The following is a 144,179-nucleotide window of genomic DNA, read 5'->3' on the forward strand; positions in this document are numbered from 1 at the left end:
CTTAGCACTCAGGAGGTCAGAACTTAAAGGGTGAGCTGATGCTCTAACCAAGGAGACCCATTCTACAAAGTTGATGGGTTTAAGTTCTGCCTGCAGCGACTGGTGCACTTGCACGCTCTGGTGTCAAATGAGCATGCAACATGCAATTCCCGATCCGCGTAACCCACGCAAAGGCATGAGTACTGGGATTGGGGTGGAGAACCTGTGAAGAAGGCTGTGGCACAGCACGAGTAACCCAAATCAGGGACCCATTGATGGGGTATTATCCCCCCAACAGAAGGCATGGGACAAGACTGAACCAATCCAGGATCAGTCTTCTTGTCCTTGTCTCTCGAAGGGTACCAATCACCCCCTCCATCACCCTCTGAGCCCCCTCCACAACCTGGATCACCTGAGGTGCCCAGGGGAGTTGGTCAACAGGCATCCACAGCAATGGGAGCGCCTATGAAAACAAAAAAATCCAAAGGCAACTCCCCCAGCGGGGGATTTGGGATCACCATTGGCCCCGCACGAAAACAAAGTCTCGCACCAAACACTGTCCGGTTCGCAAGCTGCGTCCTAAACTGTATAATGGTAAGGGTCAGCTGGGCTCCGGTTGGCTGGGTAGCCTGTGCTCGTCCCAACAAGGAAGGGGCGAGAGACAAGGCACTCGCTCCCCATCCTTGCTGAAGAAGTGGTAGCTGCACCATGCACAGGAGTACCAACACTGGAGACCCACCTCGCAGAGTAACAAGTAGGGGCACTCTGCATGGCCTGGTAAAGTAAAGGTAACAAAGCCTGCTCTGACCATGCCTGAGGGAGGTGTGGGAAACAAAGTTTCAGTTTCCCACTTGATGCCCCCCCTGATCCTCTCAAGGGGAAAACAAAAAAAAGGGGATAAGACACATCTGACCCAAGTCCTGGCGAAGGGGTCGATCTCGCTACATTGAGCAGGGAGTCTGACCATAAGAGGCAAGTCTTGTCTCGCTACCAAGGGAAAAGGGAGAAATTCTTTTCATTCATTAAGTAACAGACACATCGTTAGCTTCGGCTCGGGATTCCCCTTTGAAAGCGACGCATACCAGCTTTTTGCAATTGTTTGCCCTCAGCTTAAACCCCACCTCAAAGTGCTACCACAACCAAGGATACCACAGATCGCAAATTCTGTCAAGGCAAAATCCTGTGTCCCGCTTGCGACTATAACAAAAATGACAACACATATGGTTGGGTCCCAAACTGGCAGCTCTAAGTGGCAAGACGAACGCATCTTTAGTCAGCACGATCTTAGTTATTTTAATGATTAAAGCATGATGCAATCAAAGAAAAGACATTAAAAGTGATGGTGAAAAAACAAAGCAGCCTGTCAGCTGAGATAGCTCCGCTGTTAGCAATGCACATTGCAATTAAAGAACACAAGATATCATTAGAAAATGAACAATATGTATAGTACATTTATCAAAGCAATCGGACTTGCTGTTTTCAACAAAAATTCAAAAATATCACTTTTTACCAAAAATTACAAAAATATTCACCAAAATTAGAGAATTAAGATATCATCAAGAAATGAACAAATCTAAGAGAGGTGTACCCTAGGTACATATACACCAAGAATCAAAGCATTCAGGCTTGTAGTTTTCAAGAAGAAAAAGACGGGTGTCGAACACTGATGGACAATCACTCATATGATAAGCTACACTCGACAAAGTCAACAGCGAAGCTAAAAATTCACCGCGCCAAAAATAGAAATCAAGGCGAATATAAACTGAGCTGGCGATTCAACAAAAAACAAGTACAAATGGGGCCAATAATAATTGAAAGCCATTACCGTAATTATGTTGATTGTCGAAGTTGATCACAATCACTAGATTTCTAGAGAGGATCAGTCAAAAAACTGCAATCTGTATTCTTTTTGTTCAGTAATACCACAGCTAAAAAATAACTCAACAGTTGGCTTCAGAAACAAAAACAGATTTTTCTATGGGGAATGCTACCCTAGGGTGTTCTTTGTGAACCCGGTTATATTCCCTAATAGTTTCCGTTTGGGGCTGTAATCTGTAATTACCGTATTTGTCTTCAGTTAAGCGCCACCTTCAATTAGGCGCCAGTGCCACAAAAACTTTGTATTTTACACCTCAATTAAGCGCCAGACAAAGTTGAAATTTTGGCACGTAATGATCGTGAATTGGGCGCCGACGGATCGACTACCGGTTACCGGTTCGTAGCGATGGACGCGATCGCGGAAGTCCCTCGCTGTTACTGTATGAATGGCTTTTATGTAAAAAAAATTGGTTTTGCTTCTAACAATTTTTAAGAAATCGGTCTATAATCTCTTGAAACATATCTTTTTAGTCTACTGTAGAAAATATCAGCGTGGTTTTTAATTTCGCAGTAAGTCCATAAAAACGAAATTAAAACAATGCGAAAATGTTCTGTTTCAAATACGCTGTTGTCACAGTAAAGTGTTAAATTATTCTTTAAATGCTCAGTTTACTTTCCAAAAATAACTAATTTCTTGATTTGAAAAAAAAATCATGCCGTTTTTCCCACCAAAATCAAAGCCAAAATATCGCAAACATCGGCAAATCACTTCCGCATTGCGTTCATACATTATTTAAATGAGCTATGGTAATTTGATCACGTTGGCATCATCCAGCATTTTGATTGGTTAATTAACGACTTGACCTATCAGGTCAAAAAACGCGTTCCAGGTCAAGACAGGAAGCATGGCAGACATGGAATCGCGTCGAGCGTTTACATGCGACCAGAATCATTCGCTTACGATGAAATTAAGTTGAATTTTACTTGCATTTTATTTTTTGTACGTTATTATAACTACTACTGAGTAATAATCGTAACCGTGGAATGCAGCATGACCGGATTTTGCTACCGTGATCATTGACTACTAAGCATTGAATTTGTGTTTGTTTTATTTTTCTGTTGATTGTACGGCAAACTGTGAATGTTTTCTAAAGAATGATAATTTTTGTATAACTTTCTAAACTGTCTGAAAATGGGTCATTTACTCAGTATTTCAAATAAAGGCTACAGTGACTAAGCGTCAGACTGTAATGTAAAATATTGTCAATAATCTATCACCAGAATGGAGCAAAAACAATGGCTTGTAACACAGTTACCGGTACTAGAACTTGAAGTGCTTGAAATAAGCGCCATTTGAAACAAAGTTGCTCAAATTTAACCACAAATAAGCGCCATCATGACATAAAAGTGTAACAAAGTGGCGCCTAATTGAAGACAAATACGGTATGCCTAATGAGTAATAAATGAAATTTATTATTTCCATGGATTTTCTGGTAGGTGATGTAGTAAACTACACTCCATTACTCCTATCTATGACATCACAAATGTCAACACAGATGGTACAGTAGTTTCAGAAAAGTCAGCATTAATAATGGCCATCAAGCTCCTTCAATGAGTTCAATTCAGTAGGTTGTTGCATGACTCAAGCCACAGTAGAGAATGTTTCATAAAATGTTGTTGATATCACAAAGTTTTTTTGGATGAATTCCTCTTTTTCAATGCCATCTGACGGTAAGGTTTGAGAACTGAGTAGATAAGATTTATGGTCATTGACTGTGGTAATCTGTTTTGAAGACCCTGAAAATGATGGAATGATAAAAATGTTAAAAGTGACTGACCATGACTAGTCTATTTGGATGAAAAATAAAATGTACGTCCACAAATCTATGCACTGAAAAAACTTACTTGACTACAATGATTCAGCTCAAGTTAAAACATTGCACTGTGACATCTCAAGAATAATTTAATTGTTATTATTACAAAAGCAAAAATTTTGAAAATGGAATGTTACAGTAATAGTTGCAGCAGTATGAAGAGATCAAATGTGTTAATTTTTGATAAAATAATTATAATTTTCACATGTATATGAAATCCATAAAAAAAACGTACCCTTACCTGAATGTGGTGCATAATGTAACCATATGTCTTTGTTTCCCATCCCACAGTCCTCAATGACTGAGTCACGTATGCTCGGCTAGTTGGCCAAAATAACGATGGTTTTCGGTTCATAGTCATATTAGTGGAAACAAAGTATGGCATTACACACTGAAATCAATTTAAAAGTAAGAAAAATGTGAATATTAAGCGTGATAGTATGAAGAATAATCATAGTTTATAATAGTTATGCTTCACTCAATATATGCAGAGCTCACTGATTGGATAGTTACAAATGTTTTCATATCAGGTAGCCAATCAGGAAATTTCATTTACTTTCTCAAAAAGGTCGCAATTAAGCCCCTGGGTTTTGACTGACCACTATTTTGGGTTTTCTTCAAACTGTACCTGAACAATGATGCCTTTGTGCTTGTATTCCTCGTTCAAACCCCGAGAAAAGAAATCCATGTACGCCTGAAAATTTATTCAAATAAAAATCAATAAAATGAAAAATGACAGATAATCAATAAAGCATCAATGATACTGATGATGTCAGGGCATTCGTTATTATCATTTATTTACTGATGTTTGATGAATTGTAGATATATCAATGTTTAATGCAGTATGGTTCTCACTGTATAGTTCTCACTAGTATTGTATTGTACTATTCCAATAACTTTAATATCACAAGAAAAAACTGCTGTCGTAATATTAATGACTTCTATAACAAAAATCCGACAAAAATAATAAAACAAATGCTCACACAACTTCTCCCACTGTTCTATCATTTCTATGAATACAATAGGCTCCATTCAGTGTAATGTCATGTATCACATGACAGGGTATGTATTCATTAAATGCGTTTATTTTTATAGCTATTCCAACTTAAGGTAGCGAGACTATTATTTGTGTTGAAAATTACGATTTTCACATTTATTTATTAATTGATGAAATGCACTATAAACTTTCATATGATAAAGTCATAACATAGAATGTCATGTAAGTTGGTTAAAATGTAGATTTTCTGAAGGGAAGCAAGGCAGCCTCAGTAGTGTTTTTCAAAATCAATAACACAGGTTTAATCTGTGTGCCTATAAGTTTCAAAGATAAACTCAAGACAAAGCAATGTTAAGATGTGTTATCAGTAGCTATCTGACACACAATGAGTGTTTCCAAACATTTGAGTGGTTTGTCTCCGCCCCTGTTTGTTTCACAGATTAGTCATTTGCATATGAATGTGTCAGACACAAGGTCACACAGCCACTGAAAAAAAATCATTGATTTTGGTGTTTTCATATGCCGAATTTATCCAATTATAGCTATCCCATTCCTTTATTTTTTTGGTTTCCAATAGCCTTACACATTTGGATGTCCCTGCACATGGTAAAACAGACCTTGATGGGAAAACAAATTGATTGTGCTGATAAACAAGCTTGAAAATCTTTGCTGTTACTTCATGGACGTTTTCTAGGAGTTTATGTTTTTCAAAATACAAGGTCTTTAACAAAAAATAACGTATACTTATTGTCGTCGGATTAACACCAAATTTTCACAGCTTTAAGGTGACAGTGAGAGGAACTAGAATGTGTCCAGACAAACTATTTCATCGATTATTTACCAACGAGTTGTGGTTTGAGTTGGGGGCAATGCGACTAAAACAGTAATTGAAATTCAGGACACTATTTTTTAAACACACACCTTTGCAAAGCTTGAAGTGTGGCGATTCTAAAAATATATACTTTCCCGGGTTTATTTGTAGTCATTTTATCACAATTAGAAGATGAACACAAGTATGCAAATAATAGTCCCGCTACCTTAATCTCTCATATAGTATGGTTATAGCCAATAGCTCCTCATATCAAAATCATGGTTCCAACCTATCTTGCCCAGTTTTTCAATAGTTCAGAAAGAACTGACATTCAGCTATACAATTCAAAACCTTGACATTTGGCCAAGCTTCAAAAGTTCAGAATTAGGCAGAGGGGTTTCAACCCACCTAGTTCATATATGCACCATAGACTCTGGTCAGTCAAAATGATAGAATCTAGGTCAGGGGGAGCCCCATGACCCCAAGATTCTTTTCTCTTACGCCACAAACCACGTGACGAGGCCATATGGTGGCGCCATTGCGGCTGGATATTCACTCTGGTTCCTTTCTCTCTGCATCAATGACTTAGACCAACACTACAGAAAGAGTGGGGTGGTTGGGGGACCCAGAGTCTATGGTGGAGAACCCTCTGCCTAAATTCACTACATTAAATTACCCACCATAGACTCTGGTCAGTCAAAATGACTATTTTGAACACTTGAAATACCTGTACCAAGCTTAACTCAAACTCCATGCCCAGGAACACCAACTGTTGCGTTGGGTAGGGATGGGACTTGTCTGATTTACTAAAGAGCCCAACTGGTGAAGTAAATCCTGTGCTAGCCTTACTTGCTTGGCTAATCCCTTGTTAGATGTATGTAATAACCAGGTACGGATTGATGTGTACTGACGTTTGGTGAAGCAGCAGCACCACCTGTTCCATGCATTTTGGTGGAATGTAGGGGGTTGTGCATAATCCGAGGAGAGGGGGCACCTGAGATTCAAATACTTGGCCCAGCTGGGCGATTCAAAGGAGATGGCAACTCGTTTAAGTCTAGTGGGACTAGCCAGTCGAAACAGTGGATGGAGAGAAGAACGCTGAATGGCATCTCCATGCGGAACCGATTGAGGAGAACGTACTGATGCAGTCTTCCTAGGTCCAGAACTGGATGCCCGCCACCTGTAGATTTGGTACTACGAACACATTTGAGTATAAGCTTGGACTTAATGCCGGCTGATCTACCTTGTGTATGGCGCTCTTTTCCAGCAAACTGTCTACTTCCAGTCTGATTGCTTCCACCTTGCGGGAATCCCCTGGCAGTGCTCAATAGGGGAGACACTGACAGCGGAGATGGAGATTTCAGCAGTATACGGTAACAGAATGTCACTACCTGGAAAGTCCAGGGATCGGTCACCTGCTGCCTCCAAACCGGACTACACTGGCCATGGGTTCGGCAGATGCAAGGTGTTGGTGCTCTCTTCTCCCTTGGGGTGACTTTCCCCAAGGCCTGCGGTAGTCACTAAGTTGTGACCTGGCCACTCGCCGAACACATGCCTGTCCCCTCGGTCACAAAGGTAAGCGTCAAACATGCTTCCCCCATTGCCAGGGTAGATAACCACTCTAGGAGGCTGAGGAGCCACCACCTGGTCCCTTCCTCCCTGGGGGTGCGCCTCTACTCTTCCCTCCTGTGGACGGGTATGTGGTGTTGTGTTTTCTGTGCTGGGGCGCCCTCCGTTTACCCTTGGCAGTGGCCAACTGGCTAGCAGATTCGATCTGGACCATCTGGTTCATTGCACTCCGAAGCTCCGAAACTGTACCCACCATTCCCTGAACAACAAGTCATTGTCAATGACACGTCCCCGTTCCGTTCATATTTGAGTGACATATACATTCAAAGCAGATCATGACCGAAATGCACCTGCATATGTACAACACATTGTGCTAAATCTGAACAAAATCCATCCATGCATAACTGAGATACGGGTCCGGAATGGTGAAAATGTGCGATTTCAATGCATTTTCGGCCTTAAAGCGGCCTCCATTTGGCTATCGTTAATGAGATCATGAAACAAATGCACATACATATTTGTGACATGATGTACCTTGTGTGTGTGAAGTTTGAACTCGATCAATCCAAGCATGTCTCGGATACGGATCCAGAACTGAATTCTTTAAAACAAAATGGCCGCCAGTCGGCTATTTCGAACTTGATCCGGAAAAAAAAATGACGTGCATCAAGGTCCTATTATGTTTAATGTATGTACCAAATTTGAATGAAATCCATCCATGCATAACTGAGATCCGTGTCCGGAATGGTGAAAATGTGCGATTTCAATGCATTTTCGGCCTTAAAGTGGCCGCCATTTGGCTATCGTTAATGAGATCATGAAACAAATGCACATACATATTTGTGACATGATGTACCTTGTGTGTGTGAAGTTTGAACTTGATCAATCCAGACATGTCTCGGATACAGATCCAGAACTGAATTCTTTAAAACAAAATGGCCGCCAGTCGGCTATTTCGAACTTGATCCGAAAAAAAAAATGACGTGCATCAAGGTCCTATTATGTTTAATGTATGTACCAAATTTGAATGAAATCCGTCCATGCATAACTGAGATCCGGGTCCAGAATGGTGAAAATGTGCGATTTCAATGCATTTTCGACCTTAAAGCGGCCGCCATTTGGCTATCGTTAATGAGATCATGAAACAAATGCACATACATATTTGTGACATGATGTACCTTGTGTGTGTGAAGTTTGAACTCGATCAATCCAAGCATGTCTCAGATACGGATCCAGAACTGAATTCTTTAAAACAAAATGGCCGCCAGTCGGCTATTTCGAACCCGATCCAAAAAAAAAAAAGACGTGCATCAAGGTCCTATTATGTTTAATGTATGTACCAAATTTAAACAAAATCTGTCCATGCATAACTGAGATCCGGGTCCGGAATGGTGAAAATGTGCGATTTTGATGCATTTTCGGCCTTAAAATGGCCGCTATTCGGCTATCGTTAATCGGATCATGAAAAAAATGCATGTGCATATGTCCCATATAATGTGTGATGTATGAGTGAAGTTTGAACTTAATCGGTCCATGCATGTTCGAGATACAGGTGATCACGGACGCACGGACGCACGGATGCACGGACGCACGGACGCACGGACGGACGGACGCACACAGGGCAAACCATAAGTCCCCGTTTTCGGACTACGTCCGAACGGGGACTAAAAAGGGTGGAAGATGTCCAGTCTGCATCACTGAGGTAGAGACGTACCCCCTGACTCAGTTTGACGGCGAAAATACACGTGTCTAAGACCACGTCTCGTTGCACAGTAGTAGCCCCGGCCAAGAGAGCCATGTGACACTAGGGATGTGGCACGTAGATGTGCGGTGGCCCAACAGTAAATGTGTCGCCTGGTCTAGGAGGCTGGTGCGTTCTGCCTCTGAGGGCTCAGAGTCCTGGGCATGCACAATAATGCGCTCAAGCAAATCTGCCCTCAGGACGTGATGGATCGTCTCAGACTGAGCTGGCGAGAAGGCCCATGGAATTCGGCCATCATTCGTGGTACTGAGGTCTGGGGAAAGAGCCTTGGGATCCAGTTGGGGGCGTTTTTGTCTCATCCCACACTTTGGGTCTGATCCGGAAATCGCACCAACCGGGTAGCGTTTGGTCCAGCGGAAAGTGTTGCATAAGATTTACCCCACCCGGGGGCCTTAACCGTTACCTCCTCCGTGGCTGACCAATGTCAGCCCATCAACATTGCTTGCGCATCCTGCGTCCCACTCAGCACTCGGCCGGACAAGGGGGAGACGTGCCAACAGGGTTGCTTTGGATCCTGATGCCTATGATCCCATCAGTGTTGAAACAACAGTAAGTGGTTGCCTTAGGATCAAGGGTGGGGGTATATACATCGTATTGATCGATGATACTCTGCATCACCCTAACGGCGTAGCTCACCAAGTCATTACAGATGGAAGACTCTGAGGGACCGCCCGAGGTACAGGCTGTATCGGACGCAAACAAACTGTCTCCTTTCAACCTAAATATGTGGGAGAGCGTGTTCGACTGTGCATCTCATGACAGGGTCGGTTCTCTCTGGGGACGCCCGTAGGTCGGTAAGAAGGGAGTCAAAGCCCACAGAGGAGACCGGACTCAAAGGTAAAATCCTTGTATCGTTACCGCCTGACGAACCCTGACTGGCTGAAAGCAGGGGGAGGTGCAGGTTTGTCCTGACCTGGAAGCCCTGCCCCGGAATTGGAGGTTTGGCTGCCAGCCTCCCCACTGGCATTCAGTGCCTGAGGTCCTAGAACTAGTGCAACTAGCCTGAGCCTCGGCCTCACCCAAATCAGCAGGAGAGTCACGGCTGGAAACAGGAGGTTCCCCGGAAGAGACATATTTTGAATGCAAGCGATGCTTTTGTGTTCCTTCCTGATCGGCCATCGAGAGGCCGCAGTGGAGACAGCTCGCTCCGACTGCATCTGAACTACCTGGCCTGCCAGGGATGCAATTTTCCCCATCAGTCCTTCGACCAAAGCCCTCATCTCGAAGGCAAACCCGGCACCGTGCAAGGATAGATCCACAAAGGGACTCGCAATGGGCCCATAGGAGGAAAGACTTCCAGGGGCACAGCCTCGCTGTAGCCGGTAAAATCGGGTAAACCACCGCCTGAAAACACAGACTGTGAGGATGCCCTCCAATCAGTGAGGAGAGACCGAAAAATATTGGTACCTCCACCATCGGGCCTCCTACTCGACGTCTCGATACACAAAGTACCGGTAGCCAAGCATGAGGACTTTCCACTCATGCCAAACACGCAACTCACTTTAACCGATTTTTACTGGATGTGCGAACTTGCCGTAAAAATACGAGCGAGGCGGTCAGTCTCTGTGATTTTGCATGGCTCTGAAAAAAACATCTCAGGCCTCAGAACTCTAGTAAAAACACATGCCTTCAAGGCAAAAACCCCGAACCCCATACACAGCCACGGCAAAAATAGTATTTCGGATGCGGGTTCTATGCTTGTAAATTCTGATTATAACCACTGCACAGTCGCCTTGAAAAATGAGGAGACAAAAACGGCTACAAGCATCTGGTGCTGTCATTACATCTATCGATTTCAAAATACATTGATCAAGCATAAAATGAACACAACATGCATGAGGGAAGAGAAATACAGTTGGAAAAGGCGATGCAACAAAACCAACAAGTTATTAAGTTATGTCACCGGGTTTTCTTGTTACTTTGTTGTGCAAAATGCTACACACAAAGGGTAAAATCGACACAAGGGTAAAAATCACAAGGAAAATTTATCCTATCAGCTACAATGTAGGTTACCGCACCGCGGCGACAACCAAAGCCAGAAACCACGACAGGAAAAGGCAGGCTATGCAGGCAGAGCCGCTAATCTTCATCCCTGTCAATGCGGAGTCATTTTGTCTGATCGGAGTCTATGTTGGGTAATTGAACATAGTGAACAGAACAAGGCCCCTAACTCAGAACGACGCCTACCAGAGACGAGAGCTAGTAGGGAGACTGTTTTCCATGTCAAATATTTCAGTGGTGTCAATTCCAGTACTGAAACAGCACTTGTCAAAGTCCATAGTGACATCTTAAATTCTCTCGACATTATGTCATTTTAATACTGTTGGACTTATCTGTGGCCTTTGATACCATCAACCATCGTATATTGCTGACAAGACTAGCCAACCTGGCCATACAAGATCTAGCCTGAAAATGGCTCTCATCATACATAATGGGCAGGCATCAATCTATTGTCATTAACAATCACTCATCACAACAAGCTTCATTATGAGGTTCTCCAAGGCCCTGGTTCCCTGTTATTTTCACTGAACTTCCACCAATATGCCAATGACAATCAACACCTCATCAGCTATTTCCACAACTGAGAATTGCCCCCTTGACATCAAAGATTGAATGACCAACAACAAACTACAGCTGAAGGTTGAAAACAAACAGAAGTAATGCTAAATCCAATCCATATCTTCCAATCCACTTAAATGTCTTCAACTTGAATCTACACCGAGCCACTCGTAACATTGGAGTAATATTTAATGACACCCTTCAGTACAGAAAACATATCACCACTACATGTCAAAGTATTTACATGGACACATCCGACAGTATCTATCCGCTGAAACCTGTTCCAAATTAGTATGTTCCATTCTTGTTGCTAAACTGGACTATTGCAATGCCTTACTATATGGCTTAGTTCATTTAAAGCTAACAACACAACCTACAAATCCAAATTGGGTGGTTCCCTAGATTGGGGTATAGGCCTCTGATTATGAAAAGCAGTAAACAGTCTCCTAATAATAGGACACTATAGTCAACGATTGCTGCATAGGACAATCCTAACTCGTCAAACAAATGAAAAATCAGCTACCTGGCCAACAGTGGGATGACATAATGAATCAATCTCCCTTCCACTACACCAATCGATGTATGCCCGACACTTGAAATTGCAGACAGCATTGGTGGAACCCTTATTTGCCCTGGCCAGGACGCTGGCAGCCCACTCAGATAAACCTTTCATCTGTGTGAGTCTACTGAGAGCCTCCATGTGTGTAAGTGTTACACTGGTGGGCTCATTGGTAGTGTGCCATCCGGTTGGGACAGCAGATCTGGGGTCCAGAATATCTGGAAGCATCAGTTCTCGGAGGCTGTGTATCATCAAATGGAGTGTCCAGGGGTTGGTTACTCGCATTTTCCAAGTCGTAATACACTGGTGCAATCTGTGTACGACAGGGATATGTGGCCACTGGTTCGGCGGTTCTGCATTGGGGGAAATCTCTCCTATGTCGAGGCGAGGAGTGTCCCCTCGTGGCTTGTAAGAGTCGAAACCAGAACGTCAATGACGTAGATGCTCATCCGAAATTTGGATTTGAGAGTAGAAACTTTTATCTGCTTTTGTTTTTTTATTTTCCTGTTAGTCTTGAATTGACATATTGTCATAGGAAAAACCAATGGTGCTGCGTAGATGGAGTCATCATTATGTGTAGTTAGCATCTGTACGAGTAGTGTAGTAAGAAGACCTTCTAAGGTAAAGTGTGAATATAGGTTGTGCCCAGAAAATTTGACCATTTAGGGAGAAAGTAGATGAAATAAAATCAAATGAACCCTTATTAAAACAAGCGACCTGACGTTCACAATAGCTTCACTGTCTCCATAGAGCTTGGTGATGCTATCATGATTATTGAAAAGGTTATTGAATGACTCTGACAGTGGATAAATGTAAATAGAGCTAAATGAACAAATCTAACAAAATCTATGCAAGGTATACAAACAAAGTGATTGTGTTTCAAGAAAAAGTCGAAAATAGCATAAAATGACGCAACATAAAATGAACAAATCAGACGAAAATCTAAATTACGAAGCATTCGGGCTACCGGTTTTGGAGAAATCAAAAATTACATTTTTGACCAAAAATTCGCCAAAAAATAGAGAATTGAAGATATGCTCATGAAATGAACCAATCTAGTAGAGGTCCACCCAAAGTATATACTAAATATTGAAGCATTCGAGCTAGTCTGTGCATAGTCTATTCACTATGTTATTGTAACATTGCATAATAATAGTCTGATTAACTAGCATAGCACTACTTAGAAAAACAAACAAAAAAACAAGCCGGTAGGCTGGTTGGCGATCCGCTCCGCTCAAAAACAAGCTCCATGTTTTTGGCTGTTTCCATGGTGTGATATAAACGTGAAGCTAACGTCGGTTTATAACTAATACGAAGTTCGCAAACACCATTCAGTTTTTGGAAGTCACTTAGTTTATTACTAGGACCACAATCACTCTCCTAGTCGAGTGACTGTGCTAGGACGTATTCTGCTGTTACATTTATTATTTCCAACCGTTTTGCGATAGCATTTTCTAGAATGAAGCGTTTCCTGTAAATGCTGGAAAGCGAAATAATGAAATAACGAGATGATAAATATTTACCTAAATTGCAGTGTGTTGACCTTCATAACAATATACTTCATAATGCAAAACACTAGTCACAGTGAGTAATTTAAATATACGACTCCTAATCGAAAAATATGACCACAGTCCAGAATTTCAGACGGATATTAAGCAACCTAAGAGCATATCAGAAGCATTTACTCTAAAATATAAAAAAAGAACTGCAGTCAAAAGTCAAGAATGCCAGCAAATAAAGGACTCTGTCCCACAATCCTTTGTGCGCGTTATTACGGACATGCGCAAAAAACTGTACCACGCTTGTCAAATCTGGGTCAAATATACAGTACGCTACTTTCTTGCCACAGATTGTTTAGTAGTGGAGTGTTCGGTGACCATTGAATTAGCCCGTGATTCATATTTTATGTGTATTAATTTATTCATCAATTTTCGTGACTGACAGTACTGCCCAAATTTTAGTCAAAAAACGCAACTGGTGAAACAGAAGAGCATCGCCAGGCGATGGACGCAGGGCTCTTTGGCAACGACCGCATAGAGGTCAAAATACGCGTTCTATTTTTACGCGTTAAATTTGGCTCTTCCCTTTCGCCCCCTCCGGAATGTTCTACTTTTACAGCCTAATAGCAGGTTTTTCGAAAAACGTCTAAAAAACACAAGAATTAGTAGAAATGTTCCTGTTTTGGGCGGATTATTGATAGAGAATAATGTCTTTATTACAAAAATGCTGAAAAACCGTGAGTTGTTGCCTTAGTTATTTTTTTATTGGCGAAAAACTGCGAACTCGGCAAATTTGGTTGCACAACTTCCCTTTATCATATACACCCAGCGACACCGATGCCAGCTGACTGTGTACAAAACTGGTAGGAGGTAATACATTTGGGGCGAAAGTATTCAAAAATCAGTTTTTGGATGTTGCAATGGCAGTGGTGGGCCAGGATTTTTTTCCAATTAGTGACGGCACGACCTACCTGTGAAGTATGAACAAAACCAGCCGAGCCGTTGCTGGTGAAAAGTTACCCCAACTTTGGGGTCAAATTTCTCGGTAATGAAAACAGATATCAAAAATTCAAATGGTAACTTTGTGCCCACACTCAAGCTGAGTAGAATGAGCTATGTTTGAAGTATTTTATCCCAAATTTGTAGGAGGAGATACATTTGGCGTGAAGCTATCCAAAAATCAGTTTTTTGGCTGTTGCTATGGCAACGGTGGGCCAAAAAAATTTTCCAGATTTTTCCTTATAACTAGGGTTAAGGTGTGACCTACCTGCCAAGTTTGAACGAAATCGGCCAAGCCAAAAAAATCACAGAAGAAATAATACGTGAACACTGGAACACTGGAAATGTACACACACAGACACACACACACACAAAACGACAAAAGTGATTATAAGGGCAATCCTAGCGGAGCGGATCGCCAACATATTTTTGTACCAACGTCATACAATAGGATTTAATACAAAAATTAAACCAAAAACATTTTGGTGTAAAAACAAACTTTCAATCTAATGTTTTTGTTTTAATCAACTGTAAATTACAACCTACCAGTAACTTTATGAGAAATGAGTTTTTATAATTTTAGTCTGACATTCAACATTCTAACATTTAGGTCGAGTATTTTCAGTCAGTTGAGTTTTAAAATGCATTAAAATTCTGTAATAGTTGACAAACTAAAAAAAAAATACAATGTATTATCATGTTTCAAAATTACAGTTTTCAAAAAGTAGAATCTACTGACTTCTAATAAAATAATTATTTTGTCACACTGCATGATGGATACTGAAGACAAAAGTCACAGGAAGTACACATGCTGCCATGCTGAGTTGTTTTTTCAGGGAGCTTTCTTCTGCAGCTCCGGGTTTTCAAAATTCTGGAATCTTTTTTTGTTTGCATCATGCCTTTTATTGATGGTGATGTTCTGTGTTCGACATTGTAAACATCTCAAACAAATCGTAAACGCTGAATTTAAAATTGCATTTCATATAACCGACAATAATATCGATGGATAACAACAATACCTTTTAATGAGAGAATCAGTTAGTCATTCGATAGATTTATTTCGGACACCAAGAGACAACAAGATGGTGGAGCAACAGCAAAGGTGACAGATTGAATTGAATCGACATGTCTGGATGTAGGGATAATGATGATCACCTTTACATTTCCTACAGGTGAAGCGTGAACGGCACTGTTTTACACTATGCTTGCCTAAACAATTAAAACAGAGTTTATTACGTCTGACAATGTCTAAGCGGGATTCGCGTGTACTTACTGTTTGGCAATCATTCGACGAATGCCGGCTGCAGTAGCTGCAGGGTCGCGGAATAAATTGTGATTTCGCTGATCGAGTTGCAGATTTACTGTAAGTGTTGTTGTGGGAGGCGGTGAATTTGATCTATGGTTGGCGGTCGTCGCTGGTGGGTTAGAAGGACTGTGTTGAGTCGAACCGTGAAACGTGAATATTTCATGGCGGTTGTTTTGAATGGCCTGCGTCCCCATGTTGAATGCTGCGACTGATGAGGGGTATGTGTCCGGGTTGAGAATATTGTTTTCATGTCCGACGTTGAGAACACTTATTTCTTGAAGCATGCATTTACTTAGCGTGGCTAATGTCCAGTCCTTGTTACCGTTTGAGCGTATCAGTTGTTGTTGAAAATTAAGCGGTAGTTTTGACAACAACATCAGGATTTTAAAGCTCGTACAGTTGTTTCTAATGCGTCATGAAATTCCCATAAACTTGTTGCATTGTAATTCAGTGGTGGTTGGGAGGTACGTGAACTTTTGGATATCGAATATAAGAGGGTCGTTGTGGACAGCGGCTTTGAAATTATCAACGAATTCAGCCCAAGTGAGTAGATCGCTGTGAAAAGTGGGTATTTCTAAATGTTGAAGACGGAAGACGAACTGACTTGTAGTGGGTTTGTTGATCCGGTTGTAGGGCGGCCATTTTGTGATCGAGCGGTGCTTGTTGGATGACTGGTTGTTGAAATCGAATAGTCTGGGATTCTTCGACAAACATCGAAAGTCGAGCGAAGCGGGCGAGTATTTCGACTTCATATGACTCAGTCTCGGTAAATTCGGCGTGGTCTTCATCGTAATGATCAATGACTTGTTGGTCCGTGTTGACTAGCGCTGATAGCCAGTTGTTGACAGCTAATTTCCGTGCGAGTATTTCCCGGCACGCAGCGTTTTTGTCATTGGCATCGGGGTACTGCGTGATTAGCGGGCGAGTATTTCGACTTCATATGACTCAGTCTCGGTAAATTCGGCGTGGTCTTCATCGTAATGATCAATGACTTGTTGGTCCGTGTTGACTAGCGATGATAGCCAGTTGTTGACAGCTAATTTCCGTGCGAGTATTTCCCGGCACGCAGCGTTTTTGTCATTGGCATCGGGGTACTGCGTGATTAGCTCTTCAATCGGTGTGAGGACGGGTTGTAGTTGTGCCCTTGCTTTGTTCCTCCATTGAATTAGTTGCGTTGCTCTTGGCATAACGATGATTAACTTGAAAGTTGGGATGAATTGTGGATCTTCCCTGGAAGTTGACTGGTAGATGAATCAATCGACTCACAGAATCCTGGTTTCTCGGCACCAATTTTGTGGGGATAGCCAAGAAGATCCACATGTGCGACCGCAACGTTCCACCATTTTAAATTTCGTTATAACGAGTGCATTGTGGGAGAAATATTAACTGCGCATGTGCACAAGTAGAGCGCTGCTGATTGCGCTAAGCATTCTGGGTAATTCCATTAGAAAACGTGGGGAAGGTTTTAAATCAATGTATCAAGAAAGAAAGAATGCACCCATTGACTGCCTAAATAAACTTTATTCTCTTGAAAACATACAGATATATCACAAATAGCTAACCTAGAATCAGTGAATGGCATCCTTATTCATGGATTTTGTAATTTTTGGACGACAGACACCTCGCCATGGTTACCCATCCCCCTCGTCACAGACGGAAATGGCAAACTCGCTTCCCCCTGCTCCTTCAAGAGCAGGCCGCTACCCTTCCCTGCCCCAGAAGAGTAGGGGCACCTGCCTCCTGGCTGCTTCTGCCCAGTGACTTGATCAGTTTGTCAGCGAAAACAGTATCCCGCTGCACAGAGGTAGCCCCTGCCAAGAGAGCCAGATGACACTGTAGGATATCACAAACTCCAAAAAGTTAATGGGTTGGAACTCTGCTCTCATGGCATGGTGGAATGTTTCTGACTAAGATGCTGAAAAACTCCACGGCATAATGACCATCCCCCTTTACCTGTCCCGTCTAACAAAGGTTCAGGGTACCTGGGTCGGGGGAAGGAACTGAGGGATCAGGTCAAGGGCGTGAGGTCCGGCTCCAGGCTCTGCTGGTTCCAGTACCAGACACCACACCAATTGGATAGTGTTTGGTCTAGCAGAAAGAGTTAGCCATAAGGTTACCAGAACCTGGGGTTTATACCAATGCCCGCTGTCTGTGCACCCTCCACCACATTCAACAGTCTGTCGGACCAGGGGAGCTGCACAGGCGATGTTGCCTTTAATCCCGCAGTCTGGATTCCTGTAACAGATGAGGCTATCGAGAGTGACTGCTTCAGGATCAAGGGTGGGGGTATGAAAATCGGATCACTAGGACCGATGACTTCCCGCATCACCCCCACGGCATCGTACACAGAGTCGTTCCGGAGAACGGATTCCGAGGCACAACTCAAGGTTGCACCTGAGGATTCAGACATCACCGAACCCACCTGGGGTCTCTTCACTATAAGAAAGTGGGCAAGGGCGTGACCGATCAAACCTCTAATAGCCAGGTTGGTCCCCTCTGGGAACGCCTGCGGGTCATCTGACAGTTCCTGGTACTGACAGGATGCAGGGGAGATACAAGACCCACATTCTGCCTGCTTGGTCCACCTCCATATCAGAGGCCTGACCGCCAGCAGCAGCTTCTTCTTTTCTTCTTGTTGGCCATTTTTAGCTGCATTCATATCCCATTATGACACAGTAGTGCCCCAGGAATAGTAGTAGTAGCCCAGGAATCTGCATTCATATCCACTATGAAATGATACAGTAAGGCTAATACCTTGGTGGATGAATAAACCATCATCAGTGGTACCGGAACTCTTCCCGCAGATGAAGATATGTTGATAATAACGCCTTTTTTTCTGTAATATGGAATACCAAATAATTAGGATTAGATATTTGTCATGCTGCTTCATGTGCGCCCTCACTAGCAATGAGTTCACTATAACACATGCCTCGAAAATTCCAAGATTTACACAAATTTTGTGCAGTGCTCAGATTAGCTAACACTTACCTGCCAACCATACATGGCAACACCAGTTGGGTCATTTTAGTAGCTGCCAAAACATTGACATTTACAATATCAGTCACTTTCTGTAGAAAATAGAATAGAAAATACATTTCTCTATCGTGTTGATAAACATTGATTTTCCCACAATCCAAAATGCTCTTCTAATGAAAATCATGAGTATGAGAGTTACAATGAATGCAATGTGCAATAAGTAGATAATAAGTACCTTAGTTAAGTCCTCAATTTCAAGAAATTCAAATACAGACATCCCTATACCAACGTTATTAACTAAAACACCAATGTCTAAGTCTTTCAGCTGAGTTTTTATATCTTGATAGATTTCATAACCGCCAGTAAAATCGACAACGATAATTTTGGTTTTGACATGGTAACTGGACTCTGCAACAAACAAAATTGACTAATGGTGTTAGTGAAAGAATGACATTTTTACTTCATAATGACCGTGTACATGAATGTGCAGAATTCTAAAACACAATGTTTAGATATTTCTAGTTTAAGGTAGAGATGCAGTTTATTTGGCTTGCTTTTTAATTGAGTAATTGGACAATGAAAATGGTATTATATATCCAACATGTTGTATATTTTCTGAAAGCTTATTATACAAACTTGTCTTTATTTTAAATATCCAGAATGCGTTTTTGATTTTGGGTCAAAAATATGCTTTTTTGGACAAAAGTGGTTTAAAAAAAATTAGCTTAAAAACTTCAAGTCCATTTGTGGGTAAAATTACATCACTGGATACCTTGGTATACTACTAATTCAAATGCGTCCACTAATCTCTCTAACGACTTTCAAAGTCGCACAGCATAACCTCAAAGTTCACTCTTTTCTATTTTTGCATAATTTATTTATCCATGTTAATTGCGGACTTGTTATTTTTGTTCCACTCGCCGTAATAAACTGTCCGGACGCATTGTGAAGGGGGAACACCTTGTCAATAATGTGTGACAATTTCGAGGCAAATGGCCAAAGCGTCTATCAGCTATTTTAATTTAAAACCCAAGAATTCACCAAAAATAGAAGACGAGAAAAAGGCTAATTTGCATATTTGCGCGTTAAACCGGGCATTACTGCTTTGTCATACTATCTAGACTATTGAAATTGAAAGTTGACGTATAGACATAGACATTTTATGTAAAATCGTTAGACCAGAACAACTGCTCTTGAATATATAAATCAGAAACACGTCATTCATACCAGTGTTTTGATGGGGTCGGTAAAAACACGTGGCAATGCCCAGTAAATATGACGTCATCTCATGAATTATTAAACAGGGGGCGGTCCTAGGAAGGTGACCTTTTATCACGATCAAAACGTCATGGCTTCTCTTCGATGTATTTTCAATAAAAAATCTACGAGTATTTCAGAGCCTATGGTTTACCGTGAAGAGTACAAAGTGGGATATTAAATTATTTATCCTTGATGATTTTTATGTAGTATTGAGAACCAACTCCAGGAAGCGAACGCACAATAATGAATAATCGCGTAATCCTAGAATCGAAACGCGAGGCACAGAAGTTGTGTTCATCGTTTCCAATCCCATTTTTCCCACTGCAACATATTTGTTAAAAGAAATATTTGAATTATGTTCGTTTTTTAAGGAGGCATTTTTTTTTTATTTTTCCGATTTTGGCAACGCCTTATTCAGGGATTTTCTAAGACAGACGCAGACAATCAGCTCACGGATGTACGTACAAAACATGCTGTTGTACTACCGGCGACGGTCGCCTGCAAGAAGAGAGCTCCAGCTCCTGACGTAAAAGTTTTAAAATTTCGACCGTTTTTAATTAATTAGTGTTGGAAATCTGACATGTTTTAAGAGTGCAAAATTAAGGTGCATTTTCGAGCGGTCGAATTTTTCAGAATAGAAATCGGCAAATGAAAAAAATAGGAGTGCTAAACAGTGTGCTTCGTTAGTTTAAAAAAAATGAAATGTCCGTCAAATTTACGTAAACTTCCCCATTTTTCACGGAAAAAGCAAAGGTCGTGGCCGTGTTGCAGGCTAAAAAACTCAAAAATCAAAACAAAATCATCAATCAGTAAGTATTATGACAAGGAAAGCAAAACATCAGACGCGGAGAAGCGGTGAGCGCGTCAAAAGAGTTGTTACCGTAATGTATCAAGTTACCTCTCTCTGTGATTTATTTTTCATTGAAATTATTTGGTTGTTTTCAATTAATTTTAGCGTACCTCTGCAATTTATTTTAGCATTGTCAGTTGTTTGCTTCATTGAATTAAACTGAGTTCGTCCGGTTGCAAACAAAGCTATCTCGCACCACCTAGCAAAACTTGCGAATGATCGTAGTAGAGGTATCCATTGGACAAAAGATACACAAAAGTTTGTATCTCCCCGACCCAGTGCAATATATCCGGTTAGAATCAAAGCTCACGTGTCCCTTATTTGAGGGACCAGATTCTGCCGTAAATTCGGGATGGGATTTAGAAAAAAAATAAAATGGGACTTTTAAGGTGTATTTTGGCGTCATTTTCGGATATTTCAATAATTCCTGATGCCTAAAATAGAGTCTAAGTTTTACCGTAGTCCAGTCATTGACGCCTATTCAAGAGTATGATGTTTATTGTGACTAGCGTGAATGGGTAAAGCTTCGTTTCGACAATGAGCAGTTATCACTGTAAACAATGTTAAATTATTCTTCACATGCTCAGTTTATTTTTTGAGAACAATTATTTAAAAATATCATCTCTCAGTCAATGAGAAACTCGGATTCATGCCTTCAAGGAAAGTCATGTTTGGACGCTCACATCAATTTTGTTTTTCGTTCGGTGAGCTGCCTTCAGTGTAGCTTTTGCCTCTTCCGACATAGAAATCATCTGAATCTTCTTTCTACCTCTCTTTCTTTTCACACCACGCATAATGTAATAATAAAAATTAGGAAAAAACACTGAGGAAATATAATGTTTGGTTTGCTACATCTTGAATTTTCAAGGTGAATGTTCCGGCGAAGCACTCCACTATGGAAGGAGAAATGTTCGAACGGAGCAACACCGTGCAGGCGGACGATGGTTTGCTAGCGAGCGAGAACTGATTTGAGAATAATTGCACATGCGCGTGAATTGACCCGTACAATCTCGATTTGCATATTGTCAATCAAAGGTCCTGTTATTTGGTTACTCATGCAAATTAGGCAATTGGACATAAACATTGTCACGTGTGTGTGTTTTTTATTTTTAACCAGAAAATAAGCAGCAATTTTAACGGTGTTCCAATAAGAATTCATTGGTCAAATTTTCACAGAATGTTCTTTAGATAAAAATCTATATAAAAAACGAAAAAAACTATTTTTGATTGAAATTCACAAATAAACTGCATCTCTACCTTAAAACAATAAGCTAACAAATGTTCAAGAACATATATATTAAATTGTCTGAAAATTACCTAGGACAACATATATTTTGAGAGAAATAATGTCTGAAAAATTGTTTCCATAAATTTTCCATGTTGAATTACTATTTCATCAACAAATAATATTCATCAGAATTCCCAAATAAAATCACAACTATATATCCATATATAGCTATTTTTAGTCCCTATAAAGCCTGAAAAGAAAGGAAAGGAGTACTAGAATTACATGTACTTTCTTTCTCATTTTCAAGTTGCTGTAAGTTATCTCTCACATTTTCTCAGGGACTTTGCAGCAGATGTCAATGTAACTTGGCAGGTTGATGAACAAGTCTGTGTTACATATGCAGGTAACTTTTTTTCCAGATCTGAAAATCCTAAGTGGGTCTTTTTCAAGATTTTCATCCAAAATTACCTCTCTCTATTACACTGACAGAGCAACTGAGCATGCTCAGAATAATTGATTCTGTTAAATTCAGATTTATGAATTGCTGATTTCTGATTCACAAGTTTTACCTAATGTATTTGAACCTACCTAAATGAAACAGAAACTCATTTTGCACTATATATCAAAAATACAGAGCTGTCACTAAGAAACCAAATATTCACAAATTGTATGTATGAATTGCCTTATAATCATAAATTTTAAAATTGTACTGTTTAAAATAATGAAAACTTTTTATTTCAAAAAACATGAGTAATGTAGCCTTTATATGTGCAGTTTTTAAGTAATGAAATCCTGGATTTTTTGAACATTTTCTAACAACAAAAATGTCGAAGTTGTAAAGCAGAGAAACCTGTGAATGTGTGTTATAGAAGTACTTGCAAAGTATAATGAAGACAAGCTTTCTAACCTTGGATTTTCTACCAACAAGAAATTGTAAGAAAAATATTTGTATTATTCTCTATGAGATTGTTATTTATGATTGAATAATTTGTGCATTATAGGTAATAAAATGTAGTTTACGATTCCCAGAGTTAAATCATGATATTTGGGTACTGTATGAATTGAACCTCGTTTTCAAATGTTGCCTGAATAGTCAATTGAATCCAAGCTAAATACGAATCTGGAAGTCATGCTGTATTACCATGCTAGTTTAATCTGCATTTAGCAGAGTGTTGTTTCATTGCATCTACTAGGTTTTTTTCAGCACTCAGTGGTTGGATTGCAGGAGCTTCAAAGTCGTCGTAAGTGTACAAAGGTAGGTTCTTTATTTTGATTAACATTGAATGTGTTGGGCATGTACATTGATGGATGTGCTTAGTGATGTGAATTGTAATGTTGATCACCATTTTTATATTCAGGTGAATAGCCAGAAAATAAAAATATAAACGCTAGTTTGTAAAGAGACTCGCATGTTATTAAATTATTTTACACGATTAATTGTAGAGGTCGAAATTTGACGTTTTATTATCTTCGCAATAAAAAGACTAGAATCGATCGACATAAACTTCTATCTTACCGTTTAAATGACTATTCTGTGTTGTATCGATGTTGTATTTTTCACACTACTTTCAAAATGGAGGGCGTATGTCCCGGTGTTGTGAATGAAGTTATTCTTTTTTTTCATGTAACACCACCCAATATAGTGATCAAATGATACCGTTGGATCAATAAATACCTATTGTCATAATTGAACAAGGTATTTTAGAGTGATTGTCTTGAATGTCTCCAAAACAGTGGTGTTCCAATGCAAGGTCGCTATTATTACTAGTTGTCCCGATCGAATACAAAGCTACTGTGATTGCATAGCGATGCCTATAGGGCTATTGTCTATTACCGGATTCTGCCGTAAATTCTCCCTGGGCTGGTTGAGTTTTTAAAAAAAATTAAATGGGACCAAGAAAAATCACTCAGGGCGATTTTTAAAGTTGTTCTTTAAATATTTTGACGTCATTTTTCAGACATTTCAATCTTTCCTGATGCCTAAAATAGTCTATTTTTTATTTCAAGCTTTGTTTCGACAATGAGCTGTTATCACTGTAAAATGTTAAATTATTCTTCTAATGCTCAGTTTAGCATTTGAAAACAACCCATCAAAATCCAAGCCAAAATATCATACTGTTTTTTGTATGTTATTATAATCACTACTGGGTAATAATCAACAATTGGGAAATGCAGCTTGACCGGTTTGCGCAACCGTGACTATTTGCTGCTACGCAATGCAATTGTGTTTACAATATACTTTCGTTACCAGTGAGAAAAAAATTATTTGACGTACCATGTCTGTTAATTTGATTTTTTTGGAGAAAACTGACACTGGGTGTAATGAAATTTTAGGCGGTCTACTTTTTAATTCAGCAAAACAAAACTTGTATCAAATTTTAGGTTAGCTTCTGCAATAGTTTGTGTCGTCTCAGGTGGCCCAACTGTCGATGCTGTAGTCGGCGTAGTTGAATTTTGTCAATGAAAATAGAAGTCCCCAAAAATACTTGCTGATCATTTTATGAAATTTTGAACCCAAAATAAGCGCCCACTAGCCAATTTTTTGGATGGGCGAATTTACGACAAAATCCGGTAGTTTGCCTGATCAACACAGCTTTATAAGTAGGACTGATATTGAATCACGAAGAGTAAAATCTTGTAATACTAATCTCTAGAACCACTCAGATTCGTTTATATGTCTTATGAACCCACATGTGCTATAGCTATATTCTACTCATTTTAAACTATCTTTTTTATTACAGTGGTGCTGTGAACCTTTTATAGTGGTGCCTTAATTTCGCAGGGCAATTTTTTCTGGGTTCCTACAACATGAAGTATCAGAGACTTTATTGAAATGTTGTACACAAATTCCATAAAATCCTGAACATTTCTAGCAGTGAAAATTAAATGATTTACAGTATTTTATACCCATTAATAATGATTGAAATGCAATAATATCACTGCACTAAAAAGACTTCAAACAATTATTGTTACTTCTCCATTGAAGGTTATGAGCAGACCAACCTTTATCACTACTGGCTTTCTTAATTATTACATGTACTTGCTCTGAAAACATAGCCTTTACAATTGTTTAAATTAACAGATGTTCTATGTACAGTGAATACAGTTTAACTAATAAACCTTACTCCGTTAATAACAAATTGTATTTGACAACATGAGAATGATTCTGATGTCCAGTAGTGAAGTTGAAACAAACCCAGGTTCTGGTAATATACTAAGACCTGAATTAACAAAGAAGTCATGTACATCAAGGTTTACTCATTTATGAATGCAGTTTCTTGAACAAGTATACATGTATGACAAATAATTTTGTTGCACTTGTGTACTCTGAGATTCTGAACATGAGTCAGTGAAAGTTTTTAGTTGTCAGTGCAAAACTTGATTATAGGAAATCACTTTATGATGAGTTGTATCCACAAAGAGTACATATTCATTCACCTGTTTGCAGATGTTCCTTGTACTACTTTATAATCAAATAACGGGGACTGTCTCTCCAAATGTTACTAGGCAACAAGTTTGGGTTATGAGGAGCCATAGCAACCAAATGGCTCAAAAATCATCATTTTCATGATTAACTGATCTTTTTGTTCCTAAAAATATTTTTTTTTATAAAAGCACATTGTAAAGATGATGGAAATTTGATTATCTGCATTGTTGGTCACTATAGCAACTACCTTATGGTTTGTGTATGCAACACAGAATATGATGTCCCATAATTGTATGGTGCATCTCTGAGATTGACACTTTTCCATTTAACTCACCTATTTCTTTAGCTACTTTCAGTAACTTTTCTTTAGAGCGACTCAATAAAGCAATATTCACACCATGCTCTGCTAGTTGTCTTGCATACTCCTTACCAATACCATTTGTACAACCAGTCACAACTAAAAAAATTAAAAATAATTAATATAAATATTAAAAATTAAAAACATTATTTGGTCATTGCATGTGTCATTTCAAAAGGGGCCACTCAAAAGGGGTGAGTTACAGTCACAATTTAGAAAAAAAAGAAAAGATGCTTAACTTACCATTCTTTCAACATCTAAGCAACAATTTGTTTAAGCCAAACCCTTCTATTAGTTGAACAACCTGATTTTCGATAAAACAACATTTCTACAATTCAATCACCATTATTGACATGTATAATCATGTTAACACTGACAGAAGCATACTGCAATAATTCATCTATCCCAATTTTTTTTTGCTTCTAATAATTTAGCCATTTCAAAGACATGATCTGATCATGAATTAATATACTCAATATGTGTGACCATTATAACACTACAGTGACTTTCTCACAGAAAGATTTTAGTTTGTATGACGATAATAAAACTGTTTATTCTATGAAATTCAGTGTAGCTATATAGTGATTGATGGAGTCAGTGTAGCTGTATAGTAGTGGATGGAGTCAGTGTAGCTGTATAGCAGTGGATGGAGTTAGTGTACTAGTAGCTGTATAGTGGTGGTTTTAGTGAGTGTAGGTGTATAGCAGTGGCTGGAGTCAGTGTACTAGTAGCTGTATAGCAGTGGCAGGAGTCAGTGTAGCTGTATAGCAGTGGCTGGAGTTAGTGTAGCTGTATTGTGGTGGCTAGAGTCAGTGTAGCTGTATAGCAGTGGCTGGAGTTAGTGTAGCTGTATTGTGGTGGCTAGAGTCAGTGTAGCTGTATAGCAGTGGCTGGAGTCAGTGCAGCTGTATAGCAGTGGCTGGAGTTAGTGTAGCTGTATTGTGGTGGCTAGAGTCAGTGTAGCTGTATAGCAGTGGCTGGAGTTAGTGTAGCTGTATAGCAGTGGCAGGAGTCAGTATACTAGTAGCTGTATAGTGGTGGTTTTAGTGAGTGTAGGTGTATAGCAGTGGCTGGAGTTAGTGTAGCTGTATTGTGGTGGCTAGAGTCAGTGTAACTGTATAGCAGTGGCTGGAGTTAGTGTAGCTGTATTGTGGTGGCTAGTGTCAGTGTAGCTGTATAGCAGTGGCTGGAGTTAGTGTAGCTGTATTGTGGTGGCTAGAGTCGGTGTAGCTGTATAGCAGTGGCAGGAGTCAGTGTACTAGTAGCTGTATTGTGGTGGTTTTAGTGAGTGTAGGTGTATAGCAGTGGCTGGAGTTAGTGTAGCTGTATTGTGGTGGCTAGAGTCAGTGTAGCTGTATTGTGGTGGCTGGAGTTAGTGTAGCTGTATTGTGGAGGCTAGAGTCAGTGTAACTGTATAGCAGTGGCTGGAGTTAGTGTAGCTGTATTGTGGTGGCTAGAGTCGGTGTAGCTGTATAGTGATGGCCGGAGCCAGTGTAGCTGTATAGCAGTGGCTGGAGTTAGTGTAGCTGTATTGTGGTGGCTAGAGTCAGTGTAACTGTATAGCAGTGGCTGGAGTCAGTGTAGCTGTATAGCAGTGGCTGGAGTTAGTGTAGCTGTATTGTGGAGGCTAGAGTCAGTGTAACTGTATAGCAGTGGCTGGAGTCAGTGTAGCTGTATAGCAGTGGCTGGAGTTAGTGTAGCTGTATTGTGGTGGCTAGAGTCAGTGTAACTGTATAGTGATGGCCGGAGCCAGTGTAGCTGTATAGCAGTGGCTGGAGTTAGTGTAGCTGTATTGTGGTGGCTAGAGTCAGTGTAACTGTATAGTGATGGCCGGAGCCAGTGTAGCTGTATAGCAGTGGCTGGAGTTAGTGTAGCTGTATTGTGGAGGCTAGAGTCAGTGTAACTGTATAGCAGTGGCTGGAGTCAGTGTAGCTGTATAGCAGTGGCTGGAGTTAGTGTAGCTGTATTGTGGTGGCTAGAGTCAGTGTAACTGTATAGTGATGGCCGGAGCCAGTGTAGCTGTATAGCAGTGGCTGGAGTTAGTGTAGCTGTATTGTGGTGGCTAGAGTCAGTGTAACTGTATAGTGATGGCCGGAATCAGTGTAGCAGTAGTTGTAGTGTCGTGACATTTAACTTTATACTTATGAGCAATCTTGTAAGATCTGTACATGCACAGATAACAAATGTACGCAAGACGAACGTCAGCACAACATTTGTGAACGATAAGCTTTAGGATAAAACGCCATGGAGTGGCTGAAGTCAGTGTAGCAGTATAGCAGTGGATGTAGTCAGTGAAGCTGTATGGCAGTGGATGGAGTCAGTGTAGCTGTATGGCAGTGGTTGGAGTCAGTGTAGCTGTATAGCAGTGGATGGAGTCAGTGTAGCTGTATAGCAGTGGATGAAGTCAGTGTAGCTGTATAACAGTGGATGGAGTCAGTGTAGCTGTATAGCAGTGGATGGAGTCAGTGTAGCTGTATAGCAGTGGATGGAGTCAGTGTAGCTGTATAGTAGTGGATGGAGACAGTGTAGCTGTATAGCAGTGGATGGAGTCAGTGTAGCTGTATAGCAGTGGATGTAGTCAGTGTAGCTGTATAGCAGTGGATGGAGTAAGTGTAGCTGTATAGCAGTGGTTGGGGGTTAGTGTAGCTGTATAGTAGTGGATGGAGTAAGTGTAGCTGTATAGTAGTGGATGGAGTCAGTGTAGCTGTATAGCAGTGGATGGAGTCAGTGTAGCTGTATAGCAGTGGATGGAGTCAGTGTAGCTGTATAGCAGTGAATGGAGTCAGTGTAGCTGTATAGCAGTGGATGGAGTCAGTGTAGCTGTATAGCAGTGGATGGAGTCAGTGTAGCTGTATAGCAGTGGTTTGGGGTTAGTGTAGCTGTATAGCAGTGGATGGAGTCAGTGTAGCTGTATAACAGTGGATGGAGTCAGTGTAGCTGTATAGCAGTGGTTGGGGTTAGTGTAGCTGTATAGCAGTGGATGGAGTCAGTGTAGCTGTATAGCAGTGGATGGAGTCAGTGTAGCTGTATAGCAGTGGATGGAGTCAGTGTAGCTGTATAGCAGTGGATGGAGTCAGTGTAGTTGTATAGCAGTGGTTTGGGGTTAGTGTAGCTGTATAGCAGTGGCTGGAGTTAGTGTAGCTGTATAGCAGTGGATGGAGTCAGTGTAGCTGTATAGCAGTGGATGGAGTCAGTGTAGCTGTATAGCAGTGGTTTGGGGTTAGTGTAGCTGTATAGCAGTGGATGGAGTCAGTGTACCTGTATAGCAGTGGATGGAGTCAGTGTAGCTGTATAGCAGTGGTTGGGGTTAGTGTAGCTGTATAGCAGTGGATGGAGTCAGTGTAGCTGTATAGCAGTGGATGGAGTCAGTGTAGCTGTATAGCAGTGGTTTGGGGTTAGTGTAGCTGTATAGCAGTGGATGGAGTCAGTGTAGCTGTATAGCAGTGGATGGAGTCAGTGTAGCTGTATAGCAGTGGATAGAGTTAGTGTAGCTGTATAGCAGTGGATGGAGTCAGTGTAGCTGTATAGCAGTGGATGGAGTCAGTGTAGCTGTATAGCAGTGGTTTGGGGTTAGTGTAGCTGTATAGCAGTGGCTGGAGTTAGTGTAGCTGTATAGCAGTGGATGGAGTCAGTGTAGCTGTATAGCAGTGGATGGAGTCAGTGTAGCTGTATAGCAGTGGTTTGGGGTTAGTGTAGCTGTATAGCAGTGGCTGGAGTCAGTGTAGCTGTATAGCAGTGGATGGAGTCAGTGTAGCTGTATAGCAGTGGATGGAGTCAGTGTAGCTGTATAGCAGTGGATGGAGTCAGTGTAGCTGTATAGCAGTGGATGGAGTCAGTGTAGCTGTATAGCAGTGGATGGAGTCAGTGTAGCTGTATAGCAGTGGTTTGGGGTTAGTGTAGCTGTATAACAGTGGATGGAGTCAGTGTAGCTGTATAACAGTGGATGGAGTCAGTGTAGCTGTATAACAGTGGATGGAGTCAGTGTAGCTGTATAGCAGTCGTTGGTGTTAGTGTAGCTGTATAGCAGTGGATGGAGTCAGTGTAGCTGTATAGCAGTGGATGGAGTCAGTGTAGCTGTATAGCAGTGGTTTGGGGTTAGTGTAGCTGTATAGCAGTGGTTGGGGTTAGTGTAGCTGTATAGCAGTCGTTGGTGTTAGTGTAGCTGTATAGCAGTGGATGGAGTCAGTGTAGCTGTATAGCAGTGGATGGAGTCAGTGTAGCTGTATAGCAGTCGTTGGTGTTAGTGTAGCTGTATAGCAGTGGATGGAGTCAGTGTAGCTGTATAGCAGTGGATGGAGTCAGTGTAGCTGTATAGTAGTGGATGGAGTTAGTGTAGCTGTATAGCAGTGGTTGGGGTTAGTGTAGCTGTATAGCAGAGGTTGGGGGTTAGTGTAGCTGTATAGCAGTGGATGGAGTTAGTGTAGCTGTATAGCAGTGGTTTGGGGTTAGTGTAGCTGTATAGTGGTGGTCAGGGCCAGTGTTGCTGAAGTAGGTCCAATTAATGGAGGGATTATGGTAAGTGGGATATGACATAGGAAAGTAATGATCTACCCTAGATGAAATGTCATTACATGTGCAAATATTCAGTATTTTGTTCATTTTTTTTTAATCACAATACTTGCTTTAAGGTAGCGAGACTATTATTTGTGTTGAAAATTACGATTTCCACATTTATTTATTAATTGATGAAATTCACTATAAACTTTCATCTGACAAAGTCAACGTAACCTAGAATGCCATGTAAGTTGGTTAAAATGTAGATTTTCTGAAGGGAAGCAAGGCAGCTTCAGTAGTGTTTTCTAAAATCAACAACACAGGTTTAATTTGTGTGCCTATAAGTTTCAAAGATTAACTCTAGACAAAGCAATGTTAGGATGTGTTATTAGTAGCTATCTGACACACAATGAGTGTTTCCAAACATTTGAGTGGTTTGTCTTCGCCCCTGTTTATTTCACAGATTAGTCATTTGCATATGAATGTGTCAGACAAAGGTCACACAGCCACTGAAAAAAATCATTGATTTTAGTGTTTTCATTTGCCGATTTTATCGAACTATAGCTATCCCATTCCTTTATTTTTTTGGTTTCCAATAGCCTTACACATTTGGATGCCCCTACATATGTTAAAACAGACCTTGATCGGAAAACAAATCGTTTGTGTAGATAAACAAGCTTGAAAATCTTTGCTGTGACTTCATCGACGTTTTCTAGGAGTTTATGTTTTTCAAAATACAAGGTCTTTAACAAAAAATAACGTATATTTATTGTCGTCGGATTAACACCAAATTTTCACAGCTTTAAGGTAACAATGAGAGGAACTTGAATGTGTCCAGACAAACTATTTCATGGATTATTTACCAATGTGTTGTGGTTTGAGTTGGGGTCAATGCGACTAAAACAGAAATTAAAATTCAGGACACTACTTTTCAAAACGCGTTGCTTGAATAAAACTGCCCGGACACATTCAATTTACCAGACTATTGAACAACTAAGAAAAGTGAAAATAAAGCTTCTTATCACCAGCATAAATGCGTAATTATTTTTTTTACAAAAAAAGTAATTTTTCACTTTTCATTAAGTAACGCACCGTAGAATGCAGATACGGGCATGGCAAACACACCTTTGAAAAGCTTGAAGTCTGGCGATTCCAAAAATATATACTTTCCTGGGTCTATTTGTAGTTGTTTGGTCCCAATTAGAAGATGAAAACAAGTATGCAAATAATAGTCTCGCTACCTTAATTGTTTTTAGGTGTAATGTACTATGCAAGACCCTCCTCCCACCAACACACACACAAACAGATACCATTAACAGGTGACCATTAGAAACTCTGGGATTTGCAAAAAGATTCTACAACAAAGTACTACTTGTATATTTTTAGAAAAGAGAAAAAAAACATAGCTATTAAAACCTTGCCGCAAGGGAATAGATGATACAACTGGTTAAGTTGAGACCAGTGAATAGTGAAATTTTATAACATAATTTTCATTTCTTATTACCAATAATCACGCTAATGTATACATTTGGGGGGGGGGTGATTTTGTGATGTTCTGCTTCCATCGATTTTGTTGATTTTATTTTACTCCAGAATAGCTAAAATAATCATTAAGGTAATGTGAAATAGGAAATGGTTCACTATTACTAGAATATGTGATAGGAAGTTGTAAAACAATAAACAGTCTGACATTCTGATATGCACAGTGTTTTGATTTATATGTGTTATTATAGATACTTTTATACCCATAAATATACTTTGTTAAGTATTTACTGGCATATTATTACTGTTTACGTCACATTGTTCTAATATATCAAATATAATCACAAGAAACTCATGGGCATCATTTTTCCTAACAGGATTAAATAGTTCAGCACTTTTAATGTATTTCTGTAACCATGTTGCACTATTAAAACTGTTGATACCCAAATACATCTGGATTATAAATGATTCTCGTTCACATGACAAACAAGATGGTGTTTTATTTTTTCGCCATTGATGGGTTTTTGATTTGGTATGAATGTAGCTTGCAAATGCTAATACTTGTAACATTTTGATAACAAGGCCAAGGTTTTGTAATCCAGCACCGGGGAGTTCATTTATAACATCTAACCAATCAGTACTCACAATATTCTTTTGATACAGGTGAAACTGATTTGGTAATTGCCTTACATTTGAAGATATTTTTTTTTATTTGTTAGTCTGTCAGGTTTGTGTATTATTTAGTCCATAAAATTATCAACTTTATGGGTAACAACCTTCTACATGATTAGCTGACTGGGGAAAAAATTCAGTATTTACTTTTTGTTTACTGTACTGTTGAGGCTGTGACTCGCATGCTCTTATTTCAGCATGTATTATGATTTTGTTCACGTTTTATTCTAAATTCTTAATTCGAGGCATTCTAGGTAATAATATTATTGGAATGACACTTATATAATTGTGCAAAGTTACAGGTAACTTAATAGTCTGAAAATTAGCAAATACTGCTCAATGAACAATAACAACTACTATATATGCAAACTTATATAATTATCTTATGTGACTTAATAGGATATAACCCATTGTACAGTAATAACTTTGGAAAACCTATTGCACTGAAGAATACTGAATATGCTTTATAGCAACTTATAGTATAATTATTATATGTGAACTCTAGGATATAACTTATTGTAAATGTACAGTAGCAACTTTAGAAAACTTATTGCACTTAGTTCATAACTCACTGAACAATGAGGACTACCGGATTCTGCCGTAAATTCGCCCAGGGCCGTTAAACGGCAGTTCGGGTTTTTAAAAAAAATAAAATGGGACCAAGAAACCACCCAGGGTGATTTTTCGGCAGTTTTTTAAGGTGTTATTTTAATCTTTTCTGATGCCTAAAAATTTCGCCGTAGTCATTGACACCTATTCAAGAGTATTGATGTTTATTACGACTAGCGTGAATGGGTTAGCTTCGTTTCGACAATGAGCTGTTATTGCTGTAAATAATGTTAAATTATACTTTAAATGCTCAATTTATCTTTTGAAAACAACTAATTTTTTTTATTTAAAAACAAATCATGCCGTTTTCCAATCGAAATCCAAGCCAAAAGATCGTACAACAACATTGGCAAATCTCTTCCGCACTGAGTTCAATAACATTAACATAATTAAATGTTCAATGGTAATTTGAACACATCATCCATCCTTTTCATTGGTTAATTATCGATTTGACCTGTCAGGTCAAAGAACACCATCTCAGGTCAAACATGGTGGATATTCATTTCTACAGCATCGAGCGTTGAAAATGCGATCAAAATCATTCGCTTACAATGAAATAAGTTGAAATTTATTTGCATTTTATAACAATTCAACGAATTTTTTTTTTGCACGTTATTATAATCATTACTAGGTAGGTAATAATCAACAATTGTAAAACGCAGCATGACCGGATTGAGCTACCACCATGTGACGATCATTTGCTACTAAGAAATGCAGTTGCGTTTGTTGTTATTTGAAACTTTTAATTGGAATATACTTTCGATACTAATAAAATGAAAAAAAAAACAATTGTATTTGGTGCACGAGGTTCGTTAATATGATTTTTTTGGAGAAAGATGTGCGGTCTACTTTTTAATCCAGCTAGAAAAAAATGTATACAATTTTAGACTAGCTTTTGAAATAGTTTGTCGTTTTGGGTGGTCCAACTGCCGTGTTGAAAATCGGCGTAGGTGGATTTTTCAATGAAAATATAAGCCCCCCTAAAAAATATTTGATTTTTCGGATGGGCGAATTTACGGCAGAATCCGGTAGTACAACTGCTTACAGTAGAATATCATCTTATAATGTTTAACAAACTAAGTAAACTAAAAACTGACAAGGAGTTGTTGACAACTTTGACCAGATCTAATTACCATACAATGACTCCTCACAAAGATCAAACAGTAACTAAAGTATAAATATGTACCACAGGATAGAGGGACTCAATCTGATTAAAATCTGATGTAGTGTACGGGCTTTAATTATTTTGGCTATAAACTTGTTTTAATTTTATTTTTTTTACTTTTGTTATTAATGCCCTTTTATTTTATTATTTTACTTTGATTTTGATTTTTTTAATTCCGCCCTACCTACATCTGATCCGACGCCTATGTAAGTCCCGTTCAAATCTCGCGTAAGTAACAGCCAATCACAGTCCCCCTTTTATACAGGCTGTCGGTTGCTTACTTTTCAGTGTATACGGGCAATTCTTCTGTACATTTATATTTTGCCCACTTGAATAAACCATTAATAGAAAATTGCTAGTATATTTTTATTTGCAAAAGAAATTCCACAGCATTTTACAATTTTTGTCATTTCATTGAATATTTTTTTCACTTCCAACAAATGTGTACACTTCCAGATACATCTTCGCCAGCCAAGGTTCGTTCATTCAGTCATCGCTTCAATTTTACATCACTGAGCATAATTATCTAGAATGGAAGCAAAAAAAAAGTAAATCGTAATGATTAGAACACTGTAAACAGCTATAGTAAACAATGCAAACTGATTTTAAATTGTATAGCGGTCACCGGCCCACGGCATCGACGCAGAAAATTGGAGCAAAACAATATTTCCTGATCAATTGCGATGTGTTCCAAATAAAAAATATATTATTCCAGTCCAAATCAGCTCATTTACTTTAATAAAGTGTTATTGTATAATGTACAAAATGTTGATACAATTTGATGAATATTTACGGCTTCAATATCGTAGACGATTTTGGCCCGATCGTCAACAAAACATCACCCGTCTCCAGGGCAGGCGACTGGAAAAAGACACTGGTGTTCGGTCGAACCGGTGGAAACAAAATCGTCACTCCCAGAATAACTATGCAAAATAACGATCTAAAATCGAACCATTCGAGCCACAATATTAACATAAAAATGACTTTCGTTGCATTTGACAATGATAAACTTACCGAAAAGCCGTGTTTTTCTCGGTCGGTATAATCCGCCATTTTATTTGAGTGTGTTTGCCATCAGACTCTGCCCGGTGACGCCATCATGTGCGCTATAGAAGGAGGTCTGTGATTCGTTGACTAAAATCGTCGATAGTGGGTCTCGTTGAAATCTCGTTACATAGGCATCGGTTCAGATGTAGGTAGGGCGGAATTAAAAAAAATCACAAAATCAAAATCAAAGTAAAATAATAAAATAAAAGGGCATTAATAACAAAAGTAATAAAAAATAAAATTAAAATAAGTTTATAGCCAAAATAATTAAAGCCCGTACACTACATCAGATTTTAATCAGATTGAGAGGGACTGTGGTTGTACTAAGTTAACCTAATGCAGCTATTTGAGAAGATTACAGTGACTTCACACAAGGTCAAATATTAACTTATTTTATTTATTTTATTTATTTATTAACACACAACATCCCCCGGAGGGGATGAAAAGGGTTACAAATCAAATATTAGTAAAAGAAAAATAACTACATAAAAAGTAAGGGAACAAAAAACCATTAAAAAAAAGAAAGATAAATTTGTATACGAGGAATGTGTTACTGGCTTAGTTTATGTAGGTGCTGCTGTCTTGTATTAAAACAGTTTTTTAAATATTGCGCTAAAGGAATTAACATTTTCTCGTTACTTAGTAATGATATGAATTTTTTTCATTACTAAATTTGTCAAAATTTGGTATACATTTATTAGCTACAATGTAAAGTTTTAATCTTATTTCATTGTAATGAGGACAATTTATGACAAAATGTTGTTCATCTTCAACATGATCATTGTCGCACATATTGCAGACTCTGTCTTTAAAATCCAAACCTATATGCCGGCCTGTTTCAATTTTCAGACAGTGGTTGCCAAGTCTAAATTTTGTTAAGGATTTGCGAAGTTCATTGTTTTTCATAATTGTTAAGTAGTTTTCTTGTTCAATTTTGGTTTTAAAAAGTTTGTAGGTTCTTAGTTTATTTTTAGAATTTGATTTTTTCCTATTGTCATTATTTCATTTTTCCACTCAGTTGTAAACTCTTCTTTTAATTTCTCATCAATTGTTTTTAGTTTTGATAATGAGATAATATTTGTTTCATTTAAAAGATAAGAATGGTTTATATTTTTTAATATCAAATCAAGTCTTTTAAACCATTTACTTTTAATAATTTTATTGACATATTATGCTTCTTGAAGTAGAGTATTTGTGGAATTAGAGTAAAAACAAAGTCATTTTTTCTATAATGAACTTAAGATGGCACTGGTTCCAATAGGATGAAATGTATACGTAATCACAACAATGGAAAATTCCAAAGGATTTCAAAACATTAAAATTACTTTTCTTTAACTAAAAAAGCTTTCACAACAATTACGTTTTAACTGCAAAAATAATTACTCCATATATCATTATTATGCTTGTAAAGTGAACCAATATTGAACTTTGTTATCCTTATATTTTTGTTTATAACATATATAAATTTGAAACCAATCAAGTAAAAATTACTCGAGTTATCACGCCCACAAGAGATAACTAATCAGTAGCAGTCTCTCATTAATTATGCAAGCAAAATGCACCAACATCGAACTTGGCCATCTTTGTAGGCTTGTTTATAACATATATGGGCCTCCACATGGGTACAAAACGAAGTGCGAAGTACCCGTTTTAAAAGGTGTAAAAATCGAAGTGATGCTTTTTAAAAACTGTAAAAAAAACGAAGTGAAAATCTTATAAAAATTGTAAAAGTGACTTGTTTGAGTTATAGAAAGTGAATATCGATGTGATTATTTTATAAAATTAGGAAACTGAAGTGAATTTCTTATAAATATGGAAGCGATACAAACATCGCCGGCTTTGCTGATTCTTGCACAACAAAATCTTGCTTGGTAATAAAAGGGACTAAAAGCGTAATATGTTACCCGCATCTTTATTCGCTTGTCAAATGACGGTCAAGTACCCTACACCAATCAGAATGCATGTAATGAAGAAGCTCTGACGTCTAATGCGATTGCGCATGTCTGTTAAGTCTAAAACGGGACAATTTTGCAGACGAGCTGGTGCTCGGAACGACTGACGAGCACTGACAGTACTGCATAACTACGCATAAAAAGGTTAGTTTACTGATTTTGTTTACCCTTTTTGCTGTTTATTTCCTCAGCCATGTGTTTGAATTGGTCTGTAAAACTGGACAGGGCCTGTGATTTGGCAAATCGGGCGAGAGAAAAATCGATCGCCTGACCACAGTCCCTCAACGAACGGTTGGGAAACGCAGCTGTGACAGACCGTGTTTCGTTTGCGCTGATTTGTTCTACGCGTCTTGTTTGGGGTCATTTAAATTAGCATACGCGATGACGTTATTTTTTTCTCGTGCGCACGCGCGTATTGTTGTTTTGATTCACAGCTGTTTTGGTGTCTTATTATATTACCGGTACTATGTGGAAAGCGTACGACGATTTTGTCGCATTTGATGACGACGACGTTGATTGGTCGTACGTTTTAGAAGAAAAAGGCGATGACAACTACGACGTTACCGTGGAGAATACGGACAATCAACCCCCAGTGTTATCTGGTTCGCCAGAAACATCCTCACTCGCTGTTGACCGTGACATCGGTGATCCCTCGGTGACCAGTACACACGGGTATGATTGTCCGTTCTGCAGTAAGCATTATAAAAGTGCCAGTGGATTCAGATGGCATGTAAAAAAACACCACCACCAAGATGTGAAGGGTGAGTTTTGATATGAAATGTTTTTTTATTTTTTTATTTTCATGTATGGAAACGTCCCGCGACTATAATCTTTGGTCAATTTACAATATTTGAATTATGAATTTTAAGATGTAATAATTCTAAACCATTTTTTTACAGCTTCTCAGCACAAACATATTATAGCTGATGACAATTTAGAAGATAATTTGCAAAGAGGTATTGAGTTTTTAATAAGTTTTTTTTTGACAAGAAAATTAATTTTAGATAATGAATACAGTATACAATTGTAAATACAACTCCATTTATAGTAATAAAAAAAAATGTCTGCTTATTATTTTGCAAAACAATTTGTCAAGTCTAGCATTTTCTAGACTCAATGAGACTCAATGGTTATAGCAGATACCTTTGAAAAGACGTTTATAGTTATGGACATTTTGTGCACACTGCAAATTGATCATCAATACTTTTATACATGTTTCTCCTGCTTTTCCCATAGATGGTTCTAAAAATGACATAAAGACTCCATCAGTTAGTTCAAAGAAAACAGGTATGCAGAAATTTTGTTTTTATCATCAATTAAAGTGGATAAAATTATTGATATAATTGTTGATGGTTCTGGTAAAGGGCTTAGTTTGATTTTTGATTTTAGTTGTGTTTAAGATTCGATGATTTACCTTTACATGTAATGACCTATACATGGATTCTCTTAATTTGTTATAAGCAGCTTCTCTATGTTCTTCATATAACATTGTAACAACTAATATCATAGCCAGATGATCACCTACATATCTATTCACATGTATAAAACACGTATAAGCTAGACACTATTTTCTGTTTTTCAGGTTTTGTCAATCCTCATAGAGCTTTGGATTTGGATGAACTTAGTCATAACATGCCCAATTATATTCAACAGGCATTTGAAAAAATTAGAAGTGACCCCAATTTAAACTTTGAAACAAGTGTTCATGGAAAGGATATTTCTGAATTAGCACATATGCTCGAAATGAAAATAAAACTGGGTTATGACATCACCACAATAACAGAAGTTATGGTTAAAGTAATATGGAAAGTTTTATCAGCTGGGGACAAGATGACCTTGTACAGCACACAAAATGAAGAGATATGGCATACCTTTTACAATGAATGGATTGATACCACCACTACCAAGATATTATCAACTCAATTTTATGCAATTCTGGAGGACACACAAATTAATGATTTTCACATTTTCCTTTTGACAAGAATTTTTTTGTTTGAACTTATTAAAATTGTCAGGACAATTGAAAATAATGCTGAAGGTGAACTAAATGCACATGAACATGATGTCTCATTGAGTAATGAAGAGAAACAGGCTCTTCGTTATTTTGCTGGGTATATCCCATTTAAAATAATGAAAAAATTAAATAGAGCCAAAGGTGGTATGACCCAGTTGTCAGATATAATTGATGATATGAGGGAAACCGACAATGATCATAGTGGTGGCTGTATGGCAGCTACAAAAACATGGCTACACAAGCAAGACCGAGGCGGTTTGTTTAATATTACTGACAGAGTATTTTTGTTCTTCGAAGAAGTAGAGAAAGTATGCAAAAAGCATCTCACCAACAAAATATTGAATATCTCCACCAGGGATGTTCATAGCAAAATTCAGGATGATCTATTTGCAAATAGAAAAGTTAATATTCTTTGGTCTTGTGTGGCAAGAAAAGCAGCAAGTGAAGAGGCTTCATCAGTTCTTGCTACTATGGTTATTAAACTGTATGTTCAAATCCGGTGTTTTACATTTGCTAAAAGCGTAATGGATCTTGTCAAGAAGAGAAATAATATATACACTAAGGGCTCAAAGGGGCTCAGAAAGTCATTAAAATGTTAAATTTCAATATACTGGTACAATATTGTATCAAATGGAACGGATTTCATTTCCGATTTTTTTCTTGTACGTTTATATTATAAATTTTTGAAACTATCAGGCAAAACTCTTTGCTGAGACATTTTTGTTGTTGTTTAATTCTATCAAACATTTTTGCTGAGACAAGTGAATAATTTTTATTAAATTATTTAAAAGCATTATATTTTTAATTCAAAAAATGTTACACATTATACATATTCATCTGGATTTTGTTCACCCTAAATAATATATATCTCAACTAATTAGTTAATGATAATATGGTTGTAATTGAAATAAGATGTAAGGGATGAGGTCACACTTGGTTGGAATGATCACATTCCCATATAAAATCATACTGTACAAGTGTCTCTTTTGAATTTCATATTTTATTAACAAACAAATGTATGTTCTGTTTCAACGTTAATGTCTTCTTACCACTTATTATATAAAAATAAAAAATAAACTTCAATGCAAACAATCATGTTTTAATTTTTTTAAATGCTTCTACCATATTTGCTATATTACAAGCGCATCTCCAATAAAAGCGCATATACCGGGGTAAACTAAAAATCACATTGGCTGTATACTAAACCATTAAAATATTAAATATTTGACAATAGAAAAGTATCTGTGTGTAATATATGCAAATGTATGCGCTACTAATAGAGCAAATATACCATTTAATTTTCCTGTAGTACATGTATAACCCACGGATGTTGTTTATGGAATGTTTGGTCTCTAATTACAACAGATTTAGGAGTGCCTTTCAAACTTTTATCTAGTGATCAAGGTACCCTTGACTAGTGTCAGCCACTGTGACTGGGAGGATGGTTTTCAACGTGAATTTTAAATTATATACGGTATATTCAGCATCATTAAACCACACATTTGAATGATCCATTGAGGGCACATAGTTAAATTTTCCATTGTATGTATAAATATAGATAAAGCATACAGATTCCAATGTACCTGAAGTAAGTTACACATATTTAATTTAAATACGAAAATGTATAGATATTGATAATTTGATAAATGTGGCATCAGAAAAAAACATACAGTGACAGATGTATAATATTATCTTTTAATATTTTCTTCTTTTACAATATACAATATATAACTGATAATTAACAGTCTCTAATGTGCTTGAGTAGTTGTCAGAAGTCTACAGCCCAGTACGGGCAACAGTATTAAAATCTGACTTATTTTGACCATAGACACAACACAACATACAACATCATATACATATAAAGGCTACTAATTCAACATGGTGTTGGTTTTTTTCATCTAAACTCCTTTCCTACTCCTTTTCTGTAAGGGAGTGTTATCAATGACATGATCTGCAGGCTCTTTTCGTTTATAGTGCCCTGTGTTGCCTGTGACACACTGCAAATGGTGCGATTTCTGCAACCGAATAGCATTTTCTTGGTAACCAAATGCATAAACAGTTGGATCATTGTTTGCTCCACCTCGATGCCTATGTTTGCTAAAATGTTGCTCTAAAGGATCCTGGCACAGCTTCTCACTTAAGAAATATTCAACTCCATGCTGTAATAAATATGACATAGCTTCCACAAATGAATTAACTGCAAACAAAAAAGAAAGATATTGTACATTTTTAACAACAAAACAACATTATTTTTACCTTTCAAATTAATTCAAGACATTTAAGGTAGAAGCCTACTCATAAATTAAAAAACCCAGAATTTATTCATTTTGCAATAAATTGTATTTCAAGGCAATATAAGGATATTGACCTCAAAAAAGTTGGAGGTCACTAGCCTTTTTTTCAAGAAATTGATGGTTGTATTTTAGTGGAACGTCGCCATTTTAACACTATTAGAGTCGGTCGGTCGAATTATTTTTTTTTTAAACTCATAAAAACTAAGGTTATCGTAAATAGCCGAGGTATATAGACTTCATATTATTATTTTTTTTTATTGTTAATGATGGAGTAGTTTTTGTTGTTCTGAATTATTTAAAAAATCTGGGTTTTAAAAAGTGTCAAAAAATGCATTTTTTTAACATTTTGTTTTATGGAATTGTTCTAAAAATAGCAATTTTCAAGAAATATTAGGACACGTTTCCTAAAAAGCGTAACTGTAACCTACAAAATAATGGTATTTCATTGAACCATGAGACATTAACTTCATGATTGTACATAATAAACTAATGAACATTGTCATGTAATTTATGACCAATTTTGTCAAAAATTATGACTAGGCTTCATTACCTTCGCCAAATACTGAGATATGGGGAAACTTTTACCATTAGAACCAATGGACGACTACAATATTTTTTTTTGGCAAATAATTTATTCCATTACATTATTTCTTTTTCCAGTCCCCTTACAGTTTTCAGGTAGGTAACTATATCTAGGTAACAATGCTGTTCAATTTTCCAATCCTATACTGCCTGTGGTACAAACGGAAATTACTAAAACACAAATGGTTTACATACCTGTCATTCTTAATCCCTCCAATGTTTGTTTACTTATGCACATAGCATTTCTTTGAGATTTTGTGAAATTTCCTGGTCGTGTCAAGACAGCCTCTTCCCAATCATCAAGATATTTAAGAAAATCATTTTTAAGCCACTGGAATGTAAGAAATGTGCATTTAAATTTGAAATAAAGCCAATATGTATTATATTATACTGGTATATCAGATCTATGGCATATAATTAAAATTGGCTTAATGTCACCAAATTGTGGATCAAGTAAATTTATTATAGTCACTGAAACTGATAGCCTATAAATGTACAAGACTTGTTATGCTATTCCATGATGTCATACACATGCCCCTTGCAAAGTAATATATTTTACCTTCAATCGTGGATCATTTGCATCAGTATAAGGGGCTAGGTTTGGTTTTCTTTTCCGCACATGTTCTTCCTTGCTCCTCACATTCAAGCAATCAAAGAATTTGTCCATAAAACGTACATACTTGGCAGTTGCTGTAGCTTCTGGTGGTCCAAAAGTTTCTATAGCATTGGCTACAGTTTCACTTAAGACCTAGGATAAAAAAATAATCATAAAGTTACACAAAAACAATAAATAAAAAATAGGTTTGTTAATTGGTTTAAATGTTTGTTTCGGCTAATGTGTTACATGTATAACTTCAATATACATTGATTTTCCGCTCACTGCAAGATCTTGCATATTTGTAAAAGGCATTATGATTTGATTTTGAATTTCCTTATATATAGCTAATGTCACAGTGCCAACCTTTGGGAGGGGAATATTTAATTGGAATACTCTTACTTCATCAAAATCGACAATCATAAAATTTATATATTATTTGGCAGGAAAATACCTCAAAATTATTTTAGCATTTGTTGAATCCCATGTGATATTTTGATGTCACCACAAAGCTATGACCCTTGTTTGTTTCGTTTTTAGGTTTGATTTCATGCATAACATAGGATCTTGCATTGAACAGAAAACGGTATATTGCATTAGCATAGTTTGATGAATAAATGTCATTTGCACATTTGGGGTAAAGCAGTGAAGGGTCATCAACAAGAATACTATCCACTCATTGTGTATAATTATTTTTACTCACCTGAGCTGCAAGGTTCACTTTCATAATTGAGAAGGATGTTATATTAATGTGTTCGTATCCAATTTTATGCAATAAATGAATATCCCTTGACTGGTCATCAATTACTAAGTTAGTCAAATGTCTCCATAAAATTGGATTTCCATTCTGTAAATACAAGGATGCATAATTATTAAACCATATGTACTACATTACATTGCATAAGTTTCCTACACCTTTGAATATATTTTTTCACATACTGTATTTGTTATGTTAGTAGTGCTTGCCCTCTATGTTAATGACAGAGGTGTCAAAGAAATCATAATGATCAAGTATACAAAAATGCAATCTATGATATATATGTCCAATACATACCCATAAACTTCTTGATTTTCGATGAGCCTCAGAATTAGCCCAACAATTCCTGGCAGTTTTAACCAAGTGGGGGACATCAGATATGAAATATATAAACCTTTCATTGGAAGCCCAGATATTTTTGCACTTGAATACTAGTGTATCTCTGGGTGCACCTGGAACCCTGTGCATTCTGTAAAATTTCCTGTTCCATGAAGCACCATCACTTGTTGATACCAAAACTTTCAAACCACAGGATACTTCAAGGTATTTAATTGTATTCCAGATGATAGGGAACAGGTGATCGGCCCTACAACCATCAGTTGGATGGTAGGCCACACTCATATGCAAATTAGATGCTAGACCACGAATCATGAGAACCAAAATGTGACTAGCAATTCCCAGTTCTCCAGTAATGCTCTCATCGTTGCTGCATTTCTCAAGTTTCAACAGCTCATTATTGATGTTGCCAAGATTAATGAACCCAATAAGCTCCCCTGTATATTTATCATATACTAGTTCTTGTTTAACCTTAAGCTCATCATGAAGAAGCGCTACATATTTCCCACCTTCACATTTCCCATGTGAATTCAATTCAGATATCACTTCTTTCAAAACTGAATGATTGATTCCTGGCTGAGGCTTAATACAGTTGGAGTAGTCACTCAAAGTTCTCTGACTTGGCAACTTAACAAACCCTGAAGAACGTAATGCTTCATATGCAGATGATGATTTGAATTTGAGAAAGAGACACCAACGTATAATTGTTGGATGCCAGCGCATCTGTCGGCTGTCATTACATCTAGCATGTTTTAGCTGTTCTTCCCAAAATAATCGTTGAAAGCTGTCTTCTGGATAAGATTTAATTACCTCACTACTTTTATCTTCCATTATTGCCTTAAGGTCACAATGCAATGATTTATCAACGCATATACTGTCAACACTAATGAGTCTCTTCGCTGCTCTATTCAATGACTTCCGGAAAGTTGTCTTTTCTTTCTGTAGGTTTTCAGCTCTTTCTTGCAGTTGTTTTTTGTCAAGATAACGTAAGTTGACTCGACTGTCAGGATGTGTTTTGCGTTCATGATCTTGACTTTCTCTTCTTGACAACAATGATCGAAGATTATTTCGATAGTTAGAACATTTAGTGCATCTTTTTTTTCCTGTGACAATTAAAGAACAATCAACAGACCGAATGGTAGAAGTGTAGACTGTACCATCTATTGATCTTGCATTAAAAGCATCTTCAATGTATGCAGAAATTTGTTTTTCCCCAGAAAAAGAAATTGATTTTACAATCTCTCCTCCTCTATTCTGTAGGAGCTCCATAAATGACTGATCTGTATTTCCCATGCATACATTACATTGACTTATCAGAGTTATCAAGTTGTTCAGAATACTCATATCTGTTACTATTGGTGGAATGCCTGCAAACATACTGTTACTGTTGATAACATTCTTTCCATGAATTTTCACACGCCAGCATAAATTATCATCGATCATAAGACATTTTGCTACTTTTGACTCATCACCAACAAACTCAATCTTACAAAATCGGAATTCTGTTGATGAACTCAAAATTGACCAACTGGAAGGCAGCACGACCTCACCAACATGTTGTTTAAGATACATAAAAGAAAACAAAACTGGCTCTGGTTCTGGTTCATGACATACCTGAAATATAAAATATTAATATATTTAGGTTGTTACAATATGAGTTTGACTCATGCCACTGTTGCCATAAAGAGATTCATTGTCTCATTGTGATACTGTGAAACTATAATGTGTAAGCTATGTATCTGTCTACCTGAAGCAGTTTTTCCACTTTTTTTCTTTCAACTAAATTTTTGTAATAACGCTTAGGCTGGTCCCATTTATTTTTCTTGTATGGCATTTTAAGATCCTGTAAGATAATTTAAAATTAATGCAAGAACATCACCAGAAATACAAATTGTTTTATGAGCCACAATACAGAGCCTTACTAAAACTGGTGAAAGAACAGAGAGCTCTGTATGGCTTCTTAAGGGCTCTACAATAAAAAAATAGGGTGGGCTGGAAGATTTTGGATATAACAACATAAAATTTTCTGCCCAATGAATTGAAGAAAAAATAAATTGTTTATTTTAAAAAATGCTACATAGGATATAAATAATTCAATTGAAAGCAATGAACGGAAAATATTACCCCCCCCCCCAAATTTGACATTGAGTAGATCTTTTTTATATCAGACATGACGCATATTCACAACATTTGCATTTTTGTTGCCATTAAATCAAATTGAATATAACACACTTTCTTCAAAAGGAGACTATTCCCCGATAAAAGGAACTATAAATAAAAGATAAATACTGAGGAGGACAACATTCAACATCATACACCATGTATAAAAAGGTTACAAACTTAAGTGGTCAAACCGAAACACAGTCATGAAATCAAATGTTATGTGTTCAGTCCCTGACGACAACATTCGTAAAAATAGCCGAATTTAAAGATATTGAAAGTAAAACACCAACATATAAACTAATTCTTACAAGAATTTTATAGTGGTTAAAGATACTATTTTTGAAAAGTCCTTTTATTTTTTAAACTATTTTTTGCAGGCAATAAGTAAATGGGGCAGACGATATTATTTTTAGTCAAAGGCGCCATTTGTATTTTCTTCACGAGAAACAAGTCGTCTGCAAATTTTAACAAATAGATGATTTATGATAACAGTACGGATTAAAGAAATACAAAGCCTGAATCATCGATAATTAAACTTCAATATTTGTTTTATAAATGAACAGATTATCAACATTAGGCCCTCGGTAGATGGTTACAAAAAATTGTCTTTGCACTGACACCCTGAGGTACGAAGTCAAAACACGTACAAACACAATCTCATGATTTTCTAATGAAAAAAATGAAAAAAAAACATTAACAGTGTCAGATACACTCACCTTGCTTTGGTTCCTGTTAGTTGTAATCTCTTGGTGTAGATGCTTTTATCGAAGTATATAACATAAATAATGTCCGTTTTGTCATGTAATGAAACCGCTGTTACGACTACCAGAAAGTGGGCGAGATGCCGGCGACGTCAATGACACTTGGGAAAAGCGAAACGCGCATCGTCAGCTGACACTTGTAAACAGTCGACATGACGTCACCAATTCGTCAGCAGCCAATGAGACGAGCCATCAAACCAGATTACCATGACAATTACAGTGGTCGTGCAGCGTTTCCCAACCGTTCGTTGAGGGACTGTGGCCTGACCAAAAAAATAAACACTGCTTTAACGGTCTTTAAAAACAAATATGCCGAACGTTTATGGTACAAACACCGTCCGTGTGTTGAGGGACGGTGGTACAAATGATTACAGTTGTTCCCCCACTGTTTAGTAGAGCTCACTGGTGACGACATTCATAATCATAGGCAACATGACTGCCCCACATGGCCGATGCATGAATGATGGAGAGGTGAAAAGCAAAACTGCCTGCTATCCGAGTTGTACAAATCGCCCAATGTGATTGGTCGTTATTTTCATCCTTGGCATCACAGAACGAATCAGGTTGCATGTTACACGGTTACATTACATTTTTTACAGGTTTATCCTAGGAGTGAGTAAAATGACGCCAATTAGTGGTTTGAAAGCAGAACTTGGTAGGTTACCAGTAAAATTAAAAATTAATTTGGCTCAAATTAAATACTGCCATAGACTATATAGTCTGCCAGATAATCACATTTTAAAATTAGCCCTGGATGAAATGATAAAAATTAATTCAAACTGGGTAAGGACTATTAATGCTACACTGGGACATGATCTAATTAAAATAAAAAATGATCACAATATGGAAAATTGGAATCAAATACTAAAAAAAGTAAAACTCAGACTATCTGAGTTTTATATTCAAAGATGGAGAGAAGAACTAAATTTCAGTGAAACCAATGAAAATAGGGGAACAAAACTGAGAACATACAAACTATTCAAAGTAAGCTATAATATGGAAAATTATTTGCAAAACATTTCAAATTTCAGCCTCAGGAAAATGCTTTCAAAATTCCGTCTGAGTGACCACAACTTAGAAATAGAATTAGGTAGAAGAACAAAGCCCAAAATAGAATTAGAAAATAGACACTGTAATAAATGCAACACTAAAGCATTAGGAGATGAAAAACATTTCCTGCTATTTTGTACTGGCTATATAGAACAAAGAAAAAAACTGATGAGTGTTCAATAAATATTTACACAATGGATGTGAATTCCATATTTAAAAAGATTATGGAGAATAATATAGCTTTAGCAAAATACTTAAAGAGCACAATTTTTAAAACCACAGAAAGTAATTAATTTATTTTTTTCTTTTATTTTACTAACATTTTATTTTTATCTCTTATGTATTGTATGTATTTATGTTCCTTACCATACAAAAACCCCCTGAAGGTTTTTTAGTAGTGTAATAAAGTTATTATTATTATTACAGTTTGCAGACATCCCAAATGACCGGTTGTGTTTCTATTTACCGTGAAATTAATGTTTGGCCATATGAAATAAACGCTTGTCACTGAATAATGCCATCTGGCCATGGGTTTAATACAGTATACAATGCCATGACAACTGGGTAGGGTTTTCATTTTATTTTTATTTTAATTTGTTTTTCATTGCACTCTTTGGTGATTAATACAATAATCGTAATAATGTATAATCATGGTCGAACTTAAAATCCAAGTTGGTTTTAATGATAGATTTTTACAAAATGACAAAGTCAATAGACAGTAGGCAGTAAAATTAATTAAAATTAATCACAGCTCTGTCGGAATGAGCATAGCTAATTTGCATAAAATAAAAAAAACCTGCTAATTTGCCTAAAATAAGTGTTTGGATTTCCTCGAAAATATGGTTAGGTAGGTTTACCGAAAACAAGCAATTTTTGTTCTTTTTGCCTTGTGCATTACATATGATTGGGGGGAAAGTTAGGGGTCTTTTGAGGCAAACATTGAGGTGAAAATGATGTTTTGTCTCGTATTTGGATATGCATGTACTAACTAAGACAACTTATTTACACATTCAGGTGATGTTTTGGTGATGATCTGTGCACTTTTAGGTGGTATTTTTCAGCCACCAAATATTTATTTCAGTCAACAAGAGCGTGCATAAGGAGTGTATTAAAAGTTTCCCAATATTGGACAGGGGACTGTAACATTATATTAATACATAAAATGTGTAATTTCAGGCTAAGTATGGATGAAGAAATAATCAAAGAAGTAGGAGGAAGGAAAAAGAAAAACACCACCACCATAGGAGTCACAAGCACAGCCAGCACAGTTCAAGGTCCCCCTCTTGCAAGCCATAAAATACAGCTGTAGAAACAGAAACATTGTGTCCCTATTGTGCTATATATTGTCCATCTAATAACCAGTTATTTACATTTTGTGACCATTTGTAGATTATATTTTGAATAGGTGGTTCCAAAGTTTTAAGGTAGCAGGAAGAGAAATACAAGTTATAGTTTGAGATTAGGACTTTCCTCGCCAGTTACTAAGCATGTAGTTATGGCAATGTATATGTTTTCAGAAAGCTGAGATATAGCAGAATACAATAATGTATGTTTCGTGATCATGTATGTTTTGTATTGATATTTGCTCAGGGGATTAAGTTACAATTGTTCTCGTGAACCTCCTAAATATAGAGTTTTTTTGCGGGATTGGCCGTTTCTCTGTGTTCCTTTTTTCTATGTTTCTCACTGTTGCTTTATAAGATAATGATCTTTGAAAATTCGTCTCGAATTTTTTATGTGCCTCATAGTTCTGGAGATAAAATCTGTTGAACTTTATAGACTAAATTTTCATGTTCTCAAGGCCGTAACTCAACGTCAAGGGCTCACATAAACATCCATGAGACATCATATTTGAGCCCATTTTGTGGCGAATAGATTGTGGAATTTGTAAATCGTTCGCTCAGAGAAAAGTGTTAAAAGATGACATCTTCAATAGTTATGATAGTCAAAAATTAGTTTCCATAAAAACTCAATAAAATGTTTCTTCGAATTTGGCCACTTATAAACAGCTAATTAATTACCAAATGCTTACCATTCCCATCATACTTTATAAATATACAAGTATCAGATCTGCGAGGACAGTTATATCGTGAAAACATGGTTGGTTGTTTCTTAAAGGGGCACCTTCCAGTTAAGATTAATTTTACAACAAATTTACTTTCTGGATTAAAATAACAAAAGATAGATTAACATTGTAAACAACATAAACAATAGTGTCCCATGATTCTTTGGTGCAATCCATGGGATTGAGCGGTTCCCCTTTAAAAAGTGTGTGCTAACTTGAACAAAATGGCATACTGCGCAATTATTTTCTCAAGCCCCTTTGTTATGTTAATTAGTGTCAACGTCGACAGTACAATCGGTTCTCTAAACACAGGGCGGGCCATCATGACAGCATATATTTACTTACGGGATATACATGCCTTTAAGTACAGATATGTTTGCATATCTTTCTGCCTATGGAGAGTGTACCCTTATCGGATTCGTTATAATCAATTATTTCCAAGTCAGCACTGTTTTTTTCCTCCCGATGAAAAACGAAATGTAGCGTTGGCCATGCTCACAGAGAACCACAAGCGGGATGGTATTGAAGAGTGGTTCCAGATAGAGGAGGCGGTAATTCCATGTAACTACTAAATTCACGCATTGCGCAACGACCCTTTCCAATGCCATGAGCTGCGATCACCAACTTACGGTTTACATCAAAAGAATAGTCCACTCCTTTTTGACGCCGGAAAAATGTCAGTCGTGGAGTTGCATTTTGGATTCATGCACTTATAGTAAAAATGGCTCCCCCAGCCATGGCGGATGTTCGTGTTTGCAGCCAAAACGACATTCCCCTTTTTACAATAATGAGACATCAATATTTCACTGCCAATTTTATTTACAGACTGTAATTCTACCATTAACCAGTGTCTGTATCTAGGATTTCCATCTCGATGCCGTCGTTGTCTGAACTGTCGGTGTCACCGTGACAATCACTCAGAACTTTTGTTGTAACTGTCGATAGACTCTTCTTCAAACCACTCTGCGGGCTGACTATAATATGAGCCCAGGTCACTTTCATTTATGTTTACTACCAACTACATTTTTTGGGAATAAACTTAAATTACACACCAAATGCATTGCGTACAGTAAATTTGGACCAAAGATAAAGAAAGTACACAATATAATGTTTTGAAAATCCAAATTTTTTTGAAAAATGTTTTTTTTTTCTAGTTTTTCCCCTCTCGATACCTTAAGTACTCCTTGGTGAGCCCAATTACACAACAAGTTTTTATGATGTTTTTTTTTTTTAATTTGGACTTTGAAACATATATTTTTGGTGTTTTTTTGTCATTTTTGGTCAAAATTAATATTTTGGACCTTTGTGAGCTTGATTACATGAAAGGTTTTGATGCAGTGTATTTGAGAGTAATATATCTTATAAAGTCACGCGAGATTCAGTGCTGATTAAAATTTGGGCTTTGAAATATGTGTTTTTGGTGCGTTTTTTGTCAAAATTGATATTTAGGACTTTTGTGAGCTTAATTACAGTAAAAGATTTGATGCAATGTATTTGAGAGTGATAGCTCTTATTGAGCATCTGATAATAAATTGGGCTTTCAAATATGTATATTTGGGGAATATATTGTCAAAAACAATTTTGGTCAACCTCAGATACATGTAGACTACAAATGTAATTCCCTGGGGACACAAAATTATAAAACAATATCAAGTGTTGAAACTTGCAATTGAGTAAGTCAGTTTCAAGTTTCTTCTTCTGTAACATGACTCCAGGAGATTTCTACTGATTTAAGGTAGCGAGACTATTATTTGTGTTGAAAATTACGATTTTCACATTTATTTATTAATTGATGAAATGCACCATAAACTTTCATATGATAAAGTCAATATAACATAGAATGTCATGTAAGTTGGTTAAAATATAGATTTTCTGAAGGGAAGCAAGGCAGCCTCAGTAGTGTTTTCCAAAAACCAACAAACAGGTTTAATCTGTGTGCCTATAAGTTTCAAAGATAAACTCAAGACAAAGCAATGTTAGGATGTGTTATCAGTAGCTATCTGACACACAATGAGTGTTTCCAAACATTTAAGTGGTTTGTCTCCGCCCCAGTTTGTTTCACAGATTAGTCATTTGCATATGAATGTGTCAGACACAAGGTCACACAACCACTGAAAAAAAATCAATGATTTTGGTGTTTTCATATGCCGAATTTATCCAATTATAGCTATCCCATTCCTTTATTTTTTTGGTTTCCAATAGCCTTACACATTTGGATGTCCCTACACATGGTAAAACAGACTTTGATGGGAAAACAAATTGATTGTGCCGATAAACAAGCTTGAAAATCTTTGCTGTGACTTCATGGACATTTTCTAGGAGTTTATGTTTTTCAAAATACAAGGTCTTTAACAAAAAATAACGTATACTTATTGTCATAGGATTAACACCAAATTTTCACAGCTTTAAGGTGACAATGAGAGGAACTTGAATGTGTCCAGACAAACTATTTCATCAATTATTTACCAACGAGTTGTGGTTTGAGTTGGGGTCAATGCGACTAAAACAGTAATTGAAATTCAGGACACTATTTTTTAAAAAGCGTTGCTTGAATAAAACTAACCAGACACATTCAATTTACCAGACTATTGAACAACTAGGAAAAGTGAAAAAAATACTTCATATCGCCAGCATAAATGCGTAATTATTTTTTTTACAGAAAAAGTAATTTTTCACCTTTGATTGAGTAACGCGTCGTAGATTACAGATACGGGCATGCAAAATACACTTGTGAAAAGCTTGAAGTCTGGCGATTCTAAAAATATATACTTTCCCGGGTCTATTTGTAGTCATTTAGTCACAATTAGAAGATGAAAACAAGTATGCAAATAATAGTCCCGCTACCTTAAGCTTGTCATGTCACTGAATTAGTTTATTGCACTATCATATTCTTGTTTTGAAATTTATTATAAGTATTAATGATTGATAATATTACTTGCCAACTGCACATGCATCATGTCCTCAATATGAGATGTATGTGTTTAAGATGACAAAAAACAATATATAGCTGAGTTATGACTGGATGCACAGAAGGTATATTGTATATGCCGTTTTTTTGACTACTGATAATTCAAATCAGGGACTAACAGAAACAGCAGTACTATCTATAGTGCTTTATTAGTATGAAAATTGTTCACCCTGATAACATATGTAATGAAATAAATCATTGTATCTGAAATGCAAAGTTTCTAGTTACTGAGTAATATTAATTAGTACAATAATTGAATGCTTATATAAAGTGAAGTGAAGAATATTTATGTTATAAAAAAAATGAAGTGAATTGATTTTTTTTTATATAATGTGAAGAGTGAAACTGCAGAAACCCATAAAAAGTGAAGTGGGAAGAAGCCATATTATTTTTTACCCATGTGAAGGCCCATATATAAATTTGAAACTGATTGTGTAAAAATAATTTGAGTTATCGCACCCACAGGTCACGCCAACAACAACAACAACGTCCCTTACACTACACTATACGGGCAAGGCAAAATAAAAAAGCAGACAACAAAATCACCATGAAAAAAAAAACGTCGCTAAAACTATATAAATAAAAGAAATAGTGTGCACTGCTATTCTACTATGTCCCCTGCAGAGTTATTAATTCCTAGATATTTCAATGGTCAATCCCTAATAGATTGCAATAGTTCACACACCAACAAATCACCACAGGGTCGGGAAACCAACCAATGGACATAGTCCAATCAACAAATCTGGGGCTTAGTCTTTTCCACGACACGAAACGAAATAAATTTATATCAAATTTGTTAACGATATCGAAAATCGTCACGTCATAGAAATAAATTTCTCGAAAATATTGAGTTTGCAGCTCAATAAATACCAGTAACTAACATGACAGCTCAATAAATAAATACGAGTAACTATAACATGGCATGACCGCCATTTCGATTCACAAAACATGGAACGACCCAAAACGAGACAAACAAACCAAAACGAGCCATACTACCCCAAGACGAGTCAAAAACGAGCCAAACGGACCAAAAACTAGCCAAATGTGTCACAAACGAACCAAAATTAGGAACAAAATAAAAAGGGTGAGCGATCAGCCATTTTTGAAAGGATACTTGGAACTGACAGTTGGGGGCGCTATCCCCAAACGACACAATAGATTAATAAAAATCTCTTGATAATATGAGCAAGTAAATACTAAATAATTATAACACAATAAACAAACTAATGCATAATGATTTTAAGTAATAAATAATTATTAACAAAATAAAACTATACTAGATAATTATTAAAAAGTAACCAGTAAATTAACTAATTAAATAAGGCATCGCAATAATTAATTAATTAATTAAATACATAAATAAAGTCTGAACCTACTATTTCCAAGCTGTACTGGAAATGGAAAAACAAACAAAGGGCATAAAAAAACTGTCTAATAAGAATAAAAATATTGTAAAATTATATTAAAATTAAAAGGCGTTATTTACTATGTTGCTCGGTATCGCCCGGCCTGTATCTTAAAGATGAGGGGGGGGGGGGATATTACAACGCGTTTTTCACAAAAGACAGTCTCACGCGTTGTTAAATTGCGTTGTGGCTTGTGATAAGGGTGACCAGTAAATTTGGCTGGGGTGATTTTATAAGCAACGAAATTTGTGGGGATTTATGTACTTAGATCGAAAAATGGACTCGCCCATTTAATTGTCTGAATCACTGTGGATGACGCTATAAAAATATAGAGTTGAAAATTAGAAATGTTGGAAGACAATTACTTTGTTCTTAAGTTTTGAGCTGGATTTTTCATGATGGAGCAGCTGTAATATTGTCGCCGCTCTATTATAGAATTAAGTTATTTTTTTTAAACGTTTGTTTTATGAAATTTTCTCTGTATAGTTTTGGACAAAATCTACTCACGAGTTTTTTATGAAAATCCCCGATAGAATAAATATCACTGCGCGCATCGCCCATGATTGTTAAACATCTAAACGCTCAAAGGGGTAAAGGGTGTCACGTGAAACGTTATGTCGATTGTTTCTGCCTCATGCCTGGTGGCCACCACTTGTCGCGCTTTTACTGGTTAGTTAAATGCGTCCATGCAACAAAATTATTTTAACACTATTTTTATATGTCACATGAACAAATAGAGCGTACTCGGGTTTACATTAATATAATCCAGAACACTGAAAGGATAAAATGTGTTTAAATATTATCGATCCGTCATCCGTCTAAGTAAAGAAAATAAAGATAAAACAACGATTGTAGCCTTTAGTATCAACACAATCAATTCGGATCACAAGGTATTCTGGTATTTAACATAACAATATTACTTGAGGGTGCGACTGACTGACGTGTGGCATGACGTGAATTTCGTATCTGATGTGTACTCCGTTTTGATTCCTAAGATCTGGGTGGAAAGCAAATGGGTAACCGTACCTTGAAAATTATTTTTATACCCTATATCGCGTTTCCCTGAAAGTAAATTGTATGACGTATTCAGTGCGTGCTTGAATTAAATGACTTTACAAATATTGTGATTTTTTCTATGCAATGCAGCAATTACAAATTTTAACCTAACATGTTTCCAATAGGGTAGTGGCATAGTTACCGTGGTAGGTGTGACGTCACAAATAATACAATAACACCCATTATTGTTAATGTAGGGCACCTTAAATGTGTCTGTTGGTAACATATATACGTATCTTTATCCACATTGCATTACACATACTGAACAGATAAAGTCAACGTCAACCAACATATGTGTCCAGTTATATAATATATTTGAGACAATGTAATGTAGGAAAGGTTACACCATACATATACTGTGTGTCTCAGTAAAATGCTGTAATTATGTGGCATTGGATATGCCCAGAAGAGGGCCCACTATGCTCATTCACATAATGTTTACAGCTAGTGTTTATCAAAATTAAAGGGAATGGCATAAAACATCTTTTACACGTGGCGGGGTATCCTAGATTTCATGATATAAATTACAGTTTTGGGAAGAATGGGCGATATTATGAGCGTTGCTTGTTGAATTGTGACGTATCATTCATGCGAGAACGGTTTTTGGCTGCGTTGGCTCCCGTACGCAGTGAGTTCTTTCTAAACATAAAAGTAGTTTTTTTTAGCCTCCCATTTCAAAATCCTTTTTTAAAAAAACAATTGTCACTACTACAGGCAAAGCTTTGAAAATTACAGCTAAACTCTAAATCTAAATTGCTTACTGCTAATTAATTCATTGAAATTACGCCACAAACCAAATATTAATAGTTTTTGGAAAACTTAGGTTAGCCATGGACCAATTTATTATTTGCTGATGTATTATAATTGTGTATTAGTGTCTTTATCATTTTATTATTTGCATACGTGCATATATTCATTACGATTTTTGATTTATTTACTTGTGTTGACTTCTTCTGGAACATCGACTAATTAGCGAGATGGGAACAGCGCCTCCAACTGCCAATTCAAAGTACCCTTTCAAAAATGGCTGACCGCTCACCTTTTTGATTTTGTGCCCAATTTTGGTTCGTTTGTGACTCATTTGGCTCGTTTTGGGTCGTTCCATCTTTTGTCAATCGATATGGCGGTCATGTCTTGTTATAGTTACTCGTATCATGGAAGGTATTTATTTATTGAGCTGTCATGTTTAATAGTTACTCGTATTTATTGAGCTGCAAACTAAATCTTCTCGAGAAATTTATTTCTATGACGTGGCGATCTTCAATGTCGTTAAAAAATTTGATATAGTTTTATTTCGTTTCGTGGAAAAGGCTAAGCCCAAATCTGGGTGCAAAGTCGATATTTACTATGGGGGCGAATCGTATCGGTGTAAGTCAAATAACGCGACAGATGATTTAATTTTATTTCAAAATTAAACATTAAGAGTCTTTGACAGCGGATTAGTAAATGCATTCATGGAGCAATTAACTAGCCCAGGAGGTTTAGCACAGGCGTTTAAACCATCCGGGAAATACCAACCTGCCCATTTTCCAAAATGTCTCGGGTCAAAACGACCGACGAACCGAGAGATGACGTAGATTCTCAGTGTATTGAATAGCCACACAGCCACTGTCAACGACACATAAGTAACGGTGATTGTTCCAACTGCTACACATGCGGTGTTGAAACGCCCAAATAACTGCGACGTGTCCATGATGGGATAGGTCTACTAAGCGATCGGTCAAGACTCCAAACCTCACACCTGTCTCACAATTTGCTTCTGATCTAACTCAGAGTGAATGCGCGGCTACCGTAGCGGGCGACATTCCGTTCCGAATACAGTAGTACAGTGCTTTTATAGCACTACTCGTGCAATATTCTACCATCTAAATCCAAGTCCACTCAACCATGTTCTTTTCGCAATGCAACTTTAACGAACACAAAATCGCCCTGTATTTAACCACACTTTTTCGTTCATACAATTTATTACGGTGAAAATAATCACTGTTAATTTAGTGCTCTTCACATCTTGAGAATCAACTGCTTCTACTATTTGTTATCACAGATGATGGCAATTCTGCACTTTTCAGTGGCAGGTTTTTATAATGCGCAAAATATCCTGTAAAATTATGTAGTTATTTAATTTCTTTACAAATTAAAAAACAGGAAACTTTGAAAACCGGGTCTTCGGTGAAAGCTTGACAGAATATACAGCATATTGAAGTAGTACAGCTACAATCAGTGAGTATTCATCTAAGTATGCAACACTGTCACAAAGTACAATCGTAGTAATAAAAAAGAAGGAAAGCAAAAATAAAATAATTTATTGATTTATCATGAAATGAAAGATGTTTTGAACAAAAAACATGCATGCGTAACTGAAAATGTAATATATCGAGAAGTATTTATCAAATCATGTTTGTCCATTCCATAAACATGCAGACATTTTCATAATTAAAATCCAATATAAAACCTAATTAGTGATTAAGTTCTTCACAATAATTAACTAGAAAATGAATTTAATTTTGAGTATATTTTGTCAGGCATGCGAAAACAAACCAACTATAATAATACTTTGAAGCTTCTAGATCACAATCATCGCACACATGCTGTTCAGTATACGTAAATACAATTGTATACCGGTATTTAATTTTATTTATTTATTTATTTATTTAGGCAAATATGGGCAAGAACTCAGGAACGCACTTTAGGGTGTCCCTCATTCTCTACCATCAGTCCCGGGCAACAGGGACTGCTGGATGGCGCTTGTCTGTTGTCTGCGCGTCTTCTTAACCCCATTCATGTTTAAAAATACATTCAAGTATAAACGTTTAAACTTTTGGTCAAAAAAGACGATGAACAAATAGATGAAAAGTAGACATAGTGTAGATGAAAAGTGGATGTAGCATAGATAAAAAGTAGACATAGCGTAGATGAAGCTTTAAGTAGATGAAATGTTGAGGGGCTTTGTCTACATTTTTGACCAGTAGATCTACAGTAGATAGTGCACATAACTTCGTCTAATGTAGATCTACATGTTTGGTAAGGGCCTCTATCGCCAAATCTGCACTTGGATGGCAAACAAAAGCAGAAAGACATATGCACCAATTAAAAAAAAGTCAAAAAATGCAAGCGGTCTCTTTCAAAATTAGTGTACAAATTCTGCCAAATAAAATCTTCTTAAATCGTAATGTTGTTTTTTACTATTGAGTAATGTTTTAATTTAATTTTTAGTGCACGAAAACCCATTTATTGACGCGATGTTGTTAATAAAAAAATTACAATTACTAATTAGATATTCCTCTTCAATGAATTTAGTGCCACTAAATTCTAAAATTGAAATAACCTATCGTAAATGTTCTCAAAATAATATTGTCTATAAATTCAATTCAGATCGTCGCTAAATGAAAATCCATGTTATTCAAAGCATGGGGTTTGTAGTTTCATGGTCAAAGCAAGTTACGATAATAAGCAAATAATACCAAATTATCCCAGGCGCTGGAGGTTGTAATGTTGTGTAGCATTATCCTACCGGCCGGGCGGAACATTACAACCTCCAGCGCCGAATAAACGGCAAGGTAGATACCTTGACGTAGTATCCAAGTTGCCATTAATTCGGTGTTATTTGATGGTTTGTTATCCACATAATTTATCAACGTGGACATCACAATTAAAATATTCCTCAACTTTACAAGCCTCTTAGTTATAGTACTACTGACCAAACAATTGAACTACTCGTATGTTTTGGAAGAATTTTCCTGGAAAGCAAAGAAATGTTACCAGTACTTCTTGGTGATCTTAGTTTTCTCGTTCCTCGGGGTAGCCATTATTTATTTCAAAAGTATACACTTCTTGAATTTTAAACAGTAGATAACTAAGTAGGCCTCTGGTTTCTTACTTAGCCAAATTTATTACAAGGCCTCTAGATTGTTAAAAATATTCATTGTGTTTATGTTCCCTGCATTGGCCTACCCACAGTCCCTCTATTCTCAATCGGACTTCAAAAATATCACTTTTTACCAGATTGAAGATATCATCACGAAATGAACAGATCTGAGAGAGGTCAACATGTAGTACCTATATATACAATATCAAAGCAATCAGACTTGCAGTTTTCAACAAGAAGTTGAAAATATCACTTTTTACCAAAAATGACAAACATATTCATCAAAATTAGAAAATTGAACGACAGCAAGCACTCTTGTATTTCTTTTTGGATTTTAGGCAGGAGTGGGAGGCAGCCGGGTGAAAACTGAACCAGAAATTGGTATTTTTCACCAACAAATTCCCTAATTTGTGCTAAAATTACTGAAAATCAATTAGGGGTCCAAAAAATTGCTCCAGTTTGGGGGCCAAAACAGCTACACATACTCATATGGGAGTCCGGCTGTAAAGACCGAATGGAAATAATAGACATATATTTGTAGAACTCTGGATTGTTATAGTGTTTACAGTCCTCTTTCTGCATTCTGCAATTTTTTTGCTGTGATTGTCTTTCTGTTACAAAGTAATTTTCAACGTCAAGGCTTTTGACATTGCCTCAGCATACTTGCCTTGGTGGAGAGCAGGGCCACCGTGTTGCAGCATTGATGCTTCTTGACCAAGTGCCTGAATCCACAGACATGTTGAATGTTGTATGATGTGGTCAGAACAAAGTGGCCTGTGGGGTAGGGGATTTACGATATCAATTTGAGCTTTATGGCAACATTAGCACATGTTTATATGTGCTTATGTCTGAGCTGACATGATGCCATTATTTTGATGATCTCCATTATTACTTAAGAATATCAATACAACAAAGTTGAGACAGGGAAAAAATAAGAGCCAAATCAGATCTTCCATTCATCTTGAATATTATGTTTGAAAGATTTCGGACAAAAATAAATGGAAATATAAGAAATGATTTTAATTCATGCACGTACATATCTATAACAGTACCAAATACAAAGAATGACATTTCACGAAACATGGAAAGAAATGTTTAAAACTGAAGACAAGTACTAACATTTATGATTTTAAAATCAAACGCACACATAATGAAAGTTTCACTTTATCCATAGACAATAAAACAAAAAAAACAAGTTCCGTTAAAATCCTATTAGTAACTGAATCTCCATTTTTAACTGCACCCCCTGCTGAGAGTTTTGAATCTAAAGTGTTCATGACAAAAAATAAAAACTACAAATTTCAACATTACAAACCACAGCTACACTTCACACGAATTTTACCAGAAATTTCATTCAAAAGAAGGTGTTAATTGGCATAATCTGTCTTTTTCTTAACTCATCTTGTCAAAATAAAATGTAAAAGAGATCGTAACATTTAGCCTCAGCCTCAATTTTGGCTTTTAAAGAGTAACCTTGAAATGTCGTGACTTTTTGGTTTTGAAATTGAAGTTGTAACATTGTAACACAAACCATTATTAGTAATAGCATTTTAACGGTAACACTTTTAAACAGAAATCAGATGAATGACACAATTGGACAATGTTTGATAAAAAATAAAAACACTATAGCACCAGTTTGTCAACCCCAGACACGTTCAAAAATATATCCTGTACTTTGTAACATCCAGTGAAAGAAGATAAAAAGGGAACTCAATATATATATAGCTCTACTATGGTTGAGTTTGAAGACAGGTGTGAACCTAGCCTCAAATTTTAGCCATAGATTCAGCCTCAGATTCAGATTAGTAGAAAAATGCACACAACTCTAAGCTTAAAGATTTTCAGACAATACAACATTTCTGCAATGCCTGATCATTGGTTTATTTGTTCACGTCATCATATGAAGGTAACAACATTTTAGGCTGCAATCTGGACCTGAATCTAGAATTTTAAACTATAATCTGAAACTGAGACTAGAATCATCATGTTTATTTTTCTGCAACTGACATATTATTTAACTATTGCTGAAAAACAACCAGACATTCCACACTGAAACTGAGTCGTAAGTGGAAAATAATAAATTGATTTTTCTTTAACATTTCAATGATCACCTGTCACCATCACCATGACTGTATGCAGTTTGGTTGGTATGGTTACTTCAAGTTTGGTATCCAGACTACTGATAGATTCGTCGTAAGTACCTAAATGTAAAATATAACAAATGTAGAAATTCATTTGTCATCAAATTGTAAATTTGTGATCTTGATATCAGCTATATTGGATTTGGTAATTGTTGCCTTGACAACATTAATTACTAATCCTGTTATTATAACTGATCTAGTATTAACTCATATGCATATCTGATCAAAGTTCAATATAAATTACAAAACTTAAATAAGCTGTACCATATTTGCCAATAGTCAGAAGCGCATACATGTATATACCAAAAATTGCATTTATTGTATTCTGGTTCATTAAAATATAACTAATTTTGACCATAAACACAGCCATTAAGTAAAGAATGCACTACTAATACCGATAGATTTATTATGTTATTAATTGAAAACTTATACTTTTATTGGTTTTAATTTATTGTTGGACTATCATGCAACATAGCAGATGGCGTGAACATGCATAAATTGTGGATTAAATGCTTCTTTGTTGACATTATCAAATTCTGCCTTGTATATGCTTCAACTGCACTGAATTTCGAGATCGTTCTGTAACAATTTTCCACATGTTGGCACCTTGTCACCCATATTCATTTGACACTTGTATCACATAATAGTCCTAAAACATACACTAAACCTACTATTACCATTTCAGATTACAACAAATGCAAACATAAGTGCATGGTATTGGCATTTTAATTCACATGATGTGAATGAATATTTGCTTTAAATTGAGATTAACATTATTATATAGTGTCCATATTTTGGTTGTCTAAGCAATTCCAATTGAATTACATAGATGTATAGCAATAAAACTTGGACACAAATGGCAGCAGGTATCATGTTGAGAAAGTCACTCAAATCCTGGTTGATTCTCTACGGTAAATCATGTCCACTGTTATTTTGATCTATGTAACAACAGTATTTGGAGCAAAAGACATGTCGAGAGAGAACAAAACACTATTTGAATCGTACAGCACTCAAGTACATGGGATCTCAGCTGCCATTTGAGTGCACAGTTTAGATGAGGTAAAATCAAAGCATGATATGTAAAAACACAGCAATGACAAGTCATTGATGGCGATATTGATTCTACAAACTTTAATGAATAACCCACAAAATCCTCTTTCCTGAAAATGTATTTTTAAAATGGCATTTAATATATAAAATCTTGTTCCAAACCCATTTGTAACATGATTAAAAAGATGGCAGTCATTATGTTACACTTGTACAAAATAAGACTTGTAAGTGACCAGTGTCACTGATAATGACATACCCAGGGTCTGAATGCAAAGCTTAATTGTGGGTAGCGATTATAATGGGTAAGGGGTGTACCACAATTTAGTTTTTTTTTAATGAATAGTTTTATTAAATAAAGTACATGCGCTACACACAATGACTGCCACCATTCAAATGCTCCTGACAAATAAGTCGAGATCTACGGGACATTTTTTTTAAGCTATTTTTTTAATTGATTAAACAACCCACACTTCAGCTTACAGTTCATCATGTTGAAGATTTTCCAGTATCTCTCTGGCTTCAATGTGGGCCTTCTCATCATATTTGGTGTCCAGTGTGTACCACATTGCGAGTGCACATCGGCGTCCCTTTGTCACGGCTTTAACGCCGTGTAAGTTTTCTTCTCCTGCTGAAAAGCTCACAAGACGGCCGCACTTGGGTTGGACAGATGCCTAGAAATCAAACATTTTACAGTTTGTGATCATTGATTATCTAATTTCAAATGAATGTCATATCAATGTCATTAAAAATCTATTGTAGTCAGAGTAAGATCTGGTCACTTTATACTTCAAATTACCAAATGACTATGATCAGGTCATTCTTCTTTGATGACTGAACTAGACATGGGTACTACTGACCAGACTATGGGTACTACTGACCAGACTATGGGTACCACTGAACTAGACATGGGTACCACTGAACTAGACATGGGTACTACTGACCAGACTATGGGTACCACTGAACTAGACATGGGTACCACTGAACTAGACATGGGTACTACTGACCAGACTATGGGTACTACTGATGGGTACTAATGACCAGACTATGGGTACCACTGTCAGAAGAATCTGGTTCAAGAGGTGGGTTTTTCTTCAAAATACAAGTCACAGGGGTGTGTTTTTGAAAATTAATGAGGCTGGATCGTGGCAGTAAGTAAGTAAGTAAATATCATAACAAGGAACACTGTCACTGATACCTTGTGATCAAACAATGACATAACCTTTTCTCAATCTATTGGCATTCATAGTCTCAAATCAATCCTTGCCAGTAACACAAAGCATTATTTACCTCAACTGTTTTGTTAAACCTTGCAAATATGAATTCTCCTCCTTCAAAGTCTTCGTTTAAGTACATGAGGGCGCTATAATCTCTCCACATTGTAGTCAGAGTAAGATCTGGTCACTTTATACTTCAAATTACCAAATGACTATGATCAGGTCATTCTTCTTTGATGACTGAACTAGACATGGGTACTACTGACCAGACTATGGGTACTACTGACCAGACTATGGGTACCACTGAACTAGACATGGGTACCACTGAACTAGACATGGGTACTACTGACCAGACTATGGGTACCACTGAACTAGACATGGGTACCACTGAACTAGACATGGGTACTACTGACCAGACTATGGGTACTACTGATGGGTACTAATGACCAGACTATGGGTACCACTGTCAGAAGAATCTGGTTCAAGAGGTGGGTTTTTCTTCAAAATACAAGTCACAGGGGTGTGTTTTTGAAAATTAATGAGGCTGGATCGTGGCAGTAAGTAAGTAAGTAAATATCATAACAAGGAACACTGTCACTGATACCTTGTGATCAAACAATGACATAACCTTTTCTCAATCTATTGGCATTCATAGTCTCAAATCAATCCTTGCCAGTAACACAAAGCATTATTTACCTCAACTGTTTTGTTAAACCTTGCAAATATGAATTCTCCTCCTTCAAAGTCTTCGTTTAAGTACATGAGGGCGCTATAATCTCTCCACACGTAGGCGGGTGATTTCTTAATACAGTTACCCTTATCATCTAGCCAGCAGTTGTCAGCATGAATCGGATGACTCAAATCGTCACGGTCTTGAGGAGCATCTAAAGAAAAAAATCCATCTCATTAAGTAATTTTATTTTCACTGCGTATTGCATGATATATGGCAGTCAAAACGTCTGCTGCAAAAATCAAACATTTAAATTTTGAGGTTGATTTTTGAAGAGAAATTTTGTTGAGTAACTCTTACTCCATCCAAACAGACCATTATCAAATATTATAGCACATTAAGAAGCGTAGAAATACCCCAAATTAGTATCATATTTGTTGAATCCCATGCGATGTTTTGAAATACTTACAACACTATGACTTTAGTTTGTCCTGTCGCCATGAACGGGAAATGGCCCATTAACATTAGTCTATTTTCAAGAGGGTTTTCAACCCGCATATTCACTACGTTCAATTCCGGCAGGAGTGTCACGTATGTCGGGAGCATGGCGTTCCGGACAATGGTGAATAGGTATAGCTTTGGACCGTTCTACCACTGAAATAGTCTGGAAGCTACCCCTTTGGGTATCTGCCACTCAGTGTTCTGGAGATGGAGTCGCCACGAGAGGGCGTTTACTTGACTGTTCCTCACCCCTGGAAGGTGGTGTGCGGTTAGCTCCACATTTTATTCCAGGCACCAAAGGAGAATTTGCTCTGCTAGGACTGACAGCAATGGGAATCTACTACCCCCCCCCCCCTATTGATATAGGAGACCACCACTGTGTTGTTCGTGCGAAGCAAGACTATGTGGCCTCGAACTACAGGTGGAAAGTGTATCGGTGCTAAGTGTACTGCTTTCAGTTCGAGCCAGTTGAAAAGGCAGTCCTGAACCCAATGAAGGGCTTGTTCGTCCAATAGGTGCGCTCTCCAACCTGTAGGAAAAGGCATCTAGGTACGGTTGATGTGTACCGACGCCCAGTCCAGCAGCAGCACCATCTGTTTCCACACTCTGGTGAACACGTATGGAGCCATGCATACCCTGAAGGGGAGCACCCTGGACTCGACTACTTGACCCAAATAGGCGAATAGAAGGAGTCACTGACTCACTGGGTCCATCGTGCAGGTAAGCATTGCTCAAGTCTAGCGAGGCTAACCAGTAGAAACAGAGCACAGAGAGAAAACAGTGCTTGGTACTTCCAGGAAGCACATACTGATTTAGTTTGCTTAAGTCCAGAACTGGATGCAGCCACTTGTAGTCTTTGGAACCACCAACACTTGTGAGTAGAAGCCCGGACTTAACCCTGGGTCCTCTATCCTGTGTATAGCACCCTTTGTAAGCAAACTGTCTACCTCCTGTCGGATTGCTTCTGCTTTGCGGGACTGTTGACAGGGGAGTGGAGATCGCAGCAAGATCTTATAACAGTCTATCACCACCAGGTGTCGGTTACGCGCTGTCTCCAAGCTGAATACAGCGATTCAATCTGTGTGTGACAGAGATATGTGGGTTCGGCGGTTCTACGTTGGGGGTGATCTCTCCTCCGTTGAGGTGAGACCCTGCAAGGCCTGTAAAAGTCAATAGGTTCAGACTGTCTCCCGCCGAACATTTGTCCACCCCCAAACTTGCTTCCCCTGCAAGCTGGGGTGCGAGACCATTCGTCATTTTGACTGGCTGTTGTATTGTCAAAATAGAAACACATGAATACTGAGAATGGAATACCTTTTTTTAAATTTCAACATAACCATCGTGACAAATAGGTGACAAATATTTCTGATGTACAACTTTGATAACTCAAAATCACTCTATAAAATCAATTTTGAAACAAACAAGAATGTGCAAACCCAGGAGGGATTACTAAGTACCTAGTTAAAACTAAGGAATATGAATAAATAGATGGATTCTACACATTTGTTGATAATAAGCTTAGAGTGACTTCTCACCTGGTTCTGCTTCTCTGCACACAAGGTGAGTGTAGGAAAAGAACAACCTGGTTGGTAGTTTGAAATAGCTCTCAACATATCTCCTGGCTTTCTCACTCAGATCTAAATACAGCAGAGCATCTTCGGCTTTTACTAAACCCTCTCTTGCTTTCTAAAAACAAACATGAAGAAATTATGTCAAATTCACAGCCATCTAACTGCTCAACAAAAAATTATGTCTTTTCTTTCCAGAAAGTGAAAACTCCTTAGAACATTATTTTGACAAAAGACCCATGAATTAGGACAATGTTGGTCATGTGACAGCTCAAAGGTCACATTAAATTACAAGTACATGTAGTAACTTTTAAACTGTATATCAGTGATTTGAATAAATTCATTAGTAACAAACCATGCATACTTGTCCATATTGAGAGATATTGCTCTGGAGCAGCATTAATTAAAATCAAAGAAAGCTTAGAAAGAACTCCCGTGTGCTGAGAGTAATGGAGACACATTAAAAATGAATTCAAAATTACTTGAACTTGAGATATTGATGGAAAAAGCTTATGCAAATAAGGTAACTAATAGGAACAGATTTAAGTGTAAAACTAATAAGGTCTGCACAATGTAAAAGTAATAAGATCTGCGTAATATAATATATATGTACCAAGTTTCATTGAAATGTAATTAGAACCAAAAAAATATTAATTATTATGCTAATTGGAGAATTAATATGAACAGATTTTAACACAAAATTAACCAGGCTGTCTATTGTCCTAGAGCATTTATGTACCAAATTTTATTCAAATGTGATGATCAATACTTGAGATATCAGTATTAATTAATTATGTTAATTACCGGTAGGTGATTAAGAAGCAGAAATATTTACCAAAAACTAATATGGTGTATAGTCCTAGGTTCATTGAAATGTGACAATGAGTACTCTTTAAAAGTGTCATTAAAATCCAATGAGTGGTTCTTTAGACATCAGTGCAACAGCCATGCAACAGCAAATAATTAACTAATTATGCAAATTAGGTAATTAATATGCACAATTATTTACCCCGAAATTATGCATAGTCCTAGAAGATCTATGTCGCAAGTCTCATCGAAATGTGATGATTAGTACAGGTGAAAAGCTAAAAATTAACTAATTATGCTAATAAGGTGATTAATATGCACAAATATTTACCCCAAAAACTAATTAGGTCTCTGCACAGTCCTCAAGTAACTATGTACTAGTACCAGGTTTCATTGAAATATGATCATTACTACTTGAAATATCAAAGCTGAAAATTAATTAATTATGCAAATTAGGTAATTAATATGTACTGATATTACCCTAAAAACTATCAGGTCTGTGAAGTATCATATGACATCTATGTATCAAGTTTTATTGAAATGTTATGATTAGTACTTGAGATATCAGTGGAAAAGCCAAAAATTGATTAATCATTATGCAAATTAGGTAATTAATATAACAAATTTTTACCCAATTTAATCAAATCTGTGCATTAGTTCAGAGAATCCATGTGCCAAGTTTCATCAAAATCCAATGAGTGGTCCTTCAAATATCAGTGGAACAGTCATGGAACAGCTTAAAATCAGCTAATTATTATGCAAATTAGGTAATTAATATTTTTACCTAATCAACTTTGCGCATAATCCCAGAGCATCTATGTGCCAAGTTTCATCAAAATTTGATTAGTGGTTCTTGAGATAACGGTGGAACAAAAAAAGTGACATACATACATACATACCGTAAAAACCCTCAAATAAGAGCCACTTTGTAACACTTTCATTTCTGGGTGGTGCTTATATTTGAGGTAACATGTTGACAACCCTGTAGCCAGTGGCTCTTAAACCAGGGTCATCAAACTTTTTCATTGTGAAATAGGGAAGGGGATAGGCAAACACACACACAACCAAAACAGACAAGTAATTATTAATGATGTATCATTGCAATTAATTTATTCTGTAAAAATACTGTTATGGGAATAACAAATGTCAAATAAATACGACGATTCGACGTTTCATCGACAATGTGTAGCAATGCCTGAAGTCACATTTCACTGACAATGCGTAGCGATGCCTGAAGTCGGATTTTGTAGCACTCTCAGTGTCTGACCCAACACTCGAATCACTTGTACAATTGTTTACCAAGTTTGGTACGGCAAACGTTTTTCTTGAAAACTGGGAATAACTTGCGTGGCTGTGGCTGGCGTGGTTGTTGATTTGGGGACAATATAAAATAGTTTCGGATAGAATTGATCTGACCAGCAGCGACAGGAAAGGACATACTTGCAAAGGAAGCATGGAAAGAATGATAAAAATGATGCTCAATCACTTGTATTTATGGCAAAAACAATAAATAATCAAAGAAAGCTTAGAAAGAACTCCCGTGTGCTGAGAGTATTGAAGACACATTAAAAATTAATTCAAAATTACTTATACATGAGATATTGATAGAAAAGCTGAAAACTAATTATGTACATCAGGTAACTAATATGAACAGAACAGAACAAAATTATGAATTATTATGCTAATTAGAGAATTAATATGAACAAATTTTAACCCAAAATTAATCAGGCCTGTCTATTGTCCTAGAGCATTTATGTACCAAATTTTATTCAAATGTGATGATCAGTAATTGAGATATCAGTGTTAATTAATTATGTTAATTAGGAGATTAATAAGCATGAATATTTACCAAAAACTAATTGGGTTTCTGCATAGTTCTCTTTAAAAGTGTCATTAAAATCCAATTTGTGGTTCTTTATATATCAGTGGAACATTATGCAAATTAGGTAATTAATATCCAATTAAAACTAATTAGGTCTCTGCATAATCCTAGAAGATCTATGTAGCAAGTCTCATTGAAATATGATGATTACTACTTGATATATCAAAAGCTGAAAATTAATTAATTATGCAAATTAGATAATTAATATGTACTCATATTACCCTAAAAACTATCAGGTTTGTGCAGTGTCCTATGACATCTATGTACCAAGTGTCATTGAAATGTGATGATTACTACTTGAAATATCAAAAGCTGAAAATTAATTAATTATGCAAATTAGCTAATTAATATATACTGATATTAGCCTAAAACTATCAGGTCTGTGCAGTGTCCTATGACATCTATGTACCAAGTGTCATTGAAATGTGATGATTACTACTTGAAATATCAAAAGCTGAAAATTAATTAATTATGCAAATTAGGTAATTAATATGTACTCATATTACCTTAAAAACTATCAGGTCTGTGCAGTGTCCTATGACATCTATGTACCAAGTTTCATTGAAATGTGATGATTAGTACTTGAAATATCAAAAGCTGAAAATTAATTAATTATGCAAATTAGGTAATTAATATGTACTCATATTACCCTAAAAACTATCAGGTCTGTGCAGTGTCCTATGACATCTATGTACCAAGTTTCATTGAAATGTGACAATTACTACTTGAAATATCAAAAGCTGAAAATTAATTAATTATGCTAATTAGGTAATTAATATCTACTGATATTACCCTAAAAACTTTCAGGTTTGTGCAGTGTCCTATGACATCTATGTACCAAGTTTTATTGAAATGTGATGATTAGTACTTGAGATATCAGTGGAAAAGCCGAAAATTGATTAATCATTATGCAAATTAGGTAATTAATATTGCACAGATTTTTACCCAAAACTAATCAAATCTGCGCATTAGTTTGGAGCATCTGTGTGCCAAGTTTCATCAAAATCCAATGAGTGGTTCTTTAGATATCAGTGGAACAGTCATGAAACAGCCAAAAATCAGCTAATTATCATGCAAATTAGGTAATTAATATGCATGGATTTTTACCAAAACCTAACCAAATCTGCGCATTGGCCCAGAGCATCTATGCACCAAGTTTCATCAAAAACTGATGTATGGTTCTTGAGATATCAGTGGAACAGACAGACACATACAGACACACTAACTGCAAAGACTCCCTTTTTGTGCTTCACACACGGGAGTCAAAAACACGTTTTTCTATAGATTTGTACAGCTTGGGTACTTGGGCATTGTTTTAATTGCGCTAGACGTCTGACAGTACAGCTTTGGTTTATATTTCCTGTTTCATAATCAAGCCAGCTTATAATGATATTCACGTACTTCACAGTCCACGCAAACAGGGTCAAACTATAGCCCCACTCCTATATAACCAAATACGAAACGATACCGAGAAAGTAACAATTACATGTATTAAAAATAATTTCCTGTGACCAATCGGAGAGACGAAATCATTCACGAAAGCCCAGGCCTGTTACAAGGCATTTTCTGATTGGTACAAGTTCAGATTATTTTCAATTCTCACAAATAGCTAATTTAAATATTTGGGTCAGGCGGGTCACGTAGACTTCACTTTGCTGTAAGACAAGTTGATCGCACAAGTTTGTGGAATTAATCCATTCGACTTCAATTTTGATTATTTTCGGCAAGAGAGTCCTCTCCAAACTAATGCCAATTATTTTGTTACTTCCCTGAACATTTTGTCTCGAATCATCCAAAAACGAACGTCTCAAATAAAATGCAAAAAATAACCCATAATCACGATCAGCGAGAGTGGGCTGCGTAATCATTACATTCTCACAGTCGGAGCTACGTCACGATCCCTCAAACGTTGCCATGACCGGATTAACACCTCTGTTCCCCCCCCCCCCCAACGCTAAGGAAAAAATCTTTTGTTTTCTGCTGACTTCCTGTTCCGGTCCGTCTGTGAGAATGTATTTTCGATACCTCCGATTTTCCAATAAAGGCGTTCTAAAATCATGACGTTCTTTTTTTTTTTTTTTCTCAAATAAAATTTTATTTTCTAATAATGTTCACATAACAGTAAAAACGTCACAGACACGACATACAAAACATTACAAAAAAGTTTAGTACAGGGGATGATCATTTCAACAACGATGCCAACGCACCCCATTTTAAAACGTACTTTGTTCAAGACATTTTTTTCAATAGATTTCGTGACGTTCTTTACTTGGTTATAAAGACAACATTGACAATGAATATCTCAACGTGTCCTTCGGTGTTTCGGCAAAAAACATACTAGTAGTTACTACTGAATAGTTTGTGAATTGGTCGATTGTGTGTCAGAAATATAAAATGGACAAGTTGACAGTCACATTCACGCTCTCAGTGCATTTCTTTTGTCTATCATTCTTCCGTTCTCAATTACACAGGACATCAGGCAAGTTATGGGGATAATCTTTATTTGTCTCACACCTTCTGTGGGGCAATAAACAATGCAGGTGGAAGTGAGGCACGACAATCTCGGTGTCTGCCTGATTGTAAACAACCGGGCGGCTGGCGCTTATTTCAGGGTTCTTATTGACAAAACCACTCAACTCTTGGTGGCTCTTAATGGAGGGTCAAATGTAACAAATTTTCACTGAGTGGCTCTTAATTAAGGGTGGCGCTTATTTGCGGGTTTTTACGGTACATACAGACATACAGACAGGGTAGCAGCAAAGACTCCCTTTTGTGCTTCGCACACGGGAGTCAACAAGCAGCCTCTCGGCTGAGATAGCTCCGCAATGCACATTTCGATTAAAGAACAGAAGATATCATTAGAAAATGAACAATATGCATAGTATCAATGCAATGGGACTTGCTGTTTTCAACAAGAATTCAAAAATATCATTTTTGACCATAAATGATTGTGGTTTTTAACAAGAAGAAAATATCACTTTTTACCAAAAATGACAAAAATATTCACCAAAATTAGAAAATTAAAGATATCATTATGAAATGAACAAATTTGAGAGTGGACCACATGTAGTACCTATATATGTAATATCAAAGCAATTGGACTTGCATTTTCTAACAAGAAGTTGAAAATATCACTTTTTACCAAAAATGACAAAATATTCACCAAAATTAGAAAATTAAAGATATCATTATGAAATGAACAAATTTGAGAGTGGTCCACATGTAGTACCTATATATGTAATATCAAAGCAATTGCACTTGCGGTTTCTAACAAGAAGTCGAAAATATCACTTTTTACCAAAAATGACAAAAATATTCACCAAAATTAGAAAATTAAAGATATCATTATGAAATGAACAAATTTGAGAGTGGACCACATGTAGTACCTATATATGTAATATCAAAGCAATTGGACTTGCATTTTCTAACAAGAAGTTGAAAATATCACTTTTTACCAAAAATGACAAAATATTCACCAAAATTAGAAAATTAAAGATATCATTATGAAATGAACAAATTTGAGAGTGGTCCACATGTAGTACCTATATATGTAATATCAAAGCAATTGGACTTGTGGTTTTTAACAAGAAGTCGAAAGTATCACTTTTTACCAAAATGACAAAAATATTCACCAAAATTAGAGAATTGAAGATATCATGACAAAATGAACAAATCTGAGAGAGATCCACATGTAGTACCTATATATGTAATATCAAAGCAATTGGACTTGCAGTTTTTAACAAGAAGTCGAAAATATCACTTTTTACCATAAATGACAAAAATATTCACCAAAATTAAAGAATTGAAGATATGATCATGAAATGAACAAATCTGAGAGAGGTCTACCCAAGGTACATATACACCAAGTATCAAAGCATTCAGACTTGTAGTTTTCAAGAAGAAGTCACGGACGATGGACACCGACGGACAATCACTCATATGATAAGCTCTGCTCGACAAAGTCGACAGCGGAGCTAACAAAATCAGCAATTTTGAATACATGTACACCGTATTTATCCAGCTAAGAGCCCATGCCTGGACAACCCCCCCTCACTTTTGATAAAATAAAGGAATTGAGGTCATATCCTAGCATACATGTAAGTCCAGGGTTTTTTTCTACACCTGTAATAAAATAAAGAAAACAAAAACCCTTTTTTTTTTGTATTAACAGTTGACTTCCTTGCAGTCTGTTGTAAAAAAATTTGAAAAATAAATGTTAATTGCGAATCCATAACTGGGGCCAGCAATTTTGCAATGTCACTCCGAAGACTTCCAATTTTTTCACCATCTTTCATCACAGCTATCCATATAGCGAGACATTACAATAGCCAGAACTTGCTGAATAACAACTTTCACCACGATTGATGAGTACAGTCTGATAAAAAAGCAATGTTGACCTCTATGATGAAACACTCATGTCATTCTTAACCAATCAGAAGCAGATCCTTAAAAGTCAAAGATGATTGACAGACTGTAAACAAAAGCATCGTGTGCCATTGCAGCAGAGTCGTTTGATTCGAGCCCATTTTTCTTGTCTCTTTATTGTTATTAGACATGAATTAAAAGTGCAACGACAACTAAATTCGTGGATTAAAAGCGCTAAGTCAAAATTGTGTGCGACGAAATTGACAAACTTTAGAACGAAGCTGTAGGGATCTTGTTCGATGGCGACAGTGATGCCGACTTGCTCTCCGAGGGGTTTGACTTTGACGGAAATATCTATAAACGTACTATAAAATAATTTTTGTCAAACAACTATGAAATTTCGTAATTTTCACTATGTAAACTCGTAAATTATCATTGTTCGTGTATGACTGTTGATCCGGTATTTGTCAAAACCGGAAATAATTTTATGCAGTTTAACCCGTGACATTTTAGTTCATGCGTATTGAGCATGTTTGTCGGCGGGGAAATCCTAAATTGGAATGATTCTTCACTGTCGATTTTTATTATTTTTATTATCACATTATAAGCAATACATTATTTTTGTTTTACTTCTAATGTTGCATATTGTTCATTTATTTCTCTTGCATGTTTTTATTTACCGTTCTATTCCCTGTTGCATTTTGAAATGCGTGTTGTCGACTTTTGTGAATTTTTGTGAAGGACCCTGGGCTCTTACCCGGATAAATACGGTATATCTATAACATGATGTATATAATGAATATATAAAATTTTAACATAATCAGTCAAAGCATGTCTGAGATTTAGGCGAGGGTTCTCCGAACCCGCCTATTCACATAGTTCATACCCATACATACTCCGGTCAGTCAAAATGACTATTTTGAACTGTAGGCATTAATTAGCGATTCTGCCGGTGACGGAGAGATAGAATCTAGGTCAGGGGAAGCCCAATGACCTCAAGATTCTTTTACCCCTTACGTCACGAACCCACGTGACTGAGGCCACATGGCAGCACCATAGGTAGCCATCAATCACTCTGGTTCCTTTCTCTCCGCCTCGAGGACTTAGACCAACGCGACGGAAAGAGTGGGGAGGTTGGGGGGGACCCGGAGTCTATGGTGGGTATGAACTATGTGAATAGGCGGGTTCGGAGAACCCTCGCCTAAATTCACTATGTTCAATTATCCACCATAGACTCTGGTCAGTCAGAATGACTATTTTGAACTGTAGGCAGAGTCAGACACCGATAGGTGGCGAGTTTTTCCGAGCAAACAGAGAAAAAAGGATGAAAGCCATTTCCCAGTCCGGGATGAAAACAAACTCTCAACACCCTAGTTAAGACCCAAAAAAGGGTGGTGTCTTACCTTGTCTGTGCTGTTCCCGGAGCAATGCTGCTACAGTGACAGGGTTCGGTGTGCCCAAGAAAGCTAGACCCTAACCAATTTCTGGGGGGTAGTAAGCTTTCGAAGTAGAGACCTAAACAGTTCTGCATGAGGGCATAGGCCGTAAAGCGGGACCTGGGAGCTCCCAGGGGAGTGCTGATGGTAGAGAAATCTGTCTGTATAAAATGCCGGACTGACTTATTGCCTATGCGCAGGGACCCTAGCGGCCGTTCGGGCTGGATCAGCAAACCAAGACTGACCCGCTACGACGGGACCCAACCTAGAGAGACCCTTACCAATGGATTCGGTGTCTCCTAGATGGCAGTTAATAAAGACGTTCTGCGTTCTCCAGAAGCCTGCCCTCCATGTGTGCTTGAGGGGGGGGGCCTGACGCTAGCACTAGCGAGTTAGCCATCATCGCACAGACCTCATGCGCTCGTACTTGGTGTCTCTGCGAGCTCCGTGTCGAGGAATATAAAGTATTAGACCTCTAATACAGTCGCAGTAAACCACCTGGTTATGGTAGTTGGTAGGCCAACTTATCCTGCCTGCCTGGGCCATAACACAAAGATGTGCCTGGCACCCCATTCCAAATCCTAGTACGGTTTGGTGGCAAGTCCATGCTCGAACCTGGTAGAGGTGCAATTCCTCATGACCCTCCGGGCAGACAAAATTTGACAGCCGGGGGATGACGATCGGATGAGGATCGTGTCCTGAGATTTGGTTCTAGGCGAGAAACCCGATTCGTGTCTTTAGCACAACTTGATTGTCCATAACGGCGGTACATCATCCAAGAAGGACAATGCCCCCAGCTTTGGCAGACGCCTACCTGAGCCGAGGGCCAGTAGGAAGACTATTTTCCACGTCAAAGATTTGAGTGGTGCTGATCGGAGAGGCTCAAAGGGCGGTCTGCTTAGAGCAGACAACACAGCCGACAAGTTCCAGTTGGGCAGTTCCTTTGTATGGGGTCTCAGCGTCTGGAAATCAGTAAATAGTCTTCTAATAATAGGACAATCGGTTAGTCTTGTTCCCGTACGTTTGAATGGTGGGGGACAAGGCCGACCTGTAGCCAACGATCGCTGCGTAGGACAAACCCACTTCGTCAAACAGGTGGACGAAGGAGCCTGCTACCTGGCCAATAGAGGGATGGTATCGATCAATCTCCCTTCCGCTACACTCACCAGTGTATGCCCGCAGCCTAGAAATGTAGGCTGCATTGGTGGAATCCCTGTTCGCCTAGGCCAGGACGTTGGCAGCCCGCTCAGATAAAGCTTTCGTATGTACGGGTCTAATGAGAGCCTCTATGCGTGTAAGTGATACCCGCTGGGCTTGTTGGCAGTGCGTCGTCTGGTTGGGACGGCAGGTCCGGTAAGTCCGGAAGCACTGCTGGTGTTTCGACTATCATTTCTGACAGAAGTGCAAACTAGGCCCTGCTCGGCCAATTGGGTGCGACCAATGATAATATGCAGGTGTGCACCTGTCAAAGTTTTCTCCGGTGCTCGGTGAACAGGCAGGAAGGGAGGAAAGGCGTACACAAGTAAGTGGGTCCGCAGGGTAGTAAAACTACCCTGGCCCAGGCTCCTGGAGTCGGCAGGAGTGTTACGCATGTCGGGAGCTTGGTGTTCCGGGGTGCGGCAAACCGGTCTAACCTTGGACCATCCACAGCCGAAACAGCTTGGAGGCTACCCTCTGGGTAATCAGCCACTCCGTGTTCTGGAGACGGAGTCGGCCTGGAAGGGCGTCGCCAGACTGTTCCTCACCCCTGGAAGGTGGTGTGCGGTTAGCTCCACATATTCCAGGCACCAAAAGAAGATTTTGCTCCGCTAGGACTGACAACGATGGGGAATGAGTCCCCTCTCCTTCTTGAAGGAGACCACCGCTGTGTTGCCTGTGCGGAGCAGGACTCTGTGGTCTCGAACTACGGGTAGAAAGCGTGGTAGTGCTAAGTACACTGCCCTCAGTTTGAGCCGGTTGATATGGTAGTCCCAAAACTAATGAGGAGTCATATCCTTGGGCTTGTTCGTTCAATAGATGCACTCCCCAACCCTGGGGGGAGGCATCTGTTACCAGAGTCTTACCTGCAGCGAGCGGGTCCAAGGGGGCCCCTCTGCCCAAGGTTGGCCAGTGACAACCACCAGGGCAGGGCTTCCTTCACTTGATCTAGTTCCCATAGGAGAGCTTGGCATTATAACAAGCGTTATACCAGGCAGCTACGTAGTGCGGCCTGGGGAACGATCCTTCGAACCGAGGTCATCATTCTGATGATCCGCATTAGTTCACGGAGGGACACTGAGGGAATGCTGACTAGGCATTCGGCTAGGCTGTTTAGCGCTAAACAACACGCTTGAAATAGCTAAGCCAAGCTTACCTATGTGTCAAAACTCCATGGCCAGGGCCACCAACTGCGTGTTGGGTCGAGGTGGGACTTGTCGATTTACTAACGAGCCCAACTGGTAAAGTAAATCCTGTGTTAGCCTTGCCCACAGAGGGGACACAGTGGAGACAGCTCGCTCAGACTGCGTCTGATCTACCCGGACTGCCAGGGACGCAATTGCCTCGACAGTCCTTCGACCAAAGCCCTCAATGTGGAGGCAAACCCGGCACCGTGCGAGGAAGGGTCCACAAAGAGACCCGCAATGGGCCCCATAGGAGGAAAGCCTCCAGGGGCACAGCCTCGCTGCAGCCGGTAAAATCGGGTAAAACACTGCCTGAAAAAACAGACTGTGAGGATGCCCTCCGATCAGCGGGGGAGACCGAGAAAAATATCGGTACCTCCACCGTCGGGCCTCTTTCTCAACGTACACGAAGTACCGGTAGTCAAGCGTGAGGACTTTCCACTCATGCAAAACATGCAACTCACTTTAACCGATTTGTTTACTGGACGCGTGACCTTGCTGTGACGCGGTCAGTCTCAGCGATTTTGATGGCTCTGAAAGAAAATCTCAGGCCTCAGAACTCCAGTGAAAAAAAACACACACCTTCACGCAAAAACCCCGAACCCCGCACGTAGCTACAACAAAGTATCTCGAATGCGGGTTCTATGCTGGTAAATTCTGAATATAACCACTGCACGGTCGACTCGAAACGAGAGGAGACCGGAAAGAAAACTTATCCTACCAGCTACAATGTCGGATGCCGTGCAGCGGCAACAACCCAAGGTAGAAACCCAGACAGAAAAAAAAAATCAGGCGATCCAGCAGAGCTCGCTAGATTTCACAGACTGGCAACCATCTTGTTTTTTGAAAATGGTGTATTTTGGACATGCTTTGTCAGTTGTCATTCAAACTTGGTACATAGATTATAATGTTAGGATACATGTGCATGACGATTTATTTCGCAATTGGATCAAAGATGGTTGACTGGCAGGCATCTTGTTTTTGTTTTTTTATGCAGTATCTTGGACGTGCTGTCAGTTTTCATTCAAATTTGGCACATACATCTGACTTTTTGGCCTTACTACTATATTTCCACAATTTATATACCATATTCATTTGTATTTGGGACTCAAGTTTCAAGGACACGCTCGCGACAACCCCTCCTCTTTAATATGATGAGCACAAAGAGAACTTTCAAAAATTTAACTGGGACTGTATCATTTTCAATGACTTGTTTAAAATGTATTCATTGTACATAGAACAACATCTGTTAATTGTTAAACAATTGCAGAAGCTATGTTTTCAGAGCAAGTACATGTAATTTGAGGAGCATGGTCATTATTGCACATCTACTCATTTCAAGGTGTGATCCTACCACATATGAACTAAATTGGCCCAATGGTTGCTGGGATTAGAGCAAATAACTGCATTGATCTATTTTGCATTTTTTTGGGAGGGTGTGGTCATTATTGCCAAAAGCACGTCTACTCATGCCAAGGTGTTATCATACCAAATATGAACTAAATTGGCCCAATGGTTGCTGGGATAAGAGCAAACAACTGCATTGATCTAATTTGCATATTTTTGTTCTATGTCTATTTCTTACGCTACGTACCAGCCAATAACCCCCCCCCCAACGCTTATATGGACTTTGTACAGTTGATTATAGTTCCTGGGCTCCCTGGGATAAGAGCAAATAACTGCATTGATCTAATTTGCATATTTTTAGGAGGGTGTGGTCATTATTGCCAAAAGCATATCTACTTATGCCAAGATGTTATCATACCAAATATGAATAAAATCGACACGGTGGTGGTGGTGGTAGAGATAAGAGCAAATAACTGAATTGATCTAATTTGCAATTTTTTGGGAGGGCGTGGTCATTACTGTCAGAAGCACATCTACTCGTGTCAAGGGGTAATCCTACCAAATATGAATAAAATCGACACGGTGGTGGTAGAAATAGCAGCAAATAACTGCATTGATCATATTTTTGGGAGGGTGTGGTCATTATTGCCAAAAGCACATCTACTCGTGCCAAGGTGTTATCATGCCAAATATGAACTAAATTCGCCGAATGGTTGCTCTGATAAGAGCAAATAACTGTATTGATCTAATTTGCATATTTTGGGAGAGCGTGGTCATTACTGTCAGAAGCACATCTACTCGTGTCAAGGTGTAATCCTACCAAATATGAACGAAATCAGCTCAATGGTTGCTGAGATCAAAGGAAATAACTGGATTTAGCTAATTTGCATATTTTTGGGTAGGGTAATAATAACCTAAAAGATGACTTCCAATGATAAGGAACCTATTTTAAAATTAGATTCTGAGAAATTGGTTCTGAGTTCTGAAAAGTATACACTACCGATCGAATACATTTGGTATAACTTGTGAATCTGAAATCAGGAATTCATCAATTATTCTGAGCATGCTCAGTTGCTCTGTCAGTGTAGTAGAGAGAGGTAATTTTGGATGAAAATCTTGAAAAAGACCCACTTAGGATATTCGGATTTGGAAAAAAAAATTACTTTCCTATGTAACACATACTTGTTCATCAACCTGCCAAGTTTCATTGGCATTTGCTGCAGAGTCCCTGAGAAAATGTGAGAGATAACTTGCAGCTACTTCAAAATGAGACAGAAAGTAAATCTAGTACTCCCCTTTCAGGCTTTGACATGTATGTCTAATGTGTTATAAGTTTGAACGAAATCCCTTCCCTTTTAGCACAAAATGGCCACCATTCGGCCATTTGAATAGGATCGTCAAACCAATATATCTGTATATCTATGACATGATGTATAATGAATATTTAAAACTTGAACATAATCAGTCAAAGCAAGTCAGAGATATGGCACTAGAACCACATTCATTAAAACAACATAGTTGAACTCTTGTGACCTTGCCCTTTGTTATATAATATTATTCCCTTTATCATAGTTTGTTTCAATGTGAATATGCATTGTCATAATCAATTTCGAATACAAACAAGTTTTGGGGTTGAAACAGTGGGAAAGCAGTCTATCGAATGTCCTTGATAGATGTAAATATATCTTACAAAAACATTGGTGTCTAATTTGTTTAATTATTTTAAGGGACATAATTTTCAGCTTTATTCAAAGTAATTTGAATATTTTAGTATAAAAACAAATGCCTCATCCCAGAAAAAAGAGCTGCATTTAGATGTGAATAATTTCATAAAACATGCAAGATAACAGAAAATCTTAGCTGGCTTTTGTCCAAGTATTTTGTACAGGTGTCTGTCAAAAATTAATGATTCACTGAGACAAATATGAACTGCCTTATTCAGTGTTCTCCACAAATAAAATTTAAAGAGGGAGGTTAATTTGCATATAATTAGCATATCTAATTTGCATATAATTAGCATACCAATCAAACATTTCAAAGAAAATTCTTAGCACTTTTATATTTACATCAACCTTAAATACTGTGTACAAGTACTATATTAATGTTCTTGAATTATTTTGATGAATAAATTAAACCGCTTGATGTAAAAAAATATCAACTTTGACAAATGAAAAATTTTATTCTCTGTAATGGAACAAGTTGTGAAATTCCAGCCTTTCATTCATTTCTTTTAAATTTCTTTCAAGTATTTTCATTTTTAAAAGTTTTATAAATGCTCTGACATATTGTAATAGTTGAAAAACCCAAGTAATAAAAATATTTTTACATAACAAAATTACCATTTAAAAGAAAAAGAAAAAATCGAATCCAATGACTGTAAATAAATTAATTATTATGTTGATTGCATCATGGGTACTGAAGACAAAGGTCAAATCAGATACCGTGTCATCCATGTTGTTTCAGAGTTTACCGTACGTTTTGTTTTGGTGATTTATTTGATGATTCTTTTTACTTTTCGCCAATAAAAGGCAAGTAACAAGCAATTGGACCAATGAATTGTTGCTGGTTCTTCTGTTCTCAAGTATCTAAGCCAATTCAGGAATGATGAGGGAACTTGTTTTGACTCTCCCATTGCGTGATTAAGCAATATGATAAGCTTCGCTTGACAAAGTCGACAGCGGAGCTAATAAATTAAAGAGGGGTGCTGCGCCCATCTTAAACCCCTCGTGGAGAACACTGCTTATTATATTCATTGTGTGACTTCTGTATTATTTGAAAAGTAAAAAAAACGCCCTCAATGAATATCTATCATGTTGCAGCTCTGCTTTGTATACAAATCAACTTAAATAGTTGGTGTCCATTGGAGAGAGAAGTCAACAGTACTGTTGCCTCCTGAGAATCCTCATCTTCAAACACTGCTATCTTTGTTTTTGAAGTGCGTTTTTAAATAAGTATTATAAAAGCTCTATCATTCTGTTCTAATAGCTGTTCTAATTCCTGTGAATTTTCATTTGTCGAATGAACTGTTTGCCAAATACAGAATACACATTTTTGAGTACAATTTTCTTTTCAAAATGTGGATGCAACGTTTTGCTTTTTATGTATTTTTTATGTAATGTTTTTAATTTGATAACTCTGGTCGAAACAGATTTTCTATTAGCTTCAGATCTTGATCAAAGTTTGGCTTCCAATTCATAGGAGTGCTTTTTTTTGGTAAAAATTTATTGGTAGGTTTGCAAATGTGTATCAGACTGTTCAAAAACTCTCTCCACCAGTTGCTTTTGAAAACCCATTCTAGTATTCCAATGGGATTTGGGAGATACATTACCAACATATTATTACAAGATAAATGATTTGCTTCATTGAACACAGACAACAATGCATATTTCCACTGAGATCAGTGACCTTTGATGTGTATCACCAGTGATCAGTCAAGTATAAACAGTCCCATAATGCCTAATGTATATACCAAGTTTGAACAAAATCCATCTGTAAACAGCCGAGAAATGCTTGATTTGGATGATTTTTCTGTACAAAAATGGCTGCTATTCGGCCATCTTGAAACGGATCGTGAAACAAATTGATGTGCATATGTACAATATATATATATTATGTATGATGTATGTGTGAAGTTTCAATGTAATTGGTCCAGGCATGTCTAAGATACAGGTTCGAACACACACACCACGCACGCATGGATGCAATCCATAAGTCCTTATTTCCAGACTGCGTCTGAAAGGGGACTAACAAGAATTAAAACACACAAATAAAGCTATTTTTATGATAATCTTACCTCTGCTGCATTCAATACCGTTAAGCCAGAAAATGTTTCAAATGTTGTATGGGGTTTAGCTTTACCACTATAACCATCACCCTCTACTGCACCAGCCTGCAAGATTATAATAATAATAGTCATGTACAATATAACCATTATTAGTGTCTATCATGACACCTGATTAACCACAAACTGATGGGCAAGCTGTGTGTTCTAATCTCAATCTTTGCCGTTGTGTTCAAATACCATGATTACATAGGGAAGGGGAACAGTAGACGCAAATAATATTAAATAATAAAACAAGCAGCCTCTCGGCTGAGATAGCTCCGCTGTTAGCAATGCACATTACAATTAAAGAACAGAAGATATCATTAGAAAATGAACAATAGTTGCGTTCACGCACAGCTCCTTAGCACGGGCTAAGAGGTCAAATTCCTTAGCCCGTGCTAAGAAAACGTGCGTGAACGCTTAGCACGGGCTAAGGAATGCTAAGTACGGATTAAATCTGATCCGAATTTAAGACGCGGTCTAGACCTTAGCACGGGCTAACGAAGTATGCGCGAACGCTTAGCCCAGGGCTAAGCGCCCTCTGCGGCGACCTTTGGGTGTGAAAATTGTCCCATGTTCATATAACGACACTATTCCACCAGTCATTACTCCGCGCTCACTTCCACACTAATCGGGTCACTGTAGTAGAGCGTACAGCAGCTCCAATCGTAGACAAAATAAATTTGGTTCGCTGTCTACGACATGCATTAATAAAACGCTGTATTCTGTTACGCCTGTTGTATACTGTTTATGTGCATCCAAATAAGTGGTCTGTCTTCTCTCGCGTTCCTGTGCACGTCGCTTCAAAATTAGAACGAAACATGCCAGCAGCAGAAATAGAACGTCGCGCGTGTCATCCATTTTTCGTTCGTAAATAGCGGCTTACCAAAGGTCACCAACTAATGGCAGCCCTTAGCCCGTGCTAACGACTGGCCCTCCCTGTGCGTGGACGCAATTGGGTCTAGCCGAAATGCAAATATGCTAGATAAGCCTAAATCAGCTTAAATCTTAGCCCGTACTTCGTGTAACGTGAACACAACTAATATGTATAGTATCAAAGCAATCAGACTTTCGACAATATTGGAAAATATGACTTTTTACCAAAAATGACAAAAATATTCACCAAAATTAGAGAATTGAAGATATCATTACAAAATGAACAAATCTGAGAGAGGTCTACATGTAGTACCTATATATGTAATATCAAAACAATTGGACTTGCGGTTTTTAACAAGAAGTCAAAAATATCACTATTTACCAAAAATTACAAAAATATTCACCAAAATTAGAGAATTGAAGATATCATTACAAAATGAACAAATCTGAGAGAGGTCCACATGTAGTACTTATATATGTAATATCAAAGTAATCGGACTTGAGGTTTTTTTTACAAGAAGTCGAAAATATCACTTTTTACCAAAAATGACAAAAATAGAGAATTTGAGATTTTGACATGAAATGAACAAATCTGAGAAAGAACCATCCAAGGTACTTGCATATCAAATTTGAAAACATTCTGACTTGCGCAAACCCTGATAGTGACCCAGTGGAAGGTCTATCAATCAAATGTATCAGATCAATCCCATTGGTGGTTTTAAAAGAGTAAGTAAGCTCCAATGCCAGTGATAAGATGAGAGGTATTATTTAACTTAAAAACCATACATACCAAGGCCAGTTCTATTAACTGATCACACTGCATCTGTGACGCAAACAAATCGGCTACCATCCTTAGTGTACCGTTCAATTCTTTTTCTGTCATTACTATGGTAACGTTATCCATATTTGATCGCACATCATCATCATCATCATTTTGAATCTCTCCGAAATATTTGGCTTTGCTGGTTTCAATAATCACATCTTCGCCCTCCACATCGTCTTCTATATTATTCGCATCAATATCATCTATATCACCTTTTTTTTTCTCACTGAACTCTTCCACAGGTGTATCAGCAACAACATTCTAGAAACAATTTTTGAGCCACAATTATAATTTTTCCTCTCGTCAAAGATGTCCGGTATAGTTTGGGAAGAAGAAATTAGTACAGGGGGATGTTGATAAGTATTAAAGATTTATCAGGATGACAATTATCAGTATTGTCAATGATGCTGCGCATGACAACGAGAGTGGTGAGGTATATGTACATGTAGATACAGTACCTGGTAATGAGAAAATGAATGAATTACTTTATAAAATATTTTTCCAAAAATGGTAGTCACTGGAAAATTATGTCTATTTGATTAAAAAAATTCGTAAAAAGAAATGAAATATTGTGCTAAAATTTTAGCGAAAAGATACTGGTGTTCAACATGATAAAAAGCTGTAAATATTTGAAATACTAGGCGGCCCATAGTACAAAATAGCTGGTACCTTCATAATTGATAACTCAATTCTAACTTTGCAAAAAAAGCAAATATTTAACAATAAAACCTAATTATTCAGCAATCTATAAGCCTTAAGGTATCAACTACCAGTAATTCTAAACCAAATTGACAGCACATACTTCATAACAATTGTAGTACCATATTTGCTCTATTAGAAGTGCATCTCCATTAGAAGCACACATAAACCAAAAATTACATTTGCTGTATCATTAAAATAATACCATGGAAACACCTCTGTAATACATATAAGCGCTATTAGGTAATAGAGCAATTATGGTTATTCCATCAAATATGAATCCTAGCATTGAAAATGTTGCCTAGATACCAATAAAAATGTTAATCAGGTCTCTAATCTCTCACTTTAATAATCACGAATTTCGTACAGAGGATCTCCTACTTTCTCTTTTACTTTCTCTTTTAAAGTTATCATCTGTGGTGATCATTTATCAGTAATTTTGGATTGGCTAATCACATATTTAATTATATACATGGATATGCTATTCACAAAGCCAATTTGAGGAAAGTTTGAACATGTTCAAGAGCATCAACTTAAAAACATTTGAATACTTCTCAAGGTTTTGAAATGAATTTAAACTAAACAACCACTGTGACATTATCAGATGCCTGCTAAAACCTATCAGTAACAAACAATCTGGGTGTGTGCAAAATATATAATACAAAGAATTCATAAAATAAGGATATGCAAATTGTATGGTACTGTAAACATTGTACACTTGAATAGGCATCAGTGACAACGAAAAACCATATTTAAGTGCTAGGAGTGATTGAAAAATAGAAAAATGACGCCCAAATTAGAAATGTGATGAGGACCTAAATATGAAATGCAAGATTCTCACAATTCATAAAACAAATGTATATTCTATGAAAATGGTACTGCTAATATGTAATATATGGCTGAGTATGGTGGTTATGATTTAATATGTACAATATTATTATGGGTAAATCCTGGACCTGTTTTTATTTTTGACAACCAACATTTATTCTACATATTTCAATTTTCACAACACTTACACTGGGCAATGTCATAAAGCTATCAGCAAACTTTTTCAATGAGTCTTCCACTGTGACTCTACTGTGGTAGAGTTTGGCGTCATCTCTTGGTTGATAACTGTCTACATTAATACCAGTCTGTGTCTCATAAAACTCCATGTTCTTAGTCATGACTTCGTCCTCAGGTAGAAATAATAAATAGCTAACGGCACACTGCACAGCTTTATCTGGTTCACCAACTAGACACAAACAAAAACATTATAAGCACACAAGCTTATCATACTAGATACATTGAAGCTTACAGTGAAGGCTCCCAGTTGTAAGCAATCAATGGCATGACACAAACTCTTTCAATGTAAGGATAGTACCGGTAACTTTCTTTATTCTATACTTCATATTTTCATCCAAACATTTTTAATATATATCCATACTACGTGATATACATATAAATCCTTAAAATCTATATCACTCTGATGTCATTGCCTAATAAAGATGATTAGTCAATATCCCATAATGAGAAACAAATCTGTATTTTTGGCCATTCCAAACACTACCACCCACCCCTGTGAAGGAGAAATTTCACCTTTTTTATCAAATGATGAAATATCATAGATCATGGCATATATATTTATGATAATAACATGTGAATAGCTTGAAATTGAGCAGAGGGTTTTCAACCAGTCTATTCACATAGTTCATACCCATCATAGACTCTGGTCAGTCAAAATGACTATTTTGAACTGCAGGCATTAATCTGCAATACAGCCAATGAGAGAGAAACGTAGGTCAGGAGAAGCCCCATGACCTTATAGATCTTCTTGCACATCACATAACACGTGACCAAGGTCAAGAGGGCAACACTATCTTGTCTTATGTTCACTCCCCTGGTTTTCTCCATATACAAGGACTAAGCCAATGGCTACAGAAAATGGGGTGATCGAGAGGGACCGGTCAGTCAAAATGATTATTTTGAACTGTAGGAGTCAAACGACGAGAGATGGTGGGTTTCCGAACAAAACCAGAAACATAGGAGTACTTGAAAACATAGTTGAACTCTGGTGACCTTGCCCTTTGTTATATAATAAAATTCCCTTTATCATAGTTTGTTTCAATATAAATATGCATTGTCATAATTAATTTTGAATACAAACAAGTTTTGGGGTTGAACCAACAGTGGGGAATCAGTCTACCGAATGTCCTTAAAAGATGTAAATATCTTACAAAAACATGCCTTATTTGTTTAATTATTTTAAGGAACATAATTTCTAGCTTTATTCAAAGTAATTCAGATATTTTAGAATAAAAACAAATGTCTCATTGCAAAAAAAAAAAGTGCTGCATTTAGATGTGAATAGATTCATAAAACATGCAAGATAACAGAAAAATTTAGCTGGCTTTAGTCCAAGTATTTTGTACAGGTGTACAGGTAGGCACCCAGTTCATAGGAGTGCTTATATTGATTTTCTGACATCTTGTTTTCTGTAAAGATTTTATTGGTAGGTTTGCAAATGTGTATCAGACTGTGCAAGCTCTCCATGAGTTGGTTTTGAAACCCAGTATGGGATTCTGAGATACATTACCAAGGATATTATTACAAGATAAATCATTTGCTTCATTGAACACATACAACAATGCATATTTCCACTGAGATCAGTGACCTTTGATGTGTATCACCAGTGATCAGTCAAGTAGAAACAGTCAAAATATTTTATCATATTTTATCAATATTTGCATGATATTTTCATACAGGACATCTGTTGTTCAAACTCAGGGAAGACTTTATACTGATGAATAAGGTGACCAAGTTTGATAAAGTTTGGAATAGAATTAGTAAAGTTATTATGCACACAATAACAATTATTAACGACGACGACGACGACAACAACAACGACGACGACGACAACGCCGGACAAAATTTTTCCCTTAATATACCTTTCCCTTCGATCTTTGATGGTACGGGCAAGGTAATAAAGAATGTCCCAGCTCAGGACAAAATTCTTTACTTTTGACTACCACCTAGCTAAGACCAGTGAAAAACAGTGTCTTACATTGCCATTGTCATCTCGATAACAAAAGCATACTGCTGATATGGTGACAGGGTAGACATTGTCCAAGGACGCTAGACCTAAACCCAAATTATGGGGGTAACTACCATTCATATTTGAGTGACATATACATTCAAAGCAGATCATGACCGAAATGCACCTGCATATGTACAACACATTGTACTAAATCTGAACAAAATCCATCCATGCATAACTGAGATCTGGTTTCGGAATTGTGAAAATACGTGATTTTAATGCATTTTCGGTCTTAAAATGGCCATCATTCAGCTATTGTTAAGCGGATCATGAAACAAATGCACATATCTATTTGTGACATGATGCACCATGTGTGTGTGAAGTTTGAACTTGATCAATCCAGACATGTCTTGGATACGGATCCAGAACTGAATTCTTTAAGAAAATGGCCGCCAGTCGGCCATTTCGAACTTGATCCGGGAAAAAAAAATGACGTGCATCAAGGTCCTATTATGTTTAATGTAAGTACCAAATTTGAACGAAATCCGTCCATGCATAACTGAGATCCGGGTTCGGAATGGTGAAAATGTGCGATTTCAATGCATTTTCGGCCTTAAAGCGGCCGCCATTTGGCGTTCGTTAATGGGATCATGAAACAAATGCACATACATATTTGTGACATGATGTACCTTGTGTGTGTGAAGTTTGAACTTGATCAATCCAGACATGTCTCGGATACGGATCCAGAACTGAATTCTTTAAAACAAAATGGGCTGCCAGTCGGCCATTTCGAACTTGATCCAGAAAAAAAAATGACGTGCATCAAGGTCCTATTATGTTTAATGTATGTACCAAATTTGAACAAAATCCGTCCATGCATAACTGAGATCCGGGTCCGGAATGGTGAAAATGTGCGATTTTGATGCATTTTCGGCATTAAAATGGCCGCTATTCGGCTATCGTTAATCGGATCATGAAAAAAATGCATGTGCATATGTCCCATATAATGTGTGATGTATGAGTGAAGTTTGAACTTAATCGGCCCATGCATGTTCGAGATACAGGTGATCACGGACGCACGGATGCACACAGGGCAAAACATAAGTCCCCGTTTTCGGACTCCGTCCGAACGGGGACTAAAAAAGGCCGAAACAGTTCTGCATGAGGGCATAGGCCAAAGCGAGACCTGAGAACGTCCAAGGAGAGCTGAAGGGAGATACCTGTCCGCGCAAATCTGTCGAGACTGCTCTATCGCCTATGCACAGGGATCCCTGCAGCCGTCTGGGCTGGGTCAGTAATCAAAGTCTGACCCGCTATGACGAGACCCACCCTAAAGAGACCTTCCTCAATGGATTACGTGTCTCTTAGGTAATAATTGATAAGGATGTTTTGCGTTCTCCAGAAGCCTGCCCTCAGTATATGCTCGAGAGGGCACCTGACGCAAGAGCTAATAAGTTAGCGATCACACAGACCTCATGCGCTTGCACTTAGTGTCTCTGTAGACCCTGTGTCAAGGATGCCAGATAGTTGTAAACCTCAAACACTGTTGCAGTGATCCACCTAGAAATGGAAGTCGGGGAGGCTGGTCTGTCCTGCTTACCCTGGTCATAACACATAATCAAGTGCTTGCTGCCTTGCTTTGACCCAAAGCTCGAACCGGGCAAAGAAGCAACTCCACCACACCAATCAACGTATGCCCACTATTCGGCCTGGCCAGGACTTTGGCAGCCTGCTCAGATAAACCTTCCATCTGTGCGAGTCTATACTTAGAGCCTCCATGCGTGTAAGTAAGCACTACTGGTGTTTCGACTAAGATTTCAAACAGTAGTGGAAAACAAGCCTTGGTTGGCCAGTTGGGCACCACCAGCGTCAAAATGCAAGTGTGCTCCTGTTGAAGTTTCTGTAGCGGGAAGGGAGGAAAGGCATACACATTCATGTTGACCAATGGGATCGACAATGCGTCCATGGCCCACACTCCTGGGGTCAGCATTCTGGGGTGCAGCGAACAGGTCTATTTTGGGCCATCCCACAACCTTAACAGTATGGAGGCTACCCATTGGGATATCTGCCACCATGTGTTCTGGAAACTGAGACGCAGCGAGAGGGCGTCCACTTGACTGTTCCCCACCCCTGGAAGGTGGTGTGCAGTTAGCTCCCCATTGTATTCCAGGCATCAATGCGGAATTTCCTCTGCCAGAACTGGGGAATTGCCCCCCCTCCCCTCCTTGTTTATATAGGAGACCACCACTGTGGTCTGTGCAAAGCAAGATTCTGTGGCCTCGAACTATGGGTAGAAAGTACTAAGAGCTTTAAGTTCGAGCCAATTGATATGGCGGGTCTAAATTTAACACAGGGCCATAATCCTTGGGCTTGTTCGTCCAATATGTGCACTTCCCAACCTGTGAAGGAGGCATCTGTTATCAGAGGCATAGCCTGAGGTTGGTAATTGCCAGCCACCAGGGCAGCGCATCGCTCTGTTAGTCCAAGAGAGTTACTCGCTTCTGCAAAGTGCGTTGCATTGGGGGGTGATCTCTTCTCTGCTCCTGAGTTCCCTTGAGGCTTGTAGGAGTCGAGAAGTTAAGGCCGGAAGTATGCCCTTCCACCCTGTCACACACAGAAGCGTCAAACTTGCTTCCCCCATGACCTGGGTGGGTGACCGCCCAAGGAAGAGGAGGAACCACCACCTGCCTCCTGGCTGCTTCTGGCCAGTGGGTGCCGCCTTTGTTAGTTGTGTTTTCTGCGCTTGGGGCACGTTCCGCTTGTTAACAGGTTCGCGAATTCCATCTGTACCATCTGGTTGGTGGCCTCCCGAAGCTCTGCCATCTCCCCATGGAGAGTGGAGAAGGTCCAGTCGCACCCTATGACTCAGTTCGCCGGCGAAAACACAAGCTGCCAAAACAACATCCCGCTATACAGAGGTAGCCCCTGCCAAGAGAGCCAGATGACACTGCAGAAGATCACACACAGCCGTGCGATGTCCTACCAACAGCTGTGTCTGCTGGTCTGGGAGGCTGGTGCGTTCAACCTCAGAGTCCCGGAGAAGCAAAGTTATGCGTTCCAGTGTGCCGGCCACAAACTCCAAAAAGTTGATGGGTCGCAACTCTGCTCTCAGGGAGTGGTGGATTGTTTCGGACTGAGCTGCCAAAAAATTACATGGAACATGGCCCTTTGCCCGGCATTGCCCTCTCGACCTTGTGCTATGTGACATGGAAGAAGATCTATGAGGTCATGGGGCTTCCCCTGACCTAAATTTCTCTCTCAGTCATTGGCTGAATCGCAGATTAATGCCTACAGTTCAAAATAGTCATTTTGACTGACCTGAGTCTATGGTGGGTAATTGAACGTAGTGAATATCAACATTTAGTTGACCAAAAAACCTGTGAAGTTTGACAATTGAATAATGACACTGTATTTTAAATAAAATTAGCCAAAATAATGTAGTGTCTAGTCATAACACACACAGACTCAAAGAAAGTCAGATACAATGTAGCTGATGATTATTATAAACATGGTTGACATTGATTACTCTAAATATAAGAAGCCACACTACATGTACCGGTAGTTGTTGCCGGGGTTGAAAAACATGCTCCATATTTTATACTATTGTTTTAGTACATCACCAACATACTGCCCATGTTGAACTATTGAGCTATTTCTACTGTATCCGTAGCATGAACATTTTACCTCATGTTTGTTCATTTAGTATCTTATGAAAAAAAACTTGACAAGCAGCCTATCGGCTGAGATAGCTCCGCTGTTAGCAATGCACATTTCAATTAAAGAACTGAAGACATCATTAGAAAATGAACAATATGAATAGTATCAAAGCAATCGGACTTACAGTTTTTAACAAGAAGTCGAAAATATCACTTTTTACCAAAAATTACAAGAATATTCACCAAAATAAATAGAGAATTGAAGATATCATCACAAAACAAACAAATCTGAGAGAGGTCCACATGTAGTACCCATATATGTAATATCAAAGCAATCAGACTTACAGTTTTCAACAAGAAGTCGAAAATATCACTTTTTACCAAAAATGACAAAAATATTCACCAAAATTAGAGAACTGAAGATATCATCACAAAATGAACAAATCTGAGAAAGGTCTACATGTAGTATCTATATATGTGATATCAAAGCAATTGAACTATTGGTTTTTAACAAGAAGTCGAAAATATCACTTTTTACCAAAAATTACAAAAATATTTACCAAAATTAGAGAATTGAAAATATCATCACAAAATGAACAAATCTGAGAGAGGTCAACATGTAGTACCTATATATGTAATATCAAAGCAATCGGACTTGCGGTTTTTAACAAGAAGTCGAAAATATCACTTTTTACCAAAAATGACAAAAATATTCACCAAAATTAGAAAATTGAAGATATCAACATGAAATGAACAAATCTGAGAGAGGTTCACGTGTAGTACCTATATATGTAGTATCAACTCAATTGGACTTGTCATTTTTAACAAGAAGTCGAAAATATCACTTTTTACCAAAAATGACAAAAATATTCACCAAAATTAGAGAATTGAAGATATTAACATGAAATGAACAAACCTAAGAGAGGTCTACCCAAGGTACATATACACCAAGTATCAAAGCATTCAGGCTTGTAGTTTTCAAGAAGAAGTCGAAAAAATAAAACATTGACACGGACGACGACGGACAATCACTCATATGATAAGCTCCGCTCGACAAAGTCGACAGCGGAGCTAAAAAAGTAGCTGGGACTTTAGACTTTAATGGCAAAACTCACCTTGGAAATAGGCATACTGAAGGTAGTGATAGATTGAAGGTAGAAAATCACCCGCAAACTTTCCTTCAAGAACTGAAGTTTTCTGAAAGCAATTCAACCTGCAATTGACAACGCTGTGATAATGTGCTATAAAATACAAACAAAATATTAATACAATTTTATGTTAAAATATTATATGAAATACTAAGCTAGAACATTAACAGTTTCAAAAGAAATTAATAAAAAATTTATAAGGGATAGACCATTTGTAAATGTTGAAAAGAGGAGAAATTTTGTTTTCATCATTGAAATTATTTCTGTTCTGTAACAACATGTTATTTGCAAGCAACCTTCTCCCACCAAAAATGGTCAGATAATCTATACATATTATGACGATAAATCATAGACTAATACATGTAGAGTATAGAGTATATGTGTAAATACAATGTTGTTAACCCCAGAACAAGCATCCTTCGCATTCACTGCATTAATATTTTTAGAATCACACTAGATTATGTGCCACTACTAACCTGTTTGACATCTGTGATTACATCCTTTCAAAACTTATTATTTTTAGTACCAGTATAGTAATGGACAAATGACTAGAGTGTACATAAACTTGAATGTATATATATTGCAAATCCCTTCAAAATGGTCTATTATCATAAAAAGGATGCTGAGTAACAACAATCAAAAATTGCTTACTGCCAATTGAGATGTACAGATCTTGAAATTCTTCGTATTCATGTGGACCTTCACACAGTGATCTACATTCCCCATCTACTTTATAAAACTCTTCTAAACTTTGCTCAAAGTAGTCTATGGCTTCACTCCAGTCTTCTTGTCCATACGCATCTTGTCCTTGCATATAATTAATCTGAAGCCAATCAATGTAATGATTACAAAACAAACCAGTACAGCTTTCATTAGCTCCATTTCAAACATAACTTGGCCAATCAACGGAAGTGTTACAAAACAAACCAGTACAGCTTTCATTAGCTCCATTTCAAACATAACTTGGCCAATCAATGGAAGTGTTACAAAACAAACCAGTACAGCTTTCATTAGCTCCATTTCAAACATAACTTGGCCAATCAATGGAAGTGTTACAAAACAAACCAGTACAGCTTTCATTAGCTCCATTTCAAACATAACTTGGCCAATCAATGGAAGTGTTACAAAACAAACCAGTACAGCTTTCATAAGCTCCATTTCAAACATAACTTGGCCAATCAATGGAAGTGTTACAAAACAAACCAGTACAGCTTTCATTAGCTCCATTTCAAACATAACTTGGGTTTATTGTTAGACAAGGTCATGATAATTGAAGTTTGTGAAGTCAAAACCCAGTGAATTTGCATAATTCATCAAAATAGTGAAATTAACATAGTTGAACTCTGGTGACCTTGCCCTTTGTTATATAATATAATTCCCTTTATCATAGTTTGTTTCAATATAAATATGCATTGTCATAATTAATTTTGAATACAAACAAGTTTTGGGGTTGAACCAACAGTGGGGAATCAGTCTACCGAATGTCCTTAAAAGATGTAAATATCTTACAAAAACATTGGTGCCTTATTTGTTTAATTATTTTAAGGAACATAATTTCCAGCTTTATTCAAAGTAATTCAGATATTTTAGTATAAAAACAAATGTCTCATTGCAAAAAAAAAAGTGCTGCATTTAGATGTGAATAGATTCATAAAACATGCAAGATAACAGAAAATTTTAGCTGGCTTTAGTCCAAGTATTTTGTACAGGTGTCTGTCAAACATTAATGATTCACTGAGACAAATATGAACTGCCTCATTGTGTGACTAACTGTATTATATGAAAAGTAAAAAAAAAACACCCTTTATGAATAGCTATCATGTTGCAAGCTCTGCTTTGTATGCAAATCAACTTAAATAGTTAGTTGGTGTCCAGTGGAGGGAGAAGTCAACAGTACTGTTGCCTCCTGAGAATCTACATCTTCAAACACTGCAATCTTTGAAGTGCGTTTTTAAACTATTATTATATAAACTCTATCATTCTGTTCTAATAGCTGAAACATATTCCTGTGAGTTTTCATTTGTCGAATGAACTGTTTGTCAAATACAGAATACATATATTTTAGAATAATTTTCTTTTTAAAATGTGGATGAAATGTTTTGCTTTTAATGTATTTTTTATGTATTGTTTTTGATTTGATAACTTTGAACTAATAGCTTCAGATCTTGATCAAAGTTAGGCACCCAGTTCATAGGAGTGCTTATATTGATTTTCTGACATCTTGTTTTCTGTAAAGATTTTATTGGTAGGTTTGCAAATGTGTATCAGACTGTGCAATCTCTCCATGAGTTGCAGTGTTCTCCCCACATAGAACAAAGCATGGCGGTACCGGCATGCTTGGCGACCCGGCCGCCACGCTTGGGCTCGGACCGCCATGCTTACAACTTCACCGCCATGCTAATAGGATGCATTGTTTACATCCATTTGACCCCGCTCACACGTAGCACTGCATAAATTATCACCGTCTACGCCACGGCTGTTTGAATTTGCCGGGACAAATTAAACAGTCCCATTGTTAAAAACGTGTGAAGTACAGACGCTGTCAATGGGGAACAAATTGTCACTCAAGTTGCAAACACCGAGATCTATACGACTAAACATGCAAAGGAAAAATAGGTGATGCCGCCCGGCTAAAACGTACAATCACCGCTAGCACAGCACAGAAACGGAAGCGTGTAGAAACACGGAAACAACGTGAGGCTGGTTTTGATGAATCGTGGAAAGACATTTCCCTGGTTAAGGTCAATTGTTCAGGTAAGATTTCGTAATTTTAGAAATAAAATGCCAGTGTGTGTATGTTTTGCCGATCGTAAGAACACCGAACATGGTAGGCCTACACCGATTTCAATCAACATCTTAGACACGAGGCTGGTATAGACACGACATGAAAAAACAAGCAGCCTATCGGCTGAGATAGCTCCGCTGTTAGCAATGCACATTTCAATTAAAGAACTGAAGACATCATTAGAAAATGAACAATATGAATAGTATCAAAGCAATCGGACTTACAGTTTTCAACAAGAAGTCGAAAATATCACTTTTTACCAAAAATGACAAAAATATTCACCAAAATTAGAGAATTGAAGATATCATCACGAAATAAACAAATCTGAGAGAGGTCCACATGTAGTACCTATATATGTAGTATCAAAGCAATTGGACTTGCGGTTTTTAACAAGAAGTCGAAAATATCACTTTTCACCAAAAATTGACAAAAAATATTCACCAAAAATAGAGAATTAAAGATATCATTACAAAATGAACAAATCTGAGAGAGGTCCACATGTAGTACCTATATATGTAATATCAAAGCATTTGCACTTGCGGTTTTTTACAAGAAGTCGAAAATATCAGTTTTTACCAAAAATGACAAAAATATTCACCAAAATTAGAGAATTAAAGATATCATTACAAAATGAACAAATCTGAGAGAGGTCCACATGTAGTACCTATATATGTAATATCAAAGCAATTGCACTTGTGGTTTTTAACAAGAAGTCGAAAATATCAGTTTTTACCAAAAATGACAAAAATATTCACCAAAATTAGAGAATTAAAGATATCATTACAAAATGAACAAATCTGAGAGAGGTCCACATGTAGTACCTATATATGTAATGTCAAAGCAATTGCACTTGCGGTTTTTAACAAGAAGTCGAAAATATCAGTTTTTACCAAAAATGACAAAAATATTCACCAAAATTAGAGAATTGAAGATATCATCACGAAATGAACAAATCTGAGAGAGGTCCACATGTAGTACCTATATATGTAATATCAAAGCAATTGCACTTGCGGTTTTTAACAAGAAGTCGAAAATATCAGTTTTTACCAAAAATGACAAAAATATTCACCAAAATTAGAGAATTAAAGATATCAACATGAAATGAACAAACCTAAGAGAGGTCTACCCAAGGTACATATACACCAAGTATCAAAGCATTTAGGCTTGTAGTTTTCAAGAAGAAGTCGAAAAAGTAAAACATTGACACGGACGACGGAGACGACGGACGACGACGACGGACAATCACTCATATGATAAGCTCCGCTCGACAAAGTCGACAGCGGAGCTAAAAAACATCACTCGTTACTGTCAACTTTTTTTAGATTATTTATGGATATCTTCATAGATTAATGGGTACGCGTATGTTATAATTTGTCCAAGCAAAAAAAAAAATCGAATTTTGTAATTTTCCGGTCACATGTTGACCTGTGTAGGTATTTCCAAGATGGTGGCCTGTCAACGTCTTGCGAACGACAGCTGCTATCATCACGCGCTATGATCGATGGAATCCCGATTTCTATACATAATTCTATCGTCACGTTTTAATTTTAATTGAATAGTGACCTCATGTTTTTTTTTTCTCGAAATTCCCGAGTCTCCTTGTCGTTGACCTGACAAAACCAACATGTAAACAACATGTTTTGCAGACGAAATGCTATCCATACGGCACTGGGTTCCCGATCGTGGCACAATTCAATCGTTATGTTTACATTTATTTGAACCTCAATCCTCATTGTTGTTTTTTTATTATTTTTCATTTTTTCCCACTAGGAATGTTGTGCAGTTAATGCTCAAAGCACGTCTATGACGAGTTTAACTACAGTAAGGCAGCCAATGTTTGGAGCACAACAAAGTCAGAAGGATTAGTTTAGACTAAGTTTTATGGAACAGTTCACATTAAATGACGATCTTGTCAAATTATGGTATATTATGTAAAGTATTATGTAATTTAAATAAATTCTCTCATACATTTTAATACTGTCTTGTATGTTTGTTTTTGTGAGAGTGAATCCTGAAAAATATGCAAATTAGTATGCAAATTAGCATGCAAATTAGACCGCCATGCTTGCCTCTGAGCCTGGGGAGAACACCGAGTTGGTTTTGAAACCCAGTATGGGATTCTGAGATACATTACCAAGGATATTACAAGAGAACTGGTGATGGTTGTAGAACCATAACTGCCTCAGCTCAAAGATTGTTATGTAATACAGGGGAAGGTGAAGGGAAATGTATTGTAATGTTACCTCTGTGTAATTTACAATATATCTGCATAAACCTTCACTATTAAGGACAATATGGAAGTAGAAGCAAGGCTACGCAAATTTTGCGAAATAGTAGTTAGTTAGAATTACCAGACATTGTGGGATATAAAGAAGTGGCCTATTAACTCATGAAACATACTCGCACATATCCATACATGTCTGGTTTCACAATAGAAATAAAGTGTTATTGCTGTAAATAATTATGAACAATAAAAACTGAAATTTAGAAAAACTATGAACAAAAAATAATGAAAGTCTTTGATTTTCTGTACAGTTTCCAGGATATTATTAACCGATATTTTACCACCACCCATATACTAGTACTTTTTGACAATAAGCCCCTCTTTCACATTGTGCAAATACAAACAACTTGAAGACATTAAAGCTAATACATTACTGTATATTAAGACTAAATTATTATACAACAAGTCATTGTCAATGACACGTCCCCGTTCCGTTCATATTTGAGTGACATATACATTCAAAGCAGATCATGACCGAAATGCACCTGTATATGTACAACACATTGTACTAAATCTGAACAAAATCCATCCATGCATGACTGAGATCCGGTTCCGGAATTGTGAAAATACGTGATTTTGATGCATTTTCGGCCTTAAAATGGCCATCATTCAGCTATTGTTAAGCGGATCATGAAACAAATGTACATATCTATTTGTGACATGATGTACAATGTACCATGTGTGTGTGAAGTTTGAACTTGATCAATCCAGACATGTCTCGGATACGGATCCAGAACTGAATTCTTTAAAACAAAATGGGCTGCCAGTCGGCCATTTCGAACTTGATCCAAAAAAAAAATGACGTGCATCAAGGTCCTATTATGTTTAATGTATGTACCAAATTTGAACAAAATCCATCCATGCATAACTGAGATCCGGGTTCGAAATGGTTAAAATGTGCGATTTCAATGCATTTTCGGCCTTAAAGCGGCCGCCATTTGGCTATCGTTAATGAGATCATGAAACAAATGCACATACATATTTGTGACATGATGTACCTTGTGTGTGTGAAGTTTGAACTCGATCAATCCAGGCATGTCTCAGATACGGATCCAGAACTGAATTCTTTAAAACAAAATGGCCGACAGTCGGCCATTTCAAACCCGATCCAAAAAAAAAAATGCCGTGCATCAAGGTCCTATTATGTTTAATGTATGTACCAAATTTGAACAAAATCCGTCCATGCATAACTGAGATCCGGGTTCGGAATGGTGAAAATGTGCGATTTCAATGCATTTTCGGCCTTAAAGCGGCCGCCATTTGGCTATCGATAATGAGATCATGAAACAAATGCACATACATATTTATGACATGATGTACCTTGTGTGTGTGAAGTTTGAACTTGATCAATCCAGACATGTCTCGGATACGGATCCAGAACTGAATTCTTTAAAACAAAATGGCCGCCAGTCGGCCATTTCGAACTTGATCCGAAAAAAAAAAATGACGTGCATCAAGGTCCTATTATGTTTAATGTATGTACCAAATTTGAACAAAATCCGTCCATGCATAACTGAGATCCGGGTCCGGAATGGTGAAAAAGTGCGATTTTGATGCATTTTCGGCCTTAAAATGGCCGCTATTCGGCTATCGTTAATCGGATCATGAAAAAAATGCATGTGCATATGTCCCATATAATGTGTGATGTATGAGTGAAGTTTGAACTTAATCGGTCCATGCATGTTCGAGATACAGGTGATAACGGACGCACGGACGGACGCACACAGGGCAAAACATAAGTCCCCGTTTTCGGACTATGTCCGAACGAGGACTAATAAAAAGATAGAAAAAATGCAAAACTTAACTGGGAAAGAAAATTGTCACTGGGGTTGCTGTCATATTTCAGAACACTTCTTTAGGTACCTTGCTACAGGGAGTGTTAGACCACTGTTGTTTAGCAAGACTATGAATTGTGTCTTTGATGACAAATTTTGGTTTTTGCCATTTCAAATAAGACATTTCTATCGGGGGTATAACTTTTGCATGACATCATTAGGTGATACTCATCTTCTACTTGATTCCGATCACAAAGGTTACATAATCTAGCAAGGGGTATTCTGTTATGTCTGTCAGTCTCAGTTTTCATGTTATGGTCACTGAGGCGGAATTATTTAAATTTTCGCGCATCTCAATATTTTGCAGGGCAATAAGGTAGGTTTCAAAAGCAAATTTGTTTTTTACTTCTCTGTATGTTCTTAATTTATTTATATTTAATTTTGTTTTGATTGATTGTCGTTTTGTAATTCACTTTTCCAAGTTGATATAAATGATGTTTGTATATTTTTTTAATTTGTCCTAATTGCCTTGCTGTTAGAATTTCATTGTTGTCAACCAGGTTAGACAGGTTGATGTTATTCAAAAGAGAGTCTACCATTTACTATTAATTTCTTAATATTAATAATTTACTATTAAACTTGAAAACATCGTAATGTTATTACTTCTACACCAGATGACACCAATTAAAACCAACATCGATTTATAACTACTGTGGCCAATGTCATTGAAATTTGCTCTTCCATAAAGCAGCAGTTTCCCTCTTCTAATAATCAAAACTACCCATGATACCCTGAAGAAGTATGTCCATTGCTTCACAACAACGACTGTCAATTTCTCAAGAAAAACGTCCATGGGTTGTTTTGTTTACTAGAAGGAAATGACCATTTCTTGAATTAATTTCCATTGCACAAAAAAGCAGCAAATACTGTTACTGAAGCACAGAATTGGCATGATTTTTTCCCCCGGCCATTCACGCAAACTGCAAACCAAGACTTTTACCGCATCCATAGTTGTTGACAGCCGATGGATGATGATGGATGTATTGTGACGTATTTTGACACCCCCCCCCCCCCCCCCCGGATTCTGACCTTGCATTCTTGCCACATTTACTGCCTTTTCATACCCGTTCAATTTCCTTTCATTATTTCATCCAGATTCCATGATATTTTATATTTAAAACCAACCTTTATTTCACAGTCACTCTTGTTTTCACTTTTCTAAAATTATCTTACTGATGAAAAGACTGTTCACTCCCATCATGCAATCTCCCATAGTACTTCCGCAGACACAGTGGCGATTGCCTACATATCTACAAATAACCTCGCTCTCAGGAGCTGAGGAATTACAAGATAAATCATTTGCTTCATTGAACACATACAACAATGCATATTTCCACTGAGATCAGTGACCTTTGATGTGTACCGTAAAAACTCCAAAATTTCGACCGGTTTTAAATAGTTTGTGTTAGAGATGTGACATGTTTTTAGAGTCAAAATTAAGGTGCATTTTCGGACGGTCAAATTTTTCAGAATAGAAATCAGCAAATAAAAAAATGGGGATGATGGACAGTGTGCTTCGTTAGTTTTTAAAATAATGCAATGTCCGTCAATTGACGTAAACTTCCCCATGTTTCACGGTAAAAGCAAAGGTCGTACGCTAAACAACTCAAAATCAAAACAAAGTCATCAATCAGTGAGTATTATGACAAGGAAAACAAGTCATTGTCAATGACACGTCCCCGTTCCGTTCATATTTGAGTGACATATACATTCAATGCAGATCATGACCGAAATGCACCTGCATATGTACAACACATTGTGCTAAATCTGAACAAAATCCATCCATGCATGACTGAGATCCGGTTCTGGAATTGTGAAAATACGTGATTTTAATGCATTTTCGGCCTTAAAATGGCCATCATTCCGCTATTGTTAAGCAGATCATGAAACAAATGCACATATCTATTTGTGACATGATGTACCATGTGTGTGTGAAGTTTGAACTTGATCAATCCAGACATGTCTTGGATACCAGTGTTCTCCCCAGGCTCAGAGGCAAGCATGGCGGTCTAATTTGCATGCTAATTTGCATACTAATTTGCATATTTTTCAGGATTCACTCTCACAAAAACAAACATACAAGACAGTATTAAAATGTATGAGAGAATTTATTTAAATTACATAATACTTTCCATAATATACCATAATTTGACAAGATCGTCATTTAATGTGAACTGTTCCATAAAACTTAGTCTAAACTAATCCTTCTGACTTTGTTGTGCTCCAAACATTGGCTGCCTTACTGTAGTTAAACTCGTCATAGACGTGCTTTGAGCATTAACTGCACAACATTCCTAGTGGGAAAAAATGAAAAATAATAAAAAAAACAACAATGAGGATTGAGGTTCAAATAAATGTAAACATAACGATTGAATTGTGCCACGATCGGGAACCCAGTGCCGTATGGATAGCATTTCGTCTGCAAAACATGTTGTTTACATGTTGGTTTTGTCAGGTCAACGACAAGGAGACTCGGGAATTTCGAGGAAAAAAAACATGAGGTCACTATTCAATTAAAATTAAAACGTAACGATAGAATTATGTATAGAAATCGGGATTCCATCGATCATAGCGCGTGATGATAGCAGCTGTCGTTCGCAAGACGTTGACAGGCCGCCATCTTGGAAAAACCTGCACAGGTCAACATGTGACCGGAAGATTACAAAATTCGATTTTTTTTTTGCTTGGACAAATTATAACATACGCGTACCCATTAATCTATGAAGATATCCATAAATAATCTAAAAAAAGGTTGACAGTAACGAGTGATGTTTTTTTTTTCATGTCGTGTCTATACCAGCCTCGTGTCTAAGATGTTGATTGAAATCGGTGTAGGCCTACCATGTTTGGTGTTCTTACGATCGGCAAAACATACACACACTGGCATTTTATTTCTAAAATTACGAAATCTTACCTGAACAATTGACCTTAACCAGGGAAATGTCTTTTTCCACGATTCATCAAAACCAGCCTCACGCCGTTTCCGTGTTTCTACACGCTTCCGTTTCTGTGCTGTGCTAGCGGTGATTGTACGTTTTAGCCGGGCGGCATCACCTATTTTTCCTTTACATGTTTAGTCGTATAGATCTCGGTGTTTGCAACTTGAGTGACGATTTGTTCCCCATTGACAGCGTCTGTACTTCACAGGTGTTTAACAATGGGACTGTTTAATTCGTCTCGGCAAGTTCAAACCCCCGTGGCGTAGACGGTGATAATTTATGCAGTGGTACGTGTGAGCAGGTCAAAAGGATGTAAACAATGCATCCTATTAGCATGGCGGTGAAGTTGTAAGCATGGCGGTCCGAGCCCAAGCGTGGCGGCCGGGTCGCCAAGCATGGCGGTACCGCCATGCTTTGTTCTATGTGGGGAGAACACTGGATACGGATCCAGAACTGAATTCTTTAACAAAATGGCCGCCAGTCGGCCATTTCGAACTTGATCCGAAAAAAAAAAGACGTGCATCAAGGTCCTATTATGTTTAATGTATGTACCAAATTTGAACAAAATCCATCCATGCATAACTGAGATACGGGTCCGGAATGGTGAAAATGTGCGATTTTGATGCATTTTCAGCCTTAAAATGGCCGCTATTCGGCTATCGTTAATCGGATCATGAAAAAAATGCATGTGCATATGTCCCATATAATGTGTGATGTATGAGTGAAGTTTGAACTTAATCGGTCCATGCATGTTCGAGATACAGGTGATCACGGACAGACGGACGCACGGACGGACGGACGCACACAGGGCAAAACATAAGTCTAACAAAACAAAACATCAAGACGCGGAGAAGAGGTCAGCACAAAATTAGGTCAAAAGACAAAGCTGTCTTGCACTACCTAGGAAAACTTGCGAATGTTCGAAGTACAGGTACCCATTGGACAAAAGATACATGGAAGTTTAGCAAACTATCTCCCCGACCCAGTGCAATGTATCCGGTTAGAATCAAAGCTCACGTGTCCCTTATTTGAGGGACCAGATTCTGCCGTAAATTCGCCCTTGGATTAAAAAACTAAAATGGGATTTAAGAAAATATCAAAGAAAGCTTAGAAAGAACTCCCATGTGCTGAGAGTATTGGAGACACATTAAATATAATTCGAAATTCCTCAGCTGAAAACTAATTATGCAAATCAGAAAATTAATATGACCAGATTTGAGTGTAAAACTAATGAGGTCTGCGCAATGTAACAGAAAATCTATGTCTCCAAGTTTAATTGAAATGTGATTAGAACCAAAAAATTATGAATTATTATGCTTATTAGGGAATTAATATGAACAGATTTTTACCCCAAACTAATTAGGTTTGTACATTGTCCTAGAGCATCTTTGTACTAAGTTTCATTGAAATGGAATAATTAGCACCGTGAAAACTCCAAAATTTCAACCCCTCTAAAAATTCGGACACTTATTTATTTGCCGGGTTTCGGTGTTTTATTTACCTCCAAATTTTCGACTCCACTAAAAATTGCCGACTCATTCTTATTCGAAAAATGCGACCAGTTTTAGTTTTCCCCCAAACGAAAAAAAAACCGATGTGAGCGTTCAAACGGGACCTTCCTCGAAGGCATGAATCCGGGTTTCTGATTGACTGAGAGATTTTTATTTTATTGGTAACGAAAATATATTCTAAATAAATGAAGTTTCAAATAAAAACGAACACAAAAATCTCGGCATGCTGCGTTTCTGAATTGTTGATTATTACTGTACTCAGTAGTGATTATAATAATGTACACAAAATAAATTTGTTGAATGGTTATGAAATACAAATAAAAGTCAACTTAGTTTCATCGTAAGCGAATGATTCCGATCTCGTATAAACGATTGATGCTGTAGGATATCCGCCATGTTCTCTTAGGTCAAATAGGTCAAATCGCTAATTAACCAATCAAAAAGCTGGATGATGCCAACGTGTTTAAATTATCATAGCTTATTTAAATATGTTAATGTTATTGAACGCAATGCGGAAGAGATTGATGTTGTAGTACGATATTTTGGCTTGGATTTTGATGCGAAAACGGCATGATTTTTTTTAAATAAAAAAATTAGTTGCTTTTAAAAAATAAACTGGTCATCTGAAGAATAATTTAACATTGTTCACAGTGATAACAGCTCATTCTCGAAAGGAAGCTTACCCGCTCACGCTAGTCACGATAAAAATCATACACGTGTACTCTTGAATAGACAGACGTCAATGACTACGGTAAAACTTACTCTATTTTAGCCGGCAGGATTGATTGAAATGTCCGAAAAATGACGCCAAAATACACCTGAAAAGTCCCATTTTATTTTCTTAAATCCCATTTTATTTTTTATTCCAAGGGCGAATTTACGGCAGAATTTGGTCCCTCAAATAAGGGACACGTGAGCTTTGATTCTAACCGGATACATTGCACTGGGTCGGGGAGATAGTTTGCTAAACTTCCATGTATCTTTTGTCCAATGGGTACCTGTACTTCGAACATTCGCAAGTTTTCCTAGGTAGTGCGAGACAGCTTTGTCTTTTGACCTATTAGTTTTGTGCTGACCTCTTCTCCGCGTCTTGATGTTTTGTTTTGCTTGTCATAATACTCACTGATTGATGACTTTGTTTAGATTTTGAGTTACAACTCGGCCACGACCTTTGCTTTTACCGTGAAACATGAGGAAGTTTACGTCAATTGACGGACATTGCATTTTTTAACAAGCAGCCTGTCGGCTGAGATAGCTCCGCTGTTAGCAATGCACATGGCAATTAAAGAACAGAAGATATCATTAGAAAATGAACAAATCTGAGAGAGGTCCACATGTAGTACCTATATGTATAAAATTGGTTTGAAATAAAATTAGATTTATTTGCTTTTTTGATAATGGTTTGCACAACAATCCTATAGTTATCTAACAATGACAAGGGTCTACTTGTCAGGAATATAACTGAGTAAAAATTTCACATGAATACATATGTAATATCAAAGCAATTGGACTTGCAGTTTTTAACAAGAAGTCGAAAATATTACTTTTTACCAAAAATGACAAAAATATTCACCAAAATTAGAAAATTAAAGATATCACTACAAAATGAACAAATCTGAGAGAAGTCCACATGTAGTACCTATATATGTAATATCAAAGCAATTGGACTTGCAGTTTTCAACAAGAAGTCGAAAATATCACTTTATACCAAAAATTACAAAAATATTCACCAAAATTAGAGAATTAAAGATATCATTACAAAATGAACAAATCTGAGAGAGGTCCACACATACCGGTAGTACCTATATATGTAATATCAAAGCAATTGGACTTGCGGTTTTTAACAAGAAGTTGAAAATATCACTTTTTATCAAAAATTACAAAAATATTTACCAAAATTAGAGAATTGAAGATATCATTATGAAATGAACAAATCTGAGAGAGGTCCACATGTAGTACCTATATATGTAATATCAAAGCAATTGGACTTGCGGTTTTCAACAAGAAGTCGAAAATATCACTTTTTACCAAAAATGACAAAAATATTCACCAAAATTAGAGAATTAAAGATATCATTATGAAATGAACAAATCTGAGAGAGGTCCACATGTAGTACCTATATATGTAATATCAAAGGAATTGGACTTGCGGTTTTCAACAAGAAGTCGAAAATATCACTTTTTACCAAAAATGACAAAAATATTCACCAAAATTAGAGAATTAAAGATATCATTACAAAATGAACAAATCTGAGAGAGGTCCACATGTAGTACCTATATATGTAATATCAAAGCAATTGGACTTGAAGTTTTTAACAAGAAGTCGAAAATATTACTTTTTACCAAAAATTAAAAAAATATTCACCAAAATTAGAGAATTAAAGATATCATTACAAAATGAACAAATCTGAGAGAGGTCCACACATACCGGTAGTACCTATATATGTAATATCAAAGCAATTGGACTTGCGGTTTTTAACAAGAAGTTGAAAATATCACTTTGTATCAAAAATTACAAAAATATTTACCAAAATTAGAGAATTGAAGATATCATTATGAAATGAACAAATCTGAGAGAGGTCCACATGTAGTACCTATATATGTAATATCAAAGCAATTGGACTTGCGGTTTTCAACAAGAAGTCGAAAATATCAATTTTTACCAAAAATGACAAAAATATTCACCAAAATTAGAGAATTAAAGATATCATTATGAAATGAACAAATCTGAGAGAGGTCCACATGTAGTACCTATATACTGTAAAGGGGGTAATTATTCACTGTGTTTTAATTTAGCTTATTTCGCTGACTGGAAAAATGCGCTAAATTAAAACACAGTGAATATGTAAAATTTAGCATAGAACACATTAACTAAATGACGAAACCGTGAATTTAAAACCCACTGAATATGCCTGAAATGGTAAATCAGTGAAATTTAAACCCAGTGAAAATTAGTCATTTTACAGTATGTAATATCAAAGCAATTGGACTTGCGGTTTTCAACAAGAAGTCGAAAATATCACTTTTTACCAAAAATGACAAAAATATTTACCAAAATTAGAGAATTAAAGATATCATTATGAAATGAACAAATCTGAGAGAGGTCCACATGTAGTACCTATATATGTGATATCAAAGCAATTGGACTTGCGGTTTTCAACAAGAGGTCGAAAATATCACTTTTTACCAAAAATGACAAAAATATTCACCAAAATTAAAGAATTAAAGATATCATTACAAAATTAACAAATCTGAGAGAGGTCCACATGTAGTACCTATATATGTAATATCAAAGCATTTGCACTTGCGGTTTTTAACAAGAAGTCGAAAATATCACTTTTTACAAAAAATGACAAAAATATTCACCAAAATTAGAGAATTGAAGATATCAACATGAAATGAACAAACCTAAGAGAGGTCTACCCAAGGTACATATACACCAAGTATCAAAGCATTCAGGCTTGTAGTTTTCAAGAAGAAGTCGAAAAAGTAAAACATTGACACGGACGACAGACGACGACGACGGACAATCACTCATATGATAAGCTCCGCTCGACAAAGTCGACAGCGGAGCTAAAAACTAATGAAGCACTGTCTATCATCCCCATTTTTTCATTTGCTGATTTCTATTCTGAAAAATTCGACCGTCCGAAAATGCACCTTAATTTTGACTCTAAAAACACATCACATTTCTAACACCAATTATTTAAAACCGGTCGAAATTTTGGAGTTTTTACGGTACTTTAGATATCAGTGTGAAAGCTTAAAATTGGTTAATTATGCAAATTAGGTGATTAATATGCACAAATATTTACCGGAAACTAATTGGGTCTGCATAATTCTAGATTCATTGAAATGTGATGATTAGTACTTTAGATATCAGTAGAAAAGCTGAAAATTAATTATGCAAATTAGGTAATTAATATGCACAATTATTTACCCTAAGACTAATCAGGTCTCTGCATAGTCCTAAAGGATCTATGTACCAAGTTTCATTGAAATGCGATGATTAGTACTTGAGATATCAGTGGAAAAGCTGAAAATTAACTAATTATGCAAATTAGGTGATTAATATGCACAAATATTTATCGAAAACAATCAATCTCTGCATAGTCCTTGAGTATGTAAGTACCAAGTTTCATTGAAATGTAATGCTAACTACTTATATCAAATGCTGAAAATTAATTAATTATGCAAATTAGGTAATTAATATGTACTGATATTACCATAAAAACTATCAGGTCTGTGCAGTGTCGTATGACATCTATGTACCAAGTTTCATTGAAATGTGATGATTAGTACTTGAGATATCAGTGGAAAAACTGAAAATTGACTAATCATTATGCAAATTAGGTAATTAGTATCCACGGATTATTACCAAAAACTAATCAAAACCTAGCATTAGTTCAGAGCATCTATGTACCAAGTTTCATCAAAATCCAATGAGTGGTTGTTTAGATATCAGTGGAACAGTCATGAAACCACTAAAAAATAGCTAATTATCATGCAAATTAGGTAATTAATATGCACAGATTTTTACCAAAAATTAATCAAATCTGCGCATATGTTCAGAGCATCTATGTACCAAGTTTCATCAAAATCCAATGAGTGGTTCTTTAGATATCAGTGGAACAGTCATAGAACAGCTAAAAATTAGCTAATTATCATGCAAATTAGGTAATTAACGAGCATGGATTTTTACCAAAACCTAATCAAATCTGCGCATTGGCCCAGAGCATCTATGCACCAAGTTTCATCAAAAACCGATGTATGGTTCTTGAGATAGCAGTGGAACAGTCGGACACACATACACACATACACACATACAGACACACTAACTGCAAAGACTCCCATTTTGTGCTTCGCACATGGGAGTCAAAAATGGGACTTTTAAGGTGTATTTTGGCGTCATTTTTCGGACATTTCAATCATTCCTGCCGGCTAAAATAGAGTCTAAGTTTTACCGTAGTCATTGACGTCTATTCAAGAGTACACGTGTATGATTTTTATCGTGACTAGCGTGAGCGGGTAAGCTTCCTTTCGAGAATGAGCTGTTATCACTGTGAACAATGTTAAATTATTCTTCAGATGCCCAGTTTATTTTTTAAAAACAACTAATTTTTTTATTTAAAAAAAATCATGCCGTTTTCGCATCAAAATCTAAGCCAAAAGATCGTACTACAACATCAATCTCTTCCGCATTGCGTTCAATAACATTAACATATTTAAATAAGCTATGATAATTTAAACACGTTGGCATCATCCAGCTTTCTGATTGGTTAATTAGCGATTTTACCTATTTGACCTAAAAGAACATGGTGGATATCCTACAGCATCAAACATTTATACGAGACCGGAATCATTCGCTTACGACGAAACTAAGTTGACTTTTATTTGTATTTCATAACAATTCAACGAATTTATTTTGTGTACATTATTATAATCACTACTGAGTAATAATCAACAATTCAGAAATGCAGCATGCCAAGATTTTTGTGTTCGTTTTTATTTGAAACTTCGTTTCTTTAGAATATATTTTCGTTACCAATAAAAAAAAATCTCTCAGTCAATCAGAAACCCAGATTCATACCTTCGGGGAAAGTCCCGTTTGAACGCTCACATCGTTTGTTTTTTTTCGTTTTGGGGAAAACCAAAACTGGTCGCAATTTTCGAATAAGAATGAGTCGTCAATTTTTAATGGAGTCAAAAATTTGGAGGTAAATAAAATACCGAAACCCGGCAAATAATTAAGTGTCCGAATTTTTAGAGGGGGGCGAATTTTGGGAGTTTTTACGGTATCTCCAGTGATCAGTCAAGTAGAAACAGTCAAAATATTTTATCAGATTTTCTCAATTTTTGCATGATATTTTCATAAAGGACATCTGTTGTTCAAACTCAGGGAAGACTTTATACTGATGAATAAGGTGACCAAGTTTGATAAAGTTTGGAATAGAATTAGTAAAGTTTAGAATTAGTAACGACAACGCCAGACAAAATTTTTCCCTTAATATACCTTTCCCTTCCATCTTTGATGGTACGGGCAAGGCAAAAAATAATAAAACAAATATGGAAACTTCACCATATGTACATAAGAACAAAATTTTAAATACCTTAAAGGCCTTCGCGAAGCACCATGGACATTTTGGAGGCATGGCTAATCAAATTCAGGGTGTTAACTGTCTTTTCCAATGTTCAAGTAATCATAAATTTGGCATGCAATCAGTACTATGATGTGGATGGGTTTTAGATATGTATGTTTATTCATAAACCATAGAAAGTCCTTTTCCTAAGGTTTACCGTTCATTTATTTATTTATTAGTAAATGTATTGTCAGAAGGTGTTCTGTTTAGGGGTGTTTTGTTCTACACTCTGTAACTAAAGAAATGACAATAACATTTAGAATGCACTGCACACTTTTAATCAAGAAACTTGTACGAATTGTATATTAAAAAAAAATCAAACGAAAATGACATTGAGAATTTTTACAAAGGAAGAAGGAAGTGATTTATTTTCAATCAATATGTCTGTTTCATTTCCATCACATCCTGCCGAACTGTATTACTATCAGACGATGACTTCAGTCAAAGCGCCAAGCTCCGTATACCAAGGAGCAACAGCGATATATACAATGCATGGTCTTTGTTTTATTAGAAGGGCAAAGGCTAACAGTTAGTGACCTGGAAATGCCATTACCACAGTGCATGTCTTCAGGAAACCATAAACCCTACTATAGATTGTATGGTCTATATATTTAACATATTTTAAGCTAAAGCTATAACACTAACAGAGTGGTTCGTTATCTCTATATAGCTAGACTTTAGAAAACAGCTCCATAGAAGTATAATGCATGTGTGAAAGTTCACAAAAAGTCACTGTGACTTCCTGTCTCAAGGACATATTCACTGCTACAATATTTAGCAGTTTTCTCTGTATACACAAAAAATAGACCATTTTCAATTTACTGCAAAATCCAAAGTTATGCATGAAATCGAACGTAACATAATGACAAAGATTCAACAAATGCAAAAGTAATTTTTTGGTATTTCCTAACATAATAATAAACTATAAACATTTCATGATTGTCAATTTTGATGAAGTAAGAGTATCTTAACATGGCGTTCCCCTCTGAATTATCTACATTTCAACAATGAGATATAAAAAAAGAAATTCATGTTCAAAATCAAATTTTTGTGGCGGATGTCTGGCCCTATGCCTTTTTCACAATATGCAAGATGCCGCAGTGAACTGAAATTACCAATGGTAAATTACGTTACCTGATGCGGCTTAGCCTCCATGTCTTCCATAACTAGGTTCTCTATTCCGGAATTAGCCTGGTACCAATCCATGTTACTGTTCATCATTACATCATCAGGATTGGCTAGCAGGAATGTATAAGCAGCAGATGCAGCCTTTTCCATTTGGTCAGTCTAGGTAAATAGATACAACATACATTTACTTACAATTGATATTTGCAACAAAAAATAATAGTCACAGCAGAAGTACTCAACACATTGCTTGCTGAAAGCTCCACAAGCATACCAAAATAAACTGGTAAAAAGTTAGCAGACAGTGTGTTAAAATTGGGTTTCTAACAGGGAAAAATTAAAAGATAAACAATAATAATAATTTATAGAAGTTGATTCAGTCAGTCATAGCCTTCTTATTGATTTACTGACACAACGTCATATCATTCCTGAGTTCTCACCTGCTACACACCAAAATACACCAACAAAACTATGATTTGAATATTCATGATTGAGTAATTTTCATAACTAATCAGCAATTAATTTAGAACGAAAAAATGGAATGTCTGCTTGTCTACTCTATTCTACAATGTTTTACCAAGGTTTTCTTGTAGTAACCATCAGGTTCCATAAAAAAGGCATTCCTTAATCTTCATAAATATTTATAAATTTCAATAGCAGTTGAATCAAAAAGCATAGTGCACAACCATGTCAATTGAAAACGTTTCAATGTATTGAATCAGCCAACAGAAACCCCCTATTTCAATTAGAATTGTGAAATTTATAAATATAAATTATAAAAATGAAGGGAATGCCTTTGGTGAGCCAAAAGTATTATAGTAACTTTTTCTGAAACTATAACAGATAAAGTTTGAAAAATAATTACTGTTTTATTAATTCTTTTTTAATGGTTTGGAATTACTAGATTTCAATTCGCCATCATGTTAAAGTTGTTTAGGCTTATCTTATCTTATAATTAATTGAATTGTGAAATGTATATTTTATCCCAGGTGAAAGTGATTAACCATATGTTCTATATTAATATTTTTTTTAAACCTTGTTATTGATTAATTGCAATTTATTGCAGCCTTCCTTTTTCATTCCCTTAAATTACGTTATGAAATTTATAAACACAGTGTGTGACATTACTGTTTTTGTTACTTTATATTTTATTCATAGTTTATGTATTTTGGGCCACAGGCCTTTGATTGCAATAAAGACCATCACATATTAATAAGTCACATTTTAATGATCAAGCATACAATAAAGCAACTGTTTACATGGGCTACTAAAGTAGCAAACACTTTTCTAAACAAGACACTCAAGGTTGGCTGCGCCGTAATTAAATGACTTCTGTCACACACAGGGGTCTGTTACATCCAGAAGGTTACTACCAGAAGGACAGAACGTCCAGTACTCAAGAATGTCATGCTTTCTCAATACATAAATAGCTAGATATTGGATGCACATGTAACATTCTCTAGAAAATTGATCACTACACCTTTCTGGCTGATTGGCTGTGAATAAGTCATTTACAGTTTAATGAATTATTTGTTTGATGTCATGGTATGTATATATTCCAAAGGAATGTCTACCTTGGAAATTGACTCTCTCTGAAGAATTATTTGCCACGTCTTGCTTCCGGTTCGGATCAGGTTTCAAAGAGTCCACGCGATCAAAAAAGCGAACCTTGTAGCCATTTTGCTTGAATCAGACATCAGTAGACATTTAGGAACACATTTGCACATTTACACAAGTTATAGCTTACCTTATAATATGCCATTTGCAGATAACTGTAAGGAACGTTGAGCACGAAGTCATTGGTGATTTCTTGACTGATTCGCTCAGGTCTATGACCCAAATACTTGTCCTTGCATCTCGTCAAACATTCTGCTTTTCTCAGAACGCGATCGAAGAAAAAAAGATCATCGAATTGTTCTAAATAGCCGTCTTCAAACTGACTGGTAACATTGTTGCACCTCAGACGGCAAGTTGCCAGACTAGAGCGATAGAATTTAAATTCGGCGATAGCTTTTTCTAAACTGTCGATGGTCCCATACCAGTCTTCTGATGTATACGCCTCGATGCCGCTGTTGTATAACTCGTCGTACGTTTTTGGAATCTCGCCACTGCTTACAATTATTAAAGAAATGTAAGATATCGCAAATACCGACAAAATAGTAGCTAACTGAGCCATGGTTGTAAACAGTATGCACAACCAAGATTCAAGATGAAGACTGGGACCCCGCATGTATGTAAATGAGTTATTTTTGGCTGTTCTTTTTATAAAACTCCCTCCTCCCGTTTCCGACGTATTTCTTCAAGTGGTGGCGCTATATAGCATATCCGTTTTCTTAGAAAACAATACTAGTACTGATCAAGGTGTCTGAGTTACTTCCGTTCACGACATTGTCGTACAAGTCTTCGTTCTAGGTAATCTCACCGCGTTTTGTTCGAACAAATAGTTATCATCCAACCAAATAAATTGATTAGTACCATTATTATAATTTGTTTCCGATTTGTCATCGTTACTTCACTAGAAGTTGTGAAGCTCAGCCGCTGTCAAATCGACAAATCTTTCAATTGAACACAGACCCTCTATCTGCCCCTCTATAGTAGAGGGACTGTGAATTGAACGATTTATTTTTTACCACCGGAGTGAAGGCATAATCTTTGAGGTGTCAGGACGACCCAGCCCTGGTTTGGACGTTCCGGCCCGGGTATAAATTATATTCAATATGTGTTCATATCTAATGTTAATATGTTAAATGCACAACGAATCTATGACTACCTTGTTCACAACTTATTTTTCGTCTTTTGCAGGACATTTGTCGCGATTAAACACCCTGTTTTACACAATGCAACAGATGTTTGTAAATTTACTCGCCGCCGTCTTTGTACTAAACACCGTATGGCCAGAGTGATTGACACTGTGCACATGAACCTGTGCGCCCCGCAGACACAGAATATACATCTGATTCAATCTGTTTCAGTCAGGATTCAAATGCACATTTGTGGCGTATTACGTAATGAATTAAGAACGTTAATCAACAGAGGAAAAGAAAGTTGCAGTTTATGTAGGCAGACAAAATACTATAGTTTTATTGGTCTATCAGTAAATAAACAAATAAACTGTTTCTTTGTACGTTGTGTTTTTGGTTGGACATTTCAATATTTCCTGGCGCTCAAAATAGAGTCTAATTGTTATCGTTTTATCGTACTAATTGACTAGCGTGAATGGGTACGGAAGTACGGAGGCCCATTAAGGCCATGACAAAAATATTAAATCTCTAAATTTCGACTTTTAATCTCAAAATTTCGACTTTAAACCCCAAAAATTCGACTTTCAAACTCGAAATTTTGACTTTCGCTATGCACCTAGTTTTGGAAGCATGTAACATCACGCGTTTGTTTGTTTGTTTGTTTTCAGGGGTGGGTGATACCAAGGTGGAAAATGGATGCACATATGGGGTTAATTCCTGGAATTGCAATAGAGAGGGTTCAGGCTGAAATACAATATATAGTGTTTTCATATTTCGTCTGATATTTCTGTGGTATTCTGCTGTTGTAAATAATACACGATTTGTTTCTAAATTCAGTGTGTTGTGTGCAGTCCAGGGTTATTCGTTTTTTACTGAAAACACCCCTATTTATTAATGGCAGAACCTCCTGGTACTTTGATGTTGATGGTCTATGATAAAACTCAGTCAACATACATCAAGTTCTCTCAATCGTAGTATTTCATGTGATGTACACCTAATATGCCAAAAATGTCGCAGAACGATTTGAACTGGAGAAAATTAGAAAGACGAAAATTTGTTTACAAAATAAAAATAGTTGGGTTGCCAATGAAATCAAGCCGGTAGGCTGGTTGGCGATCCGCTCAGCTCTAAAAACAAGCAATATATTATCGGCTGTTGCCAATGTAGGACAGCATTTACATTTCATTCCAAATTCAAAGTTGCGCTGGGATTACTTTGATACAGAGTAACAATGTCGGCGCCGGTGATCTCTTACCGGTGCGCAACGTAGCCAAAATAAAAGGCATGATCATTTAAACACTGCTATCACAAGACTTGTAGGAGGTAATACATTTGGGGCGAAAGTATTCAAAAAACAGTTTCTGGCTGTTGCCATGGTAGCTGTGGACCAGGGTTGTTTTTCCAATTAGTGACGGTACGACCTGCCTGTCAAGTATAAACAAAATTAGCCAGAAAAAATCTCAGAGGAGTTAAAAGCCGTTGCTGTTCAAAAGTTACCCCAATGTTGGGGTCAATTTTCTCGGTAATGAAAATAGGCATACAAAACAGTAAATTGTTGCCCACATTCAAGCTGAGTAGAATGAGCTACGTCCGTGCTTTTTAATCATGAAAATGTAGGGTGTGATACATTTGGCGTGAAGTTATTCAAAAAATCAGTTTTTGGCTGTTGCCATGGAAACAGTGGTCAGAATTTGTTTTCAGATTTTACAAATATTAACTTTGTGCCCACACTCAAGCTGAGTAGAATGAGCTATGTCTGAGGTGTTGTATCCTATATTTGTAGCAGGAAATAATTCAGTGCGAAGCTATCCAAAAATCATTGTTTTGGCTGTTGCTATGGCAACGGTGGGCACAATTTTTGACATACCTGCTAAGTTTGAGCGAAATCGGCCAAGCCCAAAAAAACAGAAGAATTTATACGTGAAAACAATGGAAATCACACACAGACACGCAACAGAGATTTTAAGGGCAATCGTAGTGGAGTGGATCGCCAATACCATGCTCATTTGCATATTGACCGTGAAAATACCAAAAGCATTATTGCATTGGTGATATGCAAATAAGTTTTAGTCAAACTAAGTGACTGCCTAGAAGTTCCATTATTGTTCTTCACATTTCATTTCACTCAGCAAGTATATTCATGTACCCAAGGGTAAAATATCGTACTTCTAAATATTGTTTATTTCTGCTATGTTTCGAAAAACGCTACTCTTGAAAGGACTACTTTGTTTGCTCCCAGACCTCCTTTGCGTATGTGTGGTGTGGTAATACCGACTTCGATTTCAGGGACGAATCAAAATAAACTGCAGTACATATGTAATAATGCGGAATACATTTTCAATGTAAACATTTTTCTGCTAAAATAAATTCCAGTGAAAATTTCCCTCATACTCTATTGAGACTTGACTATGCACAGTGAAAATTGGATTCACACGTAATGCTTGAAAAGTTTTCATCGAAAATAAATTAAGTGAAATTCTACATGACTTCATGAGAGTTGGAAATGAACAAATTATATAAAACCCAACCCTACCACTCCATACACAATGTAAACTACACCCCAAAAACATCCTTTCACCAGTGTATTCTATTTGACTTCAGGAGAAATTGAAATAAACAAATTATATGGCAACGAACTTAATAACAATTTCAGCTGAGCCTCTAGTTCAGCGTTGATTAAATAAAATACCTCGTTATGCCAACTTGACGTTATTCAATGCCTACATCAGTGACTTCAAAGTCTAAGTTTCAATCCCAGGAATTTCCTTTTCTATTAATTGCATGGCAGTGCCAGTCTTTTATTTTCTATTGTAATGTCAATTTCTTGCGATTACTCGGAACATGAAGCTGTAACCACAGACTGTGGAAGCCAGCTGAGAGATATATCCAATCTTATAGATTTCTCATGTTTGGTAACTATTTGCTGCAAATGCAACAAAAATCAATATAAAAATATTACCCACACAGTATTCTACAGGTTACTTGTTAGTAGAGACGTTGGTTTATTTTGTGGTTTTTGTGGTGTTATACTAGTAGCTTCGCAGTAAGTGGCTTTAGCGGTAAGTGGGTTTCGTATTGGGTGGGTCTCGCGGGGAGTAGGGCTTTATCGCAGTAACTGGTCCTTTCATCGTTGTTGAGAATTAAAGTGTTATGTTTCTTTAACAACTTGCGCTATTCTGGGAATACCATCCTTAGAGGCTACTAATTTGCCCTTATGATTTGTGCAGTTGCTCTGGCAGGAGTTCAAAAATAAGACCCATGCTCTGATAATGCCAAATATTTGTTAATAATTTTATAAATTGGCTTGGCAATTCCCACCCCAATTAGATATAATGTGTACATATTTTAATAAATAAAATTAAAGATACACTAACAAAAATGAAATATTAATTATTGGCGATCCGCTCCGCTAGGACTGCCCTTATAATCACTTTTCTCGTTTTGTTTATGATTTCTAGTGTTTTCGGGTATTATTTCTTCTGTGTTTGTTTTTGGCTTGGCTGATTTCGCTCAAACTTGGCAGGTAGGTCACACCTTCACCCTAGTTCTAAGGAAAAATCGTGAAAAATATTGGCCCACCATTGCCATAGCAACAGCCAAAAAACTGTTTTGTTTTTTTATAGCTTCGCGCCAAATGTATCTCTTCTTACAAATTTAAGATAAAACACCTAGCTTTTTCTACTCAGCTTGAGTGCGGGCACAAATTTACTATTTGAATTGTTTATATCCTTTTTCATTACCGAGAAAACTGTTCACCGGGAATGGCTTTTGAACTCTACTGTGATTTTTTTTGGTTTGGCTGATTGTGTTCATACTTGACAAGTAGGTCGTACCGTCACTGACTGGAAAAAATCATGGCCCACCACTGTCATTGCAACAGCCAAAAACTGATTTTTGAATACTTTCATTCGAAATTTATTACCTCCTACCAATTTTGTAATAGCAGTGTTCAAATGATCATGTTTTTTATTTTGGCTACTTTGCGCACTATCATATTAATATTACAACAATTCTGTATATTCGCTCTTTAACTTTAGGGCTTGAAATACAAAAGCAGTAAGCCGCATCAAAATATTTGTATCTTCTGATTTCAATAAGTCAATGAACTTATTAAAAGTAGGTTGGTTATAAAAGAAATACGGTAAGTACTTGTTTCTGAGATTTGTAAAAAATGCACAGACTAAAAGAAAATGATATTCATTTTCAATTTGGTTCAAGTCACAGAGAGTACAAACCCTTTGATCTCTTTCCGTTTTTCCTCGGCTAGCTTCAATAAGCAAACAATGGGCTGAGCAACAGAATCTTGATATTTTAAATAGCTTCTATGTTTAAAGATATTAACTGAAAATATATAATGCTCGGGTGTAATTTCAGTTTTGAATTCTCTGTAAGTTTCTAATTTATTCATTGTACATATGTCCCCAACCCATTCACGATGCAAGAAATATTTGAATCGTTCGCAAAAAAAACATTCATAAATATATTAATATTTTTAACCTCCTGGGCATGCCACGTTTCATCTAAGTTACAAAGAAATAACAAGTTTTTCACTTCAGCTACCCATGTATTCTTTGATCTCAACCCTGACTCTTCTATGTTATACAACATATTGTAACATTTGCGTGGATACCTGGAAGGTGGCATATTGGCCAATATCGCCCAGTAATTCACACACCGCTTTGCTGTATAAAAGTAAATGGGATATCTCCCACAATCACCCAAAACACTATTATTCGGAGCTCTGTTTGAAATGCCTAGAAATCGTCTGCATGCATAATACTGTACTCGCTCTAAAGTGTCATATTTCCTAAAACCACATATCTCTGCCGCGTATGTTAATATTGGCAAGACCATTAAATCGAAAATTTTGAAAAAAAAAATATAGGGCAGAAGACCTATTTTTCTTGTATTTTTTGAGATGGCAATAAATTGACCGCCATCATGATTTTTTAAAAGCTATAACCTTTGTCTTTTCTATGTTTACTACCATTTTCCACTTTTCGAAATATAAATTGGGCACTCAAAATAATCTGTGAAACCACCAACGGTCCTCACACATGATATGATAATACATACTTGCCCAAATTTTGAACATTTTACCACTTATTCCACCTTTTAACAAGGTATACCAAAGTCTTTGTCTCTCTACTCTGTCGAAGGCCTTCGAAAAGTCTACAAAGGCACAGTAGAATTTACCCCGTTTTTTTGTTATAAATTTCTGGACAATAGATTGAAGAACAAACACATTGTCAAAAGTGGAATAGCCACGTTTAAATCTCGCCTGTACCTCGCCTACCTTTCGAAGGGCCTCCACCCAGAAATACAGCCGTTTATTTAAGATGAAAGTAAAAAAATTCCCCAAAACACTGAGTAACGAAATCGGTCTGTAGTTTCCTGGGTTGTCTGAATCTCCTTTCTTGTGAATGGGTACAACAATTGCTCTAGCCCAATCATGTGGAAAATTACCAGAGTCAAAGATATCATTAAAAATAATGTTTAGGTAGGTAGTCAGAATATTTACTCATGCCTTGAAATACTCCCCAATAAGACCGCCCGGAATTTATGCTTTGGCGAATTTTTTTCTCCGTAATAATCCCATTTAAAAAGTTCCAATCTATTTCCATATTTGTGTCGGGAGAAAAACATAGGCTACATCGATCATATTTTCTATATTCTTTGCTAAAATAAAATCTTCTACATTTGAACAGTAGAAGAAAGTACTGAAGTATTCAGACCACTGGTCGGATGAAATTGACGAGGTCAATCTAACCCGACCAGTGGAATAATTAATGCGTTTAAGAGAAAACCAAAATGACTTGGAAGTGATACATTCAATATCTGATCTTAGACGATTTATATATTCAGATTTCTTTGTACGGCATTTAATCTTATAACTGTTACGTTTTGCTCGATAGTCTTGCAAGTCAGTGATGTCGTTTGTATTGCGGAATTTTCTCAATGCTTTGTACACCTGTTTTTTTACATTCTCTACAATCCGCGTCAAACCAAGGTGCCTGTGTTTTGGGGGCATAATTGAAAAGTTGGTGACTTTGGAAAATAAATCAGAGGATAATATTACATAATCGACAGTACTGGTTCAATTTGTGGTAATACCTGTAAACACACCAATACGAGCATCATTCCCCACCCTCCCATATAGAATATGTAATCAAATAAACAGCACAGGGACAAAAGTGATCGTCCAAAGTTGTTTACAATATTATCTTTTGCAAAGCGGGGAGTATTAAAATAATGAGTATTATATGCAGAAGAATCATTTATAACGTGATTTACATTATCGTCTAGAATATAATCTGGCTGGTTGCCAGTACGGGCATTGAAATTAATTCCACATCCCCCAAATTGGAAACAATATCTAACAAACTGTTTTCTAATAATTCAACCCCATTATAAGCGTCAATTTTGTCATATATCGTAGCATTTTGTGGTGGAATATACCTTTTCTAATATTAAATAATTCCTTTTTGAGAAAAAAAATAAACATTCTGGCAAGTCATTTTAATATGTTTTACATAATTTACCAAATTCTTTTTGATAAGAGTAATTACTCTACCGGCAAAACGTCCATGTGATTTAATTTTAGGGCGACAATAATTAAAAACAATAAAACTTGGGAAATTGTCAGAGAATTGCTCATCATACTCTGACCAAGTTTCTGGTAGTATATTCACCATGATAATGGGCACTGCAGATCCAGATAACAAATTGGTATTATAAATGCCAAATAATATTATAAATAAGAAAAGTTATGCACGGAAAAGCCTGCAAAACTATTATACATATAAGTAACAAGATGCTTCTAGAATTATCTGAAATTATCAACCCGGTATTCCTCGGCGTTCTGTGATTCCGTTATTTCTACTAACTGGCGGATCCAGAAATTCGGTGAGGAGGAGGGCGCTTCTATTGACGTGGCCGAAGGGTTTGTCAATTCATTTGTCATTTTTTTGCGGGCTGAAGGTGGGAAGGCGCCTTGCGCGATTCCCCCTAACTCCGCGAGTGCTGCTAATAAGATTTCGTAATCGTGGTAAACCCTATATCAAATGAATATACGCTGTGTTCATAATCCTATGTCCGGCCATATGCTTACTTACTTGTATTGTTGCCGAGGACACAAACAAGACAAAACGCATAAAGGAACGTCAACGAGAATGACAAAATGGTAGGGTAACATTGCTCGTTGTAATCGAAGAAACGAAACGGGATGATATACATAGAGACAATTAATCTGTAATCAGAGAAATTGGGCAATGCAAAATATTTACAATATATAGTTTGCCGAAAATAACAATATTTTAAGCAGTAAATGGTTTGTGTCGCTTACAGATTATGGAATTCTGTAATCAGGGAAACAAGGGTTCTACACGTACAATATTCACAACTGTCGGAAACCCGACCAGTATAGCACCTTTCAGTCGTGCATATAACGACATAAAACATTTGCCGAATATTTTCCGATTATCTGTAAGCGTTGACTTTATATACAACAAAAAGTGTGATCAGTCATGCCAACTTAATCAACATTGGATATAATATTGTCTTTTAATTTGAAACCGTAGGATACATACTTTGATGAACTCAGAGGTACAAACGGGTCACGAGAGTTTAAAAGTGAAATAACTGTTATTTTTATGGGTATTTGTAATAGTAAGGGAGAGACAATTTCTCTCAAATGTTTGTATAAGTGTATAAGTTCAAATCAAATAAGTGGTTCTCAAAATATAACATTCTTTTCGGAGAAAATGGTAAATTATTATGCAAATTTGACAATTAGTATGATTGAATGGCACAACAGTATTATCAGAACTTGCATTTGCCCCATGCTGTCTGCACACAATGTCATTCGAATCAGTACTTAAAATGAAATGACAGGTTCTTGGTTTCAAAGTGGGCATGATGCGAAATTTATATTACACGCATTTATCAGGAGGTTGACGAGGGCACATGATTTGTTTAACATGTAAATCAGTAAAAATACCTTATTCAAATTAAGAACAACAATTTGTCTCACTGTGCTATCTTAAAGATAAACCAACAAATGAATAAATTTATTGACGAGCAATTTAGTTGTCAAACTTTGTATGTTTGTTGTTATTTATTTATTATTTATAAATTATGTTGTTTTTTTATAATAATATTCATTTCTAGGAAATATTTATACATTTTCTTATTTATCATTATTTACTATTATTGTTCATCAATATTATGTATGTGTTTATTATTAATCATTGTTTATTCAATATTTATTATGTTTGGTTTTCGGGACAGCGGCAATCCAGATGATAACAGCGCCCTCATCGGCCGACGTGCTCCTTAAAATGGCTGTCGCAATAATACCGCGGTAATTGGACAGTCTTTGTTTGACGATTTGTTGTGGTCGTTTTGGCTTGTTTTTTGGTCGTTTGGTTCGTTTTTGGTCGTGTTTGCGTTCGTTTGGCTTGTTTTTTGGTCGTTTCGTAATATGTCTAAGCCCGTTTACTAGTACTTACTGTAACAAGATGTTATGTTGAACTGTGACCCGCCTGAATATTAGGTAGCTAGATTGCTGCAGTTTAGCAGCTCTTATTGGCCGCTTAAGCTATTTTGATATTACGTTGCGGCCATAGAGCTGCAGATCGCGTCCATTGAGAACCGCACAGTTCGCCGCCCCGGGATCCCGGGGCGCACGCTATTTTTGATGTTATCGAACGATTTCAATGAAATTTAAAACGAATAAAAGTTATCCTTGCAAACACAAACATCTTAGGTATCTACTGACCGAAAATGAAGGACTATTTCTTCTTGAAAAGTATATATTTCTGTGTATAATTAGACCGAACGTAATTTAATCGATTGAACGACGGATTTCAAGATGACCTCTGTCATGTGACCTGATCACATGACAATGACGAAACATGCGCAGTTGACATTTTAACTGAAAATTGAGAATGGCAGGTTCTTGCATTCATTGTGGAGATGAGTTCCAGAAGAAAGTTAAAGGGTATCGCAGGCAATCCATTGCATCTAGACTTAAAACCTCGGAAACTGTTGACAATGCATTAGTGAATGTTCTAAAGCTGAAACCCATTACCCCGTTGGCTTGTTGTCTCTTTCCGCATAATATTGAGGAGCATTGGTGGTAAAATATACATCATACTTTTGCCATACCCTGTTGGTAATATGGCCAATGTGTGTATATTATTTAAAATACAAGTAGTACCTTCTACTTGTTGAGCTTTTAGGTCAAATTTAAAAATATCTTTCAGATTCTGGTCAAAAGACTCAACAATTTTGTCCTTTGTGAATTCCATGCTGTCTGCTGTCTGCTCCTGTCACTTGTAACACTCTTTGGCAAGTTACAAGGTTATTTTTAGATTTTTCACAATATATAAATAAAACTGCTTGAAAAAAATATTTTTAATAATACATGTACTTTATTTGATTTTTTCAAAAAAAGATGAGTCACTTAATGGTGAAATGAAATTAAAATTATAAAAAGCCGTCTGCCGATGTTTCGTCACATGAAGCGCTGTCCCAGACAGGCGCCGATGGCCGTCTGCTGTAGTCACGTGATTACATTCGTCACTAAAAAAGAGCCAAGTCACGTGATAGAGGTCGGCTTCAAAATGGCGGCGTTCAATCGGAGATTTCACTTCGGCACAGTTTTAACGTAAAATAGTCTCATTTACACGGGCAAATTTGCTTAAAGCTTGCTGTAATCAGTAACAGATATATTTGTGAGAACATATTTGTCTATTTTTTCCTGCAAGTCGAGGTAATTTTATTACAATCACAATTTTAATGATACATAACTGGCATATTTAAAAATCTGTGCATTTCTTTAGGGAAGGGAACTGCAGCTCTCTGGTCGCCCCGCAACGTATACCACGACCAAGAGAGCTGCATAAACTGCAGCAAGTAGCTAGAGTACTGCACATGTACTCTCTTGTGAGTCAGTGACGGACGCAGCATGGTCTGTATTTGTTTACCTACTATACAGAATAAACCCAGTGAGTTACACGTAAGGTCTTCAGTTATTCATTCATGCAAGCAGCATATGAAACATGGTGTCAGAAGTGATTTTTATTTGCCATAACTAAAGAAATTTGATCCACGTAACAGAAGCAAGACTGAACTTACCGGCGATCGGAGATCGACAGTGAACGCACGACGGCAGTTCAGCGACGTCAAGTTTGACAGAAACGCATCAGATTTCACAAAAATCTGTGAGTAAACTGACTTTTATGAGCACTGAGAGTCGTAATTAAATACGTGTTGATGAATCGCTGATGATTTATTACTGTGTACAAATTTTGAAGCATAGCAACGTCTTTGAAAAAGATTGTGTTTCAAAAAGTACGGTGGCCCAGAAGTGCAAAACATGAGTCGACCGAAATAGAAGTACGGTGGCCCAAAAAACAAGATACAGATTCGAATTTTGAAAATTTCCACTACACTGTTGTTACGATACACAACATGGAAAACATCAAAGCACCAGATAAGCTTGATGTGAACGCCAACAATTTAGCATTGGTGTGGAAGAGGTGGAAAGAAGAGTTGACACTTTATACAGAGCTAGTGTTAACAGAAACACAAGAAAACAAGAAATGCAAATTATTTCTATATCTCATCGGGAAAGAAGGAAGAGAGATATATGAAACAATGAAATTTGAGAAAGAAGAGAAAGATCTCAAGTTGGAAGACTTAATTAAAGCTTTTGATGATCACTGCAACCCGAAGAAGAATGAAACAGTAGAGAGATACAAATTCTTCACTAGAAATCAAGAACCACATGAAGGACTTGACAAGTACATAACAGATTTAAAGGTTCTTGCAGCAACATGTAATTTCAGTACATTACATGACTCTCTCATCAGAGACAGACTGGTTTGTGGTATTGGTGACACCAGACTCAGAGAAAGACTGTTGAGAGAAACGGATTTAGATTTAGACAAGTGTCTCCAGATCTGCAGAGCTTCTGAACTGTCTAAAGAGAGAATCCGAACTATAGAAGCCCCTGTAGTTGTCCATGCAGTGAGACAGTCACATGATAAAGCACAGAAGTCATACAAAAAGACATCTAGTGTTTCGCTACAGAGTTGCAAATACTGTGGCAAGAAACATGACCACGATAAAAACAAATGCCCTGCCTATAGAAAGCAATGCCATAACTGCAAAAGGTTGAATCACTTTGCCTCACAGTGCATGCAGAGTAAGCGCAAACAGAAAGCAGTGTATAATATAGCAGAATACAGTGACAATGAGTGTGAGGAAATACAGTTAGTCACGTTATCACCAGAAAACGAATATGTCAATAGAGTGACTGAGAGCAGTTTTCCCAAGCAGATACATGCTACAATGAACATTAATGAGAGACCAGTCAAGTTTCAACTTGATTTGGGAGCATCATGCAACATCATTCCATTAACCCTTTTCCGGTCAAGTCGGTGAAAAACCGCCATCAATATGGGTATGCTAGAATTTCCCACTCCAGCTAGCTAACTGGTTAAGTCGTTGAAAAACGGCCTGTTATTTAGGTTGCTCAGACGGTCAAGCGTTTATAATACGTTGTACGGAACCTGATATTTTACACTTGCGAAATTGTGGAGGGAGAGAATTTGTTTTCGATTACGCCAAGTCAAATAAATTAACCAAGTAATAAAGAATGTAATTCTATACTCTTGTCTGCTCATTTCACTATTTTACCGTCACAACGCGACGTTTGCGACGACGTAAAAAAAACGCCTTGACCACATTGCAAACTGCAGCATTACAACCGTATTTGAACGACACGATTCACGGTTATAACGATAGTAACGTATTTTGACCAGCTTGGCAAATAGTCCCGGCACTTAAAATGAATAGCATAACGGATTCCAACGGCTGAGCTTGGAATGTCGGCAATCACCAACGTAAAATGACCGGGACAGCTGGTGGGAAATATTAAAGTCCACGTGATTTCACCGTCTGAGCTAGCATATGCAATTTTATGTGTATGCAAATTGTAACCAATCCGTGTTCGAAAAAATAACATATTTATTTACATAACAATAAATATTCAAATTGTGGGGAGATGCAGTCTTGTGGACATCTGGTCGTTCAGTATAAATATGGCCGAAGAAAGTGAGATAAAGCCCAGACTCGCTGTGTGCCTCCTTTCCGACACATACGTTAATATGCCGTCCTATACAGATAGAAAGTGTTTTATGAAGGCAAGAAGGAAACTGAAGAAAACGCGTCAATCGTGCAGTGGCACGGGGAGTGATAAGTTTGACATTGACACGACAGATTTTTCACCAGCAAAGCGTGGAAAAAGAAAGAAATCAAAAGCAAAGGAAACATTTGACGTCGGTGAGTTACCAGCCGAGCGTACCACGGACACCAGTGATAATAGTCCACTCAAGAAAAGGCGTAAAAAGAATAAGAACAAACGCAAGTCAGAGACTGTCTCCTCTGTCAATGAACATGCGATTACAGAAGAAAACCGTTTGAAGGACTGCAGGGGCAAACCAGGAGGCAAACGTAAATCGAAGACGAACCGTAAAGTGGTTGAATCGCCAGCTGCCGACAAAGCAGATGCCGAAGAAACGGAAGTTGGTCACGCTGAAATACAACGTGTCGTCGAAGATGTGATACAATTTTTGCAAGACAATGTTTGCGATTCGGAACCGTTGACATCCGCCACAACTGCCAACGCAGAAAAGCAGGGGCCTGAACATATCGACCCAGCGAGTACGCAACAAAACGTCGATGTCACTAAAGAAATGGTACAAGAAAATGTATGCGATACAGAACAATCAACACTTGCGAGTTTCCTCGAAAAACAAACTATTAAAAAACGTGTTGTGTATGCACACGCATCGCCAATGGACACGCGTGATGATGAACTTGTATTGGACGAAAAAACGGGTGAGCTACAACACAAAATATCAGATGACTTCATAGTTGCAACTGACGACGATACAGATTCAGAAATCGATGAAGATCGTGCTGAGAATGACGATTTTTAGAGCAACGTTACCCACCTGTACTCGATAGCGACATTGAAATTGAATCCGACACAGAAATTGGTGCTACATTCGATTTTGTTGCCTCCGGCACTGGTGAATGGAGAATGGCCACGAAGGAAGACTGCGATATATTTACTATTCCAGTTTTTGAACCCGAACCTGGACCAACTTTCGAACTGCCTTCATATGCTCGTGAGGTGGAATATTTCTACAAATTTATCCCACCAGAACTGATAGAACTGGCTTCTACCGAGACTAATAAATACGCCAAATATCATCAAAAATGCATTGCAAAAAAATTAAATGCCCGCTGGCGTAATACAAATTTCAGTGAAGTGCAAGCATTTTTTGGTGTGATGATATGTATGGGTGTTGATCACAAATCAGCAATCGACGATTATTGGTCGAGTGACCCCTTTCTGCAGAACATGGGAATTGCATCAGTAATGACTCGGGCCAGATTTCAAATGCTAATGCGTTATTTCCATTTAGCTGATCCAGTAAATGACCCACGGCGGGATCCTGACATTGAACGTCGCCGTCAACGATCAGAGGCCGACCCGTTGTATAAAATCAACCCGTGGCTGAAACCCGTACTCGAAAATTGTCGGCGATACTACCAGATGGGACAGGAAATTTCGATTGATGAGGGTGTGATTAGATTCAAGGGACGGTCCAAGTTTAAGCAGAGATTGCCCCACAAACCCGACCGTGATGGCTTCAAAATATGGCAGGTGTGCGACTCGACAACGTCTTACATTGCAAACTTTGAACCATATTTGGGGGTGAAATATAAAACTACAATTGAGGGGAGAAAGAAAGAAACTGGGACAATCAAGAAGACAACACACCGGTTGCTACAGCCCTTCACAGAAAAAAAACATATTCTTTTCTGTGATTCGCTTTTTACGTCAGTTAACACAGCCCTTGAATTACAAGACAAGAAAGTGTACATGGTCGGTAGTTTTAGCAGACGAAATCGGAAAACCATGCCGCCGCAATTAATTCCTGAAGGGAAAAGCAAGAAGCTGAAATTGAAAATTGGTGAAATGAAAGCAGCAACTAGACCGGACGACACTATCAATATTACTGCATACCAGGATGACAGCGCGCAATTATTGATTTTAAATACAGTCTATCCCCCACTTGCTACGTCGGCAGAAGCAGTAGATGACGAAGGACACGTGCCTGTATCGTTACAATGTTACAGACATCACATGGGTGGCATGGATCGTTCTAACCAAAGGCGAAAATACTATCACACGGGCAGAAAAAACAATCGTTGGTGGATCTACATGGCCTGTTACCTCATAGATGTTGCATTGGTCAATGCTTATGAATGTTTCAAGGCATTGAATCGCACGACTAAAGTAACGCACAAATTCTTCAATATCCGCACAGGTAAACAACTGATTGGTGGACACTCGAGTAGAATTCAAAAATCCATAAGAGAAGTTGGCTCTCTTCCAAGTAACACGTCATTTATTCGTAGTGAAAACATGGATTTGCACGAAATATGCAGACTATCCGGGCGTCAAAAATCGTGTAAGCAGTGCAGCAAGGACGGGAGAAAAACTGCGAGTGGCCGATTATCAGAAACATCAAAAGGATGCCCAATTTGTAAAGTTCACCTTCACGCGGGCGAATGTTTTGCTGCTTTTCATCACAACATGGCACTGAGGGGAAAACGCACCGTGGGAACACAAACACGAAGTACGGAAGAGCAGCCCTCGACATCAGGCAGACGCATGGGAGCAGCCCGCCGGGGTGGACGACTAAGAAAGGCGTACAACAAATAAATTGGGACTTATTACAGCGTCACGAACTGTACAATAGTTTGAGTTGGTGAAAATACGTTATCGTTAATTTAGTTTCATGCTCAGTCGGTATTTATACGTTTTAATGTCAGGATAGTTCATCGGGTCTAGTCGGTGGAAATACGTTTCTGCGTGAGTATATATACACGCCAAGTCCCTGCAGTTACGTTCTCGCTAGTTCATTTTATTTCAAGTCGTTAAATATACGTTGAAATATTTAGTTGGTTAATGTGGTCATGTCGGTGAATATACGTTGCCGTGTGAAGGTAACCCCGATCAAGTCGTTGCAGTTACGTTCTCGTTCGTTTCAGTCTCAGTTTGAGTCGTTAAATATACGTTGTAAGTGTGGACTTACTCATATGGTCAAGTCGGTTAATATACGTTAGAGCTTGAATATAACATCAGTTAAGTCACGGAAAGTACGTTGTAATATGTCGTTGAATATACGTTGCAATTTGAAATGTACGCTAACGGGTCGAGTACGTCAAACACGTTTTCCCCCGTACATGTCCCAAATATCCCCATACTCGCGCGTTTTTTTTCTTCTTACTTCGAACTTGCATTCATGTAGTGACCTTGTACTTGCTTGTAATGTGTTTTCAATTAAGCAATATTTATTTCAATGTTTAACACATGTTTATTGAGACTGTACAAAGGGCAAAACATCGTTACTTAACGACAGTAAAAAATGTGTATTGAAATAAAACGGTGATTTTTTTTATACGAGAAATTATTGTCCATGGTGGTAATGAAGTGTGTATGCAAACAGATTGCAAAAAATGTGAAAACTGTGGTCGATACAGTCTGTTAACTATGGCCTATTTTTGCAAAAATGTCTGGCAGGATAGCATGCACAGATGCTGGCTACTGGAGTGAATTGAATCATGACCGTTTTTCAACGATTTAACCTGATAGCGTGAAACTCCCCTCCCCTGACCGGAAAAGGGTTAAAGGAACTAGGCAATGTGAATGATTACGAATTCATAAAGACAGACAGAGTACTAGTGATGTACAACAAGGCAACGATGAAGCCTAAGGGACAGACCAAAGTCAAAATGGTCAACCCAAAGAATGGAAAGAAATACAGAGCAGAGTTTGTAGTAGTTGACGACGAGACAAGCATACCGTTACTAGGAAGTAGAGCTATTCAACAAATGGGACTAGTTAAGGTACAACACAAACAAATCATGGTTGTTAATGACAAACCAACAGCCAAGATGAGACTACCAGTACACCGAACTGACAAGAAAACTGATATGAAGCCAGTGTCAGCAGAGCAAATAGTCAAAGAGTTCCCAGATGTCTTTGAAGGTACAGGTAAAGTAGCAGGAAAGTACCATCTTGAGTTAGACCCAAATGTGCAACCAGTCATTCATCCTCCAAGGAAAGTACCTGTTGCAGTCAAAGGTCAGCTAAAGGATGAACTAGATAGACTGATAGAAGAGAAATAGTAACACCAGTTTCAGAGCCGACACCCTGGGTGTCTAGTCTAGTAACAGTAATCAAGCCAGGCAAAATGAGAATTTGCATTGATCCTCGTGACTTGAATACAGCACTACGTAGAAGTCATTACCCTTCACCGACTATAGAAGACATATTACCAGAGCTGAGCAAAGCTAAGGTGTTTAGTGTTTTGGATGCCAAGAATGGTTTCTGGCACATTGACTACATTCAATACACCATTTGGTAGGTTTCGTTGGTTACGAATGCCCTTTATATATCTACAGCGCCTGAGGAGTACCAGCGTAGACAAGACCAAGCTATTGAAGGATTGCCAGGTGTGAGGTCCATAGTCGATGACATACTGATATTTGGTGAAGGAGAATCAGTGAGTGAAGCCACGATAGACCACGACATAAAGATGCGTGCACTGATGAATCGATGCAGAGAGCGCAATCTGAAACTGAACAAAGACAAAATCAAATTGAGGTTGAGTCAAGTTCCATTCATTGGACACCTCATAACTGATGAAGGTCTAAAGCCAGATCCAGCAAAAGTGAGAGCTGTGACTGAGATGCCGAAGCCAAAAGATGTGGCTGGAATTCAGAGATTCCTAGGATTTGTCAACTACCTGAGTAAGTTTCTACCAAAACTTAGTGATATCTATGAGCCGCTCAGAAAGCTAATAGTGAGTGGTGTTGGTTGAAAATCCATGATGATACAATAGATGAAGTGAAACGGTTAGTCACTTCTTATCCAGTACTACAATACTATGACATGGATAAAGAACTAACCTTGCAGACAGATGCATCACAAACCGGTTTAGGTGCAGCCCTAACCCAGAATGGTCAGCCAATAGCTTTCGCAAGCAGAGCATTAACGAATGCTGAGACAAGATATGCTCAAATAGAGAAAGAGTTGTTATCAGTTATTTTTGGATTAGAAAGATTTCACCAGTATACCTATGGCAGAAAGGTCAATGTTGGAGATGATATCTCAGATAACGGTCCACAGGAAGCATCAGAAGCATTTAAGAAATTCAGCCAAGATTGGGGATTCAAACATATTACTTCTTCTCCACGATACCCCCAGAGCAATGGTAAAGTTGAGAACGCAGTGAAGACAGCAAAGAACATCATGAGAAAAGCACGACTAGCTGGCTCAGACCCTTACTTAGCTATACTAGATTTCAGAAACACTCCCACTCAAGGAATAAACAGCAGCCCAGTGCAGAGACTCATGTATAGGAGAACAAAGACTACACTACCTACAACTGCAAAACTTCTCAAACCGTCAGTAGTGAGAAATGTAGGAAAGCAGATAAAGAAGAACAAAGCTAAGCAAGCATACTACTATAACAAAGGAGCCAAAGATGTACAAACACTTCAGCAAGGAGACACAGTAAGAATTATGCCTACTGCAATATCAGACAAAGAGTGGGAAAAGGCTGAAGTCAACAAACAAGTGAACATTAGGTCATATGAAGTTACAACAGAGGACGGACGAACTCTACGTAGAAACCACAAACACCTGAGGAAAACCTGTGAGAAATACACTCCAAATGAAACCGCTGACATAGTTGCTACTCCTGCAAATCTAGCAACAAGAATAGAAACCAAGAAGCAGGAACACAAGATCATATCTCCAGATGTCTCCATAGCAGAGCAAGATGACAACGCATACAATAGTACACAAAACATAGCGGAAAATTCAGTTAGAATGACTAGATCAGGAAGAGTAATCAGAAAGCCGCAATATTTAACGGACTATGTAGAGAACTGTTAGTTTAGATCTATTAGTTAGAAATTTGTTAGTTAGATAGACTGTTAGATTGTGAACTGTGGAATGCTTTCAAGAGAGAACAATAGTTCATTAACTGAGAACTTTTGAAATATGTTTTACGCGATAGAATCGTTGATTTAAATTTCATTCTTGTTTAAAAGAGAAAGAATGTAACAAGATGTTATGTTGAACTGTGACCCGCCCTCATGAATATTAAGTAGCTAGAGTACTGCACATGTACTCTCTTGTGAGTCAGTGACGGACGCAGCATGGTCTGTATTTGTTTACCTACTATACAGAATAAACCCAGTGAGTTACACGTAAGGTCTTCAGTTATTCATTCATGCAAGTAGCATATGAAACACTTACCATGGAGGTAAAACCTCCATGTACTTACTTGTCAGTGTCTGTCGGTAGAGTTGACTTTTCAGAACTCAGAACCTCAGAACCTCGAACTCAGAACCTGGAGTGCGCCCCAGACCACCGTCCCTCAACGGGACGGTGCCCAGACGAAGAAATCGGGGTTAATGAATAAATCGGTCGTTTTTGGCATCGACATAATTTCGCTGGGAATCGCAAGGGCGATAAGACTCTATTTTCAAGGACGCAGGTTGGACTATTTCTTTTGTTTCGAGTTCGTTGTAAGTCTAGAAACGAAACAACATTGTTTTTTTAGTGAATACAGATATGTTCTGTTTCAATACAGGATTTTGATATGCCAATCGGGCGATTTTAACAATTTCTTACTGGGGCGTCCCCTGTATAAATAGTCCTCTACTCTCCAAAAAATGACAATGGTACTAGTCCAGAAGACTTTCTGTTCAGCGCGTCTTTGACTCGAGCAATGTTTACGCCACTGTAAGAAAATACGCACACGCGTGAATTTGACAACACTCACTTGAGCGTTGTAGGATAGTGGGAATAGAAACAAATATATGGAAATACCAGCCTGAGTTACATCACTCATGAAGATTGATGATTAGATTGCTGGGTGGTATAGCTGTATTTAATGTTCATTTCTATGCAATAGGTCTACACTTGCGATTCTCAATTTCGATGTGTAAAATTATATCGCTGCTGTGGATGGCGACGGCTGACAGACTGTTTTGGCTCTGTGGCTCTCTTCGACACGGGCAACTAATTTTTAGGTTTCTTTTTTTTTTTACTATTCTTACGTTTACTTGGCCGCATTGTCAGACACTAACAGTAAGTAAATGGGCCGGAACATAGTCAACATGGGACTCGGAGAAAGTGTCATCGTACAACATTAATGAATGAAATTTACATTACAATCTCGTGCTTCCGAAAAATCCGACATTTAAGCTGGATACTGTGGAGAACAAAGTATACAAATACTGTCTACGATATACTGCAAAGTGGAAATAATATACGTATTTGACCGTTGTTTTTTGTAAAAAATTCCAAGAACACAAAACAAACAACTGACAACAATGGACAAAACAACAAAAACTGCCACAGTCACTGTAGTCACATCAGTAAGAAAATATACTGTGGACCTCATGGTCAATGTAAATACAAAATAAATGTAGTGAATACAATATTTATAAGAATCTTGCAGCCTCCATGGACAAGTTGACAAGCTCTAATATTGCAAAACCGTCAGTTGTGAACTGAACTTTAAATCTCATTAGGATTTCCATATAAAGTTACACAGATCGAAAACAATATTAGACAAATAAAAATAATGCATTTTTGTCAAGGCTATATTCTAAATTCTCTTATTTCGGGGGTATTTTTGTGAGTGTACATGTATGCATTAAAATATGTATACCCATTACAATTATTAAAACTTCAAATGTAATCATAGTAAAAATGTGATGTAAACAAAATTATCGAGAGTGATTTTGGCTTTTTTGTTGAAAAAAAATCTAAAAGTCTAATTGGTGATGGGATTTGCCAAGCCAGTTTATAAAAAATAGTGAACACACATTTTTGTAAATATTACTGACTGCGAAAGAAACCCATCACAAAGTGTCTTCTTTGGTCTAAACAAATATTATATTCAAGTTCAGAATGTTTTCTTTTCCCATAAAAAACAAGAACTAATTCATAAACCTTAATTTCTTTGTTTGAGGACGCACTCCAGATTCTGAGGTTCTGGGTTCTGAGTAACTCTACCAGTGTCTGACTGTTATATACAGCCCAGAACACGTCAGAATAGTAAAAAATGTCAGTTGCCCGTGCTTTGAGAGCCGTTGAAAACAATCTGTCTCCCTTCGCCGCTCACAGCATCAATATGATTTTATATTGCATAGAAAAGAACACTAAATGCTGCTATCCCGGTCAGCAATCGAATCACCAATCTTCATAATTTATGCAACTGGTATTTCCATCTATTTGCTTAATGGTCTGAAATGAACAGTGACGCGAACATTCAACAACGATATTTTTGTTTTGTTTTTTTTGGAATATCATGATATGATATTTTATTAGACGCATAAAATACTTAGGAAAGGATAAAAAGGGTCTTACAGAATAAAATTTAAAAAACTACAATCTAAAAAGGACAACCTTTTCTAAAAATATAAACCAAATCAAAAACAAATAAAGACAATTTGCAGCCAATGGTGAATACAGAATATAACACAAAATGTAGCCTAATACACTGATAGTTTTGTTCCATAGCTGTATGATGAAATTGTTTTTGCGTATCTGTTAATCCACTTAATTAGCTGAATGGCTGTGTTATGTTTGGCATCGTTTAGGCAGGCGAGGTCCTGGACGGAACTCGACTCAGTGATTTGGAACTAATTATGAGATAACCGTCGCTATTCGGACTACTATTTCTGACAGTTAGTATTCGAAATTATTAATATAGTAAACGATTAATCAAAAGATATGACGTGTTCGGTACTTAGTGTGATTGGCTTTATGATTGAAGGTTACGCCCTAGAGTCTTTTTACTGCTTTGTAATTGGTTAAGGTTTTGAAAATGAATAAAGTTGTTTTTAGTTGGTCTTGGCGAGTACACGAAGACAGACGCAGTCCAGTCCTAGAGAGTCTTGGGGCGAGCCTTGAGGCAGTCCAGTCTTGGGCTAGTCTTGGGTCAGCCTTGCGATAGTCTTGGGGATTTTTCCCCAGGGCGCTGTGTCTTATAGAGTGCTCGACTGATCGACTAAGACGAAAGTTGAAACGTATTTTGTTGTGTGCGTCTATTTGACTGTAAGGCTTAAGTGACTTCCCCGATCCCGTACCTCGAGGGGACGCGATATAGGGACGAGACGAGATTCCCCCCTGACACGTGTGGAGAACCCGAGAGGAGAAGAAAATTACCCTGTGATACGTGAGTGGAGATCCCGGGCAGGTGTTTAACACACATTGAGATCCTGTAAAAAAAAGTGAAATGGCGAAGATGTGTCTTTCTTGCGAACCGAACTAACAGCTCGACCACAGAGACAAAACCGCGCTTGACGACTAACACCGTTAACAGTATGGCACCGATGTACAACGCTGAAGAGATGAAGACTTCGGAACCCCTTATGAAGGACGAGTATTGAATAGGACTGAATAATCAAGAATTGAGCGACATTAAAGACCCGGATGACAAGAGGAGACGCTTATAGACTTTGATTAGAATTTTAGCTATTTGCTTAGAGAACCGCTCGTTGGACACTGTAACTGACACTGTGTAACTCAAGACGTTGAACTCTTTTCCAGAATCCTAACCCTATTGTTCAGTATGTAATGTATTGCTTGCTTTTCCTATCGTTTTTACTGTTTTTTTGGTGTGATATTGAATTATATGTATGTAAGCGCCCAGATCTTTGTTTGAACTGATATTTAGTGACGTGCGAGGTTCTTTATAACGATTTAAGCGCGCCTCAGTGGACAAGTATTCGCAACACAGTGTTTTGAGTTTTGTGAAGTTTTATAGAGTTTTAATGAGTTTATGAGTACAGAATATGATGGGGAAAGTAATGCCCCAAAGAGTTTTTAAGAGTTTTGAGATTTGTCGATGTACAGAGATATCGACGTTTTAAGAGTTGTTTTTGTTTATGTGTTGTTTCCGGAATACTTCTGACGCTTTTTGAGTTGAGAGCACCTTTGTAACGTTTTTTAATGTCTTTTTGGAATGAGAGGTGGTGCGCTTATATACGTATTGTTTGATATCGCAAGCTTTTGTTCATGATTGACAGGATTATCTGTGACTTAGTAGTGTATATCGTTTTAGTCTTTTCTCCGTCTTTTTTGCCAGAGGAGTAATGTGTTATGAAAGCGTCTTTGTCTTTGCATTCTGTTTCCACACCGTATGACTTTTGTTTAGATTAACAACTTTTGAGTTCAGTTGAAGTTTATAAGCGTATATGACAGGAGTTTGATTAATAGTTTTTTTATTCATTGTTTATTAGTGACCGCTTTGCAATGCTTTAACCGAGAGACGCATCCCTGGTAATCACGTGATCATGCTGTCGACTGCAGCGATTGGCTGATCGCTTGGTTACACCGCCACGCCTTAGTTTTTTGACCTTTTGATATAGAGTTTGTAACCTTAGTAACGAGAGACAGTGGAGCGAAGGGTTACCCCAGCGGACCGTTTTGAGAAAAGCGGGCCTATTGGTAGGCTTTCCCTTGTTTTTTGATTTATAACCGTTGATATTTGTGACTTTATAACCATTGTATTTAGACTTTATAATCATTGTACTTAATTAGTGTGTTTTACTCTTTTGATTTATACCTTTTTCTTAGTATTGTATTTAACCCATATGACGAGTGATGAGTAGACGACAGTATCTTTGATTTATGAACGTGTTATGCCGGGAGGCATGGCTCAGTTTGAGTGAAGGAATGTATGATGAAATTGTTTTTGCGTATCTGTTAATCGACTTAATTAGCTGAATGGCTGTGTTATGTCTGGCATCGTTTAGGCAGGCGAGGTCTGTGGTTGGGTATCACAATAGAAGACAGGATACGAAACTTAACGAGCCTGGTAGTGTATACACACTATGCAGTTACGGGATAAAGTGACAGCGAGACGATATACTTCAGCTATGGATAGTATTTATTCTGGAGAACATAACATGTGTCATCGAGAGTTTGGTAACAACTGGTAATTACAAAGAAATCACAGTATTTATCGACTGCCAAGGATTCACACCGTGTAAACAAATTTTGGAGCTGATTATATAATTATGAGTGTTTCCTATTACGTTAGTATAAGTGGCCTTGATCATTAAAATGGCTTAAAGCAGTCAAGGTTGTGCTAGTTTTCCATAGCTTTACATGCAATATCAAACAGAAATACATCGAACTAACACTAAAAGGATGTGTATATATGCGGAAAGAATACGAGTAAATACGAATCAATAACTGTAACTAAATGTTCCCGATAAGGTCCTGGACGGAACTCGACTCAGTGATTTGGAACTAATTACGAGATAACCGTCGCTATTCGGACTACTATTTCTGACAGTTAGTATTCGTAATTATTAATATAGTAAACGATTAAGCAAAAGATATGACGTGTTCAGTACTTAGCGTGATTGGCTTTATGATTGAAGGTTACGCCCTAGAGTCTTTTTACTGCTTTGTAATTGGTTAAGGTTTTGAAAATGAATAAAGTTGTTTTTAGTTGGTCTTGGCGAGTACACGAAGACAGACGCAGTCCAGTCCTAGAGAGTCTCGGGGCGAGCCTTGAGGCAGTCCAGTCTTGGGCTAGTCTTGGGTCAGCCTTGCGATAGTCTTGGGGATTTTTCCCCAGGGCGCTGTGTCTTATAGAGTGCTCGACTGATTGACTAAGATGAAAGTTGAAACTTATTTGACTGTAAAGCTTAAGTGACTTACCCGATCCCGTACCTCGAGGGGACGCGATATAGAGACGAGACGAGATTCCCCCCTGACACGTGTGGAGAACCCAGAAAGAGGAATTTCCCCCTGATAGCTGTTTTTTGAGAAGACAGCTAAGGCTGGTGCTAGAGTATGGTTTCCCATAATCAAAATGATTTTTTTCTGACTATTTTCTTTATCAAAATTTGGAACTTTATTTTGTGCAGTCAGGAATAATTTTTCCCTATGGTGACTGTAAGCTGGACATTTCATTACAAAATTTTGCTCATCCTCAATTATATTTTGGCTGCACATATCACATGTTCTTTTATCCAGCGGCACATTATTATGTCTGCCTTTCTCAATTTTAAGGTCATGGTTGCTTGTCCTGAATTTTGCAATTAACCTTCTAAGACCATGGTTCTGCATATTAATTAGGTAATTTTCAATTTTTAAATCTTGTTTAAAAAGTCTATGTGTTGAACAGGAAATCCATCTCTTTTGCGGGTCGCTAACGATGTACTATGCAGTATTGATAATTCTAAGAATTCAGTTGCTCTCGTACTTTTGGATCTTTCAGCCGCTTTTGATACTGTGAATCACAGGATTCTCATCGATAGGTTGAGATCAAATTTTGGTTTAAATGGTCTCATCATCAAATGGTTTGAGTCGTATTTGAGTAACCGCATTCAAAAAGTGAAAATTGGAAATGTATTTTCTGATATGACGTCTATATTAGTAACCGGTGTTCCACAGGGCTCCGTCTTAGGGCCATTATTGTTCTCAATGTACATGCGTCCATTGGGCGAGTTATTGCGACGTCACGGCGTAAAATATCATTTTTACGCCGATGACACACAGATTTATTTATCGGTTTCTGAAGATGATCAAATTCGCGCCCGGGTGATACTTCAGACATGTATTCAAGATGTTAGCGATTGGATGTCTTGTAATTTCCTACTTTTGAATGTGTCGAAAACTGAATTTGTGTGCATGTCGTCTCGGAGATTCTCACAAGACTCGTGTCCTTTGTCTAGTATCGCAATTGGTGAAGAATTGGTTAGTGCTTCGTCAAGTGCTAGAAACTTAGGTGTCTTGTTTGATTCGCAGCTATCTATGGAAACACACATTTCTACTATTTGTAGATCTGGATATTCCCATCTAAGAAATATTAATCGTATTCGTAAATCATTATCCCAATCTGATACTGAAAAGTTGGTACATGCTTTCATATCTTCTCGCTTAGACAGCTGTAATTCATTATTGTCTGGTCTCCCTGTAACTAAGATAAAACCTCTTATTCGTGTACAAAATGCAGCAGCCCGCCTTGTCACTCGTGCTCGAAAATATGACCACATTACAGACATTTTTATTAAACTTCATTGGTTACCAGTTGTACAAAGAATCAATTTCAAATTACTTTTACTAGTGTATAAATCTTTGTATGGTTTTGCCCCAAATTATCTATGTGAATTAATCGAATTTTATGTACCGAGTCGTAGTTTAAGATCTGAATCGAAGTTTCTTATTAAAACTCGTCAGATGTGTAGTAAAAAGTCCAAGGTGTTATACAAAGACCGTGCTTTTGAAAATTTAGGTCCTAAACTTTTTAATGAATTACCTCTGTCTGTTCGTTCTAGTCCTTCAGTAGACATTTTTAAATCCAGACTGAAAACGCACTTATTTAAATGTGCTTTTAATATTTGACTGATTGTTTATTGTATCAGCGCCTTTGATCTTCATATGTTGGAATTGTTGCGCTTAATTAAATAGAGTTATTATTATTAGACTAGTGGCATTGTCAAATTTTAGGGAGTACTAGAAATGTTTTAGTAAGGGATTGTTATGCATATCAAAATCCTTTATTGGAACAGAACATGTTATATATTCACCAAAAATAACGTTGCCATGTTTCATGTTTCTAGGCGTACAACGAATTGGAAACAAAAGAAATCGCCGATCCAAAGGGCCTGCGTCTTTGAGAATCTAGTTTTATCGCCTTTGTCTTTCCAGCGAAAAAAGGTCGAAACTATTTACCGTGGCGATAGATACCTCAATTATATTTCGATTTTAGTAATCGATGGTAAAAACCGTGTTTATGCTATGAGAAAGTGCAGATCTTGAACGTACTTTAGTGCAAATACATTTTTGCCTGTCACGGCGAACACAATTTAATGCGAGTGAATTTCCCTAGTTGTATGCGGTGTCCAATATGGCGACCAAGGGCAAACACATTGTTATGCAAATTACCTTTAGTTGAAAATTTGTGTTTCCTTCCCGGATATCTACTTGAACCAAAATGTTATGGCAAGACTCAGAATACAACAGTGACAGCCACTGAAACGTAATTGAAGGTAAATAAACACGTCAAGCAAAAACAAACTTTTTAGATTGTGGCGTAAAATGGAGGCACATACCATTTTAACTTTTGAGGGGAATGGGAATCAGTTGATTTGAGGGTGTCACAAAAAGCAAGGGAGTATATCGTTTTTATGCTACGAATAAAAGGCAGACTTTGAACGTTCTTTTCGAACTTTAGTTCAACGTCATTTTTGTTTGATTACCTAACGTTTTTAGGTTCATTTGCTGCAAGTTACAGAGCATATACCTAAGCGGCCGTCCCTCAGCAAATAATGAAGCAAAGGCATTTTCGAAGTCGAAATCGCGAAACTCGCCCTTTTTACGCAAACTGGGAAATTCGAATTAATAAACGAAGTACAGGACGACGAAGATAAAATATCCAAGAATCAACACATACCTAAAAATTACATCTCAAAAGTGATTATTCGTGGTGTATTTTAAGTCTAACCGGACCATAAGTGACAATTTGTTAGTACTCTAATTATCCAAATATATTTTAGTATAAGGTAGTAATTATATATTTTTTGTTACTTTCACAACCATTTTTGAAAGTTTTGCAAAGAAAATGTTGTGAAGTGGAGAAGGTTTTTGAAAATGTGCCACGGGTAAAAACTCAATCTAGAAAAGTCTATGTTACTTACAGTAATCATACTTAAAACATCTTATATTGAGTTGAGTTCTCAATATTTGCTGAGGCAAGGGCAGGTTTTTTTAATGTTTGTTGGCTAGCGTGACATTGTTACTGTAACATACCCATCGAATATTGCTAACTATATCAATGTCATGTTTCCTTGCAAAAATAAACTTACTGACCAGAACATCGATGAATGTTCTTATGAATAATTAGGTAATATTCGTATTTTTCACGGTTCGACTGTTTAAATTGTACTAATGACGTCATTGTGAACATTGATTACAAAATAACCTTGCGTTAAGTGTTTGTTCGAACAACATTTCGGCGTGCACTGAATTTAGTGTTGTTTTACTGTCAATCACGTGATATAGTTTTTGTTTGTTTTTTTCAAATCGCAACCAAATTGCGTAATATATATATACAGTAAACTTATTATTTTCGCTATTTGTATAATAATATTTAGTATCACAGTTATAGGGACGCGAAGTTGAAGCATTTTTTTGTTTGAACATGGGATGGCGCTACAGGCAATTATTTCTGATGTGAGATAAGATTGCAAATAAGTCCGGGATTTGCTGCAAATCGATGATTTTCTTTTCATGCCTGTACTGAGAGCGCGTAAAACTAGATTGTTCAATTAAATAATAAATGATGAGAACATCTACTTTTACTTGTTCAGATGACGACGATCGACGGCAAATCGTAGAAATACTAGATTTACTATAGAGACCAGAGCTACCTTTCTCTGCATTCGGGTAGTAAGGCGTTACTGTGATGAAAACCTTCATCACCCATGGAAAATAATTGTTGACACAATACTGAAAAAAAAAATTGGTGGTGTGAATTTTTTATTGACCCGAAACTGCTTGACATAAATGTATCAGGTTTCTTTAAAAGCATATTATCAACATGGTCATACTTTAAGTCTTATCCACTCATAGAAAATAGCAACAATAACTCAGTCATATAGAATAATAGAAACATTCTTATTGGAGGTAAATTTTATTCTTAAATGAATTGTTTAACCATAACATAATATTCGTTGGACAACTGTTTCACGGCACTGGTCGTCTATTACAATGAGAAGAAATTCAAGAAAAGGGTTTTTCAAATAGATATGTTTTACAATGGTTTGGTCTAATACATGCACTACCAGTTGAGGTGAAACAAAATACAAACATGAATAATTATAACATACCAGAAGAACACCTTGTACATTTCAACATTGGTACTAGTAGCATTAATATTGTTGATTGTAATACAAGGAATATATATAGACATAGATTGCTTGGAGCCAATCTATTCAATGCCATTTCGTCTTACAATTGACAACAAACTAAGAGAATTTAAGATTTACATAATATTTTACCAACAAATGTCGTGTAAATGGACGCCCCCTAGAGTTGATTCAGATAAATGTACATTCTGTAATTCTGAACCTGAAACATTAATTCATCTTTTTTGTAGTTACATATATATTGAGGAACTGTGGGAATGCTTTTTTATGTTATGGAGAAGGAAACTTGGTTTACATACTACTCTCAATGCAGCACAAATTATACTTGGAGATGAACAGAAAACTTGCTTGACTAATTTTCTTATTCTAATTGCAAAACACTTATTACTGTACTATGTCAATTATACATGTAAAGCATCCATACCTTTCGACATTTTTAAAAACAGTGCTGTAATGTATTAACATTTAACAATTTCCATATTACATATTATTCATAATGAAACTCCGATAACAAAAAATTCGAAAAAATTAAAAAAACATTGGGCCGAAATTTGCCAGCACCTTATCACACATCCTGTCAACAAACACATAACTTTGTCGTGAATGGTTGCTCTTTGACGGGTGTCACTATCTGACGTTCCTGCAATTTGATCGATACCGACAAAAATCGTCGGGAAGTGAAAATCTACATCGCTGTCAGGCGTGTGTTGGGTTTGGGGCACATTGGAGGGCGCAATTCATGCGATCTCGTCAAGCCTGCCTAATGTGAAAAGCTGTCTGACGTGCCTAGCCTACAACTTTTGCACGCTGTACCCAAGTAATTTAGGCCTAATATGAAGATTGTCTTAACAAACCCACAGTACACGTTAGGTTCTAAAATGCAATATACGAGCCATAGCTCAGTTGACCAGAAAACAACAGTATATGGTGATATAACAGTATTTGGGGAACTATTTCTTGATTGTAGTGTCGACTCTAGGTGGCGCAGTTTGTGAAAATGCATTTTCTGCCAACGGTTCACAAATCTTCTCTATGGAAAAAAAAATCCCTATGGTCCTTGGCTGGTTTCAGCCAAATGGAGGAAGTTCTTGCATTGATGGTGTTTCCGCTACTGAAACACAAAAGGCGCAACTATTTGCAACATATTGAAAAATACATGAGAACCATGTAATATTCGCAGTAAAAATCAGATCAACAATAGTAAGTCTCATCCCGGCTTTCAAAACAAAGGAAGTTACAACACTGTTAATGAGAGAGATTCCACAATGAAGCATATTATACCTGTGTTCAACAGTACGGAAAACTTGTGTTAAAGTAATGAATGGTAAAGGAATAAATCATGTATCCTCATTTTAAACAATCTAAATTTAAAGATCCAAAAAACATTAGTGCTACACATTGCCACATTACACGATATTGACAACGGCATCCCCCTACAAGAATGATGTACATCGACCAGTATGGAGATTTAATTGACGTAACACGTGGAATGTATCCAACAAAGAGAATATCCATATCCAGTGTCATCCCGAGACTGGATAAAGATGTCTTTAATGAAGCAGCAGCAAGACTCAACACATCATTACAACTCTTCAGCAAACAGAAGACTGAGGTATATTATATTCACCATAACTTTCTTGACAACGAAAACAACATCAAAACATATCTATTTGAAGACAACGTACACCCTAACCACAGAGGAACCAGATTCATTGCAAGCAATATAAAACGATATGTATACAGGACCATAACTTCGCAACCTGGTGGCAAGCCATCCAACACTCACACAATGCAAGATCCAGATCGCAGATAAAAAAAAATCTCAACGCCAGGTATATAGACAAGACAACAAACCCTATAAAAGTAACCAAAGTAACTCTAGAAATAAACATATAGAGAACTTACTCACCAGCATTATGAACATTATCCACAATTGAATCCAGTTGTCTGCATGTTACACTGAAATAGATAACTTTTACATATTTACATTAGACCTAGAATAGTGTATTTAACACTCTTTATCAGCTCTTACTTATTTACTTATTTACTTACTTATTTACTTAAAATCCCCAACTTGTGCCACTTTCATTCCTTTAGAAGGAAAAAAACATAACAATGCTCGCACCAACTCTAGTGGGATTGCTATGTATTTTAAAAACTTGTATAAACAGGGTGTAAAACAAATGGC

At 37.2% G+C, this 144,179-nt stretch overlaps 3 protein-coding genes and 2 long non-coding RNA genes across 5 annotated transcripts; 2 read left to right on the plus strand and 3 right to left on the minus strand.

Annotated features, from left to right (window-relative positions):
* Positions 1-3,246: 3,246 nt before the first annotated feature.
* Positions 3,247-57,080, minus strand: LOC102803997 (very-long-chain 3-oxoacyl-CoA reductase-like). Its single transcript, XM_085500955.1, has 8 exons — positions 56,818-57,080; positions 25,808-25,930; positions 18,944-19,116; positions 18,721-18,800; positions 18,487-18,568; positions 4,300-4,365; positions 3,913-4,062; positions 3,247-3,594 (listed from the first exon to the last, which is right to left on the minus strand). Exons 1-8 carry the CDS (start codon positions 56,990-56,992, stop codon positions 3,481-3,483), a joined length of 963 nt encoding a protein of 320 aa, XP_085357081.1. The 5' UTR covers positions 56,993-57,080; the 3' UTR covers positions 3,247-3,480.
* On the minus strand, positions 34,606-35,802 carry LOC146740175 (uncharacterized). Its single transcript, XR_014929948.1, has 2 exons — positions 35,268-35,802; positions 34,606-34,779 (listed from the first exon to the last, which is right to left on the minus strand). It is a non-coding gene; the product is annotated as an uncharacterized LOC146740175 (long non-coding RNA).
* LOC146740176 (uncharacterized) lies at positions 37,298-49,451 on the plus strand. The gene is made up of 2 exons (XR_014929878.1): positions 37,298-37,396; positions 48,981-49,451. It is a non-coding gene; the product is annotated as an uncharacterized LOC146740176 (long non-coding RNA).
* Positions 57,081-61,024: 3,944 nt separating the features above from the next.
* On the minus strand, positions 61,025-113,376 carry LOC100313646 (leprecan-like protein). The gene is made up of 11 exons (NM_001168106.1): positions 112,933-113,376; positions 111,195-111,347; positions 93,219-93,390; positions 92,535-92,660; positions 85,764-85,981; positions 84,016-84,309; positions 82,320-82,415; positions 66,276-66,426; positions 64,266-64,453; positions 62,836-63,026; positions 61,025-61,365 (listed from the first exon to the last, which is right to left on the minus strand). Exons 1-11 carry the CDS (start codon positions 113,359-113,361, stop codon positions 61,341-61,343), a joined length of 2,043 nt encoding a protein of 680 aa, NP_001161578.1. The 5' UTR covers positions 113,362-113,376; the 3' UTR covers positions 61,025-61,340.
* Positions 113,377-124,402: 11,026 nt separating this feature from the next.
* LOC102804055 (uncharacterized) lies at positions 124,403-125,377 on the plus strand. Its single transcript, XM_006818438.2, has one exon. It carries the CDS (start codon positions 124,403-124,405, stop codon positions 125,375-125,377), a length of 975 nt encoding a protein of 324 aa, XP_006818501.2.
* Positions 125,378-144,179: the final 18,802 nt, after the last annotated feature.

This window comes from Saccoglossus kowalevskii, chromosome 7 (assembly GCF_978046115.1).
Source record: "Saccoglossus kowalevskii chromosome 7, keSacKowa6.1, whole genome shotgun sequence".
NCBI classification, from domain to species: Eukaryota; Metazoa; Hemichordata; class Enteropneusta; family Harrimaniidae; genus Saccoglossus; species Saccoglossus kowalevskii.

Coding starts and splice junctions, on each gene's coding strand:
- LOC102803997 (XM_085500955.1), bottom strand. CDS start 56,992: ATGGACACGTCGCAGTTATTTGGGCGTTTCAACACCGCATGTGTAGCA. Junction 18,801..18,943: donor AAATTGAGGACTTAACTAAG/GTACTTATTATC, acceptor TATTTTCTACAG/AAAGTGACTGATATTGTAAA. Junction 4,063..4,299: donor ACAAAGGCATCATTGTTCAG/GTACAGTTTGAA, acceptor AATTGATTTCAG/TGTGTAATGCCATACTTTGT.
- LOC100313646 (NM_001168106.1), bottom strand. CDS start 113,361: ATGGCTCAGTTAGCTACTATTTTGTCGGTATTTGCGATATCTTACATT. Junction 82,416..84,015: donor AGTTAATAGAACTGGCCTTG/GTATGTATGGTT, acceptor ATAATCTTGCAG/GCTGGTGCAGTAGAGGGTGA. Junction 64,454..66,275: donor GTGCAGAGAAGCAGAACCAG/GTGAGAAGTCAC, acceptor TTTTTTCTTTAG/ATGCTCCTCAAGACCGTGAC.
- LOC102804055 (XM_006818438.2), top strand. CDS start 124,403: ATGGAAAACATCAAAGCACCAGATAAGCTTGATGTGAACGCCAACAAT.